Raw genomic sequence first — 144,179 nt, forward strand, 5'->3', positions numbered from 1 at the left:
AAGTGCAATGACGTATGTATACACATTCTCAACGTTGCTTAATTGATTTGTCTACGCACATGACCACACACCACCACAGAGAATTACGTACGTATACATGTCTTTCCCAACAATGTAGCCTCACACAATAGTGCAAGGATGTACGTATACTCGCTCTCCCGTCAGTTGTAGCCTCTCACACAATGGTGCTATTGTTTCTTACTATCCACAGGGATAGTCTACAACCTCTATATAGGCTCCCTGCTATCCATTATGGGGCGGCGGGCATTTGCTTGTCACGATGCAGGCCCTCTTATGATTCCCGACATGGGTACAATGTGTGAAGCCCATTCTGATGCCCTCCACCGTGACATTGCTGGAATGTCGCTCAAGGTGACGTAAACCATACTCACTCATATCCATTATATTGTATTCTTACAGCGGGGGCCAACACGTTCATCGGGGGTGAGGAGGTGGCTGGCGTCTGGCGCTGGCTCGATGGCGAGGCCATCCCCGATATGACCAAGCACATTGCTGATAAGACCTGCCTAGAGATTACTAGGGGTGGAGCCATGGATCCAGCTAGATGTTCCATAAAGAAGAACTACTACTGTGAGATCGTCATGCCCACAATAGCTGGCGCGGAATACTGATACAGGTGCCTACCCTCACAACGATCTGCAGTTTGGGGCTGGGACGGGTAATCCGGGATGGGTGAGTAATTAGTTGGACAGCTGTATATGAATCCACGTGAACGATCGGCCTTCTACAATAAAAGAGGGAAGCGTATTGCCCTCGTGTTCTCTAACACCCAGGGTGTTATCACTGTGGACTTCAACAGGTCAAACACGGGCCATAATAGTCTGTCATACTGACCCTGACATAAATATACCCAAAAAAGAGCATGCAAGTCAAGATTATGTGGGAAGTCAAAATTTCCAATTTTTGGAAACGAGGAAAGTCTCTGGGTTCCTTCCTATTATATCTTATTATAAAAAATAGGAACTGCTTTCTCCTCTAAAATATGTTCATTTCAGAGACTAGATTACAGGGCCGTGTTATGCCGCATGTTTGAGCATCAACGTTGGACACGTAGGGAGCTAAGAAAGCGTGATCTACCATCGGGACAATGCTTGGTAGACGAGTTAGTCACTGTCATGACCACAGTCCACGAATGTGGCTTTCTTCTCCTCATCCCAACTGTTTCTTTAAAAAATACACTGCAGACGGAATCCATTTTTACTGGATCAATATAGACTGAGCAGCTGTGCAACATGGTTTGGAAAGGCAAGAGAAAGAGTCCACGTCCAACGTCGTTGGCAAAACTGTCATCGTGAAAGGGATCACAATGATGAAAATTCTATTATCGTTGTTTCACGTGTTTCATTTTGAGCTTTGGGTCCCAGATTATGTCTCCCCATGTATTCCTGATATTTCAACAGTGTCTGCTGAGTTCTCGGTTTGTGGAAAATGCGTACACGTCCGCAATGTAGTATGAATGATCGCGGCTTTAAACTCCCGGTATATTTTAGGATAGATGTACATGTCAGGTTGAGTAGCGAATACAACACGAGTGATGTTGTTGCTATTTTCCTATTCCAGTACAGCTTCGGGGATTTCAAACTAATCCATCACTATGTTATTGAATACCAAACATCATAAACACAGCCCCTGAACCGCATTATTTTGCCGAAAGCCTAGCCCTCCCTGCAGTGCTAAGGCTCTAAATAAAAAAGTTCTAGACTTACCCAGGTTTAGATCCTGAATCTCTGGTCGGCCTTCGGCTCCTTTTCAGTTTACATGTATGTTTGTCACAATCTAAATTATGCATTCAGAGACTAAGCATTAGTCTACATTTGCTATCTGTACATTCCGACATTCTGTCCGAGAGCACGACAGATTTTATACATGGACATCCACGGCAATCAACTCACGTACATACGCAATTGTCGTGCTCCACAACATAATGTCTTGATCATTGTTTTCAGTGGTTGTTGCTGGGTAACCTGACTTGGTTCTCTTCTGCAATAATAAACAATTGCAAGATGTGTTTGGTCCTGTTTGTGTTTGGCGACATTGTTGTCGCTTGGTGTCACGAGCTGAGGAACAGGTTGTCCAATATGTGTTCTTGTATCTAGTAGAGTAGGAAATACTCTTTTAACCTATACAAGACGCCATCGCAGATTGGCAGAGCTGCATTCATGTCAATTTGTCCATAGTGCTGCATACACAGTTGTCTGATCAAATTTTCTACACTTAACTGATATTATTTCTGTTTTGACGTTTTCAATAGTGATTATCTACAAACTTCATATTAAACAGAATGTTCAATGCGGAGTCAGTGGAAGACTGGGAACTGTGCAAGGCTGTATCTTAACTGAAACAATCAAACCATGCAGATTTTATCTGTTCTATCCGGGTTTGTGTCCCCGAGTCTGCAACAACGCAGTTTTGTGTGACGTTTGGCTGTGTAACATGCAGGCTTGAGTTCCCTGTGGCTGTGCAACAATGCATCTTTGTTCTGTGTGGCTGTGTAACTATGCAGGTTTGTATTCAGTGTGGCTGTGTAACAATGCAGGTTTGTGTTCAGTGTAGCTGTGTAACAATGCAGGTTTGTGTTCAGTGTAGCTGTGTAACAATGCAGGTTTGTGTGTTCAGTGTAGCTGTGTAACAATGCAGGTTTGTGTGTTCAGTGTTAGCATGCATGTTTCTGTTCATTCATGTCACAGAGCTAGTTTCTGATGTTGGTGTTACACTGTATATTTCATATATCTGTGTAGGAATGCATGTTCCTTACAGTTTTGTTACAATGGTACGGGTGCCTTAACTCATTCAACATTAATACGTTTCTGACACTTGCACTGTACATGTTCCTGGCCATGTTTCTCCTGTAACACATCTACAAATGAACGAAACATGACATTTTACAGTTTTATTCAAAATGGCTGGCATTAATTAAAATACATTCATTCTACTTCTTGCTACACATTGCACGGTCAGGTGTGCGTGATGACACCATGGGTTGTCTCACAAGTCACTTCTACAGGCCACTAGCAATGCTACTGCCACCGCCACCAGGTGTCTCCCTGTCCCCACACAGCCGTCTACTCTACACTAGATGCTTCGCATAATACAGCAAGTTAGTACAGGCTATGATGTTCCCCGAACAGAACCACAGCAGACGACACCAGAGCCAACTGTGTGTTTGGGCCAACATGGAATACAAGCTCACACATACCTGTAAGTTACTACACATAGAAAAAATAGAAAAGTTTACAGGAAAGTTGAAAGACAAGGTATTACTCAGAAATCCCTTTAGGCTATATGAAGAAATATGCAGTGTTAATTTGAACTTTTAATGCATGCTGTAGGCAGCAGCAGATGCCGATGTTGTAAATACCTTGACTAGACTAAAGCAGGCTTACTCTGTGGGAAGCTAGAGAGAGGTAAGGAAATGAACAAATGAAGGGAACCATAAGGGAAGAGCTAGGTCCATATTTATGACAGCTAGAAATGAGATCAACTGTCACAAGTTATGTTTTTGCCCCATGCTCCCATCCTTCCCACACATTTAACACTGGAAACCATTAATGCCTGTAAAATATAACACTAAAGGCAAAGAAAGAAAAAACAATTTCAGAAAGAATTGAGGATTAGCATTTCATCATCCATTTTAAGACAGAACTATTTCATGTATTTAAGTATGCAAATGGGCAGCATTGTTGCATTATGCTATTGAACCTTACCCATAAATTAATGCTTCAAAACAAAAAATAATACTTGTATGGAGTATATGACTGGCTTGGAGATACATGCATGTGCACCACTGTCTCCTGTAGTCAACATACACACTGGGGTCTACCATGCTACAAGCAGGCAGGGAGGCCTTACACAGAGTCTGGAAATATGCTGCCTTCAAAAGCATCAAACTATAAAATCACAACAAAGGAAAATAAAATTCAAGAAATCAGTTCCACTAAAATATACAGAAACATACAACAAAGGAGTAATAAAACTTGAAGTATATCAAAAGAAAATTAATAACATCACAGTGTATAAATCATGTTTGGATGTTCTTCAGCTAATACCCTGCCATGGATACAAGACAAGAGTAGAAGACAACACACACACAACAGACTGGGCACTGCTTGGTCTGCATAGCTACACTTGGTGCAGGTTCTCCCAGAACCGAGCTGTGCTCTACCCACAACACTGGTGAATCAGGCAGCTAGTCAGCCTATGAAGGCTCCCAGGTACCCGCATCCTGGCTCTCCCAGAACCGACCTGTGCTCTAACCACAACACTGGTGAATCAGGCTGCTACAGCCAGTCTATCAAGGCTCCCACATATCTTCGGGAATACTCATTGTGGAAATGTTGGGCTGAACATGGAACCTTAACCTGGTTCCCAGGCCAGCCAGTCTTTCAGCAGCTTGCATATTGACAAACATCAGCAAAATCATTAACAGGTCCATATAATGTTCTGCGTACATTATCACTTCATGTACAAATATTTACTAAATTATTAACACCCCAAATAAAGCACATATTTGATACATGCCTGAAACTGCTTGTCACAAAAAAACTGCGGAATAAATGACAGCAGAGTTGATATAGAGATATGACAGTATGTGACCCTGGTAGACTAGAACAGAAACAAGCAAACAAATAGCACCATTGGAGAAGCCGAACGCAAGATATACAACACAACACACTATTGCTGGGGTGGTTATATAAGGCAGAAACACCAGAACATGATCATCAACTATTAAATCATGTCCACTACATTCAATCAATGCAACATACATTTCATTATATAACAGTGTTGGAAGTTGGAGAGACAGGCAATGTAACTTGATGTGCAAGCTGTCTCACAAGACTGAGCATTGTCAGGATTACCATCAGAATATTCTACAACACATGCTAGCGTGTCAAGATAAGAAAGCAATTAAACAAAGGCTAGTCGTCTAACTCCCTGACAGCTGAAGTCGGAAACAACCGTCAACTGAAACATTCCTGGCTTCCATAACTTTCACTGATATTCCGTTACGACAGGACGATGGGGCAGACAAACTAGGCTGACACAAATAAGGGGGATTTAACACTACTCAGCAGAACTAGACAGCACTATGGGTAAGCATTACCCTGATGTGTCAGTATAATTTATTGGTATATATATTTATATATATATTCTGTAATTCAAGTGGGACCAAACCATGAAATGGTCAATTCTGCCATTTCTTGTTTCATGACATGGATTTCACATGATCATCACTGTCATGGCAGTCATGGATACGTAGACACAACCTTTCAGACACAGAGGTCAGTCAGCACTTGATGAAGATCAGTGTAGTGACTTCCTGGCCAGCGTGACTGGACTCCGACCTCGAGTATGGACAGCTTCAGTGTCCATTATTTGAATCTGGCCATAGCCTCTTCTATCTTTGTGATAATTCGCTGGAAAACAAACAATGAACACATCAGCATCATCTAGACAAACAAGAGTCATCAGAAGATGACATATCCCCCCAGCCCCAAGTATTTGAAAGGACAAATCATCTGACAGCTACTTGATGTTTTCTTAGATTAAGTTTGAATCATTTCCATGGAAGTCATGAAAAGTATAAATGCCATATATCTGTAACGAGCAGAAGGCACCACTTCAAGATCTGTCTCATATATCTGCCAAGATCCGTTGAAAGATATGAAATGGTTTTTGAGTTGTCCTCTGAAAACGAAAGCCTATCCCTCCATTTTGAGACTAAGTCAGAATTGTTTCCATGGAAACCAGGAAAAATAAAAATGCCAAAACATTGTAAATAGCAAAAGGCACCACTTTGTGGTCAGTCTCAAATATCTGCCAAGTTTTGCTGTAAGATATTGAATAGTTTTCGAGCTGTGCTCCAGAAATGAAGCCCATCCCTCCATTTTGAGACTGAGTCCGAAATGTTTCCTTTGAAACTGAGAAAATAATGTATCACAAAAACCTGTAAGTACCAAAAGGCACCACTCTAGGTTCTGACTGATGTATGAAACACATTTTGCACAAAAATATTGAACAGTGTTTTAGTTCTGCTCCGGAAATGAAGTCCATCCCTCCATTTTGAGACTAAGTCCGAAATGTTTCCTTTGAAACTGAGAAAATAATGTATCACAAAAACCTGTAAGTACCAAAAGGCACCACTCTAGGTTCTGACTGATGTATGAAACAAATTTTGCACAGTGTTTTAGTTCTGCTCCGGAAACGAAGCCATCCCTCCATTTTCAGACTAAGTCCGAAACAATTCCATGGAAATGGAGAAAATAATAAATCACAAACACCTGTAAAGAGCAAAAAGCACCTCTTTGGGATCTGCCACACACATCTACCAACTTTTGCTGATAGATATTACAAAGTTTTGGAGATGTGCTCTGGAAACGAAACATACCTCTCACTTTTGAAACGTCCTATACGTTTCCAAGGAAACCGAGAAAATGATAAATCACAAAAAACTGTACATAGCAAAAGACACCACTTAAGGTTCTGATTGATATATCTACCAAGTTTTTCAGAATAATATTGAACGATTTTTGAGTTCAGGTCCAGAAACGAAGCCCAAAAATCTGTAAATAGCAAAAGGCAAAACTTCAACAGTTGAGACATATTCAACACACACGGAAAGGCATAAAATATCTTAGAGATGGACCTTTGTGCCTGTAGGCAGAACATGCATTGCATGCCAGGTGAGTCGATGGTCCATCATCATACATGGCTCAGCAACGTTATTGCCACCTATAGTCTGGGTTACTGTTTTCAGTAGCCATTCGCAATATTCCAGCAACATAACAGCAGAGGACATCAGAAATGGGCTTCACACATTCTACATGTGGGGGAATCAAACCCAGGCCTTTGGCATGATGAACGAACACTTTCAGCATGAGGCTACCCCACAGCTTCTTCCTACCCATGGAAGTAATGATTTACAATGTATTGTTTCAACAGTGTCAGACAGACACCTCATCAACATTCCATTGAGGATGTACATATACATAGTTTACAGCTTGTCTGTGATGGCTGTTACCCCCTTAAAGTTACCTCAACAGTGGCGGGGTCTGCAATAGGCACTTCCTTCTTGGAGGAACTGCTGCCGAAAAACTTCTTCTTCTCCTTCTCCTAAAAAACAAAACAAAACCACAAAACATACAGGTAGATCTATAAAGAGGAAGCTCTCGAAACAGCCCTCCAATCCAGCATGCTCTCAATATCGGCAGGAGATTTTGGTCCCAGCAGAGGCTAGTTAATTAACAATGATGTTCACTCCCTCTAATCTAAATCCTCAGTCTATTCCATATGTCCTCATAGCAAAGACCACACAATTGACTGATTGTACAGTAACTAACACTTTCTAAACTGGGAATCCGGCATCTCAGATCTTCTTTTGATTGGCTGAACATGTATTAACAACGCAGAGGGTTACCATCAGCATTAAGCTCACTGATGTTGCCTGATAAATGGAGAAAGGATAGGGATAGGGATATGGGTTATGACACGTGTCACTTGTATTATATAAATTGTCATGTCAGTTGCTCACCATGTCAAGATGGCTAGACCAGTCAAGCGGGCTAGATTGGAATAAACTCTTGAACAGAATATTCAGCAGATAAAGATTTTGATGCAACTCTTCAGCCCACTCAAAAAGATCTTTGAACAAACACAGTGAATCAAAAAACAAACCACGTGAATGAAATCAGAAAATTTGACAAACTTCACACACCAGCTTGTTGTTCTGTCATATCCACAGCACACAGAACATCATTTTCATGTTGAAAAGCTAAAAGTTCCCTGTACCGGCATGTCATCTACATTGGCAACTTTTGCCTGATCCAACAGATGCCTGTTTAGAGGGCTTCCACTGTACATCCACGTAATTATACCACAGATCTCAGCCACAGATCTGTTTCTCATCCACAAAAATTACATAGGGGTCCCACTGAAACATATTCCTGTTCTTTCTTACAAAATATGATGTCACGCATGTTATGAATCTCCAGTCATGAGGCAGCTGCACATATAGATATCCCTTGCCTTGTTTCACTGGAACAGGTAGTTTAGCTGTTTCACCAACAAGCAGGATAGATAGGCATCTGACCACCAAATGGCAAGAAAGACTTGCTACCTTCCCTTATGAAGGTGTAGCAGATCATTCTCTATGGTCATCATTCATCAACATCAAAAAGATGACACAAGGCAAAATTCAGGCATAAAACACAAAGATCTCATGTCTATTATAAGAGGCTGCTGTCCACTAATGTCCACCCACCTTCAGGATGATATCGATGCCCCGTGCTGTCTTCTTGGGACCCTCCTTCAGTTCAGGCCATGTGTATGTCCATTCACAGTCCCAGGAACCGAAGATCTCACCTCTCTTAGCAAGTAGAATTCTCCTACAAATGTACACACACGATCCACAACATTTAGAATTCAACTCTTCTCATAAATAACTTAGAAATTTAAACCGTAAAAACCAGTAATGAAATATGAAAATATGTCTAAACCTTCAATCAACAATTTAGATCTCATTTAATAGCTATGCCAACAACCATTACAACAAGCTGCAACTGTCAGTAGCAGAAATACCAACCATTACAACAAGCAAGTTGTCGGTCAGCAGTGAAGATATCAACACAAACAACCATTACAACATGCAGACATCTGTCAGTAGCAGACATAGCAATCAAAACAACCATTACAAGCAGATGTCTGTCAGTAGTGGACACAGCAATGAAAACAACCATTACAACAAGCAGATGTCTGTCAGTAGTGGACATAGCAATGAAAACAACCATTACAACAAGCAGACGTCCATCAGTAGCGGTTATAGTGAAGCACCAAGTATACACTTACTTGTCCAGTACCAAGAACACTAGTTTCCCATCTTTACTGATCACGACGTGGGCCAGGTATTCATCTGTGGCAGCATATTTCCCCTTCTCGGTTTCCTGAAAAACAAGGAACAATGGCATCAGTGATCATATCAAATAATGACAGTCAAAATTTTTAGATTTGTCAATTATCAGTTATGGTTGTTTAATTCTCAAAGACAGTCAGGCAGGTTCTTTCTTCCCAAGAAAGTTGACAATCGACATACATGTTCAATGAATAGATCAGCACAACAATGAGTCAGGAGTAACATGCAAGGCGTGCCGAGAATCTGTTTGTACCTGCAAGATGGCGTAGCCTTCTGCCTCCTGATGGTTGTAGGGGCGGATCACCTTGTCACTGTGGAAGCGGCGTGGTGGGCGGAGTCGGCGTACTTCATCAGACATTTCAGCAATTCTGGAGACCAACACCAGTGATTAGTTGTTCCTCATAACCAAGTCACATAACAAGTGAACCATTATATACTTGAGCACTGCAGTATCAGTGAAATGGGTTTCATGTTAGCTTAAACTAACATGCATTTATATTAATACCAAAACACTGCCTTATCATATTTACAAAAGTATGTCATCTCACTTTCATTCCAGTACAATACCTTCTGATTCCCTCAAATGAGCTGCTGGCAAAATCAATGACTCCACTTGTTGGTCTTGTCACAACCCCAACCAGTCCTTTGCCAATGCCTGCAAAGATTCACATTCTTTCATGAGCACCAGAACACTCAGGTCCATAGCTGAAGTTTTCACACATTCCATTAACTAGTAACTACTAGCAGCAAAATAAACGACTTATATTAAGCATCACATTTCAGTCATCTCTGTTCTACTGTACATACAATGCTGGCGATGTTTCATCTACTGTCTGGTGTAGTTACCTTTAAAGAAGCCCTTGGCTCCCTCTTCTTGAGCACCCTCGATAGGCTTCCTGACAATGCCTGTCACACCGTCAAATACACCCTGCACAGATACACACAGGATAGCATGTTAGACATATCAAAGCCAAGTTCATTAAATCCTAGTTGTCGGTACTGCCACATCTTTGTATTGCGAGTATGCATCACAGTATTAACAGATATGGATCACTATTCTGTGTGTCAGGATGTACAGTAACATCAATACACTCACCATAACTAAACCCTTCCCTCCACGGGCAAAGCCCTCCCTGGCATTGGCTGGCCGCTTGTTGAGTTGCTCTCGTCTCTTCTTCTGGTAGTCATCATCCAGAGTTAGGGCTGCCACGCCCTTACCAAGTGTCCCTGTGATCCGGGACACTGCTCCTGCCGCACCACCTACACACACAACACCAACATCAGCAACTCCTGGATCGACCTAAGTGGCTGCTTGGACCGGGATTAACTTAGCAATGGGCGCTGTACAATAAAGTAGGCTACAATTTTCCATACAAATTTTTTTGCATCCTGGGTGACCGACGTCTATGTTCACATGTCTGCTGGCATCATGCGATTTCCCTGGGGACAGGCCGAGGTAAAGCTGCAAGGGGGCTGCACAGAAATCACACAGAGATCTTACGGCTATTGTGCAAAGATTGTGTGGCCTTCACAGCTACCACATGGAAATGTTATGCACGCATTTGAATTTTTTTGAGTTAACAAACTGTGCATTTAATGCATGATTGCCATGCGGACCCCATGAGATGCCACTGTGACAGTAAGCTATATACTTCACTAGTTGATAATATCGTAGAAGCTAGTGCCGATAGAATCATGCAGATGATGGTGCTCTGGGCAGTTTACAGGCACTGTAGACCCATCACAGACTATATGTGAACCAGGTTTTATCGAACTTGACCAGATTGTGCTAGCATTATTTACCTACAAATTAATCAATAAATCATGAATTACACCAAATTCATCTGGTGACCAATTGGATAACATGATTCTTGACAGGAAGTCACATGAAGAGATCTCCAGGTGTCTATGCCATGACATGGTAAAGAAATGTTTTCCAGAATATGTGTCTAGTAGACACTAAAGGACTCACCAACAGCATGCCCAAAGAGACTGCGCACACCAAGAGCCAAGCCCTCAGCGAACTCCTCTGGTCCTTGGATAGCTCCCTGTAACACATCATACACACCACATTACACATCATTCCACTGTTTACAAAACAAGATTCTACAGTCTGTTAAATCTTGCATGGAAGGTAAATCACAAGTGTTTGCCTCTAACATGACAATATTAGAAATATTTATAACATATTCTCCTCTTTTTACTTTTTGCTCAGACACAAGATGCATGAAATGACTGGTGTCTGAATAACTGAATAATCATCCAATGTAGGCTGTCTACAAAATTGAGTACATTGGTGTCAATGTTTTATAGAATATTGCTAAGTTCGAAAAGTGAGCAAAGTGTCATGGTCATACTGAAAATATAATAAAGGTCACCCAAATCGACTGATGTCTGCCTAATTGCCCAGTGCAGGTTGTCACCAAATTTGAAACATTGGGTACAACAGTTCATGAGGTACCACATTAACATGGGTTTGAAAAGCAGTCAAAGAGTCGGGGTGACCTTGAAAAGATGAACTGTTTTAGAGGCTGTAGTGTGCAGGTAGCAGGTTAATTTTGTTTGTATATAAGTTGGTATGAATGTCTAGAGTGGTTGCATTTAGGTAGCATGAGTGAGTGTATTGAGTGCAAGTGATATGTGTACTAAGTTTGTATGCTAAGTGTGTAGGTTTTTGAGTGTTTGTATCAAATTGTGAATGTGTGAGTTAATGTATGTACAGAAATGTGCATAGGAGTTATAAAGTAAGAATGAGAATGTTTGGTTATAGACATGTGACAATATCACACTGAGAGAAAGAGAGATTGATTGATTTGAGGTGTGAGAGAGAGAGATTTATGAGGTGATTCAGTTACCTAGGCTAAGATAAGTCGGGTAACTCTAGATGGGTGTCTGGGACGCACATGGGTGACTGAGAGGCACATGGTTGAGAGAGTTGGGCAGTGAGAGTGTCTCACACTAGATTGGATGGATGTGGAGGTCAAACAAAATGTCAATCTTCAGACTTCAGCATTTATGAAGAATAAATTAGAGGAATTGACATTTGCTTCAATTGGATTTTTTGTGAAATAGAACAAGAACTCTATAGAGGCATTTTAGAAGTTGCTGAGCTAAAGGTGAAGGAATGAGTTTTATGGATGATCAACTTCTTTATATTTACAATGGCAACGTTTCGGTAAGAAGCCATAGCAAAACATCGCCATAGTGAAAATAAAGAAGTTGATCATCCATAAAATTTGTTCCTTCCCTTGAAAAGATGGTCAAGGTCAACAAAATCAGCTGGTGTCTGTGTAATCCCCCAGTGCTGGCTGTCACCAAATTTGAAGACACTGGGTACAACAGTTCACAAGATATCATGTTAACAACAAACAGGACATATGTATATAAACTCAACAAAAGTAACAACTTTACATTCATTTCAAAGTCAATAATTTGAACATTTTGGAAAATGGGTTTGAAATAACTATTGTACTCAATTCTCTTGTCATTAAAGAGACTACAATGTCCATGATCAAAAATGTGCAAGTCACAACATAATTAAATCATGTCAATATTGGGTGCGTCCTCCATGGACGTTCACAACTGTCTCCTCATGGATTGAATGATGCATCTGAACACAGCTTGGGGAATGCGCCGCCATACTTGTACCAACATGGCACCAAGCTCCTTCAAATTCTTTGGAGGGTTCCTTACTTGATGGAGACGCCTGTCTAACATATCCCACGCATGCTCTATGGGGACGAGGTCAGGAGATCTTGAGGGCCACTCCATGATATTGACGGGGAGGTCAGCTGTGGTGCCAGTTTGATGGACACGTGTCTGGAGATTATGGATGCATCCCATAACCCTCGCAACATCAGTGACAGGTATTCCTGTATTCAGCATGCCAGCAGCATGTTCACGCTCAATGTTTGACAGTCGTGGCATTGCAAATTAACGAATAATCAACCATAAAACCATGTTTTTCTGAGATGACACTCTACTCTGCTACTGTGAGATCAACTGCACGTGTATCAATAGGTAATAGGTCACGTGACTTGTGGCACGTGGAAACATGATTCTAGTGCTCAGTGCTCTCTCCTACTTAGGCCCGACCAGTAGAATGAATGAGGGACGTAATGCTCTTGTTAATGCATTTAACCATAATCACAACAAGAACTCTTTCAAGAAGAGTTTCAAAACACTATTTGAAAAATAATGAGTGTCCATTTTTATTTTTGCTGAGTTTATTTATTCTGTGTTGCATCTGGGGACAGTAACTTGCAAATTTTCACTGCAGTTTCCTCAAAAGTGAAACTAGCTGCACTTGAATAAACTGGCATTGATATTGAAATTCTTGATATAGATTTAGGTGTCATCAATGATGGGCACAAGCATGTGAAGTTTCAGCTTTGTAGTTGACGTTTCTGAGCAGAAGTTGATATGCAAGACACTGGATAAGCAGGGGAGGACATAAGCTCACCTAACATTCAGTACACAAGATGCCTTACCTGACAGGGTTCATAGAAGAGATCAACTGCTCCCTCAGACAGTCCCCTGAGGAGGCCGAATGGGTTGCCGAGAACATCCAGTCCCAACACCAGCACGTACATCTGCTTGATAGCCTGGCACACACAACAGGAGGTCATGAGTCATCAACAAATCAGGGAGTAGTGCCGTATGAAAGAACATTGTATGTATTCGAGAAGTAAGCTGGGGGTCAATCAGGTCATGCAATATGGGGTATATAAGGGCTGATTTGAGAGCTTACAACTAGTTGGAAATCATATGTCTGTCAGGTCATCCATTTCTACTGTATCTTCAACTCCTGTGAGTATTTATCATAGTTTTGTTTAAATTAAAATAAGTCATAGTTTTGTTTACATTAAAAAGAGGTCATGGAATTGTTTATATATGGACATATAATGCTATATATCTCCAAGTTATGTGAGTACAATGCATTATAAGTATTATCAATTTCGTAAGATAAATAATCAACTATTCCAGTAAGCTTCAAGTTCAGACATGACATCATAAAGAAATTAAATTTTCAAGGTTGATGCAAAGTCAGGGTGAATATATGTATTAGCAGTTATAATATTATTTTTTAAAAAAGCAGGAGATATTTGCTTTTGCAAGCATACCACTAGCTAGTAGTAATGCATATGAGAAACAGATGAAACATTTCCAAAGTAATGGACTAAATTGTCACATTTTCTCTTAATTTCACTTCACCATCTGTTTCCTCCTTGGTTTCATCATTTGCATTTAATCAATCTTGTAAATCAAATACCCCTGCTGTTTTAGAATGGTATAAAGGGTCACATGCACAGAAATAGGCCAAATGTCAGCAGTGACTTACCTGTCCAGCATAGTGTCGCGTCATCTCCCCTACTAGCTGACTCTGGTTGTAGAAGGTGTGTGTGCGCTCGAAGTATCCCAGTCTGTAACACAGGACAACACAAGATGTGGAGGCAGGCAGCACAAAACAAATTTGTTTTATGCCATATTGGGCAATATTCTATGCATATGGTGGTTTCTCAACAATCAAGTCTGGACCAGACAATCCAGTGACAATTCTAATCCTGACCTTCAGTCAGTCACCTCTAACAGGTACGGGTTACCAGAGATAATTATAATCCTGACCTTCATCAGTCACCTCTAACAAGTATGGGTTACTAGAGATAATTCTAATCCTGACCTTCACTGTTGGCAAAGACATACTGTAACCCAGACCTTCATGGGTCGTACACAAGAAAGGAGCCCAGGTCAGCGAGCACTTTCTACATCAGTAACAAGTGAGGAGGTTCAACACCTACTTGAAGACAACATCCTGGACATCTGTGAGCACCACTCCTACACTCTGCATGAAGATGTTGAGGACATTGGAGTGCAGTTGTGTGGGCTTCCCGCTGTCATCACCACCGCTGCCTTGCAGGGAGAAGCTCAGGTGTATCTGAAAACAAACAGACCTATTCTCAGGATGTCTACTACATATATTCCAATATCTACTTCACACACAAGCATGTCACGGAACCCACCTTGATTGGGGAAAGGTGGAGGTAGTCATAGAAGTTCTTCTGCTCCTCGGCTAGAGACAGGCCGACCACATCCATCAGCTTTGCATCTGTCTTTTTCAAATCTGACTCAAACTCCTTCGTCTGGTAACAAAGATTCCATCATTAAACTTCATTTTTTGTCTCCCATCTGGTTTTGTGTTAAATTATTATGTAGCAGTCTGACAAGTTTAAGCTGATAGATGAATGATGGACTACATGGTTGGATGGGTGGAGGATGGAATGAATGAATGAATGAATGAATTGATGGATGGATGGATGGGTGGAGGATGGACTGGATGGATGGATGGGTAGAGCTGGCAATCTCACCTCCTGTTCCCTGGACACTGGTTCCCCGGAGGCAAACAGCTCCAGTAGGGCATTGAGGAACCCCTGGTCGACCTTCACAGCAAACTCCTGGATGAGCACCTTGGCGTACCTGGCAACATGAACCACACACACCTTACAGCAACAGTACCACAAGTGCCCATCTCTGGCACTCATAATTGACATCATATCACCCATCCATACTGTAAACACCCAGGCTATCCCTGATCAATGATAAAGAGGACTCACTTGATCTGTGCAATGTTGCTGTGCTCATTTTTCCTCTGCATCAAACTGATCTCTGTGAAGGGTTTGGGTACTGAAATCAAAACACATATTCTCAGGTTCTCATCCAGGATTCCTTAAACATATCCTACATATAACTTTGGGAACTGAAAACCATTATTTGATGTAAGACAGTATTGTATCACCGACCACTTTCTGCAGCCACAGACTTGGGAGGAGGTATTGGTGCCAGAATGGTGGGGAACACAGCTCCCTTCAGCTGGCTGTCCAGTTGAAGCCGGTTGATCTTGGCATGGAACTGCAGCTGGTGAGCTGATGTCTTGTACTGCAGCCAGATTCCATCTACAAAACTGCGCCGGATCTCGCGCTTGTTGGGTTTAAACATCATCATCTTATCTTTGTTGCTGAAGTCCACCTGAAAAAGACATGAAAATTACTAAAGCTACTGGCAAAAGCACAGTATCACACAGTAACATGTACATTGCCATTTCACCCTACACCAACAGTGTTACGTGATGGATGCAACATCTAATCTAGATTAGCCACGACAGGATACATCCCATCTAGACCAGCCATGACAGGCTACATCTGATCTAGACTAGCCATGACAGATTACATCTGTTCTTGACCAGCCATGTCAGGCTACATCAAATTTTGATCAGCCATGACAGTCTATATCTAATTCAAACCAAGCACATTAGGTTACATCTGATCAAGACCATAAACAGAAGGCTATATCTGATCTTGAAATCTGAACTGAGAAGCACACGTACATCAAACTTGTTCTCCAACACCATCCTTCCATTAGGATTCTTGCCTACGGCCATCTCGGCCAGGAACCTCTGGTAGGCTACCTCCAGGACCATGCCATCCTTCATCTTGATGGCCTTGTAACGCTTCCGCTTCTCCTCCCAGATGATTCCAGAACTGGAACAGTGGAATAAACATCAATCCTCCATAGCAGAGCTAGTGTATCAAAATATATTACTTTATGATGGATGGCCTCTGTAGCTGGTGATACTTTAACTCTGTTTACACACTTGGTGATTCCTGGCCAGAGAGTAGACATGCTACCTGATTTATCACACCTCTCCTCCGTGTATACACACCTGGTGATCCCCAAGAAGGCCACTTCTGTCTGGTTGTAGTTGTTGACAAGAGATAGACCCAGACCCTGTATACACACATTCACCTCCAGCTCTATCCTTTCCAGCTCGCCTGCCTAGGATGAAAGTTAGACAATGTCACAATACTATTTACAACAGCTATCTACATTTTCCTTAATATATTGCTTCTGATAAGTAAAGATAATAGATCACTTGGAGTTGTCAGACTCTAGTATATGTATCAGTGTATGAGTTACCTGTTGTGCAACTGTTGCCAGGGCAAGATCTTGAGTGAACAACAGCACTCTCTGCATACCGTCAAGGAAGGACACCCAGTAGATCTTGGTGTCCGAGTCAAAGAAAAACTCTCCGATACCATCCTGGAGTACACAAGGAATGAGTCAGTTCTACACCACCTCATATACGACACTAACTACAGCACACATGTACCTGACCAAAGATAAGACAGAGTTTTAGGACCAAACACAGAAAGCACAAAAATATTTTGTTTATATGTGACCATCAAGGTACAATAAACATGACTTCTAAATGTTAGAGTCAGATTGTGAAATCAGTCATTTTGTGAAATGACTAAGAGAGTCAGCCATTTCGCGTCATTTTGAGTAACAACAATCAATATACTTCAGTCATTTCATGAAATTTCATTTCATCTATGTGGTGGGTTTGTGGCTGCTCTGGACACAGGAAGTGTCAAACAAAGAGATGTAAATGCTTCAAAGCCAAGCTGAAGTGGAACGGTCGCTGCTACAACAGTTGTAACTGTTAGTGACAATACGTGATGAAGAAATTATGATCCACTTTTGTAGATTAAGTTATTAAGTGAAATGACATGAAATGAATGAAGTATATTGATTGTTCTTACACAAAATGATGCGAAATGGCTGATTTCAAAATCTAACTAACATATAGAAACAAATTAGATATATCCATTTTCTGTCAACTACACTTTGCGTGACTTCATTATGACTGTGGTTGCTTTAGACAGAAGTTTCACGTTCTGGAAGAACATATTTCATGGCAATTAATATGAATATTATTGAATGACATTTAGAGTAAAATTAATAAACTAGATCATAAGTATAAATCCAGATGTGCAAAGAACATACAATGTGCCATTTGTGTTTGTTTGGAACATACCATGTTGACTTTAAGGACCTCAGAACACAGGTGATTTATGAGATCAGCTCATATATGGTACACACGATACTTACAGCACTACTTACTGCAGCTACAACATCAAACACTTCAGCACAACAGTAAACACTTCCTCCATAGTTCACTATATGAATACAAATTCTTCTATCCAGGATATTTTCCTTGTGTTCACTGTATCAATCTGGTGTATGACAGTTATAGTCGTCAAAGCTTCAGTAACATTTTCAGAGTCCATAAGGCGTACCTGGCTAAGGTCATTCTTTACGTCCTTCTTGTTGCCACAAGTGTAGACCAGCTCCCTCTTGCCCAGAGCATTTTCCCAGGTATACAGCTGGGTCTGGTTGGGGCCCAGTTCATGCACACTGTTCTTCACACCGCTGGAACACAAACACTGGGCATCACACCAGCACAACGTGAAGTTTACTCAACATCAGAATATCATTCTAGCGTGACTAGGCCAGCCATGTCAAAGCAGGGGAACAACACATTCTGGTAGGTATGTGTGGCAACAATGAGTGCCTATGTTTAACTATTAGCAGCGAGTTTAGTTTAATACAACGCTGATTTTACTTGACTAAGTGTGATCTGTACACAAAGGTGTACTTGTATGAGTGTGACCTGTCCCTCTCATGAAGGTGTACTTGATCTGTACACAAAGGTGTACTTGTATGAGTGTGACCTGTCCCTCTCATGAAGGTGTACTTGATCTGTACACAAAGGTGTACTTGTATGAGTGTGACCTGTCCCTCTCATGAAGGTGTACTTGATCTGTACACAAAGGTGTACTTGTATGAGTGTGACCTGTCCCTCTCATGAAGGTGTACTTGATCTGTACACAAAGGTGTACTTGTATGAGTGTGACCTGTCCCTCTCATGAAGGTGTACTTGATCTGTACACAAAGGTGTACTTGTATGAGTGTGACCTGTCCCTCTCATGAAGGTGTACTTGATCTGTACACAAAGGTGTACTTGTATGAGTGTGACCTGTCCCTCTCATGAAGGTGTACTTGATCTGTACACAAAGGTGTACTTGTACGAGTGTGACCTGTCCCTCTCATGAAGGTGTACTTGATCTGTACACAAAGGTGTACTTGTATCTGTGATCCGTGCAACCCACAATGGGAAGGGTACACTTGTGCGTGTGATACCTACCTCTGGAAGAAGGTGAGTGAACACTTGTCTGTGAAGTTGACAATCTGTACAGTGGCCATGCCTGACTTGTATGCCTTGAAGGTGGTCACCATGGCACTCTCCGTCACCTGGCATTCCGTGTTGATACCGCCATACTAGACATGAAGAGATATACACTGTAACATGGCACCCTACACCACTGTCAACAAGAGGTTTCGTTGTTAAATCAAAAAGATCACCACCAGCTAGCATATGGCATTCTTCAGTAATAATGAAATTGATCACAAAAGTGTTTTGAATTTCCAACAGTCTACATAATTCCCAAATGCACTACCTTAGACCACTAACCTCATTGTTGAGTCGCATGAGTGAGGTATGAGCCTTGTTGATGAGGAACATATCTGTGCTTTCGTTCGTGTCCTTCACCTTGGCTTTCATGGTCATCTCCTTTCCTGACTGCTCTGGCCAGAATGGAAGACACTGTAACACGACATCACACACTAACTGAATTGCTTGTCTGGGGCCTCAACAACCTTCAGTATTCTCCGTTAGATAGACACGTTTGGTGTCGGTCCGGTGTTTTTATAACCTCCATCCAATATTCTCTGTTAGATAGACACACCTGGTGTCAGTCTGGAGCCTGAACAAACTGCATCCAGTATTGAGAGACATGTCTGCCTGATACCAACTCCATCTAGTATTCTGTTAGATAGACATGTCTGTCTGTCTGTCGGATGTCTGTACCAACTGCATCTAGTATTCTCTGTTAAGTAGACATGTCTGTCTGATGTCTGTAACAACTCCATCCAGTATTCTCTGTTAGATAGATATGTCTGTCTGTTTAATGTCTGTAACAACTCCATCTAGTATTCTCTGTTAGATAGATATGTCTGTCTGTTTAATGTCTGTAACAACTCCATCTAGTATTCTCTGTTAGATAGATATGTCTGTCTGTTTAATGTCTGTAACAACTCCATCTAGTATTCTCTGTTAGATAGATATGTCTGTCTGTCTGATGTCTGTAACAACTCCATCTAGTATTCTCTGTTAGATAGATATGTCTGTCTGTTTAATGTCTGTAACAACTCCATCTAGTATTCTCTGTTAGATAGATATGTCTGTCTGTTTAATGTCTGTAACAACTCCATCTAGTATTCTCTGTTAGATAGATATGTCTGTCTGTCTGATGTCTGTAACAACTCCATCTAGTATTCTCTGTTAGATAGATATGTCTGTCTGTTTAATGTCTGTAACAACTCCATCTAGTATTCTCTGTTAGATAGATATGTCTGTCTGTTTAATGTCTGTAACAACTCCATCTAGTATTCTCTGTTAGATAGATATGTCTGTCTGTTTAATGTCTGTAACAACTCCATCTAGTATTCTCTGTTAGATAGATATCTGTCTGTCTGTCTGTCTGTCTGTCTGATGTCTGTACCAACTCCATCCAACATTCTCTGTTAGATAGACATGTCTGTCTGTCTGTCTGTCTGTCTGTCTGTCTGATGTCTGTACCAACTCCATCTAGTATTCTCTGTTAGATAGACACATCTGGTGCTTGTACAACCTCGACTGAGTATTCTCTGTGAGACTGACAAGCCTTTACTGACCTTGCCAGGAACAATCTCCACCCAGGACTCTGTGTCTGTACACTCGGTACACATGATGGAATACTGAAACACAACACGGAATGCACTGAGTCACGTACAGGAAATACAGGTGGGAGACTTGTCTCCCCTTGGCAACAACGATACAATACATCCACAAACAGAAGGATGAGTACTGAGCACTCAGTCTTTCAGTAAACATGCGCTGTACACAGCTTTCCTTTCTTCAAGTCTGTACTTACCTCGGCAGTGTTGAGCATCATATAGAAGGGTGTGAACGTGACGATCTTGGTAAGGCCGGAAGATGTTAGGCTGATCTTCACCCCCACCTGTAGCACATAAACATACAACTGTGACAAACCTGAACTTGCTGCTCAGCACAATCTCCACTTCAACGCTATAATCTCACACTATTTCCAATAATGGTACAGAAAGTTGATATTTTATGAAAAAAAGTGGACCAATACAGCAGTGTTGGATAATGTGAAATTGTAACCCTGTCACAATAGCAAGAAGACCATCATAAATTGTTAGAGAAATGATTTTGATTCATGTACATTCAGACATTATACCTTTATAAGATGAAAGTCAAATAGAACTAGAACATTAAGTGTGACTCGGGTCTGGGAATCACAGTCCCACGGATGCACTAGTCGTGGGTTGGGGTTACATTTATATATTAGTTGTGCCATGATAAAGGCCAATATATACAAATCCTAATACACATCTCTACCCTCCCAGCTGAAAAAACAAGAACACCAGTGTAAATGTAATATGAACTGATTCAAGCATTTAATGAAATAAATGGTATAAAGTTAAGTAGTAAACATAACAACAACATGTCAATAATTTCAACTGAACTTAACAAGAAGATATCATAACAAATAATACCAAATAAGGTTTGGTCTGTTGAGCAATTACTAACACTTGTTGTCTTACAGGGTGTACAGTTAGTACCACTGCAAGTAACCTAGAAACCAAAACAATGGTGTCAATGTTTGTCGTAGGCACAAAAATTTACTCATCATGACTCTTTGTGTCAAGGTGGGGTGTCATGGACAGATGTGCTATGTCATAGCATACACTGGGTTATCTACAGGTGACTTAACTTGGACAATAAAGAGATGCAATATTGGCGCATTGAAAGAATGAGTTTTGTTTTATGGAGCTTTTAGCAATATTATGGCGGGGGAAATCAGGGTCATTGTACCCATGTGCAGAATGAAACCAGGATCTTCAGTGTGGCATGCAAACGCTTTAAAAACTAGGTTACCCGACTGACCCTCCATTGAAAGAGATGTCACATACTTTGTAAACACCTGTATAAACCAACAATACTGCAAATTCTAAGATGCTTCGGTGAAAGATCAAAGGTGCTGACAATACTTTATCAGATGATAATGTGCACTTTTTTGCATTACATCACAATGTGTTGGCGTCACTGCGCCATTCCAGCATGCCCCCTCATAATCAAACAGTAACCTTAGTAACCGGACGCTAGCCTTACTCAAAATAAAGATGGCGTTTCCGCATAGACTGTCGATTGGAGAAGTTTCTCTGAGTGTAGAAACCTACCGTGTGGCGGAAACGAAAAATCAACAGAACTAAGAACAAATTGGGCATTGAAAATATCTAAAGGTAATTAAAGAAGGAATACAGACTGTTAAATTTGCATATATGTTATTTATTTCCGTCAAAAACTCATAATAGTATAAATCTAGCTATACAATCAAACAATGTTGGCACTTGTCAGTACTATGTACCTAACTTGTTTTGAGTCTCATGACTTTTTCCTCAGTAATCCGTATCACACAGACTAGAATTTAACAAAACACACATACTATTTCAGATTGGCTCCTATCAAACAACCTCCCCGTTGATTTTGAGATGCGTTCGGTTCAAGAACTTAACTCCATTTTACGAAGATTTTATGTGGAAGTTCGGGTTAAAGCTGGAAAAGAGTATTTTAAGTCTGCTATGACTTCCATCCGTGCTGCTATAAATAGGTACATTACATCCCCTCCATTCGAGAGTCAAATAAACATTATGCATGACAAAGAATTTATGACATCAAACCATGTTTTCATTGGAGTTGTCAAAGAGATGAAGCGAGCCGGCAAGGATGTAACCTGCCACCACAAGGCCATTTCACATGGAGATTTAGACAAAGTGTATTTGAGTGGCACACTCACGAATCAATCCCCTGTTAGTCTGGTCAGAAAAGTCTGGTTTGAAGTAACCCTTCATTTTGGCCGTTGTGGAGTTAAAGGTCTTCAGGATCTGCACCACGATTCTTTTGTGTTGTCTAAAGATGATACTGGGGCTAAATATTTTCGTATGGCATACAAAGAGAGGCAAATGTCCTCGTGCTTTAACTATAGTATTTCAGGGTGAAAGTGTGCTTTATTACACTATACATGGCGGTAGAGCAAACTGTATTTCTTAAGTATTTGTTGTGTGTAAGACAAAGGGTTTTGCAAGTGATAGATGTATGAAGTCCTCACCTCAAACACTCTCTTGTTGCTCTTACACTGCACAGTGCCGGAGCTGCCCACCGTGTCCAGGGAAAACTTGTCTGACCACTCTGTGTCACCAATCTTCAGCTGGGCCTACACAGCATCACAAAAAACACCTGCATCATTGCAACCAGACACACCACTCTGACGACACAAAACACTGCATCCAGACACAACACAGTGTTGACACAGGATATAGCACCCAGAAACACCACAATGTAGACACAAGACGCTGCACCCAGACACACCACAGTGTTGACACAGAACACGGCACACAGACACACCAGTGTCAGCACAGGACACTGTATCCAGACACACCACAGTGTCAACACAGAACACTGCATCCAGAGATGACACTTCATGTAAAGTACAGATAACGTTGAGCTACACACAAACATTGGAGTCACTGATTTTCTACAGATATTCAGTTGCTCGTAGTGTAAGAGTTCATTGAGACAAGACATTGCATCCAGACACAAGATTGCATCCACACAAAAGTGTATCTCAATGCAACCACCATCTACTCAGATCATTTCATTGAGACAAGACACTGCATCCACAGATAACATTACTTGTTACTGAACATATACCATACAGTGCACATGACTGATGAATAATCATGAGTTAGTTTGTACCAGGTGTCACACGTCACAACTTTTATCACCATTATATTGTGGCTAATAGCAGGTAGCACATGAACAGGTGTGCTGCCCACACAATTCAAGGCTCTGCACCTGAAATGGTTTGACAACCAATGCAAACTGTAAAATACAAAATACAAAATTGGGAAAAACATGCAAGAAAAATCATTGTCAACCATGTCAAATCTCACATCCTGCCTTGTAGGCAAATGACTAAACAAATAAAAGTACCACAAACATACATGCAGAACAAAATATACAGCTACTTCGGTAAATTATGCAATATCTGCTCATGCAAAGCAAAATCTATTGGTCATTGGTGAAATGGTTGTCAAGGCTGTCCAACATCAAAGTGGATATCAATAAGAAAATATTATACCCACATTTGGAGTCAAGAATAAAAACCTGAAGAAAGAAAAGAGAAAATGGAAACCAGGAAGTTGTTTTTCCAGTACCTCCTCCACCAGATATACAAACGTCTACTACCCTCACCACCTACAGGAACATTACCTGTCTGGTCTCAGCAGACTTAGACTTCTCCTCCTTTCTGTCCTGGTCAGCAGGAGTTAGACAATCAGTATGGTCAGTTCAGACATATACAACAGGTCATACGTCAAGGAGAAAGATGAAGTAAGGAAACAACACCTCAGATACAAGCATGGCAAATACTGAGCTCACAAGTTACTGTGACACCTCACTTTACAACTGGATACCCAAGTTACCCATGATACATGTCTCAACTATTGGACACCTCTCTCCACTACTGCGCACCTAAGTTACTATGACACCTCACTTTACAACTGGATACCCAAGTTACCCATGATACCTGTCTCAACTATTGGACACCTCTCTCCACTACTGCGCACCTAAGTTACTATGACACCTCACTTTACTACTAGACAGTCGATTTAATGTGACAGCTGTCTCAACTACGTAATACCTCTCTCTACTATTTGACACCCAAGTTATTTTGACATCTCACTTTACTACTGGACACCCAAATGAATGAGACACCTGTCTCAACTATTGGACACCTTTCTCTACAACTGCACATCCAAGTTACTATGACACCTCACTTTACTACTTGACACCCAAAAAGAATGAGACACCTGTCTCAACTATTGGACACCTTTCTCTACAACTGCACATCCATGTTACTATGACACCTCACTTTACTACTTGACACCCAAAAAGAATGAGACACCTGTCTCAACTATTGGACACCTTTCTCTACTACTGTACACCCAAGTTACTGTGACACCTCACTTTACTACTTGACACCCAAAAAGAATGAGACACCTGTCTCAACTATTGGACACCTTTCTCTACAACTGCACATCCATGTTACTATGACACCTCACTTTACTACTTGACACCCAAAAAGAATGAGACACCTGTCTCAACTATTGGACACCTTTCTCTACTACTGTACACCCAAGTTACTGTGACACCTCACTTTACTGCTGGACACCCAAATGAATGTGACACCTGTCACTACTATTGGATGCCTCTCTTTACTACTGGACAGCCAAGTTACTGTGACACCTCTGTATGTCTGAACTCAAATGAATTCCCATCACTGCAGATAAAATATTTTTGCATTCTATTACTCTTGGTACAATATTCATGTAGATTAACAATTACCACCTGTAAGGATGGCATATCTAATATTATCTTACCTTACACATAAATTTTGTTTTCTGATTGGCTAAGCACCTCTTCTATTATTTTCACTGTAATCCACTTACAAGCAAGGTACGTTCCATGGTAATCAACCCATGGCCCCCCTTGATATGTGACCAACCCTTAGGCCTGCATTGTGGAGGTTGTCTATCTAAGAATGTTCCCAATCTGGAGCCAGCTTTTTGAGGTGAAATGTCAAGACAATGTGCCCCATATTGAAGCAAGTTAATGTGATGGCAGACATAATCCAGAACTACCTAGTTACATGTCTTCCATCACCACAGTTAGCCACATCATGAAATGATCACATGTAATTGTGAATGAGAAATATTGACTGAACTATTTGCATGACACAAGTCGATCTACAGATACTATCTTGTGCATGCATACAACACTCAAAGGTAAAGTCAACAATTGGAAAAGAGATTGCATCAGAAAAGCAAACACAAAAGCACCCCTGTCACCATCTTATGTTTAATTCAATCCACAACTCATCTTGCTTACCTATCAGCATTTGCGGTAGATATATTGCTGGTGCATGCAAAAAATAACCTAGAGAGACTTGTAACACTTGAAATCAATAACAAGGACCACAACAACTGGAGTGTTGTGCTGTGAGTTTGTATCATAACTGTGGCAATAAGCTTACTATGATTCTTCTGTTTCTGTGATTTACTGACATTACACATTATACAGTGCAGGCAAAAAAGGTAAAATATCTCATGGTCCTACCTTACTTAATTTCAACATCCACAGATCCACTTTACTAAATGTTAGCATTTCATGGCTGTTTCTTACTTAATGCCAATATCCCACAGTTCCACCTCACTAAATGTCAGCATTGCATAGCTCTACCTTACTTAATGTGAACATCTAATGGCTCTACCATACATAATGTCAATATCCACAGTTCCCTCTTACTAAATGTCAGTATTGCAAGGCCATACCTTACTTAATATCAACATCTCATGGCCCTGCTTAATGTCAATATCCACAGTTCCCTCTTACTAAATGTCAGCATTTCATGGCTGTACCTTACTTAAAATCAACATCTCATGGCCCTGCTTAATGTCAGTATCCACAGTTCCCTCTTACTAAATGTCAGTACTGCATGTCTCTACCTTACTTAATGGCAATATCACATGGCTCTACTTTGCATAATGTCAATTTCACTGGGCTCCACCATGCTAAATGTCAATGACTCTACTTTATTTAATATCAGGGTTACATTTACTTTCTTCAATACACATGGCTGCAGGTGATGTTGTTAGATTCTTGAGTATGGATAAAATGCATAAAATCAAATACTGAAAACATGGCAAAAACATGGAAGGCAATCAACACATATTCACATGTACTACTGTGAGCCACTACTGACAAATAATCTTGTCATTTAACATGTTTGTCAGCCTAAACCTGTAACGTGTCATCAACTGACAACATCAAAGAAGTGAAGGTGATCATTTTGGACATGCTATTTTAAACACTGACAGTCTGGTATAGGTAGCTGTGACAGTGATGCTTCATATGCATTGTTCTCACTACCTCAAAAGGCAGCTCAACTAAAATCATCTCAAACATTTCCATTATTAGTGTCATAAGACTTCACACATTATTACTAAAATAACTATTTATTTGTCAGTTGTCCTTTTAGCCACAGTTGCAGTCACTAGCCAATGTACCACACCCTTATAACACAAATTTATTTTTTAAATCACCTGACTACCAATAAGATGATAAGTGTGTCAGGTTAATGAATGATGAAGTTGCCTATGGTGGGGACAATGACTACCAAACCACTATAAGACTGATGGTGTCAAGGAGCTGATCATTTTTGGTGAAACAAAACATGGAAAATAATTTTCAAAACAGAGTGAAACTAAACCTGAAACTGGAACAGATGCTGAAATAGGACATTCATGCAAAGTCAGCAGCTATTCTACATGCTGTAGTGTTTGAGTGTGCAGACTGTCAACATGGTGTACAACAGCTGACTGCTACTATGCTGGCCAGTTAGTGAAATAAGCTGTCACACATGCTACAGGCAGCAGCTGCAGCTGCAGCTGGACTGAGCTTGTTGCTAGGCATGCCTGCCCCGCCCATATACGTACTTTACCACTCTGCTTCATCTCCTTGACCTTGCCCTTCCTCTCCAGCGTGCCGTCCTTCTCTTTCTCCTTCAACAACATGGGCAATCAGTGACATCATCCCTCATCAGAACAACCTCCCTCCCCGCACCCAGCAGGTTACATAGCATTGTGGAACAATGACACTGAGTTGAGGTGTCTGCCTGTGTATCTTTCAGGCCATGTTTCAGAAAGCTATTGTATAGCTACAATTGCTATACCTCCTGCTCTGCAACAAACTTACGACAGTCACAGCACTACGATAGCATGGGGTCCTGGTCTTTCCCTACAAGCTCCAACAACCCATCCATACCTGTTATTAAGGCGCACCTACACCAGACCTCCAGTGGACCACCATTGTGTGTATAAAGTGCTACTTCCCGCAAAATAGTAGTATTAGTATCTATATGTCAAATACGTAAAAAATGTTAGAATCAGATGTGTAGAAGAAAAAGATCAGTAAAGCTATTATCACAAATCCTTCTTCTGAGACTAACCACTTGTGCAGGTGTGGAATGTGACCTCAGGGCCATGTACATGTGATGAGCACCAGCACTTTTGTCAGGTGTGGAATGTGACCTCAGGGCCATGTACATGTGATGGGAACCAGCACTTTCGTCAGGTGTGGAATGTGACCTCAGGGCCATGTACATGTGATGAGCACCAGCACTTTTGTCAGGTGTGGAATGTGACCTCAGGGCCATGTACATGTGATGAGCACCAGCACTTTTGTCAGGTGTGGAATGTGACCTCAGGGCCATGTACATGTGATGAGAACCAGCACTTTTGTCAGGTGTGGAATGTGACCTCACGGCCATGTACATGTGATGAGAACCAGCACTTTTGTCAGGTGTGGAATGTGACCTCCGGGCCATGTACATGTGATGAGAACCAGCACTTTTGTCAGGTGTGGAATGTGACCTCACGGCCATGTACATGTGATGAGAACCAGCACTTTTGTCAGGTGTGGAATGTGACCTCACGGCCATGTACATGTGATGAGAACCAGCACTTTTGTCGGGTGTGGAATGTGACCTCAGGGCCATGTACATGTGATGAGCATCAGTACTTTTGTCAGGTGTGGAATGTGACCTCAGGGCCATGTACATGTGATGAGAACCAGCACTTTTGTCAGGTGTGGAATGTGACCTCAGGGCCATGTACATGTGAAAAGAGCCAGTACTTTTGTCAGGTGTGGAATGTGACCTCAGGGCCATGTACATGTGATAAGAACCAGTACTTTTGTCATGAGTGGAATGTTTCAGCAGCAGCAGCACTTAGTATGAGTACTGAAAGGTGTGTTAAATGTCACTTCAGTACCAAGCACATACTGAGTGCTATTTCAATACCAAGCAGATCGTTGAATGTGATGTCTGTACTCAGTGTGTGTGTTGCACGTGATCTTACACCTCGGTAGATTTGATGAACTATGAACTGAGTAGAGTTCTAGAGCTGACTTTGACATGAGGACTAAGATGTGTATTGAATGTGACATTAATCCTAACTATGGGCTGACTGTGACATTAGTCCCCACTACATGTGTTGAGTGTGAGAAAACACACCTGCGTTCGCCCCAACCATCAAGAGACACCTACAAGTGTTAGTCCTCATGGGTTACTACCAGTGTGCTTTATGCAAAGAAATCACTCCTTCATTACCGGTTCTTTGCCTGTATTCAGCTGCAAGATAAAGTGTATGTTAAACCTTCACAGACACATCCACTAAGACGTCAGGGAACACATGCTGAGATCATCATGAGATAGCTCTGATGAAGCAACAAGGTAGCAGCAGCAATATCCTATCAGCACATACATCATCAATACGGGCAGTACGCAGTGTGCTACATCAGGTCTTATCACCTTCTCCAACATGATGGGAACAAACCTACTGTCAATACAGACTCCTTCCTCCATGTACACCATCATCAGATACAAGATGTCACCAAGGCCACATGGAGTGGTTCACACACAAGTAACAGACACCTATACGTCTAGACATGAAGTCAAAAGGAATCCACATCTAAGGACAGATCAAACTAAGGGTTGTTCCTACAAATTTCTTGTGATAAATACCTTCTTCTTGGTACCAAAGAGAGTCTTGGCCTTGAAGGAGAACAGGACAACATCCTCAATGTCAGCGGGGTGGTCCAGAACAACATCAGCATCAGACCCCTGGAATAAGACACAGAATCAGACATGAAGTCATAAGGATAATAGTTTATGCAATCATCAGATGGACAACTCCTAGGCCTAGCTAAATGCATATTAGGCCGCCATTTATAAAGATGTCCATCACATTCTTGAACTAAATAATTTGTCTACAAAAACGTCCCTGTAACACTTGATTGTCAAATTCAACATAAGGTCTGATGGGCCCAGAAAACCTAGGAAGTAAGGAAGATATCTCCAGTGTACAGTGTGCAGTACAAGGCCTGTTGGGAGCAGATGGTTAATCAATGGGCAGAGATGACGTTGTTGCACAGTGAAGCCAACACCACCATAAAAAGACCAAAAGTATTTATGTTAACAAAGTGATGCTGACAACCAGAGGGAAGATTAGCAGTTCTACCAAGAAGACTAGTAGTTCCCCACAGAAGACAACAATCTGTTGCCTGTTTATGTTTCATGGCAAGCAAGTACAGCTAACCTTGTAGCATAGGGACTGTCCTGTCTTGTTTAGCATCCAGTATGGGCTGTACAGTGTGACGTCGAAGCTGCCTTCGTTCACCTTGCAGTGCAGACCTAGATCCTGAAACATCAATTACACAAAGTCAGTCTCATCTCAAGGTGAACAATGTTCTTCCCTTGCAGGAGCTCCATCAGTTCCTTCCTGTCACTCATGATACTTACCATAGCAGTTTTCGTGGATCCATCATGGCTTTCGAAGTTCCATACAGACAGCTCCGGGACATTCTTTTGGAGGGTCCTGCGGCCGATCCACTCCTTGCCCTGATAGTCCGGGATCTGTAACACAGACATATTGTCATCCCCAGCCAGCACCCAACATTGCCACGATTGTCTCTGTACAGTAAACCAGCATTCCCACCTTAGTGGGAGATACAGCAAGGCCTTACTGACATCCTGGGTCAGAAAACTAACATACAGACTCATATTATGGGTTGTAGAACATTTAAGAACATCCTGCTTTTTCAATTATCAATTATTAACTATTGTAAAACATGTCACTTAGTTAATAAGGACACCCTCATTACAATCACAAGCAATGGGATGGAGAGAACAAGCAGATACACTACTTACTGATGCTGAAATAATACATTGTGAAGATGAACACAAGGAATATGACAGAAGAAGTACTATAAAATGTGCTGTAGCAAGTTTCCTGTATGAAGACACGACACGGTGGGGTGTTATCTGAATAGGTGATAACAGGCATGATATGTACATACATGTCTTGTGTACCTACTGAAAGGTGACACAGTAAAATATCTGTGTGCATCTCCTTGTGACAGGTACATGCATGTTACTCAATGCCAAGGATAATACTGCATCAGCTATCACCAACTTGTGTGAAGTGTATCATTAGTAATATGTTAATGATACTTTAGATCAACATTCAGCTGTGTTATGTGTGATATTGTTAAAGCTCATTTTAATTATTACTTGAAACATTGTACATTGTTGTGATGGTTACAAGGTGTTCCAAGATACACATTCTTAGAGCATGACATCATGCTTTACCACATATCAAGGTATAAATCATATCTGTTCTGGTGTCAAGTAGGTGGTTATTATTCCATGGGTGAAGTGTACCATGTTGCAAGCATGTGGCTCCATGCTTGTACAGTACATTGTTGCAAGCATGTGGCTTCATGCCTGTACAGTACATTGTTGCAAGCATGTGGCTCCATGCCCGTAGAGTATAATGTTTTAAGGATGATGCTCCATGCCCGTAAAGTACAATGTTGCAAGCATGTGGCTCCTTGCCCATAGAGAACAATGTTGTAAGGATGTGGCTCCATGCCTGTAGAGTACATTGTTGCAAGCGTGTGGCTCCATGCCCATAGAGAACAATATTGTAAGGATGTGGCTCCATGCCTGAAGAGTACAATATTGCAAGCTTGTGGCTCCATGCCTGAAGAGTACAACTCTGCAAGCATGTGGCTCCATGCCTGGTGAATACAATGTTGCAAGCATGTGGCTCCATGCCTGGTGAATACAATGTTGCAAGCATGTGGCTCCATGCCTGGTGAGTACAATGTAGCTCCACGGCATCAATCTCCTTTCAGACAAGACAATACACGACATGGTAAGTTAGTTAGTTTGAGGCGAAATAAATCTCTACAATGGAATACATCTATGTTAAAACAATCATGCCTGTGAGAGTAAAAAACTGAAGGAATAAAAAAAGCTTCACGGTGACTCGAGTGATAACAGGATGTTTGAATAATGAAAAATGTGGCTGCAATGACACATGTATCTAGACTCTCTATCAGCTATACATTTGACTTAGTAGAAGTGTATAATGTGTGAGTACAGCAATTCATCTGAACCCCATATACACAGTACACTTGCGACTGACATCTGCTGTCATAGGTGCTCAACTAGTTGAACCTACTTGAATCTATCTGCTGTTAATAAAATCATAAAATTTGACAAAAACTATGTCAGTCAGCACACATCAGGATGGTGAGACTTGGGAACAACTACATCAATGAGCAAATTATTGATGTACTCCGTAACCTCAAGGACACAGCTCTTTCCACATACTTCAGAATTTACTCATATAAAACAAAACAAAACAAAAAAAGAGTTAACTTTGTAAAAAGTTTATCAACGGCTTGTCAACAATGACTATCCATCTTATCAAAATATACATGATAGTTTCACATGTTTCACTCTGGAAACATCACCTACATGGCTTCATGCTGTGCTCTCAAGTCAGTCAGTCAGTCAGTCAGTGTTTTCTATCTCCAGCCATCATCAGCATTTCAAATACAGACTGCCAGATTCTCAGTTCACCTGCCTAATGGTCAGGTTAAAATTTAGACATGCCCTATGGAGATATGAGACAGTGGCTACTGTATGGTGGCTTTACTACAGAAAACATGTGGCTGTACTGTTCACGAGGCTGCCGAGGTCCCCAATCACACCCAGCGGCATCAAGAGAGCCCAGACATGGCTATCAACTACACAAACACATGACAACAAACACATGACAACAGACACACAATGCATATGTGAGCTAGACTACAGTCATACCACAATGTCCAGGCGTGGCTGTCAGGGGGAAAGTCAAGTATTAAGAGTTATCACAGACATGTTACACCAAGCTGGCATTAGTCTCTCACCATGCTGGCAGTTCCACAACATCCCAGCCCCACACAGTCCCTTACACCACCACGGCTCGATTTAGTACTTTGGTAATTGCACTGGTGCAACCCTATACTAAAAATGCATCCTAGTTATTAGTCTAACTTTCACCTAGTGCAAGTCAATTTGGAGTGGGTAAACTTTTGAATAAAACATAATTAAAATGCATATTTCTTTCATATTACAACAGAAGCAGTGCATCTGGAATTTGCCTGGTGCAACTAGGTTTTTATCTTAGGTTGCACCTGGTTCAAGTAGGTTAATATTTCTTAAATCGAGCCCTGATCACAATACCTCAAACCAGGCCTAGCTGGACACTCATCCCATGTACCATAACACATGTTAGAAAATACATCAGATAAGCAGGTCAATGGATATTAGGAATGTATCATGAAATTAGATAAGCAATTATCTCTCACTACCTTGGTAATGTTTTGGCTAGCATCAGCGACAGAGAGGACAGACTTACTGATATTTCCAGGCTTGACTCATTGACACTAGCATGGAGGAGGGGGGTGTTCTCCCCCTTCTTCAGGGTCTGCTGCTCTGACATCCCCTGAAACACACAGCCAATCCTGTAGACACACACATGGCATCATGTAGAAACTCAGCCATGGTAAATAAGGATAAGGCTCATACAGTAAATACAAGAAGGGAAACAAACAACCTCCAACATAGAGGAGATAGGACACAACCTACTTAGAGGTGATGGGACACAACCTACTTAGAGGTGATGGGACACAACCTACTTAGAGGTGATGGGACACAACCTACCTCCAGCATATAGGTGATGGGACACAACCTACCACCAGCATATAGGTGATGGGACACAACCTACCACCAGCATATAGGTGATGGGACACAACCTACCTCCAGCATACAGGTGATGGGACACAACCTACCTCCAGCATACAGGTGATGGGACACAACCTACCTCCAGCATACAGGGGATGGGACACAACTTACTACCAGCATACAGGTGATGGGACACAACCTACCTCCAGCATATAGGTGATGGGACACAACCTACCTCCAGCATATAGGTGATGGGGAAGGGCAGAAGATTGTGAAGAATGACTGTTGGGTACAGGTGCAGGACATAGCTCTTGGCTGAAGGCTCTTCACCCGCCTCGAAAAAGATGTTCTCCACCTCAGTGCTCACCTAGAACACCACAATTACCACTACATAACAACACCCTAATCAGCTGAAAGTAGTGTCCAATGTAAATGCTTGACTATTTCTTTAAACAGTTCAATTTCTTTAAGAAATCTGTACCAAAATACTCTAACAAACATTTAGCTTGTTAAACCACGAGCATGCAGATGACATAGTAAACCACTTCCCCTCAGCTAGAACTTCACAAACCAAGGAGGTCAGTATTGTGACCATTTCATCACTACAGGATATATATGTTGATAAGGAAGAGATACACAGAGACATTCATGTAAGTTCAGGAAATGTTAAATGCCAGCTGAGATCAACCTTTCCATGGGCTGATGTTAGACTCACATTGAAGTAGTAGGCCGAGTATCCACTCTGTCGACTCGGGCACGCACACTGTTTGATTCCATCATTCTCTGCAGCCCGCCACCGGAACGCTTCCTTACACATGTCGTATCTACAATGACAGAGAGATCATACGCGATCACAACAAGCTGTTTGTGATATCATGCATCACCTAAACAGCATCTTCCCAATATATATGATTATAGTTCCTTTTATTGCATTTGCTGAGACTTAATCTGTGATAGATACTTTGACAATAGTAAATGAATCGACAGAGAAATCAATAAGAGTGAATTAAAATTGTTAGGGAATAACAGATAAACATGAGAGATTCTCCTGAGTGTGTTCACACAGTCAATACCCAACCCAAATTAAGGTTCAGTTTGATCATTTATATTATTTCTGTAAATAAAGGTCTCACCCTTCCACTGGGCGGAAGAAGAGTTCACTTGACGAGGAGTAGATAGCATGCAGCGGGATGTTGAAGACACCACCAGGAGGCGTCACTCCACAACTGTCAGTTCGTGTATCTCCTCGGTAGTGCACCTCCACTGCTTGGTCTAAGTGATTCTTTACCTAAACAACAGTGAGTGCAGTGAGTAGTTGAGACAGTAATCTGTTCATGACTTATCATGGTGCAGTATAGACAAACTTTAGGGATAACAACTTCTTTATTGTGTAAGTAGGACGCTTTCATACAGATACTTGTACTGATGTCACCAAAACGTCACACTCATGACACACACTCACACACAGAGGTTTGTTATCCATAAAGTCTGTATACACTGTATTTCCCAGCATCTAAAGTACCAGTCAATGAAGTTATCACATTAGTCTGAAGCTGGGAAACCAGTAGCAAGAAAAATACCACTCCAAATACTTGGTCCTATCACAGTCGCCTCTTCTGGCAAACAATTCTGTTCATGGGACCCATTGTAACCTGGGTTCCAACATCAGCCAAATCGTGGAAGAGTCAGCCTTTGGTTGGTGTCCAGGAAGTAATACAGTGCCAGAAGCTTGAATAGTCTTCACATAACAGATAGTTGTTAAGTGTACAGAAGACAATTCTTTCAAATAAAATAGCAGAAGACTACCTGTATTAGTGACTGCAGAGCCACTATCTTCTGGCCGACATGTGCTTGTGTGTTGGCGACGATAGCCCACTTGTCTCCACTGTGTGACACCTTGTTGATCTGGAACATGCGTTTCTCTGCCCTCTTGATGGTCACTTCTCGAGTAGCTCCAAACTCCTCTACCTGCAAATAACATACAGATAGTTGACTGTCTGAACCAGAGTTCATGTTCTGCATGCACTGGTTACAATGCTATACTGCCGCAATGACACTGATGTCAAGTACTCAACATACCAGGAAGATGATCTTTCTCTCAACACCCTCCTGTGTCGCCTTGATGACAGATGCCTTGGTGGATGCCTGGGCAACAATCTTCTCTGAGAGGGGCAGCTTCTTCCCAGACTGAAGTTTGACACGCCCACTCACAGCATGGGTCGGAGTCTACACATGGAGAACATAAACAAGTCAGTGACAGACAAGTTATACTCAGGCACGCCCACTCACTGGATCGGTGTCAACACATGGAGAACATAAGCAAGTCAGTGACAGACAAGTTATACTTAGGCACGCCCACTCACTGGATCGGTGTCAACACATGGAGAACATAAGCAAGTCAGTGACAGACAAGTTATACTCAGGCACGCCCACTCATTGGATCAGTGTCAACACATGGAGAACATAAACAAGTCAGTGACAGACAAGTTATACTTAGGCACGCCCACTCCCTGGATCAGTGTCAACACATGGAGAACATAAACAAGTCAGTGTCAGGATATTTGTCACTATGACAACACACTGGAGAACATATTGGTCACAGGCAAGTCATCTAGTGTCAAGGAGCACAGTGATTTGGCACATACCTCAAATGAAGTGTCCAGCTTGAGTACAATGTCCATGCCGGTGTAATTCTCTATGACATATGGAGTGAGAACCTCTCCAATTGCAGTTGATGGCTCCACCAAGTTGTAAGCATCATTGAAGGCCTGTGGAACAAAGAACATAGATTAATAACATTCTTTACTCGCCTTTGTCAATTTCACAATTAGGACCACACAAAAATATGTCACAAGAAATATTGGGGTAGAATTGGACCATATAAAATCATGGCAGACTTTACAAAGATAAAACATGAAATGGTCCAAAATGTGTACGTATATTTTTCTAGTTTTGTTTTCTAATCAGCAATCCCAAAACCCTTCCATGACACTCAACGAGACATTCCTGGGTTCCACCCCTAGTAGTTGCCTAGCAGATCACACATCACTAGCAATGGTAATCTGTTAGGCAGATGACTACAGGTGCATGTGTGTAGACAATCACCTTGCCCAGGTTGGTGAGCACCTCCAGACAGGCCTTGGACATGGTGAGCTGCATGGCATCAGTAGATTTGATGCTGACGCTCATCTTGGGCAGTGGCATCACCACACTGTCTTCAGCATCTTCTGCAGGCAATGGGGGAAGGTCATCATTCTGCACTACCTGGAACACACAAAGCACATTCATGTGTACTGACACTATCTACCATATATAATACCAGGGCTCGATTTTATAGATGTTAACCTCCTTGCACCAGGTGCAACCGAAGATAAACATCTAGCTGCACCAATTAAATATCAGTTGTATGCTGTATGTTAAAATTTCAGAGGTTTCAGTGCACATAAACATATTTCTGTGCTGTAGAAGCCATGAAACCCTAGCATGACAGAGACAGCTCATCTCTGTTTACAAAAGCTGTCACGGCCGAGAAATGTCCAAAAACACAGCTATTCAAAGTTTAGAAGAAAAATGAGCTTATAATGTTAGATTTATTGTGGATTTAGTTCTCAAAAATTGACTTGCACCTTATGCAAGGTAGACTCATAACTTGGTTGCACTTTCAATATTGGGTTGCACCAGTGTAGTTAACAAAGCACTAAATTGAGTTCTGAATACTCACACTATACAACATGCATGCTGAACAGAAAACAATAGGCTACTGGGTACAACAACCGAAGGCTAATGGGTCAACTGTGTACACTGCTGGGCAACAACTGCTGGCAACTGGGATGAATAACTGCTGCCTACTGGAAACATACTCCAATCTTGGATCAATGGCTTAAAGGGAATACATACAGCTCAGTGTTGTATATGACAATACCTGCCTTTCTATTTAACTTCTACGACAATGACAGTATAAATACCTCCAGTCCCAGCTCCCAACGACGGGGCTTTCCATCCTCCAGGAATGGCTCCACCAACGGCTCCCACACAGCAAGTTTCTCATTATAATATGCAACCTCAAGCTGCAGTGAGCTGTCCACTAACAGCTGAAAAAGACCAAGCTAGGACTCAGACAGGCAGCATAATCACAGAAGTGTAACAAAAACCTCAAAAATGTCATAGCAACATTACTTCCATCTCAACGTTAGTGTGAAAGTGTGAAACATGTGTGTCCCTCAACATCATTCTCAACGGACATATTGAGTGAGTGAGTTTAGTTTTAAGCTGTTTTGAGCAATATTCCAGCAATATTACGGCAGGGAACACCTGAAATGGGCTTCACATACTGTACCCATGTACTTGGACCCTCTCTATATGGACAGCACAGACAGAAACCTCTATCTGGCAAACTACACTGGTGTCTCCTCTACCATGACTACCCTGTGGCCATAAATCCTGCATTAGTGGACAGACCAGAATCTAGTACATGCAGGCCCTACCTTGGAGCTCCAGTCACGGACTTCAGCCTGGAATGATGACTCAACAATCAGTAGCGGCACCGTCCTATGGCCGACACCCCCTTCAAGCTTGATCACAAGGGATGGCAAATTCAGGATCAACTGTATAATACAAGCACAAAAGTTGAAACATCACATAAAAATCATCTGACTTATTCCTGACTTTTTGAAACATTTAACAGAATAATACCCTCACTATTTCAGTTTTGAGTATGATCATCTTGGATTATTGTTAGCATCAGGACCAGTTTGATTACTCTTTCATGTGCCATGTACTCACAAACATATATGGTTGACAGACGTTACCTGTTCTCCACGTGGCATGCCGACCTCCTCGGCAACCTCTCCGTTTGTGAGGACGGGTTCTGTCACTTCTGCTGCAAGGCCTTCCCCAACTGTAACAGTGAAAACATCATACAAGTTGTACACCAAATGTTCAGTGTCCATTACTCTGGCAGACCAGGAAACATTAGATCATGGACACTTTAGTTTCAGGAAAACATAGCTAGCCTTAGTTTCAAAACAAAGAAAGAATTTGAAAAACTGATGATTGATGCTAATTCCACATAACAATGTCTGAGAGCAGTTAATGAACTGCTGTAAAAAAAACAGAATATCATATATACCGCGAAGTTAGAACACAATGTGTGATAATATTGTAGATTAATTAAACAGTGGTATCTTCAACAGGTGAGTAATAAAAACATTTCAGAGCTGAGCGGTGAGACCACGTACTGGACTTGAGGTACCAGAAGTTGCACTCTTCCACTTTCTTTACCGTCCACAGGGCAGCTGGTACCGGCTCTCTGGTTGGACCTTCTTCCTCTGTCTATAAACAGCATATTATTACTCATAAACACAACAGAGTTAAGCGAATCACATATATAACATTTAGGTCCAGGTCAAGAACAGGTACATATGTGTCAGAAAACACATGTCTTATATGCATAATGAACCTGGGTAAATATGTGTGAGGACAGTGGCATACTAACGGGTTTGGTGGCAAATCCTTGATACACAGCAAACATCTACATGCATGAATCTGGGAATGTGTGTGAGGATGGTGACATACTCAGTGTTGCGGAAAATCCCTGATATACGGCAAACATCTACATGCATGTATTTGGGTAAACATGTACGAGGATAGTGGTACACTCACAGGTTTGGTGGCAAATCCTGCTGATATAGCAGCCATGGTCGAGATGATGGCTGGAGAGATATTGAGAACTAAGTCAGTGATGTTGATATCCATATGGTGATCCTTCCCATAGGGCGCACTGCTAATGAAGGAGATGTCACAAGGCTGCAGCACCTGCACAACATAAACTGCATCGTCAATACAAGTCCCACGGCTGCAGCAGCAACTGCACAACATACAACTACATCCTCAATACGTCATACTGATGCAACACCAGCACAACTTACAAGTCAGACTGACAACAACACAACTGACAACTGAGCTTCTGGAGAAGCATAAAAAAGATATTCCATACTTATGGATGCCAACTTCTTGTTTATTCTGGGCTTTTCCTACTCCCTGATAGGTTCTATTTTGTTTTCCCCCAAGAACATGGCCTAATGGATTAACAACATGAGTGTTGAGTCACTGTTGACAACGGTAAAGGAGACTACCCTACCAAAACATACTAAAAGTATGGAAATAGCCAAATCACATATGTAGCTTGCGGAACAGTGCAACAGTAGGTAGGCAATACTATATAAGCTCACAGCAGTTTCTGTTCAAGCTTATTTCCACCCATAGAGAGCTGTGAAGTCAAGAGAGACTGTCCTCCCTACCTCTGTCAGTGGCTTGTCTCTCTTGCTGAAGACACAGGAGATGATTTGGAGTCTCTTGATGTTGGCCTGCATTGACTGGACGTCTGGGGTGTTGCGTAGCTTGAACATCAGGCCCAACTAGAACACCAACACAGCACTTGGCATACACTTTACATACTGCTGTATTCAGGCATGGCATATTCCGAGTCAACATGAGTCAAGGCTGGTTCATCCTCAAGATAATAGCATCAGGATTGATGCAAAAAATGCCACTATAGTTTTATTCTTTCCTTGTAGAGTGAGGACTGAGGTAAAACAGAGTGAGGACTGAGGTAATATAGTCATGACTGTGGTAATATTGTGATGACTGAGGTAATACAGTGAGTACTGAGGTAATATAGTCATGATTGACGTAATATAGAGTGAGGACTCAGGTAGTATAGTCATGATTGAGGTAATATAGAGTGAGGGCTGGGGTAATATAGTCCTGACTGAGGTAATATAGAGTGAGGACTGAAGTAATAGTCATGATTGAGGTAACACAGTCACAATTAAGTTGACAAAGATTGAGGACTGAGGTCATACAGTCAGGACTGAGGTAGTATAGAGTGAGGACTGATGTAGTACATAGTCCAGATTGAGGCAATACAGAGTGAGGATTACGGCAATATGGTCAGGACTGATGCAAAGCTGAAGCAGAAAATTATGGCAAAATTGAGGCGATCTCATCAACATTGAAGAAGACTGACATCAGACTGAGTCAAGAATAACAGAAGTATCAAGTAAAGATTGATGCCATGACTGAACCAAGATTGAGCATACAGCATCAGGGCTGAGGCAAGACAAGCTTAATACAGAAACAAGGCATTATCATCAATAGTGATACAATATTGGCCTGACAGAGAGTTAAAACAGGCAAGTGCAAGGCAGAGAGATTAAGCATATGTAGTATACTCACTGATCTTGTGTCAAACTTTGTGACCAAAGGAGTAGAAGAGACAGGTAATCAGACAGTTAGAAAGACAGTGACGTACAAAGAGGTGATGTAGTTAGAGAAGGAGCTTTTATAGACAGGGTAGATGATAAAGAGGTTGAGAAAGAGGTTATGAAGACAGGGAGGTCAACAAAGAGGTTACATTTGACAGGGAGGTTGACCAAACATTTGTGTAGACAGGGAGATCAAAAAAGAGGTTGTGTAGAGAGAAAGGTGGACAAGAGGTTATACAGACTGGGAGGTTGACCAAATGTTTGTGTAGACAGGGAGGTCAACAAGAGTCATCAGAAGATGACATATCCCCTGGCCCCCACATATTTGAAAGCACAAATCATCTGACAGTTACTTAATGTTTTTTTACACTTAGTTTCAATTGTTTCCATGGAAATCAAGAAAAATATAAAAGCCATATATCTGTACACAGATAGGCACCACTTCAATATCCTCCATTATGAGAAACCAGGAAACCAGGAAAAAAATAAATCACAAAAACCTGTAAATAGCAAAAGGCACCACTTTAGGTTTTGATTGATATATCTAACAAGTTTTGCAGAAAAACATTGAAAAGTTTTTGAGTTCTGCACCAGAAACAAAGCCCATCCCTCCATTTTGAGACTAAATCTGAAATGCTTCCATGGAAACTAAGAAAATAATAAATCACAAAAACCCGTAAACTGCAAAAGGCACTGCTTCCGATACTGATTGATATATCTACCAAGTTTTGCAGAAAAATATTGAACAGTTTTTGAGTTCTGCTCCGGAAACGAATCCCCCTGCATTACATGCCGGGGGAATAACAAAGATTTGTGTAGAGAGAAAGGTGGACAAAGAGGTTATACAGACAGGGAGGCTGACAAAAAGTTTGTGTAGACAAGGAGGTCAACAAAGAGGTTGTGTAGAAAGAAAGGTGGACAAAGAGGTTATACAGACAGGGAGGTTGACAAAAAAGAGACTCCTACTGTGGTTCCCCAATCTAACTACACTGAAAATGAACCATAACTCACATTCAACATCAGAGCATTGCTGTTTGTGTTCTTCTGGTCTTCTACTAAGATAATGTCAGGCTTCTCTATCTCCAGTGTGACCGTCATCTCACTGGTTGGTGGCACTGGCTTGGCTGCTGCAGCCGGGGCTGTTGGAGGTGCAGCAGTGGTTGAAGATGCTGCAAGTAGATGGTACAAGCTTGTAAACACAATTCACAAACTGTCAGGAAATTTCAGTGGTTTTTTTTCCTTCTACACTACTGGTTTGAAAATCCTGTTACTTCTTTTTCTGAAGCAAACTGTATATGAGTTTTGAAGTCTCTGAAGAGTGTACATGTAGACATTTCCTGCTGCTGAAAACGTCCTGTCCCTTGTAACAATCTGTCATATGATCCCATACTACTTCTTCTGTAGCAAAAACTGAATATATACTAGGCACATAAAGAAACTGTGCATACAAAAATTTAAAATCTAAATTTATCAAACCTGTGTACACACATAAGGATTTAAACTCAGAGATTAGTGACAACATGCATGCATGTGCCACATTCCTTGACATCAGTGGTTTCGTCCTCGAGACAAGCAATACATTGTTGCACGTGCACTCCGGGAAAGAGAAACTGAGCAAATGAATGCCACACAATACTGTCTACTCTCACTTTGGAAAGCTCAAACCCCTGCCCTTGCAATCGTTGAAAAAACTAAACGGCTATTGAAACGCACAGCATGCCAAGGCTAACATCTGCACGTCATGAGGCCAATGGGATGGTCCCTGGGAGAACAACAACAAGTGGCTGCACATTTCCACTGCCACATGCTGGACGTCCATGTGTAACGACGCCAAGACAAGACAGATGAATAAAGGTGACCCATCTTCGCCACAGGTTTCAGACTGCAGTGATGACTGCCCAAACCATCCCAGGACTTTGCCGTATTCTCCCTAACACAGTGCAACAACGTTTATGTCATCACGGGATCAGATCATGACATCCTGCCATATGACCTATCCTGACCAAACATCATCCACAAGCTTGCTGAATATGGTGCCGAAATCACGTCTGCAGACCCTTGTTTGGGTGGAGAAATGTTGTTTTCACAGTTGAGTCTAGGTTTCACATTTTCCATAGAGATGGACGCCAACTTGCCTATAGACGTGTGGGAGAACGTTATGCACAGGCCTGTGTCTTGGAGAGGAATCGCTTTGGTGGCCATTCCTTGATGATTTGGGGTGGCATAACAGCATGCCAAAGAACTCCTTTGGTGATTGTTCCGGGCAACTTTAATCTGGTGTGGGCTACAGGGATCAGATTCTTCGACCTGTGGCAGTTCCTTTTCTGCAGCGTCATGGCCCTTTGTTAACATTCCAACAGGACAATGCCCTCCCTCATAGTGGAAGGGTTGCTATGGACTTCTGGCAACACCACAACGATGACTTAATGCCTTGTCTCCTCGATAGAGCATGTTTCGGATGAGATGGATCAATGTCTACGCTATCTTCCTTATCTGCCATATAACGTCCTTGACCTTGCAACAGAACTGGCATGACATCCCACAAAATTTCATTGCATGTTTGATAGGCTCTATATGTCATTGATGCACTGCGATTCTCAATGCTGATACTGAACATAGCCGTTATTGAACTTGTGACATGGTTGTGGACGTCATTGTGATTGACTTGTTATGGTCTCATGATCCCTCCATTAAAGTTTATGTGTACCTCTGATAATATGTTCACAATGCACAGTTTCTTGATGTGGCTAGTGTATTTCCCCCAAGGAAAACAAAACAAACACAAAACCTTTTTAGGTCTCTTTCTCATGCACGCATGCACGCACATACATACATAACTACAGGTAATGGAAACATGGCTTCCTTGGCGTTCTCACCTTTCTGTACGTCTGTAGTGGTGGCCGACCCAGCAGGCGGGGCAGGCATGCCCTTGGTGAAGAAGTCACCCAGTGTCATTAGGAACTCCACGCACACACACACATGAAGGCTGCTCATCTTCACATCAACTGCAACACACATACTCCGTCTCCATACAATGTAACTCAACATAGTGCCTTAGTGAAACACTGCATTTCCACTGTCATGTACTTGAGAACAAAGTACAACGGTTACACAATACAAGGCATTGCTATTGTCATAAGAGAATCAGTGAATGTTTGGTACAGTAGTGGGTACTTTTGACAGTTGTTTGGGACAGATAGTTGTGGGTACTTGTGACAGTTGTTTGGGACAGATAGTAGTAGGTAACTGAGACAGTTATTTGGGACACACAGTAGTGGGTACTTGTGACAGTTGTTTAGGACATATCGTAGTGGATAGTTGGGACAATTGTTTGGGACAGACATGGGACCAGTTCCTTGCACAGAAATATAACAACAAACTGACAATGTTTTCAGTGCACACTGCAACACTAACTGTTCTTATCCTGGGTGGCGTTCTGTGTGAAGTTGACGTCAATCATGTTGGCGGTGTGTGAGGCCGTCTGAGATGTTGTACTTCTCTGTATCATCCTGCAATAGCAACAGGCAGATCAGGCAATGTCAACATGCTGTCACTCCTCCACCACACAGAGAGTAACATACAACCTGGCTTACAGCAAGAACACAACTCGTGTATGTGGACCATTGAATGCATGTTAGCACTTACAGAGTCTTCTCTTGAACTAGGTGATGGGTACCACAGTGCCCCTTATATCATTCACCTTGTAAATACATCATAATAAGCTGACATAGAATGATCAGTCTACTCATGAACCTGTCTTTACATGTAGAATAGAGTGATGAGTGGTGTGATATAACTCTCCCATTGGCAGTCAAGACACATACATCTGCATGGGTACTTACATGCTACGTAACCAGCAATAGTACATTTTTCATGGCATATCCAGAACACAATGCGTATGGAGAAACCATTGACTGATATAATGATATATGATCATATGAAAGTGATTACAGATGTATCGCACTGTCAACAAACAGGCATGGGTCAAGATGTACTACATCCAGCACTACAAGAGACATAAGTCTCTCAACATGTTTAGAGAATGAAAATTTCAAGGATGAGATGTACAACCCTCCACCGCAAAGAAAAACATGAAATGAGACTAGTTATGGTTACTGCTACAAGAGAGCCTGACACACTAATTCACATCTACCGACACAGTTCACACACCATACATACTCAATGAGACAAACAAATCTCACATCCTTTGACTCACAGATCTCACATTCCCTGACACATAGGTCTTACAAACTCACATTCCCTGACACAATTCTCACACTCACTGACACCCAGATCTCACAAACTCACACTCCCTGACACACAGGTCTCACTCTCCCTGACACCCAGGTCTCACACTACCTGACACCCAGGTCTCATTCTTGCTGACATACAGGTCTCGCAAACTCATTCTCCTTGACACGTTTCATAGTACCTGACACACAGGCCTCACTCTCTCTGACACACAGATCTCAATGCCTCACACACAGGTCTGGCACTCAAAGAGACTCAGGTGTCACTCTCCCTTACACACAGGTCTCACACACCCTGACAAACATGTCTAACTCTTCCGGACACACAGATCTTGCTGCCAGACAAACAGGACTGGCACTCCCGAGACTCAGGTGTCACTCTCCCTGACACACAGGTCTCACGCTCCCTGAGACTCAGGTCTAATGCTCTCTGACATACAGGTCTCACACTCCCTGACACACACGTCTCACACTACCTGACACACAGGTCTCACACTCCCTGACACACAGGTCTCACACTCCCTGACACACACGTCTCACACTACCTGACACACAGATCCAACAAAACTCACACAGAGGTCAAACATCACCGCTCATGAGAAATGAAGCTACTGCAAATGAGTGACATGAACTGTCTGAAGCAAGATGAATATACCTTCAAATATGCACTATCTGTGCTTTTGAGCAGCACAATTCAAAAGCGTAAAGAATGTCTTGAACTGATCACCTGACTGACAACATTAGTCTGGAACTGATTATGAACAGTAGTCATGCTGTAAGGTGACTATGTACCTGATGATGACTTCAGTTTTCTATTGGTATACACTCTGTGTGCACTTATGATTAGAAATCAAACATAAATATTTCCAAATTTGAGATAGCTGTCACCCAAAGTAGGTGTGGGTGACTGTAGTTATGTAGTTTTGTGACATGATGTGACATCCTGCCAATATTAGCGAAGTGAATGCAATAATTATTAGTTGGTTTCATGTTTAGCACCACACTCAGCAATATTCTAGCCAAATGGTGGATGTTTGTAAATAGTTGAGTGTGGACCAGACAATACAGTGATCAACAGCACAAGCATTATCCACACAACTGGGATACGATCATATGGGTGAACGAAGTCAGCGTGTCTGTTAGGTGCCGTATACTCATGTATTACTACGTTTTCATATATTCATGTCCGTGAATCATGTATCAATGGGAGCAATAAAAAAAACAAAGTCTGGGAGGTAGATGTACTTTGAATTATGTCCTGGTGTGTAATGATGGAAATCACTTACATTATAGAAGATGATTTAGCTAGATCCAAAAATTATTTCTTTCAAATGTGTCTGTGTGGATAACGCTGTTTGATCTCCTAAGGTTCTGTTGCTCACCTACGTCAAACACCTATGTGCTGTGCTGTCATGAAACAGATCAGTCAGGCTCCTTAGAAAATTTGAAAAAATGAAAATTGAGATAGCAAGAAGTCTGACTTGTGGACCTAAGCCACATCATCACCGTACGCAGATACTCATGTTCCATCTTGAAAACATTACTAGATGAGTGTTTAAAATAACTAAACATGCATGAAAGTAGTTGCTGCAGATACACCTAACTGCTGACATCAAAGAAATAAATAAGTTTAAGTTCACATCCTCCTGGCACTGTGAGGACTGTGCTGGAGACAGCTTTCAGGACAATGTTATTTTAACTGAGTCAACTTTTGAAAACACATTGTATTTCAGTACTGAACAGACAAAATACAATCTTCAGAACATTGTAAAGGATTATCAGTCAAGGACCTTGATGTTGGCTGTGTCTGGCAGTGCCAGCAGAGGGTACTGTCTTCATGTCAGCAAGAAGGGCTCGTGCAGGGAGAGCAGACTGGCTATAAGAGGGTACTACAGAGGCATAACTGTTCCATGGTGTACAAGATTGTGGTGGAACTGTAGGAACTAGATAAACACACCCTTAGACTGAGGGGTGTCAACATGCTCACTTACCACAAGAGCCTAGTGGGGTAAAGTGAACACACATATTAATCAGGTGACAAACTGAACATGATGTTGCCACATTCAATACAACTCCCACATGTGCTGCTCTCCATTCACAGGAAGCTGACGTCTGCTCATTGTGTGGTAAACCTCATATCAGTTTAACAATTCAATAATCAAGTCATTAAACATTGCTTGCAGACCGTTGCTTGCAGCCAACACACATGATTACCAATTAAAAGAGGGTTCCTTTTAATTAGAAATTGTCACATATCTGCATGTAGCTAGGATGACCCTGAATAACAGTAGTGTGTCATCAGAGTGATCCCTAAGATCTTTCAGATCACTCAGTAATGTACATGATCTGACCCAAATCAATGAATCTAATATCTTTTTATTTTGCTTTGTTTGGTCTCAAAAGGTGATATCAAAAACTTGGAAACAACTAAAAGCTGACAATCTCCTATGCTCTAGCCATGTTTCAATGCTTACACTACTAAAATCTGTCAAAATCTGTGGGTATGTCAGACTGAATGTGGCAATATCTAACACAAAATATTGTGAAATCTAGACTGTTCTGAAAAGTGCAACACTTCAACAAAATGTAGGACAATAATTTTTGTAACATTCTTGTAACACAACTGTTGGGATTGAAAACTACGACATTGAAAAAACTTTCCAGCAAAATCATGCATGAGTGTTACCTGGGACACACAAACAGTTACTTGTTACACTGACTTCCTCATTTCAGTTACTCTGTACATTACATTAGAGTAGCACCATATCAAATTACCAATATGAGATTACAGCCTACCTTGATATGCCCTTCTGACTCTGTGGTCGCTGGTCGTCCAATATGGTGTCTCGAAGGATCACCTTGGTAACCATGGAAGTGTCTGACATCATGCTGCCATCCAGGGCAAACATCATCAGTGCCACCTTGCCGAGGGCCTTGATGGCCTCACGCTGACACACTCCAGTGGTCTGGGGGAATAGATTCATCAATCCATCAGGCAGGCAGGTATTGTTATATGTATTGTTAATTGTGGACAAGGAATCCATTTCAACAAGTGAGAGTAACACTAGACTGTTGTAACTTCTATAGTATAACACAAACTTACGACAGCTGCAGAGCTATGATCATTTTAGACATTAGACATTAAACAATATTTAAATACTTTCAAAGGAATTTCTTTTTGATCACAGACATGTTTGATTAGCATTATTAGAAGCTGGTGAGTAATAAGAGAGTAAGATTCTCTATGGATAACAACGTCTTCATTACACATGATGCAACGTTTCGGTATGGATCCTTATACCGTTGTCAAGCAAGAGTGGAGTCATACAGCAGAGAACAGACTTCTATACATGAACAGGGATAAAGCAATAACAACATGTAGGCATGTAGGTATGAATCAAAGAGAGGGGGTGGGGGTTGGGATTAACAACAACAACAATGCATGGTAGTAATGATGTGACAATAAGAGGAAGCCAATGGTGGCTGTAGCCGAAGCAAAGTGTTCATGGCTGATAGGCTAATTAGTAATGATGGCTGGTGAGCTCTAATCTGTTATTCTATTAGTTCATTGTATGCAGTTGGGATGAGATATCCCTGATGTCTGTTGATTGAGGGCTTGTGTCTCCTGATTTGAACTGCTTCTGCCAGTTTTCTTTGGGTCAAGTCCTTGTGGTTTTGGGATAATATCTCTACATTGTCCCAAATTATGCAGTGATTGGGACATTTGATGATGTGGTTGGACATATTGCTGATTTTCGATCTGATTTGGTTGTAGATGATAAGTGTTCTTTGATTCTAGTGTCTATGGGCCGGGAGGTTTCACCTACATATGCCTCGCCACAGTCGCAGTTGATTTTGTAGACGACACCTTTTGGGAGCTTCCACCACTGGCTTCCTCTTATTGTCACATCATTACTACCATCTATTGTTGTTGTTGTTAATCCCCTACTTTGATTAATACCTACATGTTGTTATTGCTTTATCCCTGTTCATGTTTATAAGTGGGTTCTGTGCTGTATTACTCCACTCTTGCTTGACAACAGTATACCAAAACGTCGCATCATGTGTAATAAAGGAGTTGTTATCCATAAAGAATCTTACCCTCTTATTTGATCACAGAGCTTGACAAAAATACAAATGCGTAACAACATAAGTTATGAAATTACTAAAAACACAAAAGCAGATGTATGTGTATTTATAATAATTGAATGAATATGATGGTAACTGGCCATTCAACAATACTCTGAGGTGTAAATCATGTGTGAGCTTGTTTAGTCTTTGTGATTGGCACTGTGTAGCTACGGCCACAAGGTAAAAGCTTATGCTCTAGATTTACAAAATGGGTTAGGTCACTAGATTTTTTCAGAGACTTAAAGTACTTACCACTGATAGTAAAGTGAAAAATTATTGAAGGTGAGCCGATCTATTTCACTAGCTGTATTTACAATTTTGCTAAGTTTTGATTTGTTTTTGACTGAAAGAGACTTGAACCAGCACTGAAGAGAACAAGTCAGTATACTCTGAATAGAAGTGGCATAAAACATCATAGATTGGGAAATGGGACCAAGGATTATGGGTCGTGGACAAAACAGTTTGACAGTAGGGAAAGATCCCTACACTCTGGCAGTTCTAACAGGTTCATCAACATGCTGGCAGTTACATCAGCTAGTAAAGGTACATTTGTCAGTTGTGTTTATGCTAAATATCATACCATGGCAGGCAAACATATAGTCTCACACACTGGGTAATCACACCTTAAACCCCTGGTACAAGGTGGGAAACAGATATCTCTTATCGACATCAGTTATCTTTAGTTCTCATCTTGTCTTTCTCTCAAATATTCTGGGTTAAGATCACTGCATTTGACAGCTGTTCAGTTTCTAGACAATATAATCACATCATTTCATACACATTGGTGAAATGTTTAGGATTTGCAAGCAAGTAACAGGAGACAACATTCCATTGAGCAGCCAATCACAAACAAGTATATAACTGAGGGGAAATACGGAGTTGTGTCCAATTACTATCACACCAACTCCTGAACATGTAGTGGTATGTTTGTAAATGGTATATTGTTAGCTTTTAAATGATCATTACAGTCAACGTATATAAAGTAAATTAATAACCTAAGCCTAAATATTGAATAACCTACAACTAAATATGTAATATTCATTTTCCTTAAATACTTGGGCTAACTTCAGCACTTGCACAAACCTACTAATTCATAGGAAAGCTTTGATAGGTCAGCCTTGTCATTGTCTATAGATTTATGGGTATTGTCACTTGGGCAGTCACAGACTTGGCCTAGGGACTTGAACTTGATTAGGGTTTTACTGTTTCCTGGGGTCACATGATCGTTTTATTCATGTGGGGGTCATGGTTGCAAACATTTGCTATCAGTCAGCCTACTTCTCCCGTCTGGCAGTGAGCATGTTTCTTCAGCACAAAATCACATAGGGTAAGTTCATTCATTACTTTATCTAGAATCTTAGGTTTGGTTGTTATGTATTTTAGTATTGTTATATATATGTAGTATCTTAGCTAGAAGTGTAGCCACCTGATCCCATTAGTCGCCTCTTACGACAAGCATAGTCACCTTTTATGGCAAGCATGGGTTGCTGAAGGCCTATTCTATCTCGGGACCTTCACGGGTTATTATATTGTAAGGTAGTGTCTATTCAACTTACTTGTGTATTTAACAGAGGTATATGCTGAGTATTTCATCTGATACATACATGTATATATGTAAATAGGTTAGCAGTATTCTATGTATCATGTATGTATGTATTCTATTTTTGATATGTATAATGTAATCTGTACATGCTAACGTAAGTGTATCACAACCGTTATCCTAAATATATATATATAAAACATACTGAGCAAAAATGAAAACTTGACACTAAGTAATTTGTGGACCATACTTTTAATATTTATTTTACAGCAATTCTTTGAGTTGTATGCTGTGGCCAGAACACCTGGACATCAACAGAAAACATAAACACGTCACGCCATTTGACCTTAATGTTGATAACATGTGTGATGTCGGACTACCCTCCAAAATGAAGTTCACAGAATGGAGAACAATGGAATTTAGGTGTTCAGTAATGATTGTGTCCACCTCTAGTGTCTCGTACAGCCACGTGTCTCGTCGTGGATCTCAGATGTTAGTGAACACTGCCCGAAGGAAGATGTTGCCATTGGTGAACAAGGCTGGATTCTCCTACTGGACTTACCAGCTTGGACTCTCCTACTGGACTTACAAACTTGGACTCTCCTACTGGACTTACCAGCTAGCTTGGACTCTCCTACTGGACTTACCAGCTTGGACTCTCCTACTGGACTTACCAACTTGGACTCTCCTGAGTACAGAGTGAGGGAGACAGACTTGATCTGGAAGTTGAACTTCATCTTTGTGTACACCAACTGTGTCGGGGGTTCAGTGGAAGCCTGTGTCTGTGGGACACTTCCTGGGGCAGCTGACAATACAGAAGAAATACATGGTCACAATCGACAATCCTTCACTGTTGTGGTATTGCCTTCCAGCACCAGAGAATAGGTTCATATCATGCATACACCACTTTAAAACATCTGCTGTTCTGGTCCCAGTTGTATCAGACTTTAACAATGCTTAACTCATTAATTACACTATGATTACTTAATTGATTCTCTTCAATTGCATGAAATCCATAATAAATGAATCCCTTCACTAATCAATCATTAAGCTAATGAGGGTTTGGGGGTATCATTAACTCATCATTAGCCATATCAGCATGGCAGACAACACAACGTTCCATCAACTACCTACCCGAAATCTCTTTTTTTGGGCATTTTGAAACATATTGTCCCATTTTGGCTTGATTTCTTCAGACTTTCTATTGCTTACCTCTAGGCTATTGATCTTGGCTGTTATTTTGTCCCATATCTGCTTTTTGTAATTAGGAATGGAGTTAGTCAGTTTGCTGTTTAACACACCGATGTGATCTTCAACTAGGTCAGTTAGAAGTTGTATTTCACAACTTTCAAAATTTTTCCAATTTCTGATGACAGCCATCATGCAGATGATAGACTAGTGTTTACCCGCAATGCATTATGGATAATAATTAGGGGATTCCCCTAAGTTAATGATGGTTTATTGACGAGGACTTCATTAGAGGCATACTAAGTTAATGGGTGTTTGAATAAGGGTTTATACAACCATATTTAAACACTTCATTAACTTATCAAACATCAAGACTTTAATCAATGATAAGTGTTTAACTGATGATTACATAATTATACATTGATACAACCATGTCCTGACCCTTACGGACTCAGCCTTCTGGTTGTTATGAATTGTTAGCTGGTGATATGCCTACTTGCTATGGTCTGGGATGCCTACCTGCTGTAGTGCTGGTCTGGGATGCCTGAACAGCTGGCTCCACAGCAGCTACCTCAGTCTTTGCTGCAGTCTGAGCCTGGCTCTGTCCCTCTGACAGGTTATCATTCAGTACACTCATCGCCATGGTGAAGTCTCCCTGGCTCAGCTTCACCTGCACATCAACGTAAGCATCATGTAATAACACTAAAACAACAAGCTTTTCTATTTTGGGGTCGCATACAAGATGCCTGAAATGACTGGTGTCTGCATAATCACCCAATATAGGCTGACAAAACACTGAAGACATTCGGTGCAATGTTATATAAGATATCACGTTTACATGTGTTTGAAAAGAGGTCAAAGTGACCTTGCACATAAAGTTGAGGGCCCCAAATCAACTGGTGCCTGCGTAATCCCCAAATGTAGGCTGCCACCAAATTGAAGATACTTGAAGATATTTGAATAGTTCAAGAGATATTGCATTAAAATATGTTTGAATAGTTATTGAACTAGTTAGTGTAAAGCGACTAACTGTAGTAGCCCACCAACAGTACCACCCCAGCTACTAATTTTGTGTAAAGCAACTGACTGTAGTACCCCAAAAACAGTACAACCCCAGCCACTAGTTTGTATAAAGCAACTGACTGTAGTACCCCACCAACAGTACAACCCCAGCTACTAATTTTGTGTAAAGCGACTGACTGTAGTAGCCCAACAGTACAACCCCAGCCACTAGTTTGTATAAAGCAACTTACTGTAGTACCCCACCAACAGTACAACCCCAGCTACTAATTTTGTGTAAAGCGACTGACTGTGGTAGCCCAACAGTACAACCCCAGCTACTGGTTTGTGTAAAGCGACTGACTGTAGTACCCCACCAACAGTACCACCCCAGCCACTAGTTTTGTATAAAGCAACTGACTGTAGTACCCCACCAACAGTACCACCCCAGCGACTGGTTTGTGTAAAGCCACTAACTGTAGTACCCCACCAACAGTACCACCCCAGCGACTGGTTTGTGTAAAGTGACTGACTGTAGTAGCCCACTAACAGTACAACCCCAACTACGAGCCCAGCAACCGTACAGCCTTAGTGTGAAGTTACTGACTGTGAGTGCCTCCAGTGTGCCACCAAGGTCTATGTCTGGCTTGTCATGGTACCAGGCAGCAGAGAGGTTCCGGTTCACAAAGACAGATATGGTGACAGGTTCCAGCAGCAGGACTTCAGCCTGAACCTGCCCAGTTTGGGCAAGAAGAGCCCTGTAAATAGCAACAGAACAGAGTTGGTTGCTGGTGATCCTGCACTAATATTTACTGGACTGACAACAGAAAGACATGCAGGGCCAAGCAAGTTTTCCTAAGTTACAGCATAGAAGGTAAAATGCTACAAGAAAAGTTAAAAGAAAAGAAAAGTTACAAGATGCAGGGCCCTGCAGTCCACAATATGTTCAATGTATAAGTGACACTTTGATTGCCTTCTTTTTGGATGCCTGAAGATTTCATTAGGAACTGACACCTGTAAACTTGTCAGTTTGTCTCTGAATGTACACTCACAGCTATGAGACATAAGACATCACAAGAATGATAAGTTGGAGCATGTACACAAACGTTGTTCATGGCTTTGGGGGAAATCTTAGGTACTGTCTGCTATGCATGAATACCTTTCTTCATAAACAATTTTGTCTTCAATACTAATCTCAGAAAGATGACATAATTGTTGTTTTGTAAGCAATGTGCATCAAATTGTCATGGAAATATACATGATACATATTTCTTTTGGAATTCATATTTCTTCATCCCCTGATGTAACTTAAGTTCTGCAGCTGGATAGTACAGTAATGTTAAAGCATCAAATACAAAGATTTAGTGCAGGACCAATCTCAATTCATGTTTTTCGACATGGCACTCCAGTCCTTTTTATGTGTGTAACCTCACCTTGACAGTTTGAGTGAGTTGAGTACAATGTTCATCTTGTCTAGAACAGCTGGGACATTGTTGGGGGAGCTCTTCCCTGCCAGATGGAAGGAGTTGGAGATCTCCAGATTCCCAAGGTCCGCCATGAGGACACTGTTGGATGTGGACTTCTGAGGGACAATGATGAGGGGGGCCTTCATGGCAATGTTGAGGCCAATACGAGAGGCTGTCTCCTGTAAACTCTGCACTGCCTCTGCAGAATACTCAGCCATGGCCTCTCCTGCCTCTGCTATTTTAGCCTTCGCAGCTTGGAAGTTGTCCAGGAAAGCCTGGAGCAGACAGACCAATTTTTAACACTTTTAGTCAACATGTATCCGTATTATCTACAAGGGCAATGCTATATATCCAGCACAGTGCAGTATTACATGTTACAAGCCATGTTAGGAAGCATAAAAAAAAAATTAAATGTTCCTCAGGCACATTTTTTCCAAACGTGACAAGGGCGGTCGGATATTTTTTAAATTTTAATAGAAAAAAAGTAAGGAGGAGGAAGGCGTTCTTATTTTTGATTCAGTCACACTCTTATAGTGGACAAATCTTATAGTGGACAAATGGATGATCGGTACGTGGCCAAGTCAAAATTATTTGTTTAAATGGCAAAAAAAAAATACAAATAAAAGTGACGCACTGATGCCCAAGAAACGTTTCACTTATTTATTTAGCCTTACAAGAATGCTCAAAGTGTTTTGTATAAAGTGATACTGAAAAGGGCTGCGTTGGCATTGTTCACCCACCAGCAGGTCTGTGACATATCTGTTGAGGAAGACCAGTCTGATGCAGCCTAAGGCAACATCCACCTTGGTGTCCATACAGGACATGTCGCCATACTTGTCGCCAGCAGTGCCGTTGTTATAGGCAACCACGTCCAGCTTCAGCACTTCAGACCCCTCAATACTAAGAATCTAAAACAAACATCGCAGTTTCACAAAATAATATCCAAGGTCTCGAAAAAAGACAATCATAAAAGTATAACAACCAGCCATACTAACTGGAATTTTGGTGAACATCACACCTTGAATTAGCAAAACAAAGGGCACTGAATGAAAACCAGCCATTTGGCTTCTACTGCTCTATTGAACGTCATAATTTCAAGAACTGAAAGGTCTTGCCTGCATCTCCTGCATGCAGGATATCTATGACGACCTGCAGACACTTCAGATGTTTACAGTGTCTCTGTTTGTTGTTCAGTCTAATGGTAGGAAATAGGTGTGTTGACAAGCAGACTTACCCTAGGGTACAGTGTGTAGGGTGCAGGATCATGGATCGTCATGTCCTTCAGCACTGCTGCCACAGTGGTCTGAGCTTTCTGTACTGCCACCTTGGCATCAATACCTGCAACACAAGCACAGACAGACATGACACAGTACTCCATGTTGCTGTCTCCACTGCTTACATCAATCAATCAGGGCAAAATCTCAAAGAACACACTGAGCCTACCTTTGATCTTGATGTCTGTTAGAAGCTTCTCATCTGATGAAATGGCAACAGCAAATGATTTCATCTCAGCATTGATCAGGATGTCGATCATGTTTGGATCTTCTGGCTTGCCCTTCTCTGTAACAGAACACTGATATCAGCAGAAACAAACACAGCCAGCTTTGCCCTTCTCTGTAACAGAACACTGATATCAGCAGAAACAAACACAGCCAGCTTTGCCCTTCTCTGTAACAGAACACTGATATCAGCAGAAACAAACACAGCCAGCTTTGCCCTTCTCTGTAAAAGAACTCTGATATCAGCAGAAACAAACACAGCCAGCTTTGCCCTTCTCTGTAAAAGAACTCTGATATCAGCAAAAACAAACACAACCTGACTTCCCTTCTCTGTAACAAAACACTGTTAGCAGAAACAAACACATCAGAGCACATCCTTTTCTGTTATAGAACACTGGTAATCAGCAGAAATATACACAGCTTGGCTTTCCTGGCTGGCACATAGGATCAACTATTGACTGACAAGATGTCACTTTGACCTTTGAATACACCCACTGGTGCAATGGTACCCATAAAGAGGCAAAATGTAGCTTCGTGCACCATTATCTTGACCAAGAAGGCCAAGATAAACTTTTCCCAGTGACAGTTTGAGAAGCCCAACTCATCTGCTGTGGGAATTTCTCCCTACATCCCCACCCATGAACCCTCGTACTGCCAATACAAGAAAATACAAGATGAATCTATCAAACATTGCAGTTTCCAGCAGGATCATGGTCCACGCCAGTCCCCTTGTATCCTCGAGGCAGCCGCTGATGATAAACAGATAGGTGGTCAGACTTACTCTTTCTTGGTGGCTTCTTTTCCTTGGTCTTCTCCTGTTCCTTCTTCTCCTGTTCCTTCTTCTCCTGTTCCTTCTTCTCCTGCTCTTTTTTCTCCTGTTCCTTCTGGCTTGGGGAGGATGTTGGCTGGAGTTTCTGTGCGAACTCAAGGAGACTGATAATAGCTCCCTGATGCAGCAGCAGCTCAAGGCCAGAGAAGACAACTGTGATGGCCTGTTCCGTGTTCTTGTATGTTGTCAGGAACTCAGGACCTTCCTTGTTGGCCTACATACACAATAGATGTTTGTTGCAGTCTATGAATACATGTTACATGATAACGTACACAGAAGATCAACAACAGAGACTCCAGCCTCACCTTGACGTACTGTACCATGAGTAGCTTTCCTACGCTGGGGTCATGTGGAGAGTTGATGATGTTGATGAGTGAGCCATCGTTGACCGCTATCACACAGACAAACATAAATTACAAGTTGAGATGTCAAAGGCTCACTGTCAACCACAAGCAATGCATGGTCACCAACATAAACACATGGCCACTCAATCAACAGTTAACAAGACAATCATGTTACTCCCATATCATGAACAAGGAAAATGATAGAAGATTTATATAATGAAAGAAGACTTTGTTATTTCAGCAGACCTGCCTATACCAAGGTTTACCTGTCCAAATCAAGAAAGAAAATCAACTGTTAAGATATAATGAAATTGGAATCCTTTTAACATGACAATGGGTCTCATTTCAAACAGGGTTTGACTTTGATGGCAAGAAGAGTCTAAGAGGCTCACCTCGGACTTTAGCAAGTTGTTGGGACATGGTGTCAGAGGCTGCAACAAGTCAAGAATACATCATTCATCATACCTCATACCTGAGGGAATTTCTCTTAGTAGGACAAACATACTGTACCAGTTAATAGCAAGGATTAGGATCATCACTGGACAAATTTATTTGAAATGATGACACTTGTGAAAATGACTTGAGAACAATTTTGAAAGGTTTGTAACAATATTGTTGGAAATTAGTGCTTTCAACATCCCTGTACATCTAAGAATGTTATTAACCTTGGAACTTGAGATGTTGCAGGTAGAGGCAGCCCACATAGGCCTCCACTACCATGTCAAACGTCCTCATTTTCACTTGGGTGCCGACCGACTCAATCGCCAGTTTCAGAAGAGGCACCTCAGTCTGCCCTTCTTTCTGTGACACATTGATTACAATCTGGAACAGTGACACCAAGCCCATCATATAACACTGACATCACATGTCAAAAAAGAATTCAAATACAGTCAAGACAAATTGATTCATGCAAGTATTTCACAAAGCTGAAAATGAATACTGTCATGAGCAATGTACAGTTACCTACCTCCTTGATTTCAAACTTGAGTTCCATGTCAGTCGCATTGACATATTCCTGGGAGGTTGTCCTCTGTAGTGTCTTATCTGCAGGCTGCACACAAACAAAGGGACATGGTCAGGGACAAGACAGAGTAAGAGCTGATATTGTTTGTTATGTTGCACTCAGAAATAGTACAGATGAATGGCACTGTGAGCATAAATAGTGAGCGAGTGAATGACGTTGCACACCACAATATTCCAACTACATAGTGGCAGTCAGCAAGTAATGAAGTCTGGACAAGGATATCAAGTGATCAATGGCATGAGCATCAATCGACGCAAATTGAATATGATGACATGTCAAACAAGTTAGTGAGCCTGACCACCTTATCTTGCTAGTCGCCTCTAATGACATGCATGGGTTACTGAAGATCCAGTCTAACACGGATCTTCATGGGTCTGTGAGCATCAGTAAGGAAATGGGATAACATGCATCAGCCAAGTGAATGAAGTTGACCACCTGATCCCAACAGTAATAGCTCAGTACCAAAAGCAGTGGTTGATGAAGACCGTGACCTTCATGCCAGTGACAGGTATGCTTCTCACAGTACATATCAGTTGAATCTTCATCTGATGAGATGCAGACCCACAAACACAGGAACACATATGACAAACAAAGGACAATCATGCCTCCTCTCACCTTGTCTCCTTGCTGCACCTGTATCTTGGACACTTTGTTAAGAAGGGCTCCTTCGTCCCCTGCCACAGACACCATTGTGCTGGGCCCCTGAAATACAACACCGACACTCTAACACATACACACACCGAGCACTACAATAGGAATGAGAAAGTGACATTTAGCAGTGTCTGTTTTTCAAATCCCTGAGGCAGTCACAGTTATATTTACACAAATGCACAGGGAATTAAATATTCTACATTTATTTGTAATTTCATAGCCATGCGCAGATCCAGGACCAATTCGCAATTCTCTGACAATGTTCACTTTTCAAACCTTTGAAAATATGCGCCTGAAAAAAACCTCTGCATCCAGGAGGTTAAATTACTTGAAGTTATATGACCTCACTAGTATAGTTACTAATACCAAATCTAACACACACTGAAAAAACTTTTCCATACATTTGTGTGGTAGAGTCAACATTGCACATAGTAACTGTTCTAAACATAATAAACATGTAAATCTTTTGAAGAAGTGTGTCATAATATTATATGATATGTACAATCTCATTAAATAGCCTGAATCTAACAATTTTATCAATTTTTTAAAATTCAACATCTTATCGCATAACCTTAGCTCTCTAAACATCAATTTAGTCTTAAATGTAATCTATTTAAGTAACACTCATTTTGACTGCATGCTTTTGTCCTGTCGATCCCTTTCAAAGCATGTCTCTTGCTCAGGCTAATGTGTAGGTTCTATTGTTCTGTGTTCATCCAAGTGTACAAGGTATCAAAGTATTTAAAGGTTAATTTGATCTAGTTCTTTGTCAGTCAACTTATGAGGTCATTGTCGCACAGGCTGTTGTTTTAACACATTCATTTGGATTGAGATCATGGTGATCTGAACTGTGTTACATGTGCAAAGGTTAGTAATCTCTAGTCTTGTGGATACATTTTGCTGTGTGTATTTCATAGTTGATGGTTACAATGGCTATTGATTTACAGTATGTTATGTGATGGTAACTCACAGTATAGTGAGTAATGTTACTGTATTCGTATACAGACTGTGACTGGCATTAGAGTGCGTTTTTACACTTCTGTTGTAGTGGTGAGAGTTCCTCCCCTATCCCTAATAATATTTATCAATTGATATATACTAGAATTATCAAGAAATCTAACACAATTACTAGAGGAATCACAAACATAACTAAAAGTTCCCAAGTTAAGAACAATATATAGGGTTAGTGTTAACTTAGTGTTAAACCTGTTTATTTGCTGAAGAAAGAATATGGGGGAACGGAACAAACTCGTTTTAATTTGTGTACAGCTCACTGTCTAATGTGTTAGGTTAAGGTTAGGTTTTGACTCACAGTAAAGGAGTGTGTAATTGCTGTATTATGTGATTATCTACATCATGGTATTACAGTAGAATACTTTTATAACGAACATGGATATAACGAAATGACGGCTATAGCGAACTGTTTTAAAAGTCCTGAATAAACCACTATATGTTATCATATAAAAAAGTCGTGAATAACGAATTCTCTGTAACAAACTTACCGGCTATAGCGAACTGATTTAATCCCCGCGCGTCCCAGGTAACACTAATTAATGGTGTGAATAACGAGCTGAGCAAACTCAATCAGTGTCATTGCCAGTTAGCGATGCTCACTTTGAAATCCTTGACAGTTCCAATTAACACTAATTAATGGCGTGAATAGTCAATTGAGCAAATTCAATCAGTGTCAATTAGCGGCGCTCACTTTGAAATCTGACCAATAAGTTAGACGTCAATGGCTAACCCTTTTGTGTAAAAAACACACTCCAGTTTTTACACTCATGTGAAGTTGTAGTTTGCATTATTTACCAATCAGATTGCCGGAGGCTGTAGACCCCGTTGCTGACGACCAAGATTTACATACTTTCGGCACAGCAACTTGGTCTTTGGCGATTTAATAGAAAACAAGTGCATCCCCTCGAAAGGCCTGTGTATAGGACTCCCACACACATCACAAATGTGGACAGAAGCTTTTGATCCTTGTGAGACTTTTAAAATACGATATATTCAATGACGAAAGCGTAGTGACGAGTGACCTGTGTAAGATTGCTGACTTTGTAGTGAAAAGAACATAATATGAATGAATGAATGTTCGAATAAACTGAGTGGGAATGTGTTGTACTGTATAGTGAGTTTTACTGTTCTTTCAACGGATTTTCGCAAATAGCGAACTACAGATATAACAAACTATTTTCAGTGGTCCCTTGTAGTTCGTTATAAAAGTATTTTACTGTACATATAATTATCAGTTTCTATTCCATCTAAGTATAACATTTAACGATAATCTAGCATTTAGCAATAATCTTACTTTTCATATTCCTACTAGACTGGAGCATTATTGCTATTAGTATTATCATCCTTACCATAAATAAATGCTAGTGTGGATGTATGTGTGGTTAGAGGTGGTTTTAATCGTTTGTTGTAAATATCACTATCTGCATACAGTATTTATCTGTCCCACAGGTAAGGTGCACATGATGTAGGTGTGTCGCTTTTGCAGCAGTGCATGTGATACCAACCTGGTATGTCAACATTGCTTTAACTGTATTAACTGTACATTATAATATCTAAGATATGTGTAATGTTTACCTTATCAAAGCTGTGTAACAATTAATGTATTTTTCATATAAATATCAGTGAAGTTGTCAGGTTAAAGTGTTGACAACAGTATCTATGATTAGTTGTGTATATATGCATGTACATGTGTTTAAAATATGTATATGCTATGCATTAATTAAGTTACTATGTTGTAATGACATTCATGTCAATTACTGATTGCAACCTCATGTTGTTTTACGCTTAGTTATTCTTATTACATTTCTTGTAATCCATCGCCTCACTCCCCAGTGGCTTTGTAGTTCTTGTCCTACGGATTCTTGTCCTAACACAACTTCATTTGGATAGTTCTAATCATAAAGGCCCGCAAATTGTTTGATGGCTACAGCAGTCAACATTTGTGTGGGACTTTCAGCTGTTCAACTTGACAAACACATTACAGATTAGGATTTCTGTCAGACTTGTTGACACTTCACCTTGAACAGGTCTTCTAAGTCATCTGGAGGTTCCTCTTCTCCTGCTCCACCGCCGCCAGTTGGAATGCTCTCTGCAAGGGCCAGGATCTCCTGTAGTCGGTAGTCAGAGATGCTCAGACCCAGCAGAGGTAACTCCCCAGCCACCTTCATCCTGCAGCACACAGTAGCATTACATACACACACACTGCAGGCGGTGACAGTCAACTACAGGGCCCTGTTCCTCAAAGCAATCATAGTGCTATGAGAGTTGTAAGTCTATGTTAAAGTATGGGAGTTACGATCATCATATTGCTACAATATCTGCAACGAACAGGGCCCAGGTCCTGAAGCAGACACAACAAAGCTAACATACTTGGCCATCCTTGGGTCCTTGTCGAACATACATTTCTGGAGGTTGATATTGATGGATATGGGTCGCAGGATGTGCATGTCTGAATGTCCCACGAAGCGGGCCTTGTGCCAGTCCTCACCTGCCACAAACACAAGAAGCACTTAACATCAACACCACACAGATACTCGTCAGAGACCCTAGTGATACTGTCTGAGATATGACACAGTCACTGTGTCATGAGCATTAACAGTGGCCGATGACAGGCAACACTGTCTGAGTGAGCCAACACCTCTCCCTAAAATAAAGTGCCTAACATATACCTGGATGAATGAACAGCAACTGCAAGCGCGCAAGCTGAACGTTGAACTTGTCATACGCCCTGGCCATCACTTCCTCCAGACTGTCCATCTGACAACACAACAAAAAAGTAATTTTCTGAATAAAATTGACATTTATACTTAACCTGACTCATGCTTATCTCCTCCCTCTATGTGAAGATAGCGGAACACTTGAAATCCCATGAAGTTCCCTTCTAATTGAATACACTCACCCATCTGAAGCCTCCCTTTCCCACCAATACATGACCAGCTATGCTTGCCACTCTCTCAAATCTCACAAGCCTGTCACAACAACTGCTGTGAATTCGGGAACTATAAAGGCGATAGTTTGGTCCTGTTCTTCCAAAATACATCTGTCTTCTTTGAAGCAGTCATTAACTGGAATGTGATGACATATTAGATCAGTTACAGTCACGACCCTTCTTCATGTACCAGTATCTTTATTATGAGAACAGGGTTATAATCACTAACGCTAGCTTGTACAAGACATGGACTCTCAACCATTATACTCTGCATAGTGTCTTGGTCTCAACAAGTCATGTGATAAAAGGGTGAGTGAAACTCAGGACCTTTGTGGAACTGTTAGTTGTTGTGTGACAAACACTGTGTTTGATTTCCAAAAACAGCCCTCCATTATTGTTGTTAGCGAGCTGTTTCCATGTAGAGCAAGTTTCGACACCAACGCTCTCACTTCATGGGGATTGGAGGCTCACAGAAGTTCGAGTCCTGCTGCTTTGTAGGCCCTCAGTATAACGGCTCCCATCCATACTGAGACAGTGTTGTGGGATACTTCTGTAGGTGTGTCAGTCAATAACAGGATGAACAGGCGCTTGAAATGTTGTCTCCTTATCTTAGCACTTTAGGAGATATATTTTCAATGGTCTCACTGGGCATAATGATAAATCCTATGTGTCATGTGGCACAAGGACTGTAGAAACTGCCAGGAAGAGGAATTGTCTGTCCAGTTGTCCTGGCAGTTGATTTTTGGTGATAAAATCCCTTCTCAGTCCTAGATATACCATCTCACGATGACTGGAGTTGAATCATGTACAATTGAAATCCAGAGCATGTATTTCTGACATCCGCCGCTGTTAATAGGGTGAGTAGGAACAGCATGTTCTGTGTCAATAATTCAAGCAATGTTCGGTTTAATGGCTTGTAGACATCACTCATGAGGTGTTCTAGGACATTCAGATTCCAAGCTGGAGCAGTGATTGAAATAACTTTCCAACTCAACCTGACAGCTGGTGTCCCATAAATGTTGCCTGCCCATCTTGAAAGTTGCCTGCCCATCTTTAAGTAACCCTGTCTTTGATTGGTTCTTAGTGAACCATGTGACTACAGGTATCCAATCATAGCGTAGCTTACTAAGCCAGCCAGTTTTAGTGTCCTAATGCTATCTTCACTGGCTAAAGAGTTGTCCATGTATAATTAAGGAATATACTTGTAATTTTCATTCATCTTTCTGAAGTCAACATATAACATGACAATTAAAATGGAATGATCGTCCTGAGAGCGAACTGAAAGTGGGTCAACCTAAAAAATTTCAGCCAGGCAATCAGGCTTGTGGAGAGAATTTCCAGGCAGCCAGACTCAAAATTTACAGACAAAGGGCAGTCGGGCAGGTCATTATTTTGATCTCTGAGCTGGAGCCTTAAACCTGTGTTGTTGGTCTTCCAGCTTGAACAATTGTGGTAAGGTGAGTAGTTCAGGTACTTTGTATGCTTGATCCCCATTTTAATAGTGACAACCGAGCTGAGTGCCGCCAAGAATGTTGAGAGGGGAGAACTTTTCAGTCCTCTGGTGTGTCATGGATGATGACGTAAGTAGTCTGAGGATGTGTGGCCTTCATTGCAGTTGCTTGACCAAACTCCTGCTGCCACCTCGTTGTTTGGGTGAGCACGCCAACCTTGTAGTGACGCATCTACATAGAGAAGGTTGTTGTAGACCAGCTCTAGCAAATATGTTCCCACGCAGACATTCAATTAGTGACTCCACCATAGCAGATATGGTCTCAAGTTGTGTGGCAGCGCCTGTCCGATCCGAGGTGTTGATATACAGATAGATATAGGATATTTATACAGCGCACATATCCACTCACTAGTGCATGCTCAAGGCACTGGTATTTTCCCCTTGATCACTGATGTCAATCTCAACAGCACATCATATTTCAATCTCAAATCCCTGAGGAGTATACAACTCTTGCTGCCACTAGGCGCACCGAGTTTATTGTGGCTCTCTCATCCTAATGAGGTTCCCAATTGACAGCTGGGTGGACTGAGACACATAGTCACAGTACTTTGTCCAAGTTTACTGCACGTTGCTGTACCCGCAACTAGGTGTACGCACGTGTTCATGTGGCCACCATCTGGTCATATACCTACGGATTTGTGGGTTCTTTTAAGTGCACAGGGTTGTGTACTGTACACTAGGGGTTGTGAAAACACTGAAAGAGTCTGCACACAAAGTTGACTCCAAGGTTTTTGAATAATGAACCGTTGCAATGGGTGTAGTTGTAAATGTTCTTGTCTAGTCAAATCTTGTGCTGATGTGAACAGGTTGAGTAGACATTGCCACTGTCATTGTGGTAACGGAGAGAGTAGATCTTGTTCTATTGTGGCTTGAATTTTGACTCACCGATCCTCTGGAATGACAGTGTGGTTCATCATGGGTATAAAAAAATCCTGAGGAATTAAAGATCTTGCTGCAGCTCAAATTCTGATTTCAGTAAATTCACAAGAGTTGAGTTAGTAGCCTGACGGTGAAGTCTAACTGCTGTCTGAGGATGACTTCTCTTGTGATGAGTTTGAATGCCTTCCTCCTGGCAAAAGGACCTGCAAAGTCCCCACCGATGTAGGCAAGTGACTATGGGCTTGGTGACCTGAGTAAATAGCCATGGGGCCGAAGATATTCTAAACAGTAGGACCGTCCATTGATAGTGCTGACTGTTGAATAGGAAGAGCAGATACTTCCTGGAGTCCTGATGAATAGGAATATGCAGGTAGGCATCTTATAGATCGATGCCCAACAGATAACTTGCTGGAAGGATGAGATGCAGCAGTTGTGGCAGATGGATCATTCCAAACCGTTCTGGTTTCAGCAGATAATCCTTGTTGAACTTCACATTCTATTTAAGACAAAACTTTTCCTTGGAGTTTTTCTTGGGTATCAGAAAGATTGGGGAGTAAAATCCTGGTGTTAGTCGATTTAGAATTAATTTTTCGACTGTGCCTGTCTCTAGTAAGAATGATCCACCCACTTGTGAAGGTTGTACAGGAACGGGTGGTGGTGGAAGACTCCAGATGTTTCAAACTTGATCTTCAGCACTTTACTCCTTTAGTGCTTCTGGCAGGATATCCTGTTCCACAGGAGCACCTGTTTCCTCCACTAGAGTGATGAAAGGAGCCCTTGCCACAGTAAGTGCTTTATTTCTTGTCTCTCACTCTTTGGACCCCCGAGAATATTGACTTGTTAAAGTAACCCTGAGAAGTTTGCTTAAGGACAGAAGTCAGTGTTGATGGACTTTATCATCTTTACTTCCCTGGACAACTTATTGACAGATTTAGTGACATCATCAATTCTGCCTTCAAATATCTCAGATGTCGACCAGGGAGCTGGATATAAAGGTTTAGTAAAGCTGTAGCCCCAAGATGATGCTGATAATAACCCATGCCGATGTAGTAGAACCAATCCCGCAGATGTAGAGGCTAAATGCTTTAAATGAACTGTTGATCCTTCTTCTCAGTAGTGACTACAGAAGATCATCCTTTTTCCCTTATCCTCGTGATAGCTCTGGACCCGGTCAGTCCAAAGAAGGTATGCAGAGTGGTTGTATCCAGTTGAGCCAGTTGCTTATCATACACATCATAGGATTTGTTGCAAGTCTCACGTTGAGCTTATATGACCTTCTGCAGGTGTATTTGCTTGTGGAGGCAATGTCCATGCAGTGAGTGTCATGGTTCTCCTGACTATTTGAATCCCTGGAACGACTAACCTGTACAAATAGAACGCTTACAGCTATAATAAGATCCATGGGTGCAGGCACTCGGCGTGTCACATGAAGATACAGTGGACGGCAATGGTTTCCGTGAATGGGAGCATACGTATGATGCCTCCTCTTCATCCGATGGACTGAATGCGGTCAGTGAACCATCAAAATGGGCGACTGTAGTTGCAGCTGCTGACTGGTGTTTCTGTTCCTCTTCAAAACAGCCATCCATCAGGTTCATAATACAAGTGATGAATTGTTTCATGAAGAGGTTGGTGTCCAGTGACTGCAGCGCAAGCAGCAGCGATTGACTCGCAGAAGCTTCTGATGTATAAAATGAAGACACTGTAGATGCCTGTGTAGATCATAGACTCTCTGAAGGATGCAGCATAGATGTTGACTAAGTTGATGAAGGCCTAGTAGACGCTGATCTTTACCCATGAGAGCTGACGATCTGTACCTCAGGAAGTGGAGGTTCATCGTTCATGCTCAGGTGGGACTATCTCATTGCTGAAGGACTTCGAAGAAGCGGTGTGGAGTTAAGTTTCAGCACAGGTCTAGTAGTTGAAGACTTAGACTTAGAGGATGACGACTTCAACTTCTTATGTTCTGATTCGATGATCACGATTCTGCCAATGATCTCAATGACGTCTCACTGGTATCTTGACCATGGCCCCAGGGTACGTCACTAAAATTATGAATGTCAGCTACATTTACTAGACGCAGACACAGAATAAACCAATTTAGACATGACTAGGAAGAGCCTACATTGTTTGTCCATAGAATAACTTAGAACAATATATAAATATTATGCAAAATCTTAATCGGATAAATCCTTGCATAGTTCACAGCAAACAGTGGAAGAACAAATAGGTTTACATGTAGGACATATGACATGCAGATCAACCATATATACGGCCGAGCAGGATTTCAGCAACTAAGACTAAGTCAAAGTTGAACAAACGTGTCCAAAACACATGAAACTTATAAGTTTCAACCATAATTTTACATAATGATGATAACAATTACAATATACAACCAATAACCAAATACAACACAATTTAAATTATATGACTGAAATAAAGCAAAAACTTATTGCCATATCGGTATCTCAAAATGCCTCCAGTCATCCTTGCCAGGCAATGAAGGAGAGAGTGGCAAGCATGGCTGGTCATGTGACAGCATTGGTAGGAAAGGGAGGTTCCCGACGGGTCCCTTCAGTTAGACAGGAACTTCAGGGGGTTTCAAGTGTTCTACTATCTTCGCATGGAGGGAGGAGATAAGCATAATAAGTACAAGTCAGGATATGGAAAAATAAACTGTTAATGTGGTTACACTGGTACAATGATGTCTGTCAGATAAACTCAACTGTTACCATGGTTACAAGTTTTGTCACCTGAATTCTTATAGTATTGTCACCAAACACTGCTGATAAGTCTCCACAACCTGAAGGCAATAACAGAATGTCTTCACTCAAAACGACTTTCACGTTGCAAGACTCTAGGTAAAACAACAAATTCCTTGACCTTGCTCTTGTAGTCACTGACCTTGCCCTTGATTTGCTGTGACTGGTTCTTCTCACTTGAAACCTTGAGGCTACCGAGGTCGAGGAGAAGCATTTTCACACCTCTGCAAATCAGAATAAGGATCATATCTTCAACAGGTTATGTACACATACTTGACCAACTGCTACACAAGGCCATACTTACAGTGCTTACTTACAGGATATACTTGGCAGTGCTGCTATACCCAGATACACTGACACTAAACCAGCCTATACTTACTTTTTCATGAAACCTCCTTCTGGCACCAGGACATACGAGGACATGAGATCCACACTAATTTCAGTGTACTTGTGTTGTTCTATTGAGTGCTGTAGACCTGTTGCTGACTGCTCTTTAACTTCATCAAACTTCGCCATAGCCGCTTGAGACAGTCTGAAAGAAAGACATGTTATGAAAAGATTTGGGTTACTGAGTGAGTTAATATTTAACGTCACATCAGCAATATTGCAGCCATATCATGACGAGAACGATTAATTATAAAAATACACATAAATTAATAGCACATACGTTGTATAAACCTGTCAACGAAGGACAGTAAAACTAACTAGAATGTCACAGAGTAAAGTGTTAAACTAGTGATTAGACCTAAAACAATGTATCTATAGAGGACAATACAATATAAAAATGACCTATAGGATTTGGGTTACTGTCTTATCCTGACAGATGACAGGTAAGTTCAGTATTCCAAGTTATTCTCTGATACGCTTGATATGCTTGATGCATATGGCAAGTTAATGGGTTAGCTAGACAGGTTCACTGATGTGATTGGTATTTTTCTGTTTTCCCAACTTTTTCAGTATTTTTTTGCCATACTTTATTATACCTGCACAAATTTCTCCCAATCCATGCAGAAATGACAAATTCATATTTTGTTTCAATACTCAATAATTAAATTTTCATTTGGTTCATTAAAATCTCTTTCAATCTGATTGGTTAACTGGGAACATTTCTTTTGATTTCATTTCCCAATGAATCTGAAAAGCTAAGCCACACCCACCAAACCGGACTACTTTCGGACCTGAGGAATGTCGGGGAATACCTTTACACGGCGATGGAATTCCCATGCACTCAGGTACCCTAATGAACTTTGGATAAACACTGAAGTGATACATTGTGGTTAACATAAACAAACAACTCAAAATTATCCGTGAACATAAATAATGTTGTAAAGCCTCGACAAGATGGAACATCAGTTCATGGCATCACAATCCCAGTCACATCACAGCCTCTTTCCTCTGAAATAATGCTGCCACTAACAATCTCAGTTCCACTAACTTCCTGTCATCGGGCTTCATTTCCAATTCTCACTTTTCAAACTGAGTCTTTCAGTTCGCTGGTAATAATTCAAATGTTTGAACTTGAAACTTTGCTGTTACCGGGATGCATCATGTTGTTTTGTTCCGTTCTGATTCGCCACCCGATGTTAGCTTGGTTGATTGACAGCTGTTTGCGGGTGCTCCATGCTGATTGGCTAATGGTTTGGTAGGCGTGTCATTTTATGTAAATGAGTCACCTCAGTCATGTCATGCCATTACCGAATTCCTACACCGAAATTGTCGGAGGTAACAAAAATACCTGTTTCAATGAATTTGATTATGTTTAAAGAAATATTGTTGAAAGTCTATATTATTTGTTGTTGAATTTAATCATAAGAATTGACTGTGTATTTCTTTCATTGCATTGAGGTATGAAACTAAAAACCAATGTGCAAACTTTTGCAGAAATCCACATAGTAGTAGTAGCGTAGCGGATTCTTACAAAAGTTTGCACATTGGTTTTTAGTTTCATACCTTAATAAAACAAAAGAAACACACAGTCAATACTTAATAAAATTCTGTCAGATACTTCCAATTTTTATTTTTTTGCGTTACATTTTTTGCAGGATATATTTCCTAGAATACCCATGTTTTGTTTCTCCGTGACCTTGACGAATGTGAACTAAAAATGCAGATCTGTGAATACTTACTGCTTCAACTGCACAGACTTTGGAGGCTTAAAGAAGTCGCCGAGCTGATTCACGGTAAGCTGTAACCATGAATACATAGAGCATGTAACACTCACCACCAACAGTGAACATCCCAGAGTCAATCATCAAACATAACTGTCATCATCAAAATGGGACAAATGTACTTGTGAGTCATCATAATTTGTAACTCATTTATACAGTAGTGCTGGATAATTGTATTCACATAGACTTGTGAGAATGGGAAGGGGGCAAGCACTCACAGCATCATATGCTATCTCTAGAGGTCTGGAAGACACTTTAACCCGGGTGTCAGCCAGACCATCCAGAGGGTTGGTCTCCAGGTTGATGGATAGGAGAGAGAACGTCTGATCAGCATCCTGCACAAGAGATGTAACCATCTTAGGCGTGGCGTTGTTCTGGGGGCTTCCAAATACACTCAGTCGGTCTATCTTGGCCTCAACACTGAAACATCCCACCACACAACCTGTATCACATGGCCAGAGAGGTGATAAGATGGTAACAGAAGTCCACCTTCAAGTGGTTAATGGAAGTCGCCTCCTCATGGCTACTGCCACTACTACTACTGCTACCTCTACCACCGCTACTACCATTACTACTAAAAGGAATGTCACACTCTGTAAAACTGTTGTGTCCAGTGGTATATTTACCTTACAGCACTTGCTGCAGGACGTTGCCCTACTGATGTGAACACATCCTTGAGCTGTAGTCGCAGCAACTGGGGGTCTCTAGAAGAACATACAAAACCTTTATAGTGTACACTACACAGTAGATACCCTACACTGCAACACTGAACACACCAACATTGTACACCACAGTCAGTACCTCACAGGGAGGCTCTGTACACCACACACAGGGAGGCTCTGTACACTACATACAGGGTTCTCTACACCATACAAATGAGATAGTGAAGAAAGAAATCTAAACTTACTTTTTTCCTGGATCCCTGAGAGAAACGGAGACATTGTTCAGCTTAGTGACCAGTCGTACTGCAATGTACTGGAATGACAACATAGACAGATTACTGAACATGTACACACCCACCGATGGGTAACACCTATCTGCCTGTTTGGCACCAGAGGTGGTGATCCTGGTATTCTTGGGTACTTACATCTATGGGGAGTGTAGGATCAGACTCATTCTCCTCATAGCCTATAGCTCCATACAGCTTGTTCTTCTCCTCCAGAGTGAACTGCTCATAGAACTTCTCCTCTGCAATACACATACATCACCATAATTTATCAAAAATAATCTTTTGATATTGCATTTGTTTCCATAGTGGCATCTTAAAACCTTGTTTCATAATAGGGTGTCTATGCAAAGAAAGACCGGTAGGACATTACACCAACAACACACATAATACATTTCAAGGGATTCTACATCAACAAACAACATGAGTGTTGCCTTGGTTACTTACGGATATCATTTCCAGACTTTTCAGTTGCTTTCTTCTTCTTTCCTCCAAACCAGCCACCAAACCAACCAGTTCCCTGTTCCTCCTTGCGTTTAGCACCCAGCTTTGCAGCCTGTATAGAAAGCAGAATAGACATCAGATCAAACAATCAGCAAGTTCATATCCACAGGTGGCCAGTAAATAAAACTAATGTCTTGAGTCTTCATCAGTTTCTCCCCATCCAAGAAAACAAGAAGAACAACTAAATACCTGTTCTAATAAAATTCAACAAACAGGAAACATATATTATCATATATTGCCCACATGGTCACCTTATGGGTAATTGCATACCAATGTTGTACGTCACACGAGTGTGGTAACTTGACCTGAGATTCTAACTATTTGATTGGATAACCAATGACCTCTAGATTACATCATGTTGTAACAGAACTATGTTTTCATTCATATCAAACACGTGAATTTGTTCATTCTACAACTTGTATACATTGTGGGAATGTAAACATTGCTGTGTCGCTATTTAAGTGTGAGTCAAACTGAAACATTTTATCTGTCGAAAAACATAAACGCAATGTTTCCACCAGTGATGTTAGCTGAGTGAAGCAACTGCAAACCAGAAACTTGTGACCTTGACCTTGTGACCTCCTAAGGTATCTGAACATCCCTTTCGCACTGTACGATACCACTGGAAGGACCGTTTTGCAGTACTCACCTCTACTTCAGCCTGCTGCCTCATCAAGGTGATGCTGAACACATCCAATAACTTCTCACATTCCTGCAAACATACAATACTCTCATAAGTATACATGCATCAAATGTGAAAGCACATCACAGCTATATACTTGATATGGTGTTTTTCAGTCACAACTCACATCAATTGTCTTCTGAACATCTCCAGATGCCTTCCCCTTGTCAAGCTTCTTCACATATGCCTCTCTGTATCGCTTCATTGCCAGTCTGTGCTGGCTGATATGAGACCATGAGAACATCCGTCGGCGCCGTCGAACTGTCTCCTCCAGGACAGCATTGTAGGCATAGTGCCACCTGAATAACATAACACACCTGTAGGCATAGTGCCACCTGAATAACACAACACACCTGTAGGCATAGTGTCACCTGAATAGCACAACACACCTGTAGGCTTAGTGTCACCTGACTAACACAACACACCTGTAGGCTTAGTGTCACCTGAATAACAACACACCTGTAGGCTTAGTGTCACCTGAATAACACAACACATGAGTGTAGGCATAGTGCTTTACACACATATTCTGGCACAGCGATGCCTTAAAGGACCACTAAACTCAATTTTTTGGTACTCTTTTTATCACTGCATATGAAAGACTTCTGATTAGTCATAAACGAAACACCACTTTTTTTTTTTAAAAAAACTTGTGGTTAATTAATACCAAGCGCTTAAAAGTTGCTAAAAACCGTCTGCTTCTCGCTCGCCCGCAACCGAAACCGCAGACAGGTTACGTAACTCTGTCGCCAGAGCCCTACAGTGATGTCATAGAAGGAAAGATTTCCAGTCAAATGTATAGAAAATGTATAGAAAATGTGTAGGAAGCCCGTCATTTTGCTGATTTCTCGATGTCACCAAAGTCATGCCGAATTGTTATGTTGCCGTCAATTGTTCCTTGGGGTCTGGTGATGGTATCACTATGCACAGATTTCCACCAGACTCTGTAGTTTGTGATTAAATTGGTTGTTAGTGTGTGCGAAGTGAGCGTTGTGGAAGCCTGTGGTATATACTAAATTCGATGGTTCGCCCCCTACCACACTTCCAGGATAGAAAATGGAGCTACAGTTTCATCGAGTTTATGGAATCAAGTCTGTTTACTACACATTGCTAACAAAAAGGATTTTGCATGGATATAACGCTTTCTTCCTCGGAAATGAGGTTGTGCTCGAAGTGACAATATTATCGTAAGTAATATTATATTGACCCATTATATTGACCACTTCCAAGAGTGAAATTGTTATAAGCAATGTCATGTAAAATCCTATTGTCCATCAATAAAATACATATTTTACTACCAGTAGAAAGTATTTTTGATTTTGTAAGTCAGTGAAAACAAACTTAAATGGCATTCATCCTCAGACAGGGCGCCGCCATTTTTTAAAATCGTGAAGTCACGGGCTAAAGTCTGTTACAGTTATTCAGATTATGATTTGTTCTCATGAAGTTAGAAAATCAAAACTACTTTTTACTGGTAGTTATATATGCGTTTGAACCATGGCCAAAAGGATTTTGCATGACACAACTTTTAACATAAGGACTTCTTCCAAGGAAGCAAGGTGGGGGTCGAAGTGACATTTATATTGCAAGCACCTCACTTCAAAGAGTGAAATTGTTATGTTGTAAGCAATGTCATGCAAAATCCTAATGTCCATCAATAAAATACATATTTAACTACCAGTAGAAAATAATTTTGCTTTTGTAAGTCAGTGAAAACAAACTTAAATAGCATTCATCCCAAGACAGGGCGCCGCCATTTTTGAAAATCATGAAGTCAAATCCATTTGAATTAACGAGATTATGGTTTGTTATCATCAAGTTAGAAAATCAAAACTACAAAAATATGTATTTGAATCATTACCAAAAGGAATTTGCATGACACAACCTGTAACATAACCTATGCCAGGTCGGGGTCGAAGTGAAAATACTGCGCGATAAATTTCTTCACTTGCTAAATTTATGTTGACACTTGTCAATATGCGTCTTTATACTTGGTCTCATAATCCTAATAACTTTATAATCATACTTGTATGCATTTTGAAACTTAATAAAAAGAAGCGATCTGTGAATGTATAACAGGAATGTAATATGTAGACATTTCATAGTTTGCCTATATGAATCATAATTCGCACGCACGCCCTAGTGTATGTTGTCTGCATCATTGCACTTCACGACGGAAACAATGATTCTGTTGAAAGCTGCGACGACAACTTGTTAAAAACAAAAATGCAAATATTAAAATTAAAGTTATAGGAGCAATGTCAGGCTATTACCTTCTTCGAACATGTGATATATAATTCATCTGCAGATTTCCCAAGTGATGTGTTTTTTAACAGTCTAATATACGAAAATGCGATGTATCGTTTCAGGTTTTTCAGATTGCTGTATAGTTTCATTGGTTACCCAAGATAGCACACCTGGCAACTAAATGCATAATGTGCGTCATTCTTTTCAAAATGTTCAATCAATCAATGTTTTGGTGGTTAATCCTTTGAAAGAAGGGTGTTGTTTTACATAGACACAGACACAACAGAGTGTATTCAGTATAGATTTGTAAATGTACATACATAAACACTACCTTTTGACAAATCCCCAATTTAAATCCCCATAAAACTAATTAATCAATCAGTGTGTTATCGGTTAATCCTTTGATCGATCCAGACAAAAGAAATGCCAAATGGGGGCCTTTGTCGGGTAATCTAAGTGGCGTTACCACTAATTATACCTGTCATAAATTCATTAACTGAGCATCAAGTGAATGATGACAAATAACGTGTAGGTTTATACCATCTAACACGGATTACAACCTAGCGACACCAAGTGATTTTGACAGAATCGTCTATGAAAACAAGGGTTGTAACTCGAAAACTAGGCAAAGCAGGAGACAAAAAAAAATGACAGTAGATTGTGAGAACATAAAGCTTTCATTTTTCTCAACAGCTTTCGCAATTTCAGGTTTGTACAAACCTGTAAGCGAAATAGTTTAACCCCTGAAATGTAGATGAATACTACACAGACGCTCATTTCTAAACCTACTACCACGTCACGGAGACACGCAGACTGGTTGAAATTTCGTTTGCGGCAGAGAATTGAGCACTGTTGACAAAAAGGTCATTTAAAGGTGATTAAAGATTAAAATGAGCAGTTTTAATGATGGGGTTTCATTTATAACGATGTCAGCAAGTGATTTTGCATTTGTACCCTATTAGTGTATATGTGACCTTTAAATCACATGTATATGTTGGCTTCGTTCATTGTTCACATTCATTAAAAAACAAGACAGGAAACAAACACAGGGCTGTTATTCCCACTAGACCATGCCACTGGGACATTCTTTGTTAACATTCTGAGAATGGTCTCTTACAACACTCACAAAAACAGTGGTTGGTGGAACAAATGTAATGGCAACAGTTCAAAAACAGAAGAAGGAAACATAAGGAATCAGTGTCAGTAGGGTACATCCCAAATAATACAATGAGCAGTCAGATACCGACATTCAAGTCAAAGGTAAGACAAAATATCCCATGTATAATGAACAATGAAGTTCATCCTCACCAAGCCTTGGCATTCTTGTGGAGTGGTACATCCGGTTTGTATTTGCGATACAGGCCCAGCAATGCTGTCCTCTCAAATGCTTCCAACATCTCCAACAGGTCGTCATACTGAAACATTACCACAGCAACAGTTACTCACTAATTACCAAAGTCCAAAAGGACCAAAGTCCTTGACATTCACAGAATTCAGACTTATGGTGGGCCTGTTTTGTGTGTATGTCATTAAATGCTGCACTCGGAAATATTTCAGCTATATGGCATGAATCTTTAAATAGTTGGCCCTGGACCATACAATAAAGGGATACATCTACACTATTTGGAATTAGCATGTCATCACTTCAATGTGAGCTACACAAGATCCATCACAGTGCTACAGAGACTAGGCAGTGTATACATGACAGGAACAGCTAGTCGAGATACCTGTATGTTATGACACATATATGTTTTGGCAGAAAGGATGCAATAAAAAACACAAATACCTGAATGCTGAAATTTGTCTTGTTGAAGACAGGGAATATCCTGTAGCTAGATACATATTAAGTACATTGACATCTACAGCAGATCTCCTGCAGCCAAGACACTTGCAGACATATCACTCATGTAAATGTCTATCTACATGATAGGCCCATCTTTATAGACCCCTTTAAGTCGGCTCGCATGTCTGTTCAGACATCAGGATGTCACAGTGTTTGTTGCCACACCAACTACTTGTCACATGACTGCTGACTAGGGTTGACACATTGAGTAACCTGAGTGTCAAATGGCATTACAAAGCAGGTGTAAAAGCACACGACATCTTCTAAACTTGTTGATACATGTGAGACTTACAGAATGTGTACAACCCCTGACTTTCAGTCCAATGGGGTACAAGACAACTGAAAGTTACACCTGAATAATGTTCATCCCTTTACCACACATCAACCTTATACACACATACTGTATGTCACTGAGTATAAAGCGACCCAATGTATAAGACAACCGCCTCGTACGTACATGCACCCTGTATTGATACTACTACTACATTCACATCACAGGCATTCTCATCATAATGCACAAAACACTGCATGAACGGGTACATCCCTAGAATCAGCAATATATAATGCAATATTTGCATGTACAGAATATCCTGTCAGGGGGTGTCACTTTCACAGAGATACCACTGACCTGTAGCTTGGAGAGAGAGACTGCGATGTTGTCAAACACTATTGTCATGAAGATCTTCGGAAGACTGAACTGGTTCTTTTCTGGCTTGGGATTGAGCTTGAGATGTGCTACAGACGATATAGGCTTGATCACTGCAGGGAGGAGAAACAAGCATTACCATCACATCGGGTAGGTACATGGGGAAACAAGAGACTCATGCTTCACACACAACTCAAGTGAGGTGAGGTAGTGCTTAATGTATATGTAGGTTTATGTATATGTGTGGCTGCTTGTACTAGCCAGACTTAGCTGGTTATATAGTGCTTGCTCACTGAGATACCACGCAACAGTTAAGCATGATTGATTAATCCCACTCTGTCACATCATACTGACAAAAGTCAACCAGCCTTTGTTGTACCCATTAATGAACTATCATTTCCTAAGTTTACTAAACCAAAGAATATTTCACTAGATTCCTGCTGAACTAAACTGGTTAACTGAGCTCCAGGATACTTACAGTACTGGTAATCTGTCTGGGCATTCTGAGCAGCAATATTGGACTTCAGAGTTTTCTGAAAACAACAACATAATAATAACATATTTCCACATACAAATCAACACAATGCCACTGGGTTGGGATTATTGTCACTTTCAAGAGCAGGAAAGTTACATCACAGCGTGGTAGAATAGTTCAAAGAGATGGATGTTTACAAACAGCTAACAGGATTTTTGACGAGATGGATGCCCCTCAGTGATGAAGTGAGTTAAGTTGGTTTACCTACCAGAATGTCCTCCTTTGGGAGGTCATCGTACATTTTGGCACAGCTGTCCCAATACACCCCTAGTGAGTCCAACCGGATCAGCTGAAACACACGTACAAATCACTAAACCTGTCTTTCATAGCTGTCATAATCATTGCAAGCTAAAAAATGATCTTACCATCAGAAATGAGAAACAAGAAAAAAGAGATTATCTCCCCAACCAGCCCTGCAGTACTGACACACATCCTCATTCTCTGAATGGAATCCACAGTTGTTCCCCTAAGAGTGCTGTTACACACATCCTCCCCACAAAAGTGACAAATACCTATTAGCCTCATACCTTGAAGATCTGTGTCACAGCATCCTTGATGACACATGGTTGCCATGACTCGTCTGTGGTCTGAAATGCAAAGTAACGTCAGAATTTACCAAAAGAAAACACAAAACAAAGGCGGCTAATTTGTAAAAAGATATCAGGCTCTGTTCAGAACGTTGAAACTTGGTATATAAGCAGGCTGTGACTGCATTGTATCTGTGACTGAAGTCTGTGCTCTATCTGATGGTACTAGATGAAGGCTGTTTACACTGATAGTAATGGGACATGCTCAGAACTGTAAGCCCTAATCCTGATGGAACCAACTAAGACCAGACAGTACTAATCCTGGCAGAACCAGCTAAGACCAGCCAGCACTGATGATGGTGGAACCAGCAGAGACCAGTCTGTACTGATCCTGGTAGAACCAGCTGAGGCCAGTCAGTCTTGATCCTGGTGGAACCAGCTTGAGCATTCTGCAAGGTCTTAGAAACAACTATGACTTGTATGACTCACCTACAAAATATTTATTCATATTTACATATTTTGGATATTTTTAAAAGTGTTTTCAGTTATCAGAGGCAGATATGTAAAATGGAATTTTTCTCAAAGCATGCAGTAGCATGCCTTGTGTCAGTTTGCCAAGACCTCTGACTCTACCGCCAGTCAAAACAGTGGGCTAGGCTACACTGTTTTGCTGTAGTTGGTTGTTATTGTGCATAATACATCAGCATCTGACTTGTTATTGTATTTGTGAATACTATTTGTGTTATTACCCTACATATAAGATATGTATGGTATTTGCCTCACATTCAATGCAGCCCAGGTATTCATCAGCCCAGTCTGACACAGCTGTTTCAGAACACTCAAGACTATATGCAACTTGAACTAAACTGATGTTTCGTGTTTCCAGACGTTCACAATGCATACAATTTGTCTGAAAGTGACTACTCTGGGTGAAATTCAGGAGACCTACACCTGAAGGACAGCCACTGTGCAAATGTAGACCTCTATCATTTACAATTACCTGAAACAGCAGTTCCCGAAGAGTGACACCAACAGCAAATGGACGCTTGGGATTTGTAAAGCGGTCCTCATACCTCACGTGGATATTGTTCACCTTTATCTGCAAGTTTTTGATAACCTGAGTTGCCATTTTCTCCACAAAGGTGTCTTGCTTTTCTTCCTTTGGTTTGTCTGAAATATTATGTCTTCTTGTTATAAAAAACAGACCTGCTTTCTTTGAGGGCCTTTCAAACCTGGCCTGTACTAAAAAGTTATTTTGTAACATTTTCACCACTGGAACTGCCTGAAGCACAGGTTTCTTTAAGTCACAAAATAAACATATAATCAACTGGGTCCAGGCACAAATCTAATTCTATTTCTGACATTACTGTTGAGTTATTTAGTTAACAGTTTAAGCATGACTCACATGGCTTGGCATGTCACATACTTCGATATACCAATATTAGTGTCAAACTCAAAATATCTTGAGGTATTTGCTTCCATCTTACCAAAATGTCTGGAGCAGCCCCAGCAGCAGTTATCTGCGCCACACTATGTAAAGAATACTATGGCAATACCAAAGAGAAGAAAAGGAGAAGTTGTTGGACAAAAGTTTTGATTCTCTGCTGTAACATGCACAGAGCATACAAGCATCTCAGTTAATGAGCCACAAAATGCTCTGTTTCCAGCCATGGAAAATCAAAGCATTGTTTCTTTGAAGCAGACAAGGCCATGTTTTGAGCTTGTATGTAAACATTTACCCCATGACACTAAAATGTAATTTGATTGGCAGCACTACATCCAACTTGTTGACTACCTAGGTGAACAAGGTGAACGCACTCCCGACATTTGTACCAGTTTGTTGAATTTGATAATTCAGACGAATACAACTACGACCCAGATCATCCATTCTGCCTCTACCAGAAGTCATAAGGCTGTGTGATACGGAGTTAACTCACCCTTTTCAGCCTCGGCCTTCTTCCTCTCTTCTATCTGCTTCAGCTTTTTCTGTTTCGCCTCTTGCTTCGCCTTCTCCTCTTTCTCCTCATTGTACTTGATGCCTACAAAACACCACCAATAGTACAACATGACTGTACAGAGTAACTTTATCTGTGTGGTGCTTGATGCCTACAACAGTAGTACAGCATGACAGTACATGTACTGTTTTGTACTCTCAACTTGGGTGCTGCAAAGGCACACATACACCTGAGCAAGACAGTCATACTCACCTGCATTGGGGACAGCCAATGCATAGATTCCATCTAGCTGAGCTATCACTGGCTCTGTGTACAAATTTTTCCAGGGAATTTTTAGAGTCAGCTTTCCTGTAATGAGAAAATAATAATTAGATGAAATTAGAACAGTGCATAAGACCCTGACCACAACAGCCCTATGGTTTCGTTGTAAAGGGCCAGTGATATTGAATATAACAGTGACTGTTACTCTGCTAGCTGATTGCTAGTAGTGCTACTGTCAGCATGGTCATCTATCACAGGCACCTTAGCTGGAAGTAGGTCAAAAGGTACACTTCATACATGGTTTGATATCTGTAGAAAGTATGATGAAGAAATATCAAACAGTTTTCAAATTTAGACAGGAAACCCTGCATTCCAATATTGGCATCCCACTCCTTGGCAGGGGACATTAATCTGTTCTCAGCTCATGTCCTGGAAATAACAACTACATAAAACTTGATCTTTACCAGTTGGACAGCCAGGACAAGACCACTTTTTCATGATGAGTTCATCATTTCAAAGAGATTGCTAACTGTCCACTGCTACAAGATTTTCCATGAGGCTACTTTATTTGTCAAGAGACAAAACCAAACCTTCAGGTCAAATATTATATAAAACTTTAAAGGTTAAATATTAAATGTCACACATTTCAAAGCAATAACGGTTTCATATATTTGTTTTTAGCTTTAATAAAACCTGGTCATGATGTTTGAGTTATCAAACAAATTACAGAACCATCCACATGTGTACCTACATACATTCTGCCACTGGTTTCACACCTTCAGCATAAAAGCAGAACAGAACAAAAAGGAACTGCTTGCCCATAGATATGGTATTATATCAGGGTTACCAAACATATAGGGTTTATGAGCTGTTATTCACGGTATCGTGTTGCTACTTTCCTGTGTCATACTCTTATATATCACTAAGGAATGTCAGAATCTGTAAAGTCTGACCATGGCTTTATGAGAACAGGCTGTCACATACTAATGTTTGATCTGTTGCAGCACCACCTCACACAAGCCCCATGACATCAAGAAACATGTCTGTCCAAGCACTGAGGTGTCACCAGACATCAAGGAACATGTCTGTCCAAGCACTGAGGTGTCACCAGACATCAAGAAACATGTCTGTCCAAGCACTGAGGTGTCACCAGACATCAAGAAACATGTCAGTCCAAGCACTGAGGTGTCACCAGACATCAAGGAACATGTCTGTCCAAGCACTGAGGTGTCACCAGATTCAAGCACAATGCATATGTCGAACACCAGATACAGCATCTCAACTAAATCAATATCAACTTCCTTCAGATATCTACCTTCATGAATATTCCATGTCTTCTCCATAGAATCCTATTAAGTCTGTGAAGTTGTGAATGTACAGGCCAAAGTAATGTCTGCTTTCCAGAGAACGCATATCTGCTGAAATCAGCAGTGTATTTCAGTGGCCAAGAGAAAGACTTCCCACCCATACTCCCCCTCAAATTTGACTCTAGTCAAATCACATCATGTGAATATATATTTCTTTAATTGTATCTGAACATACTGAAAGACATATCCAACAAGTGTCATCAGAAGATGACATATCCCCCCAGTCCCCACATATTTGAAAGAACAAATCATCTGACAGTTACTTATTGTGTTTTTAGACTGTTTGAACTGTTTCCATGGAATTCAGGAAAAATATGAATGCCATACATCTGTAATCAGAAAAAGTCACCATTTCGAGATCTGTCTCATATATCTGCCAAGATCTTTTGAAAGATATGAAATGGTTTTCGAGTTGTGCTCTGGAAACGAAGTCTGAAACATGTCCATGGAAACCGAGAAAATAATAAATCACAAAAACCTGTAAATACCAAAAGGCACTACTTTAGGGACCGGTTGATATATCTACCAGGTTTTGCAGAAAAATATTGAATAGTTTTTGAGTTGTGCTCCGGAAACGAAGCCCATCCCCCAATTCTGCGACCAAATCCGAAATGTTTCCATGGAAACCGAGAAAATAATAAATGACAAAAACCTGTAAATACCAAAAGGCCCAACTTTGGGGCCACACATATCTACCAAGTTTTGCAGAAAAATATTGAACGGTTTTTGAGTTCTGCTCCGGAAACGAAGCCCACCCCACCATTAGACTAACATCAAAATGTTCCATGGAAAAAACAAAAAAAATAAAAATGCCAAAACTCTGTAAATAGCAAAAGGCACAACTATAGGTTGAGATTATTATATCCATCAAGTTTGGTCTAAAAATATTGAACGGTTTCTGAGTTATGCTCCGGAAACAAAATGAATACGGATGGATGGAGGACAGATGGACGGACGGACAGATGAGGCATTGACTAATCCCCCTGCATAACATGCCGAGGGGATAAAAAAGTATTGATATTTTATCGTGCGACAAAGCATCACAATTATCGATATTACAATACATCAACATAGCTCTACCCTGGAACAAGATTACAAACATAGTCAGGGCCCAAATCGTTTACCATTTTATAAAATAAATGTCAAGTTGAAAGTTTCTCTTCATTTCACTAAGGTCTGGTTTGTAGTATAATATACTTCTCATGGCTTGTATCTCTGACTGCACAACATAATGTGAAGTGAAGGTGTTCTAGTGACAAAAACTGTTTGTACAATTATCCCAGAGATGGCCACAATAATCAAATAAAGGTAAAACAAATGATTATAACACGTTTTGCGTGACAATCTGTATTTAAAACTATGAAGCCAAGTAATCATAATCATAGGGCTAATTTTCCTAGCATTTCATTAATGTGGGAGTGCCTCTGGAGGTTTTCTTAAATCATGTTTTGTGTGACGGTGTAGAAAGGGGTATAAAAAACAAATACACTCGCACAAACAATGGATCTCACAATAATCTGACTAAGTTAGGAAGATATATTAGTACTATACTAACAGAAGACTGTTTCACAAGTATGATATGTGAAAGGGCATTCTCTTAGCAATTATATTATGGGCAAAGCAATATGGCATAGTCACCTTCCAAAAATGTGTGCAACATAAACATCAAGTTTCTCATTTTCCATATTTGTCACAGTCCTAACATGGGTACAAGTTTGTGAATCACAACTGAAAATTCACATTCTGGGTATAAAAAACAACTGGCAAAAAGTCGAGTCCTCAAAGTACTTGCCATACCACAATCAAAAACTTAACAAAATGTTTACAAAACACGTTTCAACACCCATAACAATAGCAATATCTAAATACTTATGAATTTTCACTTAATTTAAAAGGTACCATTCATCAAGAACGAAGGTTTCCTACAAGATTCAGTTTTACATGAAAACTTGCGAGTTTCAGTTTTGTTTAGATCAAATATTACTTGCCAGGTTTCTGCCAAGTTACATATTCTATCTAAAGAGTAATCGCATTTGTATATTACTGATATTTGAAAAATTCTAATTCAATTTTGCAAATAAATTAACACAACAATAATGAAATATAGCATTTCTGGTAAAACAACATTAGTTTAGGATGCAACTTTAAAAAATCATTGCATCACGTTTGTTTGGAGTTGTTTTATTAGGTAGGGATCGAAATAGTGTTTTATTTGCATGCCATGGTAAACACTGGAATACGAGGGATGAAATATTTTCAATGTGCCCTGGCAGCATGACTAAAATTATGAAAATACACAACATGATTCACTTAATCAGTGTCTGCTCTGGCTTAAATTTTCATGGGGGCCACTGGACCCCTTCACTTAAAAATTAGGGGTCCAAAAACAAACTGGAAGGGTCCATGAATCAGCTAGGGCATCTTGCATGTTGTAAACTGCACAGTGAGATGTGTTTTTCATTGAGTCTGAATCACAACCTAATGTTTTTTGAAATGGTAGTCCATGAAGCATGCATAATTCCGTCAATGCAGCACATTTTGATGAGGCAATTTGCTCCTTTGCCAGCCAGTATATATTCAGCATTGCAGATTGAACTGCACATTCCTTATCATTCAGCACTTTGGAGACAACTGTAGACATCTTCCGTCTCAGAGATGTAGCTTGAATAGCAGAATTGTGGTGATCAGTCTTCATGTGCCAGACCACAGTGGAATGCCTATAAATATTTCAGCCAACAGTAAATGCATTGGTCGTGCTTTCAGAAATACAGATATGGCAAGTCATGCCAAGTGATCTCTCAAATCTTAACCAGTTGTACTTTGTAAGCAAGCTACTTTGAAATCGCTGTTAAACTATTTTTTCTTTTGCAAAGGTTCGTTTCATTTTCTGTGTCATTTTTTTACCAGTTTTTTTAACCATTTTTTAAATGATTTTTTAGCTGTAGTATTGCAAAACCAACTGACTATATTTGCCTTAATACGATGGTTTGTCATCGAGGGAGCTGTCAAATTTACGCAAACGTAGTAAACTACTTCCTTATAAGGATTCGCAGTATTTCACAGAACAAGGTAAACAACAAACTTTTGTGGACGATGATTATATATTCACTCACTCTGACGAATTCTAAGAAAAAAACACACAAGAAGTCTGTTGTAGAATATCAAAATATTTAGAGTCCATAAAAGAAAATCAACGCCCATATTCAAGTTTTAGCATTTATTCTGCTTTATATTTGTTTGCGCCGTTTCCCCGTTCTGACAAATACCCTTGGCATGCTTGGCTATTTTTAGCTTCACAAGAGATATTGATGTTTTCGACCAATCCCCAAGCTAACCAAATTACGAACGTTGCCCAGCCCTTCAATAGGTATCATCTGATTGGCTGAAGAAACCTAAGGACCACACCGTACATTAATTTAAGCAAAACCCAAAATAGATGTAAAGTAACTGATTTGAGTATTGGTCATGAAAAGTGCGAGACAAATAAAACCGGTTTTGTTTAACAAACAGTAGAGTCTATGAACTGGAAACGTCTATAAACATTCGCAGTTGTCTTTGACATGAAATAACCCAATACGCTAGGACATGTACACAAAGATGTACGTTTTGGATTTGAGATAGGAAATTAATACAGCTTGAGTCAATGTGTCCACAAAACCCACACATATTACGTAGGTGCGTTCAAACTCACATTTGTGCATCTAAGACACAAAAACGCACTCTTCAGCCAACACTGCTCAATGGAAAAGTAACTTAAATTTGATGAAATGATTCAAAACATACTTTTTTGCATCCTATTCAGTGCTGTTCCGATTAACTGAAAAACTGAAGATTGGTCACAGTGACCAAACAATCCAAAAATTGATCACATTTTCTCATAATCAAACACAAACGATTTTGGAAATAGTGTTGCAGTCTTTGAAACAACTGACGATGGAACATATCTTTGAAGTTGTAAGGGCCTGAAAACTTTTTGAATTCTTAGAAAACTAACTTCATTAACTGAAAAGTCATGACTGAATACTTCTTGAAGACTCCATTGAGTTTAATGTTCATGATATAATTGCTATCACTTTAAGTAGCAAGTTGCATCAGTTTATACATATCTGCTACAACAACCTACACAGGAAAATCTGGAAAATGACGCTAAACAATGTTTATCGAAGACTAAATACTGAAGCAATGGTAATAATGAATAACTGGTAATGAAGCAATCATCAGTTGTGAGCTTTCAACCAATTCCAAACACTTTTATAATGCTTACCCTTCTCAGTATCTTTTAAATGTCAGCAAATGCACATGACAGGAAATCCTGTTTTGAATATCACAGTTTGTGGGTTAGTTCTATACAGGCTGGAAGTGCTGTCCACATGAGACGTGGAGTTGCCCCAAAAGCAACTCTATTTCCTCGCTTTGCAGTGAAAGAACCCTTGGTGCAAAAGTACAGGTAAATTTGTCATGACATTTTCATTATTTTGCAAGTATATCAGAAAATGATCATCAGAAGCTGTTATTTGAAAATATTCTTGTTTGTTCTTGGCTGATTGTAATAAATTAAAGTATTCCAACAGTGCAAATTTACTGATGCATAGATGGAACGATGACAGATCCGTTTTATCCTATTTCTGCATTTTTACCTCAATATTTAATCATACCATTTTATAACAATGTGATGTTTATTGACCTATGATATTAAACACACACATTGGATTTATTTGAATCTGCAAACAAAATGGACCCCGCATTGCCAATGCTAGTAAAACTTATAAACTTAGTTACCATGGTAGGTACATAGGTATATACAATTTGTAACTTAAGTATACAGACAATGCTGTACATGATGTTCCATTCATATCCTCAAAACAGTGTTGACCCCGGGGATATTTAGACATATAAAAATGCATGCAATACAGCAATTACTACTCTATTGGAGTAGTTTTGTGGCATAAACCTACACATGTTTATTTGTCATAATTCACTTGATGGTCTGTTCATCCTGTCCAGTATCAACTTTTAAACAATTCATGATATGTCTTTACATACAAATCTTATTAGTACCTGTATGTGTACATTGTTATCATTATATCAATCACAGCTTTTTACCCCTATACATTTAACCTGTGTTCAATAACACATTTTTTTATTCTTTTTTTTAATTTTTTTTGATTTAAATTTTCTTTTTTTATAGTACATTTATCTGTGAGAAACGCTCTTATATCTATCTTATGTATCCTATATTTATATGCACTCTGTGATGATGTACAACAAATTCGGTGTCAGGGTTATACAGTTTTAGTCTTCACTAGGTTACCTCAACAACCTAGATGGATGACATCAATGGGCTAATGAGTACATCTTCCAATTGACTTCAAGACAAACTATATTAAAGTTTTGCTGATCAATGTAAGGATGCACGCTTATACTACCACTTGCACTTGCAGGTGGCATAGCAGACATCGCAACCCAGTCAATATTTCTGGGATATGATCCGGGTAGTCACGGGGGAAAAACAACAACAAAGGCAACAACCATTCCAGCGAAAATGCTGTGGATCAGTGTCCCTTTAAATGTGTATAATGATACCCCAATATACTGAAGGGATACAATGACGTCTTTTGTCTGCACAAAACATTTGAAACTTTTTCTTCTCTAAAATACTGAATGCACAGGGTGTGTGCACTATACATATGTGTGAACAAGACACTGTTACTTCAAAGCTAAAATCTTAATGTTAGTCGCCATATGGATTTTCATTTGTTCACATATTGCTAAATTTAATATGTTTCACTTAGAGAGATTACTCTTAATAAATATTTTGCAAACAGTCCATTGCTTGTTGCTGGTTTGATAACCACAACCTAAAGATAGAGTTGCCAAACAGAGAGAAAAATAACCATCTTCCTGTATGCAAGCGAAGCAAGCAAAGGTTGGCAGCGTACTTACCTTGTTTCGGTTTGAACAATATTTTTAATGGCAAAATAAATATCACCACCATCAAAGCTAGGCATAAGTACATTTAAGTCAACATTTTAAGTGCCACTTGTGGCATATCATCAAACTGTTCTTTGTCTCCATTACCCATGCTAACTTCTGAATCTGTATTTTTCTAATAGAACTCGCCAAATATGTTATGTGCAAGAGTACGATTCTTGCAGCTTTTCTTAAAGTAAACCATAACTCTTGTAGATTCAGTGAAAAAATATAATATGTAAAATTTCAAGTAGTATTTCTTGGTAGCAAAAGCCATAAATCACCAGATGCTGGGTCTGCAAAGAATTAACAGCATACACGTATATCATAAAACAATACTTCACAATATTTGACTGACAAAACGGTTATATTGGGTTAGCAACAATATATAAAGTGTGCATCAAATGAAGACTACAATGTGGGTTATATTTGATGCACCGCCAACCTACTACAGACATGTTTATGAGAGACTACTCACCCACATGACCAGCTTTGATCTTGACAGGCAGGTCCAGATCATCCTGCAAGTAAATACATTAGTCTACAGTCCAACACCCGCTGCAGGGCAACTACTGAGTTTCACTCACACACACCTACTGAGTTTAACACACAACTACTGACAGGCCCCCCTAAGTAATTGAAGGAATTACACCAAATTTGAAGGAATTGCATCTCAAATGTAAACAAACGCAGCCCACTCGCGAAACAATTGCAGCGATATCGGTAGTTTAGCGGTAATGACAGAAACCCATCGGCCCTATCGGAAGCTAATATTGTCGGTAATACTGGAAACACGCTCGGCCATCTTTGGAGATTTTTCGGTCGCGAGCAGAAACTCACGCAGCAAAACATGGCGTCGTTGGAAGAAGCACCCGTCTCAGTGAGTTTTGTTTTTAGTTCCTACTATTACATTTTTATACTTATCCATCTTTGACCACCCATGTTGCATGCGGTTAAGTATGAAGTGTTGTCGGGGCAATAGCTTATGTTTTTAGGAAAAGATTGTCACTGCAGAAGAGTGTCACAAGTCATGCCCCTGGAGATTGTTTACATCTGAACATCGAAGTCGTGCAGATGATTACGAACATCATGAACGTCCGCCATGAAGAAGTTTATGAGCCATAATTTTTCTTTCTATGAAGTGCAATTGACAAATTTAAACACATTTTACAAAAAAAAGTTTGTTATATCTAGCGCACGTTTGTAATCATCTGCACGACTTCGATGTTCAGATGTAAACAATCTCCAAGGGCATGACTTGTGACACTCTCCTAGAGTGACTATCTTTTCCTAAAAACATAAGCTATTGCCCTGACAACACCTCATACCTAAACGCATTCAACGCGGGTGATCAAAGATGGATAAGTATAAAAATGTAATAGTAGGAACTAAAAACAAAACTCACAGAGACAGGTGCTTCTTCCAACGACGCCATGTTTTGCTGCGTGAGTTTCCGCTCGCGACCGAAAAATCTCCAAAGATGGCCGAGCATGTTTCCAATATTACCGACATTGCTTCCGATAGGGCCGATGGGTTTCTGTCATTACCGCTAAACTACCGATATCGCTGCAATTGTTTCGTGAGTGGGCTGCGTTTGTTTACATTTGAGATGCAATTCCTTCAAATTTGGTGTAATTCCTTCAGTTACTTAGGGGGACCTGTACTGAGTTCAACTCACACAGAACTACTAAGTTTAAGTCACACACAACTACCGAGTGTAACTCACAGACAGCTACCGAGTATAACTCACACACAACTACCGAGTATAACTCACAGACAGCTACCGAGTATAACTCACACACAACTACTGAATTCAACTCACACACAGCTACCGAGTATAACTCACACACAGCTACCAAGTGTAACTCACACACAGCTACCGAGTATAACTCCACACAACTGCAGAGCTTAGCTAGCACATTCTATCATTTGCAGAGTCTGAGCAAAGGTCACATGGACTAGCAGACTTATGTTAATTCAAAGTCTCAGTGTACACTGACATACATACCAGGGCACTCTGCTTGAGGTCCAGGTTCTGCAACACAGCATCTCCTGCAGAGGAAGGAGCAACAACTTAAGAGCAAAACATAACATGTTCCAGACACATTCAGTATTTGCTGAAAGGTATGAATATTTCATATTTTAGAAATAAATCTCTTCGAAATGAACAGACTCCAGACTGAACTTGGTAACGTTACAAACAAATTACCAAGAAATATACTTGTACTACTCAAACGTGAAGGACCGCTGATTCTTACATGTTACCAAAGTTACTTTGCCCACGATTAACCTTTTATGAGCTGTATGTACTTTACATGGTGAGGCTGTCAAAAGAGGATCAACAATAACAATGCATGGAAACAAAAGTGTTGTTTTGGGTTCAGTGATCAGGAGAACATCAGCAATGAACTAATTCAAACTATTTTAAATTGTGAAAACCAAACACCAACTTGGCACACACCATTTGGGATCAGGATGTGTAGATGCATGCATCATAAATAACAGACTTGGTCACTACCTGCAAAACTGAACAGTCTGGTCACTGCAAACATCCATACACTGATACTTCCTTGAGAATATAGTGTCATAGTATGTTAAGTAACTCTCATACAATGCAATGCTCCAGACGAGCTGAGATTCAGAGCTGAGAATCATAGTAAGAATTACTCTGACTCTCCTGCATATAAGCAACAGTAACATGCAAGAAACACTTCCGAACCTAACGGAATGACAACACAGCTGAACTACTTGTTCAGCCTTTCTCTTAAATACCAGTAATTCATTACTCATTTACACTGACCACATAAAGTCTGCTTCAGTCAATGCATAAAAGCACCATGTATTGACACTTGGACATCTAATGACTTGTTGGACATGTCTGTTAGGTTTTTAACGCAGGTGTTTATTGCCACACTCTTGCAACATTCAGGCTAAGCAATGACAGTCAGTAAATAACTGAGTCTGAAACAGACAATCCAATGATTTTGTCAGATGCATCAATCAGCTATGATAAGTCAGCAGATCTGACCACCTCATCACATTAGTTTCATCTCAATACAAGCATGGACATGCTGAAGAGCAATTCCCTCACATATACAGGACTGCTGAGTTGCAAAGCAGGCAGATGCAAATGTTCCAAAATAACTTTTACCATTCCAAACACCCCAGAGGCTTAAATCTGTGCTGTGAATATGCACATAAGTAATCACAGCTTAAAGGCACTATATCACACCAAACGTCTCTAACAATAAAAGGTGTGTTTCTCTCAAAATACCATCAGCCCTTTGGGAAACTACCAAATAATTTTATTCTCCCCAAAATTACGCATTTTGATTACAATATTAAATAATCTTTCGTAAATGAATTAATGCAAACCTCATGCCCTCTACCCACCAAACATTAATTCCGGCGAACCCTACGCAGTTATATTCCTTGGAGCATTCTTTATAAATATTCAACCCACAAATTGTGATGGAAACCAATTCGGCAAACATCATACACACTGCTTGTTAAAGTTTTCAATGTAAGGAGGTACTGGTTTGATTCCATATACAGCAAGAACTCTCTGCTTGGAATTCCCCAAATGGGTACAATGTGTCAAGTCATTATTGGTGTCCACTACAGTGATACTGCTAGAACTCAGATAAAAGCAGAGTAACACCATACTCACTCACTCACTCACTCATTCTGTTTTGAAGCTTGTCGCCTCAAAGTTTCAATTATTGATGTCAGACAAGTCCTAAGGGTTAATAAGTCTTTCACTGCATCAATAGGGTAATTGCATACATATATTATAGGCCAAAATATTGACCAAAATGTATGAAATTGTTCCTTTAAAAGGGCAAGTAACTGGCATAAATTCATCTAATAGACAGGACTGACTATAGAAATACACTGAATAGCAGGAAATACTGAAAATATGTAATGAGAACCATCAAAAGAGACAATATGTAACAGAATTCATAGAGAGCTTTCTGAGAGGAGGGGTGAGAACAATCTATTATACTTTTTATTGCATCACAAATGACAGCAAATTATTTGTGTCCGGCATACTTCTGAATATTCTATGCATTTCAAAACATTCTCATTGTCCAAAAGAAATTGAAAGGATTCCCAAGTGTATGTATTGTATGAAAATACACCCACCATGTTGTTACCAATACCCACTATAAACTCGCAAACTTTCTTCAGCGTAACAAAGGGAGACACTAGGAGTCCTGGTGAGCACATTCCCAGTCTACCATGATCACTGATGCATTGCCACTGGAGTAGGCAGTATGTAACTGCTGTGTGATGCTCGCTCAGCTTGTTAATGTCTGCCTCAACATCAAAGCCTGAGTGAAGTGTGAGTCTGTTGCTGCCAGCGCTGCCCATCTGTTCACTACAGCTCTCAAGGCCCGACAAATCCAGCACCTCACATTTGTCTCCAAAGACAACCCAAGTAACATGGTCAGTTCCTGACAGCACCATGACTGCATGGATAGTCGCTTTTGTTCACCCTGAGCACCAACTGAATTAGGAATCAGGTAATCAGGCTCCAACTTGCTTGATTGCCTGTCATCCAAGCTTGACTAAGTCACCAATGTGTCTGGTCAATATTATCTACAGACTGATAGATATACCTTCCCTTGTCTGTGCTTCCCTCAGCTTTCTCACATTGTATGCTAATGTTATCTATAACCAGACAGACATGATCTGGAATGTAAAACACAGACAAATAATAGTAAGCTGACTTTAATAATAAAAGTGACATTCGTATTCTGCATCACGGTGGGGCACACTCAAAGCACTCGCTTACAGTCTTTAATATTGCAGCTTCTGTATCACTTTTATCCATTTCAGTCTGCATGCTGGAGTTAACCTCAGGTCTGAACTATCATATTTACAAGCCGCATAACATGCTGTATCGATCTTGACCACCTTGACCATGCCGATGATGAACTGTTTCAACTGGCCCTCCACGACTGGTAGCAGCAGACAAACAACAGGCAGAGATACACCCACCTGATGAAATGTGTTGGCACCAGACCCATACTAAAAACTAGTGTCCGAAATGATGATATGTTACAAAAAAATAAACCCAAACAAACAAAAACAACCAGTTCAAAATACACAAGATAAAATTGTGTCCTGGGACACCCTGGAGGCCCCTGCTGCTGCTGCTGAGTGTGTTCTGGTGATTAATTTCCACTAAACAAGTTCAATAAACTTCTTTGCAACTGTTGAGATGCACACCTTTCAAGTCAATGAAACACATGTATAAGCTTAATTGATTCTGTTAAGCAGTTTTTGGGAAGAAATGGATAGATTTAATTCCCTATTTCACAATCGTCTGAGAGAAATTCGACAAAATTTATCTATGTTCAAATGTCTCTAAACACAGAAAAAACTTTAACACAGAAAAACAAAATATGAGATGCACATCTTTAGAGTCTCTATAAATGACATATGCAAGCTAAATGCCTTTTGTGCAGTGGTTTTTGAGGAGAAGTGGATGAAGTTCACCCCGTTGTATGGGACAAACAGGATGAATAGAACTAAATTCAACTAAGCTAAAACACTGAGACTTTTATTTCTGTGGAAATATGGACTTGCTACATAATTAAGACATGCCTGGGCTTTCATGGATATATTTGTTTCAGGGTCTGTATGACGGACTACACAAGTTCGTATCACATCAGTCTTGATAGTCATTACTGACATACATGACCTACACTAGGTCACATGACAAGCAGGAACCTGGCCTGTTATGCCAACCATTGTGAGGCAGACAACCATGTGATTTAGCCAGACCATATGATTCAGCTAGGCGTGTACACAGAACAGGCTGCGACCAGCCTGGGACAGTGGAATGTGAGTAATGCTGGGAAGTGTTGTGAGACTTGTAGTGGAGGATGTAGTACTCAAGTGTCAAGTCACTGTCATGCAAGCATCCATACTGTGGTGCAGGATATACCTACAAATGTCTCTCTGACTCCAGCAGAAAATAGTTTGCATCCCCATGACATGTGGAATTTAACCTTGGATATTTGAGTTCCAATAAACTGTTCTCGAGACAAGGAGACAGCTGTAGCACTGACAACATGTAAGTCAGTGTCACACACCAAACATCTTTCTACCTTGACTATTTGAGTTCAGCTAAATCAATGCAGTCACTTAGCAGTGTTCTGGAGACGAGGATAGTCTATACACAGTCAGCACTTGTGCCATGTAAGTCAGTGTCGACACACACATAAAACATCTTTCCAAACATTATCCCTACTGCTATAAAAAGATCAACAGAAGAGAACTGGCCATACAACATTTGTACAAGTGAAACACTTTCATTAGATCAATGAACAGCTTCAGCAATCTGGTATTCTGCAAAGTTCCCTCCCAAACTGTCAGTCAGCTATTCCAGGCGCTCTGTGATGAGAAACTTATACCATTGCAAGCGGCATATCAGGATATTTGGTGAGCTGTATGCCAACATATCAGCCTGAGAGCTGACAATGCACGGAAATAACACTTGGTGGAATCGGCCTGTTAATGAGTGTTATAAATAGCTAAATAGCACGTGAACCTGCTGATCATCACACATGCTGAAGCAACAGCATCTGCTCACCCACATAAACATCATATATACTAGTTTCCATAACAACGCGACACACACTTTCAACAGAGAACTCCAGCGACCTCATGAAAAGGTCAAGGTTGCATACTTGACATTTGCTGGGATGAACCAAACTCCTTCTCTCTCTGTAGACAAACAAGCTCGTTTGGTGTGTTACCATGACAACTTGAAAAAGCTGCTGCCAATAAATTAAGTTTGCCAAATCTGCTTTCTGGCATAGTCTGGGGTCCCCCCACCCCCCATGGGTTTCACAGTGGGCACACAGGAATGGCCGCCACACCCTTTGGTCTAATGCCACACACAAACTGTACAATACAGATCACTACGTAGCCCCTAGATAGCCCCTAGATCACTATATAGCCCCTAGATGTCCCATAGATCACTACGAACCCCGTAGATGTCCCATAGATCACTATATAGCCCCTAGATATCCCATCATTGTTGTCCCTGTGTGTGAAAGTGGCTCTTTAGTGCCATTATCTGCTATGCGATCACTGGATGAGATTGGCGAGTAAGAGATATAACTACTGAGCGAATGTGATGTGATACAATAGGTCTGTAAGGTAGTATTACCCCAGAAAAGGTTAATACATCAATGGAAGTATTCGTTAACCCTGTTTATGCACCGAAATAGAATGTGGTTAAGATCACAGAACAGCTGAATAAGTAGAATTTTGCATTTAGCAAAATGCAACCCAAGTCTTCAGCAACCCAAAATAGAATAAAATATTGCACAAGGTCATCACAGTTGAATACATTACTGAGATGATGAAGCCAGCTTTAATTGACCAAACCAGTCTAAGGGGAATTTTGTTACTACTCTTCTCAAAATAATTATTTTAACGTTTTAAAAATTTTTTGTGATGAAGAGCAAGTGTGGAAATAGAAACATTTTAAAGCACAATAAGAACTGGGTGAAAGCCTGATCATTAGGTATATGCCAGAGTAGAAGTTAATGTGACTGCACAATGTAATCTATTGATTCCTCCAAAACTACATTACAACTGTTGCTCTATGGCAAGGTGTTACCACTATCTGTACAACTGTATACACACTACAGGCTAGAACCATTATAACATGCCAGGTGGTGTATGCACACTATGGGCTTAGACCCGTAAAACATGTCAGGTGGTGCGTATGTTACAGCCAGCCTGTGCGATCAGTCATTTCATGAAAATGACTAAAACTTTCAGTCAGTTTTTCAGGACATAGCAATCACAACATCCTCATCTGCTGTCCTTGTGTTGGCTTCTCAGGGATTAATTCATTCCTGGAGGAGATTGAAGTGGTAGGAATAGGTAGTTAGGAAAACATCTGAAACACCACCTGAATCATACAGAATGTACTGAACACTGCCACCAACATACATCTGCAGCCAGCTTTCAGTATGGATAACAGTATTGAGCAACGGTTTCTTACTGAACTGCAAGAGAGATATGCTAAGTGCCCGAAGTACATGATTCCCAGAGAAGAGTATTTCATTTTTGTAGAAGAGGTTAGGCAGTCTGGTGAACCAACAAGTAAAGAGTAGTACCTTCTGTCCAAGAATGAGGTCCTGCAGTGGGGAAATGTCAGACCCCTGATGATACACCTGTGTACTTTGTGAGCATTGAAGATACGACTGATGTCGTAAAGAGAGTGCATGTGGCTACAGGACATGGTGGTCAAGACAGAATCGGGTTTTGTCAAACGTGGTTGTTCAGGACTTAAATGGTGCCAGACAAATAGGTCTAGCCTGTGTTTTAGGACCAAACTGAAGATGTGACAGTCGTTTCCAGAACAGGTTAAACTGTTGAAAAAAGTAATTGTATGTGACAAGACATGCCCTTCTGTGTTTGGGCAATGAATAATGATTGTTATCTGATTACATGCATATGAAATACAAAATGAAAACTCATATGTATGTTTTGTTTTGCTATACTTGAAGTATCACCAATGAACAAACCATTTCATTCAGAGTGTAACTCCCAGGGCCAAATTTCAAACTGATTACACAGTCTGACAGTAACATATACTTACCACGGGCTAGACCCTGTATAACATGTCAGGTAGTGTATACACACCACAGACTAGACCCTGTATAACATGTAAAGTAGTGTATACACACCACAGGCTAGACCCTGTATAACATGTCAGGTAGTGTATACACACCACAGACTAGACCATCTATGACATGTCAGGTAGTGTATACACACCACAGACTAGACCATCTATGACATGTCAGGTAGTGTATACACACCACAGGCTAGACCCTGTATAACATGTCAGGTAGTGTATACACACCACAGACTAGACCCTGCATAACATGTAAGGTAGTGTATACACACCACAGACTAGACCCTGTATAACATGTCGGGTAGTGTATACACACCACAGACTAGACCATGTATAACATGTCAGGTAGTGTGTACACACCACAGACTATACCCTGCACAACATGTCAGGTGGTGTATACACACCACAGACTAGACCCTGTATAACATGTCAGGTAGTGTGTACACACCACTGACTAGACCCTGTATAACATGTAAGGAAGTGTATACACACCACAGACTAGACCCTGCACAACATGTCAGGTGTGTATACACACCACAGACTAGACCCTGTATAACATGTCAGGTAGTGTATACACACCACAGACTAGACCCTGTATAACATGTAAAGTAGTGTATACACACCACAGGCTAGACCCTGTATAACATGTCAGGTAGTGTATACACACCACAGACTAGACCATCTATGACATGTCAGGTAGTGTATACACACCACAGACTAGACCATCTATGACATGTCAGGTAGTGTATACACACCACAGACTAGACCCTGTATAACATGTCAGGTAGTGTATACACACCACAGACTAGACCCTGCATAACATGTAAGGTAGTGTATACACACCACAGGCTAGACCCTGTATAACATGTCGGGTAGTGTACACACACCACAGACTAGACCATGTATAACATGTCAGGTAGTGTGTACACACCACAGACTATACCCTGCACAACATGTCAGGTGGTGTATACACACCACAGACTAGACCCTGTATAACATGTCAGGTAGTGTGTACACACCACTGACTAGACCCTGTATAACATGTAAGGTAGTGTATACACACCACAGACTAGACCCTGCATAACATGTCAGGTGTGTATACACACCACAGACTAGACCCTGTATAACATGTCAGGTAGTGTAGACACACCACTGACTAAACCATGTATAACATGTCAGGTGTGTATACACACCACAGACTAGACCCTGTACAACATGTTGTGTGTGTGTATACACACCAAAGACTAGACCGTGTATAACAGTGTCATGTCAGGTAGTGTACAACTGTGACCCGTTTATCCGAACACTTGTGTTTTTATTGAAATTGTCCGGATAAGCGAATTTTCGGATATCTGAATCACGGGCCATATGGATAAGAAACGTACAAAGAAACGAACATAGTAGGCATCAGACACAATCTTTATTGATTACTGCACATATAAACAAATATCAGTGCATACAATGTCTCATACTTGTTCATGCAGTTATGCTCGCTTGAAGAAATCAGTCATAGCCTTTTGCACTGGCTGTATAGAAAAGCGAGTGGACTTTTGTCGGTCAGTTCGTCACTGTCGACATTCACAAGATCATCGGCAGTAACAGTCACAGTTGCAACTTGTGCACAGGATCGTAGTACATCGCGAAGTTCTGACAAAGCCATGTCTACTTGTGGGTCCTCATTTGATTGGATAATATCCACATGACGAAAGCAGTTAGCAATTGTCTTTTTGCTCACAGCTGTCCAGGCTTCCTTGATCATCCCCAGTGTTAACGAATGGTGTTTCATAGTAACAGGACATTGGGTCCTGTAAGCTTCAGATGTCTGTCTGACCCACTGAAACTTCACAGGACCCACAGAATAAAATTAAACACACATTTTTCAGACTTTAACATTTCTCATTATTGGCATTGAAATTATTAACATTATATAATGACAAACATTATAAACATAAATTTATAAACAGTGAACAAGTGTGGCATGCCACAAACAACAACTTCAGACAAAGTTATTGTCATACTTTCAGTCAGACACTGGGGCTAGCAGGTTGGGAACTTCTGTCTGACCGTTGGCAGATCTGCCGGATTTGTCAGAGGGTCAGACACTATTCATGAACACTGCATCCCGATTAATTAATTATAGTGACCAACAAATTAACACGCCTCAAAATTAACTCAATGTCACCTTGCTACTCAGGGCTTCTAAGACCGCTGACTTCTTTGTTACGGCCCAAGGCCCTCGGTAATCGCGTGTGTAAACATACAGGTGCTCAGCCATCCGAATATACGAGACAAAAATGCACATAATTTAGCGTTTTGTCTATGAAAATGACTGTACGGTTACGGAAACCGGATTTCCGGATATGTGAGTAATTTTACAACGTTGTGAATTCGTTTTAAGGAATTTTCGTTCAGAAGGCGAGTTTACCAGATATCTGCAGTTCGGATAAATGGGGCACGACTGTATACATGTAACAGGGATGAATTCTGACATTGTGTATTGAGTACATAAATTTATAACTAATCATTTTAATTACATTTCAGGGTTTTGTGGTCCAACAGACGACCTCTTTGTACAGTATATTCATTAAAATTAGTTGTCAGTTCAGCTGTATCTTGTTTTAGTTTTATCTGTACAGTTCAGTGTCACACAGCTGGTTCATTGTGTTTTCAAGGGTTTAAGGATCAGTCTACTTTTATGTCATTGTCTTTGGTTGTTTCAACAATAGTCCAAGCTCAGCTTCTCAGCTGATTAGTTTAATTCAAATATACTTCTCAACACCATGTTCCTACTAACCAGTTGCACAACACTGTTATGCACATGAGGACTGTTTTATAAATTGAAGGATTTAGCTAAAGGTTAGTAATTACACATTTGTAATTGTTATGCAAATGGAAAAGTAAACTGTAAAATAAATAATTGAATAATAAAGACATAAATAAGTTCAAGACAAATCAAATGTAAATACTTATACACAGTGTGCTGTTTTACCTGTATGAATGAATGAATGGTTGGTTTTCCTGTATGTTTTCTCAATATACTGGCGTATGGTTCTTGATTCTACTGCTTTGTATGGTGTAAGATTGATATATTGCATCATTTCTTTACCTTGTTTGTAACCTCTTAATGGTGGTTTCAAGTATGTATATATATGTTGGCATCATGATGTTATATTTTATGCATTGTCTCATGGACATTACATCTAATCAGTGTGTCCTATTTTATATAGGGTCTTGCACGTGTGGGCTGGCTGTTCGACTGCTGGGTGCGTTAACACGCTTCTGTGTCACCCACAGGGTAGGTTTCTTGATCTATAGTCTGTTTCATGATGTGTCGCATGAAATGTCACTTGTGGCAGTAATGACTGTAAATAGGTAATTTTGTTGCGAGAGATTATGCATTGTATTCGCGATGTACTTTATTTACTTCAGTCTTTATAACGTCCTATGCTATTTAGATATGACTATGCCTATACCAGATCAGATGTTTATAGCTGTAGGTATGAGGTCACATGTTAAAAATGTATATATTGTATATATAAATTGCGTAATCATTGTATTTACAGAGTGTCTTCTTCTTCTCCTACCTCTTCCATAATGGAACAAAAGATATTGATAGACCTCACCACCCGTAGCCTGCGGTTTGTAATCATGAGGGATAACACCACTGTTTAATGACTGCAACATACACACCACAGATTAGACCCTTCATAACATGTCAGGTAGTATATACACACCACTGACTAGACAGTGTATAACATGTCAGGTGGTGTATACACACCACAGACTAGACAGTGTATAACATGTCAAGTGGTGTATACACACCACTGACTAGACCCTGCATGACATGTCAGGTAGTGTATACACACCACTGACTAGACAGTGTATAACATGTCAGGTGGTGTATACATACCACTGACTAGACCATGTATAACATGTCAGGTAGTGTACACACACCACAGACTAGACAGTGTATAACATGTCAGGTGGTGTATACACACCACAGACTAGACAGTGTATGACATGTCAGGTGGTGTATACACACCACAGACTTGACCCTGTATAACATGTCAGGTAGTGTATACACACTTCAGACCAGTCCTTGTATAACATGTCAGGTGTGTATACACACCACAGACTAGACCTTGTATAACATGTCAAGTAGTGTATACACACCACTGACTAGACAGTGTATAACATGTCAGGTGGTGTATACATACCACTGACTAGACCATGTATAACATGTCAGGTAGTGTACACACACCACAGACTAGACAGTGTATAACATGCCAGGTGGTGTATACACACCACAGACTAGACAGTGTATGACATGTCAGGTGGTGTATACACACCACAGACTTGACCCTGTATAACATGTCACGTGTGTATACACACCTCAGACTAGTCCTTGTATAACATGTCAGGTGATGTATACACACCACAGACTAGACCCTGTATAACATGTCAGGTAGTGTATACACACCACAGACTAGCCCCTGTATAACATGTCATGTAGTGTATACACACCACAGACTAGCCCCTATATAACATGTCAGGTGTGTATACACACCACAGACTAGCCCCTGTATCATGTCAGGTGGTATATATACGCCACAGACTAGGTCTTGTATAACATGTCAGGTGTGTATACATATTGCACACCCACAGTTAACCCCGATGAAGAGTTCCACTGGTTGGCAGACAAGTCAATGTATAATGTAGTTGTGGTAAGGATAAAGACCGGAGATTAGCACCATATAAATAATTCCAATTTTGTCCTACAAGTTACATGCCTTGTCTACATACTTTTGACCTTCAGAATTATTCTGACCATGGTGACCTGAATCAGTCACTGTGACACAAATGTGTAGTACAGTTTATCTGACACTGACAGTCAGATTCAATGAGAAAATATCCTTAGCAATGGCGCATATATCTTTGTTTCACGTTAACGCAGAAACATGCGTTTTTGACACAAAATAATAATAAAACCATGCAAAAGATATTTTGTGTGCGTGTGTTTTGGACGCATAGATTCTGATCTACATAATTTCAAAACGTACTGTAAAACCGCAACATGTAGACAAACAATAAATTTCAACCTGGTTCAGGATTGTACTGAAAATTTCGTACGCGAAAGATTTGGACTACACATTCATAATTTTTTTTCTGCACACACTCATACAAAACCTACGACAATCACTGATATATTCAAAAGCATGCAACACTATATTTGGTTTAAGAAATCTTAAACTGAGCAAACATTTGAACAGAAGTACTATGTGCCTTATAAAGTGTGTTTCCAATAGCTACAGGAAAAGCACTGCTGACCATTCAAGTAGTTTTTACCCAAATAGAGTGAGGAATGTATAAAGAACTTAACACCTTCTGAATGGGCTGCAGCAGTATTAACTCCTATACTCATACATCGATGTCTGGCAACCAGGTTGGGTGGGGCAGACAAGCTGAGACACAGCTCCTCCTGACAGCTTCCACCTTGTTGAGCATGTGCATGTTTGCCGGCAATAATCCAGCTGTAACATTGCAGGCGGTAAATACTCGCGACTTGAGCAAAACATCCAATGAGTAATGCTTATAGCAATGACACCATCAACCAAGGCTAGGAGCCTGACAACCGATACCACTAAACTGCCTTTTACATTTAACACAGGTTGCTAGGAACCGACTGTAGTCACCACAGGTTAATCAGAAAATGCCATTTATCATTTATTGATATGGTGGACATTCTATACCTGGTACCCTACTCTGACAAGAAGTGTGTAGTCAGCAGTCTCTCAGCCTGGCATCCAGTATTTCAGCATTCTGTGAATGAAGCTCCCATCTCCTTGCTAGGGGACTTGCTTCACATAGAATGCAACTTACTATACTTTATGAATATTTGAAGCAATGGAAACTACAAGCTTATGTAATTGCTTGATTGGTATACTAGAAGTTTTGGAGTAAAAAATGAAGCATACACCTTTATGAATGACAAATAGCTGTAAGCAATAAATAAGAAGTTGCTATCCATGAATTTGAAAGCTTCAGTTTTTACATTATAAAGAGCTCATGAAACAAAAAAGGCTTAATCATTTTTCAGTTTTCATTAATATTAGAAATAATCCTTTTTGTTCAACTGAGATATCCAATTCATATTAACCTGGGTCAGTGATTTCAACTTTACACAGTCACCAATTTTCTGAAGCCAGCCTTATTTGTCAGTCACTATTAAGAACAAAGGAAGAAATTCATGCTGCATCCACATTCCCTGTGTTTAATCCAATAGGTGCTGAGACATTTTGCCCTTCTCCCTTGATAGTACTGGTAGTGGTCAGTAGGTACCTGTGGTAGCACACCTGTGTTTACAGTGGGGCAAGGGAAAGCTTGGGTCACGAGGGATACACAATCTTGGTCATATCTATCTTGTCTGCAGGTTTTTAAGACAAGTAGCCTATGTCACATAACCATATCAGTCAATGCTGTGCAGAAGTCAAGGAGTGTCAGTACAATTCATGATCATGTGTCTAAAAGATTGTGTCTCCATGTCTATACTCGACACCAGAACTGGGGAGCAGAGTTGAACCTTGTCAACACTCTACCAGTACCAAAACTGTATAGAGGAGCTGCATCTTTACTATGCTATATCAGAACTGGGTAGTGGAGCTGCATCTTTTCTATACTCTATGAGACCTAAGTAGAACCTTCTCTATAGGACTCTGTACTCTATCAGATATGTTTAGGGGTATGTCCAAAGTAAACTTGTCATTTCCAACAGTATGTTCTGTAAGTCTGACCAAATACTCCAGCCTCCTCCCCTGTAACAGTAGCAGAGTCATTCACTATCTACAAAACCTTTTCAATGATAAGTCCGGAAATCAGCTTTGTCATGCTTTTCATTCATACAAGGAAATGCAATATCATCAAATGTAATTGTTCCAAGGTAACCCAGGATTAAACATCTAACTCCAGAAATGCCACGCCAACAGTTTACACAGTTGATACTGCAGTTGTTATCAATGTGGTAATACTTCACTGTTTTGGACTTTCCATGTTCTCATGAAGATAACACCACTCCCACATGCCCATATCTCTGATAATAACTGATAACTCAACAGGGAGACTAGCTGAAATAAGGACATGTTGTCACCTGCTGTCATATCACTTGATACTCTGCCCAAGTCGACAGTACAGAATTATGCCAGACATAGCCTGTTTGAGGGATTTAATTAAAGTCATTTGTCTGGGTCATTCATTAACAGGGTTTCATCTTGTCTCACAAACATGGGGGATCCCTAATCATTAGTTTTAATGGTCCTCACAGCCCTTAAAAAAATACTGTGAAGTAACAGTTTAGAGAACTGTATGTTTTGATAACGTCTTAAGGGTCTGAAATGAATCAATAATTATGTGGACTGATTGATGAAATGATCCATGTAAGTGCTCTGAAAGAAACAACCAAACACAAAGCCGAGTCACAGACGTGTGTGGGGTACTTAGATTACTTACTATGGGGTAACAGATGCAGTGAATTATGTTTTTGCATCTGTTCTCTACAAGTGTACATACTGGATACACATTTGCGCTTCATGTAAAACAGTGTTTCAGTACATATAATATCCATTCATCTTTGAGGTCTTGATTTCATTATTCAACAGCCTGGACAGTTGAATGGTTTAGACAAACCAGTCAAATGATAGAACTGTTGTTAACCAAACTGAGGGGCACAAAACTGCTACACTTGCATAACTCATACTTTTTTCAGTTTTGGGGTGGAGAGCACTGTTATCATGGTTATTGGATAGAATCAGAACGCATCATTTGAAATGACACACACTCCAGTAAGGACACCATTTGTGCTCCTCTTCTGTGCAGCTGTAAGGACATAACATCATGTTTCCATAAGATAATGTACGTCCATTTCTGGCAAATGTTATCGAAGACATTTTCAAGAAGCTTGACACTGCCATGGCCAGCTGTCCCTCCAGATGGAACAATGACTAAAACTTGACCAAGATCACCATTCTACAAACCACCTGTAGAGCTCAGGTGATTGTAAGTCCTGTGTGTACACTTAAAAAAATGTAGGGGATCTTCATTTTTTCAAATTTATGATTAAAAACATTTAGGGGATTTATCGGAGTCAAACAACATTAATATGATATTACTGACTGTTTTCAGAGTGCATCACCATTTGCACTTCCTTACAACCACAGTTAATTGGAATGCAGTCGCTTTTGAAAGATGATTGGTGTGTGGCATGTAAATTGCTTAAGATTTTCATTATAAAACAAATGACTAGAAACAAACACTAACAAATGTGTGATGCAAGAAGAGTTTCAAAATTAATGTTCTAAAAGTCTTCTAGACCTTCTTGAAAAACATCAAAATCAAGAATGGGACCCCATGCACATGTATGGGGCTACTGCATTGTGCACGTGCATATCATGTGTTGTGTTTAAGCATGGTAATATGAGGAAATGGTGGTGTTTTCATAAGATGTCTGTCCTTGAAATGTTTTTCAACGTTTACACTTCCTATCCAAATTGAAAGTTCATTATCCCCGACTGTTTTTGAAGAGTATATGTATGACTTACCATTACTGAAGCCATATTGTGGAGCCAGGCCTTGGTGTATTGCCAGGTCATGCCAGTTCAGTCATGACAATGGTTGGCTGACATTCAGAACAGTTTACGCCAGGTTGTTTTCAATGCACCTATACTGTCTCCACGGTACCAATCAATTATTTACAAATTGGCTTTAAAGAGTGTTTTATTTCAAAATTATTTATCATTTATCAAAAGGTATGAAAATGGAATACATACAAGCCATGCAGTAGCATAGAGTGTCTTGAATATTTGAATTGAACTTTCAACACTAAGACAGGAAATGTTATGTCCTACATTTTACATTTCTGCAAAATCTTGCAGTATGAGGAAGTGAGGTAACTAATACCATAAGCAAGTCAGCAGTTATTTATTCAATGAGTTTCGTGAAACAAAGACAAAAAATTATCTGGCATATTCTGACCATGTTGAGTAACTTCATCACAACAATGACCAGTGATCGAATCACAATCAAATTATACATACAGGTTCCACTACACTATATCACAATCACATGCTCCCTGAGCAAATGGCATATGTAAACAGCTGAAGAGAGACATGTGACAGGTGTGATTGGAAGAAATAGCGTCAGATTTTTATGCTTTTAAAAAACACATTCATCCACAATTTCAAGTACTTAATGCTGTTATTTTTATCACCACAAATTATGCCTTTTGTGTGTACAGATCTTTCCCAGATGACACTTGGTGAGGAACTGGTGTTGATGTTTTCAGCTTCTTGAGCTCAGAAAATTGGAAGGACATTCAAGGTAGTCTAAATTTGCGTTTTATTGTAGTTTAAAGGCCACACTGCACCCATTTGTACAAGGAATGGCTACTGGTGATTTTTGAAGAAAAAAACCCCACTAAGTCACTATAGAAATCTATGGTAAAACATTTGATGTTATGCAACCTATAAGAGCGATGCTATCCTTCCTGGCTTGGATATATTCCATTTCGCAGACCTCACTTTGATAAACAACACTTAAATTCAAGAAAAAACTGTCCTTTTGAAATTTTCAAAAAAATTTTATACACACTTTGTTTTTAATACTCGCCAGTGATAAATTAACTTCATTAAGGGATTCAGTTCAATTCACTGATTACACGCGTGAAGCATGTAACTACCATGCTCAGAGGAATTACAAGTGCTACACGGTATAAGAATGTCCCTCATAGAAAAACTCAGCACCAAGCATATCTAACTGTACTTGTCTGTTTTGTTCTGAACACAGGTCACATTTACTGAATCAATACTTGCATTCGAATAACTCCAAATTATTCAATTCTCAATACAATGTTGTGACAAAACCTTGTACACTGTATTAAGCTGTTGGTCTTTGTCACTGACAATTCATGTCAAGATTTAAAGTCAACACATGAATTTAACTTAAATTTTTCTCCTGCAATTGGGTAAGTGAGTTTAGTTTTAAGCTGCACTCAGCAATACTCCAGCTATATGGTGGCGGTCTGTAAATAATCAAGTCTGGACCAGACAATCCAGTGACAAAAAACATGAGCATCAATCTGCGCAATTGGGAACTGATGACGTGTAAACCAAGTCAGCGAGCCTGACCAACCGATCCCGTTAGTCGCCTCTTACGACAAGCCTTTTATGGCAAGCATGGGTTGCTGAAGGCATATTCTACCCTGGGACCTTCACGGGTCTCATGCAATTGGGCCCATAATACCTAGTGTTCAGGCTATACGGTCTAACTGATGTTAACTTGTTTCTTTTGGAATGGATGCAGTATTTCCTTCTATATAACTCAGTGAAAGACTATTTTTAAATCTTTATCTTCATTATTAGTTACTCCAGAACAATCAAAATTATATGTGAAGGTAGCCAGTAGCATCTGCTATTACATGTTCAGCTATCAACTCATAAGATGAGTGAATAGTTTTGCTATGTATTAAAACCCGATGCATGAGAAACACAATTACTAAGTTTCAAGTATCAGTTTTAATCTTCCTTGGTTAAGTCAGAGGTTGTCCCTGCCAACGTCCACCAAGCACCTTTAAATTCCAGAACCATTCTAGTTGGTGGCAGTTCCCACGGTGGACTCACACCAACTAGGACCAATTTTAAAATGCTGGACACAGGGTTATGTTGGTAAGTTACTTGTATTCTCACCTTCGGTCTGGCGTTCCACTAGTAATTTCATAGCCTCATAGACTATAGACCTGTCAGGGGTATGTTATGATTACTCTTATACCAGCACAGTGACAATGTGTGAGACTTTGACGTGTTTGAAATGATAGAATTTTCCATCAAAGATGTATCTGACAAATCCACACTGAAAGAAACTGATGTATTGTTTTGAAGAAACTGACTGAGTGAATTGTTTCAGTGTCTTGCTGGTCATGCAGGGCTTCATGTTAATCAAGGACAATGGCAATAGTTGCATGTTGGACCTACAACCATCTGTCTAGGCTGATCACAACATCATGACATATGTCTGCTGAGTCAGGCTTGTAGTGCTGGTATTGGAAAGATTTTAACAGCTGCTGGTGCAGTCAGCCACCCCATCCACCTTCACATCCACAGAAACCAGCTTCATCAACTATAGCCACACAAGTAATCATCTCAGGTGACATACATACATACTATTTTACTAAGGCAGTGAATCACACCAACACAGGTAACACACATAGTATAGTAGTGAGTACCACCAGCACACAGGAGACACACACACACTAAGACAGTGGGTCACACCAGCACACAGGAGACACACACACTAAGGCAATGTTTCACACAAGCACTCAGGAGACACACACACACACACACAGGCAGTGAGTCACACAAGCACACAAGACACACACACCAATTCAGTGGGTCACAAAAGCACACAAGACACACACCAATTCAGTGGGTCACAAAAGCACACAGGATGCAGGTGACACACATGCATATTATTACATAGCAACACTGAATGAAAAACATTTGGCATTCCGTGAAACTGTGGTGCCTCAGCTTATGTGTAATAGCAAGACAAATAGCTGAATAACTCCAGATGTCCTGCAGAAAGTCAAACACCCCTATTAACATGAACTGACAACTAAACATACTGATAAACTGAGCAGCTTGAATGTACCATTAACCATCAAGAGAAGAACTCCCAAGTTAAGAATAAGTATCTTTCATTTGGTATTGGTAAGCTAATAATTGTCCTAATTATTAGAAGAGACAAAAGCAATAACCCATAACCATTTTTAACCCTAAACTGTGGAAGATTAGTAATGGTGAGTGAGATTAGCAGGAACAACACACATTATTGATGCAGTGCCTTGCAGTGTACCAAGTGGCCCTCATTAATCAGCATTTCTGACTCTGACACTGTACCAACCACACATCCTGCGATTTCCTAATTAATATTAACATTAACATTTGCTTTGATTAAGAAAGAAATACATTTTAATCTTGCCTTTCATCCTCCCTTTCGTGGACATACAGATCTTACTAGTATTTGACAATACAGATAGATAAGCCAGCAAGTGACATCACCAAATAGAACAGCTCGCCAGACCAAAATTGACAATGAATTTTAAGAGCTATGTGTCGAAGTACCTCAGTGTATGGCTACATGTGGAATATGCACAAAGCGCAAATTGCAAAATAAGCAAAAGATCAAAGCTGTCACAACCACTTCAGTTATTCATATAAATAGACATTCCATGTCACGTGACTGATGCTGCTATATCGATCTTCAGCGGATGCAGCATCAGAACAAAGCTATCTCCCACAATGAAATGTATATTCACTTTTATATTACCAAATAACGCATATCGTCATTAGGTGCTGATCCATGTATAAAAATCGGTAGCTATGGTTCTTATAAATGTGCCATTCTTTTAATTCCAGGAAGTGATTATACGCATAGTTCTGTCAGTCAAAGCGCGCACACGTGAGAGCCGGCTCGCTGAACGTGCATTTCTACAGTTAACAGTTGTGCATTATCGACGGTGACGCCCCTCTGAAAATATAAATATGTCCATATGTGTCATATATTGTGGCACAGGTTCGTCAGCCCACGCACATTCCACTTCAGCTCAGACTGATTCGATATCACGCGCAAAGTCATAAGACATGGGCATGATCAGGTATACGCCTAAACGCTTACACAGTAAAACTAGAAAACTTACCGCCCCAAATGCCCAACTTGAGTTGCGATGCATCCAAGTTCTCCACATAATCTCCAACGAACTTGTTAATAAGTTCTACAACAAGAGATTCGAAAACCATTCTGGATTGTCAGAGGGACTTAAACCGGCCGTTATTTCATTAATACAGAGAATACTACTCCAGACGGGCAGCCTTTCACCGCCTCAATCGGCCATGATGTTTTCGTCAGTATGCTAATGAGGTCACGGGTTTTTCACGGTCCAATGGCGTAGATTCTAGAGACTTTCGGTGCCGAGTACGAGGAGCTGTGCAGGATCGATGTACTTTCCGACTGTAACACCAGATGCGTTATCGAATATGATGTTTCATTTTCCGTGCATTTCAATGAATTCGGTCTGCACCGGAAGTAATATTTTATATTACGCGATCAAGGTCAGTAATGTTGCAAAACTGTTTCCGCAGCAAAGATTCGAGCCAGGGTGTATGGATTTTTATTACAGTGATGTGAATGGATAAATTAAGTTACATATATAGATCTATTATTTTATGAGGAACCCCAGAGACCATGTATTAAGATGCTGTCCCTGATAACATTGATTATTCACTACCTGTGACCTCGTCATATATATTGCAGAAATAAGGCGATTTTTAAGTCACATATCAGTGACCAAAGATGGTCTGTGATACCAGGGATAATCTACAACTGGGACAGGTCACTTCCTTGCTTTCTTTACCATTTGTACTAATTAACGTGTGTCTCGTCATGCTCCAACGCACCCAGCGCCATAGCTCGCTCAGAGCGCAGCTTCCGCCAGTTTATTGTATCAGACGGCATTTTACAATGTATGAATGAATTAAAGTAAGAATTAGAGCAAGAATTATAAATGAAAGAAAGAGAGAAAAAAGAAGTACATACGTGAATGATTGAAAGAATAAATGACCACGGCCATCCCCTCCAAAACATGTTTAAGAACGCAAAAGTATAGAGTTGTAGAGTATCCCTGATCAAAGTAAACTTAATCCCAGAGTATTTCGTTACACTCCACCACAGAGTCTCAGTAGTGGAGCATAACGAAAAGTACTGAGGATAAGTTTACTTAGACTGCTCAAAAACAGAAAGTGTAAAATTATCACAAAGTGTTATAAACACCTTTCCAGTTTTGTCAAATAATAAGATCAACAAGAAATATTAAGACCAACAAGAAAGAAAGAAGTGACAGATCTGTAACGCTCAAGCATCACCATCATCAATGGCGGATCAGATCAGATCGTCATATTTTCACACACATCACATACACCCTAACAATTTTTCTAAAAACAAAACTATCAATATTACTTGCAAACACATTTCACCTAATGGTTATATATTCAATAACTAGGAACACTCAAACAACGTCGTGTAGTATTTCAATGGCGGATCAGAACAGATCGGCGATATGTCATAATTTTCACACACCTCAAATACACAGTAATTTTTTTCAAGTCATAAAACTACCACTATTACTTGCGAATACCTTTGAACTAAAGGTATGTTTCCCTTCTAAAAATTAAACGAACGTGTGAAATAAGCTTTTATCGACTTAATTTAGTCAATCTTCGCGGTGAATAGAGAATGTAAGCCAGTGAGCCATAACACACTGACTTGAAACTTAACTATAAATCTACTGTCCCAATACTGGCACTAATAACAATTATTTGCCTTAAACTGAAGTGACAACATAGTTAACTTATCTTCTATATATAGGTGTTCAGTTGTCACAACACTCAGCGAATGTAATCAGCTGTTGAAAATAAACCGGGCACAATCTTTAATACTAGGCTGCCGCCATATTGTCTACACTGGTCACGTGATGAGGCGAGACATACGGACAACGGCTTTTCTCCCTCTCTATATAGGTTCCCAGGTCATACAGACCCTGCAGCAAATATGTCCAAGAATGGCGACGCAAGTCTATAGAGTGTGGCAAGTCTAGATTTCTACAGCTTCGAAAAAAGTCTCTATTCTATTCACTATACACCATTCTATTCTAGTTATAATTATATTTACAACTTTTATTTTCTGTAAAATATGTTCATTTCAGAGACTAGCTCTTAGTCTATTTAATATCTTCATTTTGTCAATGCATACCATTGAGTTTGAAAATGCGCATACATGTAAGGACTGAAAGAACAGTTTGCATTTCCGGCTTGTCCATCATTTCCTCAATGTTTAAAGATTTTTTATGTTTATCGTAATTTTGTCATAACGCCCCACCTGTGTTATTCTTCTTCCTGTCACCTTCAATAAGAGGTTGGTTGTTATATCAGTACATGTATGTAGAAACAGGGAGTCTTGCTTCCTATGTTTAGCAAAAGAGTTTGTTATCGTTCTTTTTAATTAGCGAAATGTTTTGTTTTTTGTTTGTTTGGTTGGTTGTTTTTGTTTTTTTTCTTTGTTTCGCTTTCTTGTTGTTGTTGTTGATGTTATTTTGTTTGTTATTGAACCGTGCTCGACGAAATCATAACGTTAAAGATTGCTTAACAGATGGCGCCTCGTTTAGATGCAACGTCTACAGTATGTATCCACAATGTTTCTGGTATAACAGCACACATGGCTGATGTGGCATTATTATCATTATTTCCCATGTCCCCAATATTTCACAATGGAAATATCTACGTAGTTTCTTTGAATTTATTTTTTGCATCATTACATTGGCGTGTATCGCTTCGTTGTTGTGAGGAAGAGTTAAGATCCATCGTCACACCAGTAATAGTTCAGTCATATCGTAACGAGAATACTTTTAATCATCATATTAAAGACCAATTAAATTAGAAATAAAACAGTAAACGATGAACGGTAAAACTACTAGTGTCCCTGTTAAACAGGAATTATGTGTGATATTGAACTGATATGTTCACAGCAATGCCTTCCCCTCTACATGCCCAGTCTTTACATTCTGTGAGATGGGATTGGCAGATTGCTCTCCCCTCCCTGCTTCCTTCCGCGACCAACAGTTTAGCATATGTTCTCAAAAATGCAACGCAAACAATTAGATTACGTAACTCAACTCTGAACTATGGATTATCTGTCCCACTTGAATGTATGCTGAAAGTTCCATCCATAGATTGAAAACATTCATACAGTTAACTTTGACACGAAGGAGTTAAGTCTCACACCGCACTCAGCAGTATTCCAACTACATGGCGGCGGTCTATAAATAATCGAATCTGGGCCAGACAATCCAGTGATAACAATAATGAGTATTCATGCAGCGCTGTATCCATCCACAAGCTACATGCTCAAAGTGCATAAAAATAATAATAGTATGAAATAAAACCTATGAAAAATAGCTGGATAAAATGTGAATGAATTATATTTCACGAATAAGGTTGAAAAACAGTCTATGAATAATAGCCTGAAAATAGCTGCGTCTTGAGTTTTGATTTGAATGCAGTTAATGATGATGAAAGTTTGATGTCCAGAGGAAGTTTGTTCTATAGTTGAGGAGCTGCGTGAATGAAGGACTTCTGGCCCTAGCTGGTAGGATTGCACTTTGGTATGTTCACAAGATTCCTATTTTGAGATGGAAGAGTCTTTAAAGGGATGCAGTCTACTGGCATGTTAGAAAGAAATGATGGGGCCAAATTCATTTTGACATTTGTACACCATGCACAGAATTGTTGATTCTCGCTTCAATGTCAAGCCAATGCAAGTCCTTAATAACTGGCGTTACGTGCGATGATTTCGGTGTTCTCGTCACTATCTCGGCAAAAGTGTTCTTGACTTTCTGGAGTTTGTACAGCTGACATTTAGTGATTCCCATCAGCAAGCTGTTCCTATAGTCAAGTCTAGACTGAAGAGTCTTCGATCAGCAGAATGAGCATCGATCTGCACAATTGGGATAGGATGACATTTGTCAACTATAAGTCAGTGATACTGACCACCCGATCCGGTGGTCTCTTACGACAAGCGCCCATGGGTAACTGTAACATTATTTCTAACCCGGATCTTCACGTGTCAACTACTAATGCATGACATCGGAAACGTGACATGCCAAAGGTTCCTGTAAGAGTTCGCAAAGACACTTGTCCAAAGCTTCTATTTTTTTCTTACGCCATCTGTAACAACGATGGTACGTCTACACTAGTGACACCCACCTACCCCATACATATGTACGGTTTCTTTCTGATTGTTGACTGACAGTTGATGTCACCTGTCAGTCGTCTCGACCACAAATATTCAAATAAGCGGACGTAAAATATTTCATTTTTACATCTAATGTAAAATATGTTTGCAATGGACGTGCGGACCAACTCTTAATAACAGACCCTGGACGTTAATCTAAGGAATCCAAGAAGGGACATCGTGTCGTCAATGCGATGACGATATGTCAAAAGTCAAAAGTGGAACAACATCCTTACCAGGATTCCATATTTATCACCTGACTGCACCGTAATAAATGAGTGCCCCCTCAGAAATATATATGGCGGAAGTCTGTGAATAAGCGAGAGTTGGACCACAGAATCCAGTGATCAGCAACATGACCATCGATTTACGCAATTAAAATACGATGACATGCATTGAGTGAACCAATTCAGCGATCCTGACCACCTGATCCCGTTAGTCGCCACTTAAAACAAGCATCGGTTGCTGTTGCTATTATACCCAGGATCATCCGTGCTTCAGGAGCGTGCTTCGAACAGTATGGAGGGGCAAACTGCATTGCCTGTAATGGTGCAACAATGGCTGATCACATGAGTAACAGCAGTCACATCACACTCCGTGTCAGACACAGCACACTTCATATCAGACATGGCACACTTCATGTCAGACACAGCACACTCCATGTCAGACACAGCACACTTCATATCAGACATGGCACACTTCATGTCAGACACAGCACACTTCATGTCAGACATGGCACACTTCATGTCAGACACAGCACACTCCATGTCAGACACAGCACACTTCATATCAGACATGGCACACTTCATGTCAGACACAGCACACTTCGTATCAGACATGGTACACTTCATGTCAGACACAGCACACTCCATGTCAGACACGGCACACTTCATGTCAGACACGGCACACTCCATGTCAGACACAGCACACTTCATATCAGACATGGCACACTTCATGTCAGACACAGCACACTTCATGTCAGACATGGCACTCTTCATGTCAGACACAGCACACTCCATGTCAGACACAGCACACTTCATATCAGACATGGCACACTTCATGTCAGACACAGCACACTTCATATCAGACATGGTACACTTCATGTCAGACACAGCACACTTCATGTCAGACACAGCACACTCCATGTCAGACACGGCACACTTCGTGTCAGACACGGCACACTCCATGTCAGACACAGCACACTCGGAGATGTTCCATACTTTGTAACAAACATTCTAAAGGTCTACCGGTACAAAATGACACGTCTGTTGGTACAACAAACTTCTTTAACTCGCTGCATACTGTTGATGGTAATCGTATGGTTCTTTGGTTAAAGTAATTTGGAGTGGTTCTTTGATCGTGAAACAAACCACCACATGTTATAAAGGTTGCTTCCTAATGGTTGGTATGGTAATTAAGTTGTTATTGTGTATGTCATTACAGCCAGTGTGGAGAATTTGACACATACTGACTTTCATGTCAAGTTTGGTTACCTTGACGGATGTAAACACACTGCATGGAAATGAAACCTCAGACTGATGTTTCTTGTCCACACTTTGTATGACAGCATAGTGCGTGCAACAATAAACATTTACTAACGAAAAAGAGAAATGTCTGTTCATATGCTCGTAACCAGTGTGAGAAACAGCATCCAGATTATGCTAGCCTGTTGGTTACTGAAAGTTGCTTGCCCACACAATAATTCTCTTTCCTTGAATTCCTGAATGTAGAAATTGAGAAAAAAGAGTATACAAAAGCAAGCTACCATACATACCATTAACATTGTTATCAGCCCATATTCTTGCTTGATTTAAAAGTTAAATCGGAGAAAGTGATATGTTTACAAAATACTCCATGAATTCACCATCCCGCCGGATCAGTGACTGTGTAGGCGAAAAAAAGACTACGAGGATTTGCAAGATTGTGAACACTGTGTGGAGGTAACGTCCATCGGATGTCCCGACCCTCTGGGCTCACACAATCTCTTGTTAACCCGAGTAGGTTTCTCCAACTTATCAACCGTTTAGTGTAAAATATGTTTTAAAATAATATATGACAATCGACATCAATACGCCCCCATGCCTTATAATAGATCTCCGTCGTGTACACGGTATACAGAATGCGTTGACATCACATGGTCGTAACCTGGCCCATTTTCATGAAAAGCTCGTGCATTCCACGCGAGCACATGGCTAGAAAACAGGCAAGATGTCAGACAGTCAGACAATACACTGTTTTAAAGCTAAAACTCAGTTATAGATAAACCTTCATCCCAAGGATAATATGTATCAACCGTTCTCGACATAATCTGCCTGAAAAATAAACAACCACACTCTAAAACACAGGTGTTCAAGCAGAACAGTGGACGCGACCACGCCTGTTCTGAATTGGAACACATAGCCCATATTTAGAACAGGCGTGTTCTGTATTTGAACACAGATGTTCAGTCTGTGGGGTAGGACTTGGTGTTCTAGTTTCAGAACACAATGTGTTATTAGGAGACTGTGATTTCGAAAACCAAATGAATAAAATACTTTCCACATAACCATTGACCTGTTAAAATATTTCAAGACAACATTTATTGAGCAAGTGGATATTTGAAAAAGATATTTAAAGAAAGTGATAATAATTTCTGTATTTTATCATTAACCTACTACACCTAGAAGAAGAATAAAAGCATACGCTCATTTTGCAAGCGGATTCCACTGATTCCACAAAATGATCTGAATAACTGAGTAAAATCTGGTTGCACATGGTTTACAGTTGAGAAATATAGCATGTAGAATGCATATTGTACTTTTACATTCGATAAAATGAACACATTACGACTGTATGTGTTCTGTAAAGTTTGATTTGATTTCTATTCGGACGGCGCGTGTTCTGATTAGAACAGCTGATGTTCTAAGAAAGTGACGTCATGAAAGTGACATCATGATAAGCACACGCGGTTGTCTCTTCCCCAACTCTACCAAAAGTTGTTTGGCGCCAAGAATCAAAAGGCTATTGTCAGTGATAACTGGACATTCACTAAAGGTGTTTTCTATAGTTCATTACCCAAAACGGTTACACATTTACAAATTTCATAACTTTATTTGCTGGAGTACTAGAATGACCTAGGTATCAGCTGAAGGTTGATTCGTGTGTCTCAGCGACCGCCATTATTCAGCTCTAGGATCAAAGCCGTACTGACATGTCACACTTTCCCCTGCATCTAAAGTAGCATATACCAAGATATTAAAGAGCAGACATATGTCATGCTGGCGCATAGATGGCGAATTCTCAATCTCACAGTCGTAGTTGATTATATATCTAAATGTTTGTAGAAAATAGAACACGAGGCGTCAGGAATTAGAACACTCAGTCATGCGCAGTTCTCATATGCAACTGACGGCCATTTTGACGGAAAACGTTATTCTTCTTGTAGTTTTGAAGGTTGATTTTAACCCCATTTAGGGCATTTAGACTCACAAAGCCTGTGTGCTACTTTGTGTCCCGAACGTCAGTCATAAAGGTTTGTTTTGTATAGACTGTTTGCGTAGTATTTGTGTCCCTTCTGTCATGGTCTTTTCATCATAAATATTTATCACTCATGTGGGTCAAGTCATGCATCGTGTCTGCAATGTTGTTTCAGGGGTTCTGGTGGTAACATGCTTTCTTCTTGTCTTTGACAAAAGTTGTCAAATAGAGTCCAGAATCTGTGTGTTTACAGTACAAATTAAACATCATATCTTTCACATTAATGAAGACATTTTAGTGTAAACTTGTATTATTTTTTGTAGGATGTGACCGTTGAGGATATTCACGTGGCTCTGAGGACAAACTCATCAGATGATCCCAAACTTGTCGCTTCCATGAGAGATGATACTCTGACCGGCCAATACATCACTGCCAACACCGTGTCATGCGAGGTGAATGTGGAGGGTGGCATCATGGCTGCGCTTCTGAAACTCATGGCGATGTACTATATCTTTTAAGCTAAACTACCCCCAAGCGTACACGATGGTTTTGTCTATTCTTCAAGCCTTCGTTATGGAAGACACGGTCAGTTCAAGAGATGTATATTCAAAGTACAAACGCTTCGTCAGAGAAATGGGGAGGTTATCTCATCCTTGCCCAACCGTGAAATCTTCTGTGACATGCGACTGTAACTGCAGATGTGGTAAGATGTGCACAAATGAGTGAAAGTTCAACGTTAACTTCTCCTACACTCCGTTTGCCCATCTGCGGTCTAACAAAATGATTATTACAGTAACACGTATTCAAAGTACACTTAATGTAGCTGTTAATAAAGTTTTGAATCGTTTCATATTGTCATTGTTTTCATTCGTTCATGTTGGTCTTGTGGGTGTTTGAGAACACAAGTGTTCTGAAATGAGGCTCAGAACACTCAAAGGGTGTTCTAAATCTGTTACAGCGTCCGGGTGTGTTCTGAACCGAACACATGCAGAACACTCAAAGAGCGTTCTGAAATCTAGAACACGAGCGTTCTCTATGCAGACCACATAGTGTCAAAATCAGAACACTCCGACAGCGTTCTAAATCTGTTACAGAAAGGGTGTTTTCATAGTGTTCAGAACTAGAGCACTTAGGTTTAGAGTGCAGATTGATAGGGAGATGTACTGGCCAGACTAGATTTTTTTCAGTGGCTAGTAAAAATCTGACAAGTAAAGATATGTAGATCGAGACTGTCATCCTTCACGCAAACATGGCCTTGGACAGACCTTCAGAAACTCAATGTTGTGAAACGCTTCCAACTTGAGTGCAGCCTGAAATGAGTGAATACAACCCAAAACCCGAGGAAGTGATTCGTCTTAGTAAGGATTTGCAGCAGATCAAGATCCATTCAACCAGCATAACAGTAGTTGTGTATTTTCATGAACGCACTGTAACAAGAACGCTGAACACTCACCCAATTTTGTTGTCGCATCAGTCTCAGTAAACTTAGTCCCAGTGAATTTCGTTACACTCCACCACTGAGTCTCAGTAGTGGAGTGTAACGAAAAGTACTGAGGATAAGTTTACTTAGACTGGTTGTCACATGATTGTAAATGTAAAAATGTTGAACTTTTTCACAAACGTTAGTTTGGAAGTAAACATACATTTGGTATTCTGAGTTAATTTACCACTACCATTTCCACTAAACATTAAGAAATATTCTTACAAAATGTACAGTATCACATTTTCGTTAAAAGTTGCATATTTCCAGCGACAGTGTATATTTCCGTTGCATCAAAAACAAGTGTAGAAGTCAGCACAGCTCACATATCCCCGCTTCCCAATTTGGGACAGTGACTGATATTGATATATAATGTGACAAGGATCAGCAACTCACAAAACTTCCTTCTTGACCCTACTAAACTTTATAATTATGTTAGATAATAGTTTTGCCAAGTACACCTTCATTTGCACAAGTGATGTGAAGAAATTGACTAAACTACTCAAAATAAGAAACGTAACTTTTCGAATGTGAATCACTGGTATCTGTGTAATCAGTAGATCTATGGTGAACGCTGTCTGCATACATTTCAGAGTTTGAATCCATTGACATTGAGGACAGCTCGCCAAAACGCAACAAAATTTGTTTCCCTCAATAAATGCAATAAACTGTGAACGGGAAGAAATTCATGCGTTTCCTTTTCCTTTCCTTTTGCCAATCCTAAATTTGGTGTTAAAGTCATGCCTAGACTTACTGGGGCTCAGCGCAACAATATGATTGGTCATTTGGAGGCTGGAGAGTCTCAGTTTGCGATTGCAAGGCAACTGAATGTGTCATACAGTACCATAGCAAGACTTTGGCATCGCTACCAGCAGCAAGAGTCAACACGTGATCGCCCCAGATCAGGCCGACCCCGTGTGGCCACGCCCGCTCAGGACAGGTTTATTCGGCTTCGACATTTGCGGAACAGGTTCACCACAGCATCCTCCACAACATCGGTAATGCCAGGACTAAGAACAATTTCTGATCAGCCTGTGAGGAACCGCTTACGTGAGGCTGGTATTCGTTTCAGAAGACTTTTGCGAGGACCTGTCCTTACACGTCAACATCGGCAACAACACGGACAGTGGTGTCGCCAACAGTGGTGAGTCACGTTACATGATGCGACGTCCCGACGGAAGAGCACTTGACGTCCTAACGAACGCTACGTTGCAAAATGTGTACAGATTTGGTGGTGGAGTGTCATGGTTTGGGTCGACATCTAATACAGTGGCAGGACAGATCTCATTCAGGTCCAGAAATCATCAGGTCCTTCCTTTCGTGAACTGCCAGAACGTCATTTTTCAGCATGATAACGCTCGGACGCATACAGCAAGAATAAGCAGGGATTTCCTGGCCCAGAACAACGTTCAGGTTACTGATTGGCCCTAAAGGTCACCAGATCTTAACCCTGGTGAACACTTGTGGGACGAATTGGATCGCCATGTGCAACAGCGTGACCCTCAGCCACAGACGTTATCCGCTCTGTTTGTGGCCTTGAGGGAAGAGTATCAACTCATTTTCAAGCACTTCATCCCGAATCTGGTCCAGCCTATGGGACGCCGATGGCAAGCAACCATTGATGCTAATGATGGCCACACAACATACTGACTGCTTTGCGACCTTGACCTTGGAAGTTTCTAGCAGCATTGGTCTGTCAATGTTCATTCAGGTTTTCTTCATGACTGCCTTGGATTACTGAACCTTAAGGGTACAAATTGATAACAATGATGCAGAAAATAAATCACAAGTTGATAACATCAAGTAAATAACTAATCTAGACACAGAGAATAAACCACATACTGGTACATATAACATGAAGAAAGACAATGAAAACTGAAAAGTTAAAATAACGGTTTGAATAATCACATTTTGCAAATAAATAGCATATTGCATATCTGTGGGTCATGATTAGCTTGTTTATCAAGATTGATGAACCTAGCATATATAGTTTCAGTGATATGCTATGGCCAGGTAACCATCAAACACATTTTGCATTATGTTTCCATGGAAACAACAACACCAAAAAACACTCCGAAAAAAACTTCAAAATAGCAAAAGGCGCATCAATGGGTAATTATTAATATGTGTGTGTGATGTCTGGAAAACCTAGCAGGTTAACTTTAAGAGATATGCTGTGGAAAAACTTTTGGGACGGCTGGACGGCGAGATGGAGGGACAAAATGAACGCTGCATACGTACACGTATAATAACACTGTTGATAACGCATGTTATCTTTTCATGCATCATGTGGAAAATATGCTGAATTTTACTTAGAGGTAGTCATTTTACCTAATATGTAATATGTAATAAAATATAAATGAAATTCCATTGTGGCTAATGCTTTGGTATTTTACATTATGGTCCAAGGGAAAAGAAAACAATATCAAAAGAGATAAAAAGTACATCCAGTAACTTTATGACAGTAATCGCTCATGCTTCATTTGATGATATTAAACATCAAATCCATTTGCTGTAATCACTTTTTGAACTATTTTCGCACTATATCAATTACTAAACTTGCACGCCAGCAATAAGCCAGCAGTGGACATCCATCAGAAATGGGTTTCCCATGTGGGGAATCGAACCCCTGCCTTCGTTGTGAACAGTGCCACTGCCTTTTGATCTACAAGAAGATGACATGTCAGCAAGTCCGGTACAGAACGTCTTAAAAATGAAAAATAAATAAAATGAAAGACCCTTTTAAATACTCAATCGTGTTTTGTTCCATTTGAGAAGTGAACTGAAAATCCCTGTGACAGTTCATTAGAAGAAATAGGTGTCATGCAGACCTGTGTCCTATATTACTAACTAACCTTAGAACCGATCAGGCAGCATTAAATGAAGGCCCACAAGGATATTTTCCCCTAGTTCAACACCCGACAGGTGCTTTCGTGACCTTCTATTCAGAGTTGTCAAGAAATCTGCCATTGCACCAAGGTTCAATTGGACATATTTTCTGTCCCCAGTTTGGTCACCTCTCTATAGGATGGTCACTCTTCCTTCTGTCTAACACATCTACTGCTTGACAAGTATTCGATGAGCAACGACCTGACAAATAACCCCACTTTGCCCTCCAGAACATTCCATTTGAAACGAGGAAAACAGGTTGTAGTCTAAATACTGAAAAGTTCAATTTCCTTGTGCGAATCTTGCTAAACTAAATCGCTCCATGAGACATGTGTTAAACAGTAGCGGTATTGATTTCCTGCTATGGTCAGCAAGTACTGCACATGCTCAATCGCCAATCTACCTGTAGCAGCTAAGTGTATTTGTCCAGATTACTTGCGCCACCAGATTACTTGCGTCCAGATTACTTGTCACAAACACATTCACTCATCTAAATAAAATCAGCAAAAATAAAAACTTGACACTCATTATTTTTCAAATAGTGTTTTGAAACTTTTCTTGAAAGAGTTCTTCTTGTGATTATCGTTAAATGTATTGTCAAGGCCATTGCGTCACACATTCGTTGTACTGGTCGGGCCTACGAGGCACGTGCGAGAGCACTGCATGCTAAAATCACGTTTCCACGTGCCACAAGTCACGTGACCTATTGATACAGGTGCAACTGATCTCGCGTTTGCAGAGTAGAGCGTCATCTCAGAAAAACACGGTTTTATGGTTAATTATTCGTTAATTTGCAATGCCATGACTGTCAAACATTCAGCGTGAACGTGCCATTGGCATGCTGAAAACGGGAACGTCCGTCACTGATGTTGCGAGGGTTATGGGATGCAGTCGACAGACCATCCATAATCTCCAGACACGTGTCCTTCTAACTGGCACCACAGCTGACCGCCCCCGGCCTGGTTGACCATGTGGGACGTCACATACAGAAGACCGACAGATTGTCTTACGTCATTAGCGCAATCGGTTTGTCACTGCCACATCCGCTGGGAATGTATTGTTTGGAGGTCGACCGACTGCCCAAACCATTCGAAATCGCCTGCGCTTTGCTCGTCTTCATTCACGCCGACCATATCGTGGACCAATTCTAACCCGTTTCCATCGACGTCAACGTCGTCTCTGGACACGACGGCACCTGATTGGAATAGGGTTGTGTTTGGTGATGAATCAAGGTTCACCTTTGCTGAAGGAAGGGTTAGAGTTTGGAGAATGCAAGGTTTGGAGAGTTAGGCAGGCGGCTCCATCAAGTAAGGAACCCTCCACAGAACTTGCAGGAGCTTGGTGCCATGTTGGTACAAATATGGCAGCACATTCCCCAAGCTGTGTTCAGATGCATCATCCAATGCATGAGGATACGTTGCATCACAGTTGTGAACGCCCATGGAGGACACACACGATATTGACATGATTTCATTAAGTTGTGACTCACAGTTTTTGATCATGGACATTGTAGTCGTATTTCCGGTGGAACTGATTCCATGACAAACATGATCTGGAAGCTATAGCATCTTTAATGACAAGAGAATTCAATCGTTATTTCTAACCCATTTTCCAAAATGTTCAAATTATTGACTTTGAAACGAGTGTAAGGTTTTTATTCTTGTTTAGTATATTTGTCAAGCAGTAGGACCCTATCAATGCTCTTGGTAATTTTGCACCAGCATTACCCCCATTTGTCTCAAGCCAAGGATACAGATAGTGGACAGAGCAACATATTGTTACTTTGCAGGCAACTCGTTCACAATAAACAATATCATGTATTCCCTCTTTCCAGGTGAGGGTGGTTGGATAGCCTAGTGTTTAAAGGGTTTGCTTATCACATTGAAGACCCGGGTTTGAATCAGTGAGGCCCCACCTGGGTGAAATGTGCGAAGCCCATCTCTGGTGTCGCCACCCTGATACTGACACTCTCCTGACAAAGGTCTGCCAGGGAGACATGTTACCTCACTGTGAAATGCTGCTGAAGTATTGGGATGCAGCATATGTGATTCAAGGTTGTGAAAAGGTTGCTACACAACAGAAGCTTACATGTGGACAACTTCAATGCTGCAGCCCAGAAAGCCAACAAAGGCCCAACACCTTCACCATTCCGCTCACCTAAGAAGCAGAACTGAGAGGTTACCCTACACTTGTGTCTTCTCCAAGAACAATATTTGATATATACAACTGAAACAGGGTTTAACAATTTCGTCTTCATCAGAGCAGCAGATGTCTGTCCATTTGTAGTCCCTTGAGCCGAATCCCATATAGAACGTGTTGCATTTATCCACATACTAAAGGCATCATGTAAACTAGCAAAAGATAAGCTTCATGCACATCACCATACTGACACTTGGAAATAAGAAAGTCACAATCCATGACAATATCTTCTAGAAGTGTTCAAATGTTGTCTGTCATTTTATGTCATTCATTAAAAAATATTTTTATCATCAAAGTTTAAATAAAGTTGGCTTGGGCTGGTAGTATTTGTTACACATAAAAGGACATTCCAAAATTCCAACGTAAGGGGTGTGTCCTCAGCAACCCAGGCTCATCATGAGAGGTGACTAACTGAATCGTACTTTCTGGCTTGGTTCAAACATGTCATTGTAACCTAACTGTGTAGTCCAATGCTCATGATGCTCATCACTGGACTGTTGAGAACAGACTCAATTATTTACTGCAACTGTCGAATGTTATTCAAAAAAAATAAAAGAATGCTACTCATATGTATCACCTGAATAATTATATCCAGTTTTCATTGCCTAATATACTCAACAACAAAAGTTTCCCAACACTCAAATCTTGTTAACTCCAGAAATGTTATTACTAAGTCAGTAATGTCTGGTAAGAACTGGCTTGTCACACTGCACAAACACATCAAATTGAGCTGAACTAAACACACATGCATTCTGTGGGCATTCTGTTTCAACAGAACATGGGTCCCACTGTAATTCCATCTTTAAAATCATTTTGAAAACAAGTTGCACACATCAGAACTGCTTACTGTAAGATTAAGAAACCTCCACATCACAAGGTTATAACACAATGGGGCGTCACAGGGTATGCTAGAAAATGTGAGACATGAAGCCATTGAAATGCTGAGGGCAGGGATGAGCTTACAACAGGTTGCCAGATGTTTTCAGGTCCACCTCAGTTCCATTTCACATCTCCAGTCATGCCAGACAAACACTGGAACAGTGAAAGACTGACCAGCGCCACATGAAGATCATCATTTTGTGCCACAACAGATTTGCCAGTGCACCAGATCTTGCTCCATAGCTCGTGCATCCATAGCTCGTCCGTAATCATCTCCGTTCTGATGGGCTCCATGCTTCTTGTTTATGTATGTGAATCTCACTGACCCACCCCACTCACTTTGCAGTGCACCTGATTCCCATTTTGTTATGATGTCACAACTGTTTGTTTCAGTACTGTAATGGAAAATGGTCAAAGTAAAGTTTAAATTGATGCAGTAATTCTTATCCTCATTTTTTTCTGTCTAGTGCACTGATTCACTGGGTGTTGCTAAACCTTTGTTACATTATTCTTTATACATTATTCCTGTACAATACTTAAAAAGTACAACACTTCAGTTGTTTTTCCCCTTTTTCTTCTTCTTTTTCTTACTGTGATGTGATGCACAAGTTTGGTCTTTTCCTCCTTCAGACTCCATGATTTTCTTAGACTTCTTTCTCTTCTTTCCCTCTGAGGGACACTGACCATCGCTCTGGCTGTCCTCACAGCCTGCACGGCCAGTCTCTACCAGTCCCCCAACCTTTCCATCACACTCACTCAGTCTAGAGTTCCCCTGTCCTGGAGATTCAATCTCTTCATCTATATCTGTCTCCTTCTCTCTCTTCTTTCCTTTCTTTCTCTTCTTCTTCCTAACAATCTCATTTCCTGTAAGGTTCTCCTGCACTGGAGATTTAATCTCCTCCTCAACATGTCTCTCCTTTTTCTTTTTCTTCTTAACATCTTCATGTGGTATTCTGTTCTCTACTGGTGATTCTGTCTCTTGTACTGTATGTTTCTTCTTCTTCCTCTTCCCTGGTACAACATCCGGTCCATGGAGGCGTGGGCTTCCTCTGTAAGTCTGTTGTGGAGTCGCAGTCATCTGCAGCATCTGCTGTGCCTCCATTGCCTGCACCCGCTGCAACTTCCCATTCAGCTTGAGCCCATGACGAGCCCCCCTGAAACAGATACCTCCATGCTGAAATAGTCACTCACAAATGTTGCACTAAAGTGTTATACTAAAGCCCCTGGTTCAATTCCAAACATGGGTACAATGTGTGTCCCCTGCCAAGATATTGCTGGAATATTGCTAAATGTTGCATAAAACCGTTATCACTCACTCTCTATCTATTAACACTATTTATATAACAAACCCTTGGTCAGAAACAACAGTTAATTTACTGAAATGATCTATCACAAGAAGATTTGATGACATACTATCACCAAGTCTAATTTCCAGATCATGCAGTTCCCTGGTGACGTACTTACTTGCGAGCTGTGTCAGGAATGATGTCGTGCCCCAGTGAAGTACTTACTTGCGAGCTGTGTCAGGGATGATGCAGTTCTCTGGTGAAGTACTTACTTGTGAGCTGTGTCAGGGATGATGTACTGCCCTGGTGAAGTACTTACTTGCGAGCTGTGTCACGGATGATGTAGTGCCCCAGTGAAGTACTTACTTGTGAGCTGTGTCAGGGATGATGTAGTTCCCTGGTGAAGTACTTACTTGTGAGTTGTGTCACGGATGATGTAGTGCCCTGGTGAAGTACTTACTTGTGAGCTGTGTCAGGGATGATGTAGTTCCCTGGTGAAGTACTTACTTGTGAGCTGTGTCAGGGATAATGTAGTGCCCCAGTGAAGTACTTACTTGTGAGCTGTGTCAGGGATGATGTAGTGCCCTGGTGAAGTACTTACTTGTGAGCTGTGTCAGGGATGATGTAGTGCCCCAGTGAAGCACTTACTTGCGAGCTGTGTCACGGATGATGTAGTGCCCTGGTGAAGTACTTACTTGTGAGTTGTGTCTGGGATGATGTAGTGCCCTGGTGAACTACTTACTTGTGAGCTGTGTCAGGGATAATGTAGTGCCCCAGTGAAGTACTTACTTGTGAGCTGTGTCAGGGATGATGTAGTGCCTGGTAAAGTACTTACTTGTGAGCTGTGTTCAGGGATAATGTAGTGCCCTGGTGAAGTACTTACTTGTGAGCTGTGTCACGGATAATGTAGTGCCCTGGTGAAGTACTTACTTGTGAGCTGTGTCACGGATAATGTAGTGCCTCAGTAAAGTACTTACTTGCGAGCTGTGTCAGGGATAATGTAGTGCCCTTGTGAAGTACTTACTTGTGAGTTGTGTCAGGGATAATGTAGTGCCCTGGTGAAGTACTTACTTGTGAGCTGTGTCACGGATAATGTAGTGCCTCAGTAAAGTACTTACTTGCGAGCTGTGTCAGGGATAATGTAGTGCCCTTGTGAAGTACTTACTTGTGAGCTGTGTCAGGGATAATGTAGTGCCCTGGTGAACTACTTACTTGTGAGCTGTGTCAGGGATAATGTAGTGCCCTGGTGAAGTACTTACTTGTGAGCTGTGTCAGGGATAATGTAGTGCCCCAGTGAAGTACTTACTTGTGGGCTGTGTCAGGGATGATGTAGTGCCCCGGTGAAGTACTTACTTGTGAGCTGTGTCGGGATGATGTAGTGCCCTGGTGAAGTACTTACTTGTGAGCTGTGTCAGGGATAATGTAGTGCCCCAGTGAAGTACTTACTTGTGAGCTGTGTCAGGGATGATGTAGTGCCCTGGTGAAGTACTTACTTGTGAGTTGTGTCAGGGATGATGTAGTGCCCCGGTGAAGTACTTACTTGTGAGCTGTGTCAGGGATGATGTAGTGCCCCAGTGAAGTACTTACTTGTGGGCTGTACGTCCACCACACCGCTGAAACACCTCCTCCTCAGATGGCCTGCAACATGAAAGTGGTTGAACAACTGTCCTAACAACAATAGCATTACGTTAAAGGTCACATGCAGCAAAAAAAATCAAGCATAATTAAAACACAGTTATCACTTGTTCATGATATGTAAAATGCACTGGTGATTGTGAAAAAACAAATAAACAAAATTAAAAGCATATAATATCCCTCAAAACAAAGCAGCCATGATACCGAACCCTATCAGGGCCAGTGGGTGTGCACTCATGTGTAACAGTGCCTTGTCATTGGCCACTGGTTCATTTGCTGGCCCTTTGTTTATGGCGTATAAGCCCGATAGGAGTGAGTGAGTGAGTTTAGGCCTATTCTACCCCGATAGGTGTTAATTTCAGGTGTTAATGTGGTCAATGACTGAAGTTGTGCATTATATTGTCCTTAGCAGACTGGCAGGCAGACATATAGGTGTCAATAAACCAGACATTGAGTTTTCTCTGTGACAGAGTCTGCTTATCACAATCAACATGTTTTTTATGTAATGAGTAGATTATTTACTTGTTTATGTACACAACTACTGCTCGAGACCTCATACTCTGTGCAAGCATATGGTTTCAAACTCAGCGAACCTATTCGTTATGAGCAGTGTGCAGTGCAGCATAGCTGTTGAAACCACTTTTACCCCCAGTGCTGGGGGAAACTTAGTAAATTGTTTAAAACTCCTATTTCGCGGGCATTTTTTCATCACTTTCTTTTTTTTACCTTTAAAGGTTCAATTGGCATTTTTTGATGATTTGTTTCGGTAAGTGCATACCAAAAGGTATCAGAATCTGCAAAGTTCTGTTTTACGTTGCATGTGAGCCTTAAACAGGTGATCTACTGCTGATAGTCTCAAGAAATATGGAATTTACAATGGGGTTCTTGAGAGGCATTTAGAAGTCAGTATTCTAATATACGACAAAATGTTATTGATGTCAACTTCTTCTTTCAGGCGCCTGACAAATGGGCAAGGAATAGCCCAGAAACGTTGTGAAAACAATAAAGAAGAAGTTGACATCCATAACATTTTGTCGTATATTAGAATTTACAAGGGTCTTAAAAACCTGTACACCCTTTCAAAACACTGTGCAGCTACTATTGTAGGCTACACACATTCAACATATGCAACCTTAGATACAAACAACATATACTTCTACATGTCATCTGCTGATTGGACTCAGTATTACTTGTATGTTGTCTCCTCCTCCGACTCACTGCTGCTACTGCTGTCTTCCTTCTCCTCCACATGCCGACCTTCCTCATGCGTCAGTGTAGCTCCCTTTAAAACATCAATAGATGCATGACTTCAGCATAGTACACTTCAACACATATATTGATGCATGACTTCAGCCTGGTACAGTACAACACACATAGATGCATGACTTCAGCATTGCACACTACAACAACACATTTATAGATGCATGACTTCAGCATATCACACTACAACATATATCGATGCATAATTTCAGCATAGTACAGTAAAACACATTTGTAGATGCATGACTTCAGCATAACACACTACAACACATATATGGATGCATGACTTTAGCAATGAACCCTACAACACATCAACAGATGCATGACTTCAGCAATAAACACTATGACACACGTATAGATGCATGACTTCAGCATAGAAGCCTTCAATGCATCAACAGATCCAAGGCATCAACGTAGCATCCACACAATGTTTAAACATAAATTAGATGCACTGCCCTAAAACCATGACTACACAAGTTTCTGTTCCTACCTTTACAAAGTTCCCGTATATAACCACCTTCTTGCGGGCCTTCATCTCCTTCTTACTGTCTGGAGACTTCTTACTGAGGGTCACTTCACCATTCTGAAACACATACACAGGGTCACTTCACCATTCTGAAACACACACACACATACACAGGATGACGTCACCATTCTCAAACACACACATACCCAGAGTCACCTCGCCATTCTGCGTGCGCGCATGCACGCACATACACACACACACAAACAGAGGGTCACTTCACCATTCTGAAACACACACACAAGGTCACTTCGCCATTCTGAAACATACACATACATAGGATCACTTTGCCATTCTGAAACACACATTCACAGGGTCACTTCACCAACTTGAAACACATACACAGGGTCACTTCACCATTTTGAAACACATACACAGGGTCACTTCACCATTCTGAAACACATACACAGGGTCACTTCGCCATTCTGAAACACACACATACACAGGATCACTTCACCATTCTGAAACATATACACAGGGTCACTTCACCATTCTGAAACATATACACAGGGTCACTTCACCATTCTGAAACACATACACAGGGTCACTTCGCCATTCTGAAACACACACATACACAGGATCACTTCACCATTTTGAAACACATACACAGGGTCACTTCACCATTCTGAAACACACACACAAGGTCACTTCGCCATTCTGAAACATACACATACATAGGATCACTTTGCCATTCTGAAACACACACATACACAGGGTCACTTCACCATTCTGAAACACATACACAGGGTCACTTCACCATTCTGAAACACATACACAGGGTCACTTCGCCATTCTGAAACACACACATACACAGGATCACTTCACCATTTTGAAACACATACACAGGGTCACTTCACCATTCTGAAACACATACACAGGGTCACTTCACCATTCTGAAACACATACACAGGGTCACTTCACCATTCTGAAACACATACACAGGGTCACTTTCACCATTCTGAAACACATACACAGGGTCACTTCACCATTCTGAAACACACACACACATACATAGGATGACGTCACCATTCTGAAACACACATACACAGGGTCACCTCGCTGTTCTGAAACACACATACACATACACAGGATCACCTCACCATTCTGAAACACACATTCACAGGGTCACTTCGCTGTTCTGCAACACACATACACATACACAGGATCACCTCGCCATTCTGAAACACACATACACAGGATCACCTCACCATTCTGAAACACACACACATACACTGGGTCACCTTGTGATTCTCAAACACACACACACACACAGAGGGTCACCTTGCGATTCTCAAACACACAGTCTGTACTGTCCTCAAGTTACATACCTGGTCAGTCTCTACTGTCCTCAAGTTGATTTACCTGGTTAGTCTCTACTGTCAAGTTGATGTACCTGGTCAGTCTCTACTGTCAAGTTGATCTGCCTGATCAGTCTCTACTGTCCTCAAGTTGATGTACCTAGTCAGTACACCTGTTCAGTCTCTACTGTCAAATTGATGCACCTGTTCAGTCTCTACTGTCAAATTGATGCACCTGGTCAGTCTCTACTGTCAAGTTGATGTGCCTGTTCAAGCCTACTGCGAAGTGGATGTACCTGGTCCGTCGCTACTGTCAAGTTGATGTACCTGATCAGTCTTTACTGTCCTCAAGTTGATGTACCTGGTCAGTCTATACAGTCAAGTTGATGTACTTGGCCAGTCCCTACTGTCATGTTGATGTACCTGGTCAGTTTCTACTGTCAAACTGATGCACCTGGTTAGTCTCTACTGTCAAATTGATGTACTTGGCCAGTCCCTACTGTCATGTTGATGTACCTGGTCAGTTTCTACTGTCAAACTGATGCACCTGGTTAGTCTCTACTGTCAACTTGATGTACCTGGTCAGTCTCTACTGTCAAGTTGATGCACCTGGTCAGTCGCTACTGTCAAACTGATGCACCTAGTCAGTCTATACTGTCAAGTTGATGTACTTGGCCAGTCCCTACTGTCAAGCCGATGTACCTGGTCAGTTTCTACTGTCAAACTGATGCACCTGGTTAGTCTCTACTGTCAACTTGATGTACCTGGTTAGTCTCTACTGTCAACTTGATGTAAATGGTCAGTCTCTACTGTCAAATTGATGCACCTGGTCAGTCGCTACTGTCAAGTTGATGTACCTGGTCAGTTTCTACTGTCAAACTGATGCACCTGGTTAGTCTCTACTGTCAACTTGATGTACCTGGTCAGTCTCTACTGTCAACTTGATGCACCTGGTCAGTCGCTACTGTCAAGTTGATGTACCTGGGCAGTTTCTACTGTCAAACTGATGCACCTAGTCAGTCTATACTGTCAAGTTGATGTACTTGGCCAGTCCCTACTGTCAAGCCGATGTACCTGGTTAGTCTCTACTGTCAACTTGATGTACCTGGTTAGTCTCTACTGTCAACTTGATGTAAATGGTCAGTCTCTACTGTCAAATTGATGCACCTGGTCAGTCGCTACTGTCAAGTTGATGTACCTGGTCAGTTTCTACTGTCAAACTGATGCACCTGGTTAGTCTCTACTGTCAACTTGATGTACCTGGTCAGTCTCTACTGTCAAGTTGATGTACCTGGTCAGTCGCTACTGTCAAACTGATGCACCTAGTCAGTCTATACTGTCAAGTTGATGTACTTGGCCAGTCCCTACTGTCAAGTTGATGTACCTGGTCAGTTTCTACTGTCAAACTGATGCACCTGGTTAGTCTCTACTGTCAACTTGATGTACCTGGTTAGTCTCTACTGTCAACTTGATGTAAATGGTCAGTCTCTACTGTCAAATTGATGCACCTGGTCAGTCTCTACTGTCAAACTGATGCACCTAGTCAGTCTATACTGTCAAGTTGATGTACTTGGCCAGTCCCTACTGTCAAGCCGATGTACCTGGTCAGTTTCTACTGTCAAACTGATGCACCTGGTTAGTCTCTACTGTCAACTTGATGTACCGGGTTAGTCTCTACTGTCAACTTGATGTAAATGGTCAGTCTCTACTGTCAAATTGATGCACCTGGTCAGTCTCTACTGTCAAACTGATGCACCTAGTCAGTCTATACTGTCAACTTGATGTACCTGGTTAGTCTCTACTGTCCTCAAGTTGTTGTACCTGGTTAGACTCTACTGTTCTCAAGCTAACACACCTGGCCAGTCCCTACTGTTAAGGCCTTGGCAGTTTTGTTGAACACATGATCCCACCAGTGATGAGTGAACTCCGCACCTGGGTTGTGGCCAACCTGGATAGACAGTTGTCAAAGGTCATGTGACTTTCATAAACTGTACTCAATACACAAGCTATATCACATGTTTGAAGAGACTGTTCATTCGTGGCCTAAGCAACATAAATAAAAGACTACCAAAGTTCTATTCATGCATGCTAGAATAGCATTGACTCACTGATTTAAGTTCACTCCTTGCTGGTAGGCTGTTGTTTAACACCACACTCAGCATTTTCCAGCTCTATGGTGGTGGTCTGTAAATATTCAAATCTGGAGCAGGCAATCCAGTGATCAACAGCATCTGCATTGATCTATGCAACTGGGATATAATGATGTATCAACCAAGTCAGTGAGTGAGTGAATGAGTGAGTGAGTCAGTCAGTGAGTCAGTGAGTTTAGTATTATGCTGCACTCAACAATATTCCAGCTATATGCCAGTGGTCTGTTAATAATCGAGTCTGGACCAGGCACTCCAGTGATCAACAACATGAGCATTGATCTGTGCAAATGGCACGCGATGGCATGTGGCGACCAAATAAGTGAACCTGACCACCCAATCCCATTAGTCACCACTTACAACAAGCTTAGTCAAGCATGGGTTGCTGAAGGCCTGTTCTACCCCAGACCTTCACGGGTCTTCAGACTCTGGGGCTTAGCAGCCCTTTATACACACATTGTGCCAAGTGTTGTTCATGACCTCATGTCACAAACAGTAGCCCAGGTTGACGGTATTGGTGTACAACAGCATCCACTCAGTGACTCACTGTCATTCAACTCACCCCTGTTTTGTTGTTCTTTATCTGGACCTTGATGGCCTCCGTCATCCCACTCTCCTCACGACCAAGACCAGACCCTGTAAGCATACAGCAGTTTCACATTTACTGAGCATATGACATCTGGTCAGTTTTCTCTGAAAACATGATTAGAAAAGAATAAATGTGCTTTGTAGGATTCATAACAACAGGAAAATGCAACTATTTGTACCTGCATTGTAACAAGGGGTCGTTTTTGGCAATATTCCAGAAACAGAAAGGGGAGTGAGGGACACCAGAAATGGGCTTCACACATTGTACCAATGTGGGGAATAGAGCCTGCATCTTCAGCATGAGAAGTGAAATCTTCAACCACTAGTCTACCCTACTGTCCCCTTGTAACAAGGTACAATCCCTGGTCGCCATATTACTGTACCTGTATTGTAACAGGGAACCATCCCTGGTCTCCTGACTGCTGTAACTACATTGTGTCACTTTGTTTTCAAAAGAAGTATACTCTTTTAAGTCTATGTACTGCACATCCCATGTTCACAGTAAAGATTTGCCTGTGATTCCTTATAAGTACAGCACATGTAGCACTAAATGTCCATCAAATTGAGAACGGTGTCAGCTCTGTCCTCATGTGTTGCAACAGGGAGCCTATATAGACGGGGAGAAGAAACTCCTTGAAAAGCAGCTGAACGTATGTCTCGGGTCGTTACGTAACCAGTGTAGCCAATATGGTGGCAGTGTAGTATTTAAGATTGAGCCCGGTTTATTTTCAACACCTGATTAAGTTCGCTAAGTATTGTAACAACTGAAATCCAACATGTAGAAGATTGGTTAACTATTTTGTCACTTCAGTGAAATAATTGGTATTAGTGTCCGTATTAGGACAGTAGATTTGTAGTAAAGTAGATAGTTTCATAATCTAAAAAAGAATGTTAGGGTGTATTTGAGGTGTGTGAAAAATGTGGCATATTGCCGATCTATCTGATTGCTTGAGGGTTATAGTTTCATAACTTCTTTCTTTCTTGCAGATCTCATTATTTGACAAAACTGGAAAGGTGTTTTAGAATGCTTTGTGAGAGTTTTACACTATATTTTTAGGGCAGTGTGACGGTGTTAACATTTAGTTAATGTCCATTCCATTCCCCACATGCAATAAGATATCTGAATTAATTATTAATGTAAACAAAAACGTTTCAAAGTAGATTTTTTTAAAAGGACAGCTGATGCTAACACGTGTTCTCGCGATACTTTTGTGTTCTTTAACATGTTTTGGGAGGGAAGGCCGCAGCATATCATTTATTCTTTCATTCATTTACATATATATTTCTTTCTTTTATTTTTCTTTGTTTCGTTCATTCATTCACATAATTCTTGCTCTTAATGCTTACTATAATTCTTTCATTCATTGTAAAATTCCGACTGATACAATAAACTGGCTGAAGTTCTGTTAAACCAGGGATAATCTACAACGTATATACTCTATATAGTCTCCCTGGTTAAACACAACTGAAGTTGCACTGGGAACGAGCCAAGTCACCGTGTGCGTTGGAGCATGATGAGGCACACATTAATTAGTACAAATGGTAAAGAAAGCAAGTGAGTGACTAAACCCTGTTGTAGAGTATCCCTGGTTGCAAGTAGACATTGTTTCAGCAGTGGTCCAGGAGTAATGAGTGTGCAAGAACTTAATATTCAGGTGCTGTTGAGCTGCTCAGGATTTCAACACAATTTCAATTATGTTTTGTATAAAATAATATAACACTGAAGGGTCCATTGTCATCACAGGCACTACAGATATGTATCATGAAAGGATAATCATACCATAAATTCATTATTAATTGTAACCAGTACAAGCAATACATTAGCATTCAAATATTAGGAAAATATAAACATAGAATATTAGTTTCATCATGTATCAGTAATAGCTTAGACAAAGACTCCTGTCAAAAGTAGTAAAACGTATCTCACAGATATTCTATTGAAAAAGGTATAACTTTTGACCACACAATTGCACAGAGTTAAAATCCAAGCCTGAGGTAATCAGAACTCCACTGTGAGCCAAACCATTCACCAAGACAAGGGTTATGTCTAGACTGGTTAATAAACTGCTGTGATGAGGGAAACATGCCATCACCTACAGTAAAATAACATTATGCAAACACAGTTAAAGGTCGTAAATGTACCAACAAGATTAAAGCCACTTAGAATAGGATTAAAAGGTTAAGTACTCCCCCTGTCTGGTCATTGAAGTTGTTCTGGTAGGACACACCCCATTTTGTTTATTCTGTATTTCATCGGCTATTGTAGGTTACACTCATTTCTGCATCAGTCAGCAAATCATAATCTTTGTATTGTTTAAATTGTAGTTAAATAGTCTCCATCTTCATTTGTCCATGAGTAGGGCTTAGACTCCCAACACTGGTCAGCTCTAGCCCTCAGCCCAGAGGGTTCTACCAACTCTCTGTGGCCACCCTTGTTATTTTATCTCTTGTTAATAAAGTTGCAGTTAGCTTCTTGTGACTTCGGACTCTTTCATGAGTTAATTCCCCCAAGCAGACCAGAACGCCAGTTAGATAAGGGATTTCACTGGTACCCTCACTTGGACCCTAGACCCCTATCATAACATATGTAATGAGTGCGCAAGAACTTAGTATTCAGGTGCTGTTGAGCTGCTCAGTATTTCAACACAATTTCAATTATGTTTTGTATGAAATGTAATAACACTGAAGGGGCCGTTTTCCTCACAGGCAATACAGATATGTACACCAGATATGCATACTGAAACCTAAACCCTAAACAAAGTACAAACACATGCAAGATACCATAAAAAGGGGACAAGATCATATTCCATAACCCAAAACTGTAATTTACATAACATATGGTATTAACAACTTTGTTAATATTTACGACACATTTCTGGGCTACTTCTTACCCCTTCATCAGGTGAAGGACAACATGTTTTTTTAGCAAAAATATAATATGTACAGGAAGCCAGTGAAATAGTAAGTATTACAGATTTACAGAGATCAGTGAGATTAAGCGGTGTGTTTTGACTGACATGCACGGAGTTCAAAGAGATTAGATGACATTTCTATGCAGTGGGTTAGATTGGTATGCACAGAGTGTTTACATAATGAAAAGGATAGGATATTCATATGATCATGTAGTTGTTGCCATTCAACTCATTGTGATTGGTAATGTGAATTGCAAGATATTTGCATTATGATTTTAGCTGAGGAATCTGGGGTACACAAAAATATTATGTGTCTACAACACCAGAGACCGTTAAAAGATCTATTAGATCTATGTAAGAAACCGTATATAGACCTATTATCGGTATATGGCCTTTGTTAACGTTCAACTATAGTTTTGAAAGAACATTTTCATATGCTTCCTTTATGTAGCATGTGGATATATACTGATGTGGATGGGGACCTAATTAATTTATCAGAAAGAATCAAGAACTAGCCCTGAAAATCAAATGATTGCTCCCTTTTCTTGAACAGAAGATAATATCGTAACTGCATCTCTTGGCATGTCTGAATAACAAGAAATAATTGTTCGTCTGGATCGAGTTTACTGTTACCTTCTGTCCATCCATGTTTTAAGAGTTGGTTACGTGCAAATGTACTGTCAGACATTCTGTACACAAGTAAACAGTTTCCAGATCGGTGGTCTGGTCACACGTGGGTTGTCATGAAGAAGTTGGTTTTGCGAGGATTAGCTCCCTTCCATGACTGCCTCGGCAAACTTCGGACTGGTATTCCGCTCGGGTCCAATATCGGCACGTTTCGACAGGATTATTATGGGCTGGAGACCGCGTAACTTCTAGTCCCACATTCGAAACTATTCGTGTCATTCCGCCAAGCCGGATGGCGTCTTCTTGTAGGTCACGGAAAGAGGCGAGCAGTTACGAATGCTAGTTACAATGCCCGTCAAGCGCATGCCTTGTTGTTGGTTGGTTTGAAAGAGATGCGAAGTGTTACTAACTTCGTTTCCACTGCTGGCTCCATGGAGACTGGAGATGTTGATATTGGTATAGTAATCAGTCATCAGTCGACTCATTAACTGTCAGAATAATATCAACATAGAAATTGTAGATAAAATATACCTGGGATAATATACAATCTATAGTCTCCCTGAATATACTAATTAAACCAGAGAGTGATGAGTGGTATGTAAACTTGTTATATCTTCATATCTGAAACATGACGCACGACACTACTACACCTTAACATACTAGAAGTTTTTTTGCTTTCGGATTTAAGACGTTTTTTTTATTTTTTAATTTCTTTTATTTTCATTGATTTTAATTTTTTTAAAGGAGAATTTAGTGTGATGCGGTGTTGCACTTGGATGAGCATATGGTCATACGTGGCAGAAATATGTCATTAATAAATATAGCATTTCTTCTGTGACAGATATGTTTTGACTGCGAAAATGAAAAAAACACCATCAGCACAAACGAAGAAAAAAAACAAGGCGCCCTAGTAGTGTTGTTCTAAAAACTTTGTTGTCTCAAAACTGTGCGTCACATCTTGACGAGTTTCAGGACAAGTGTTTTTCTTATTGCAAGGATTCACAGTAGTCCTTTACAAATGTCCTGTGTCTCACTGAGGTAGATGTAGATATGTAGTGCGTGCGTCTTGCAAGTCACATGATAAAATGATTCTGCATTCGTGAGCTATTTTCACAGGTTCAGCCCTGTCGTTCTTACACGATCAGTAACGAAGTTGCATTTCCGAGATGGAAGCCTGGCGTCGGAAAACACCGGGCATTACCGAAGTATAAGCACGCGACGCCATATTAGATTCATCCAGCACGGAAGTGTTGTACCGCATTGCTTTGTTTCTTTATTCATTTCTGCGCGAGTTCAGCAGCAAGGAAAACAGACGAGGATGAGTCAGTATATTCAGGTGACAGAGGAGGAGAACGAAGAACCCATTGAAATTCCAAGTGAAGATGATGGTACCCTGTTATTGACCACGCTTTCTGCCCAGTTCCCCGGAGCGTGTGGAATGAAATATCGCAACCCTGAAACCGGCGCTTATCGTGGTATCCGCCTTGTTGATGGTCGCCTTCATCCCCCAGATGGTTTATGGGATTCCCACGTCTACGTTTCAGTGTTTCCAAAAGGTATGTACGCTATATAAACATGATAGCTTAGTAAAATGCTTGCCCTATATGACAAAATGCGATCGGCCTCACATTTTGTTCAGGGAAGCCATGCCGACAGTTTTTACAATAGAACTATTGCGTGAACACAACGAGAGCCATTCGCTTGTTTTCGACGCAGTCTCCACGTGTGGTTTTTAGAGATAGATGAAAATGCAACTGACCATCTACCTTTTGGGTATTGGATACGTACGTTATCAAGACAAAATTAAATCTAATATTGCATGTTTGGTCATTCCACCCCATTGAGGGGGAAATATTGCAATGAAGTCATTATACCATAAGCCAGCGCTGATGTGTTTGAGAGAAATTTCTTAAGTATTATAAGTTATTTTCTGGCATTTATTGATGTTGTCTGTAATGTATGGCGCAAGTTTCTGTTTACTAGGCGTCGATTTGCACTGGTTACATGTTTCTTTGCAGAAAACAAAAGGAAGGGTGAAGAGGGCCAGGAGAACCCAGCAGCCAAAACAAAGCGAATTGACACAGCACCTTGCAGCACAGATCTCATTGTCCTTGGTCTGCCATGGAAAAGTACAGAAGATGACCTGAAGAAGTATTTTGCCCAGTTTGGAGAACTGCTGTTGGTGCAGGTAATACAGATTTTAGGTACAGTTACTGAAAAACAGGTACCTAGTGTCATATCACCCTAACCCAAACCTTAACTTATGCTTTCAAAGAAAGCAGAATGTGTCAGATATTCTGTAATCTAGCCAGATTCTTCTTTCATAAACATGATTCAGTTGACTCCATTGTATTCTTATGCTCCAGATCTGTCATTATTGAACAGAAGCAGTCGAATTGTATCAAAGCCTTTTTTTCCCTTTCCAAGGTTAAGAGGGACATTAAGACTGGCCAGTCCAAAGGATTTGGTTTCATTCGATTTGTGGAACATTCAGCTCAAGTGAAGTGCATGTCCCAGCGTCACATGATAGATGGAAGATGGTGTGATGTTACCATACCTAACTCAAAGGTAATTGCCTTTTTTGTGTCTACAAGCAAGAATAGTGTTTTGTATGAAATAGAACTATGCCATGTTGAGGTGTACCATGTGCCTTAGTTTGCCCAGAGAGAATGGTTTCAGTGTATTTTTTAGCAGTTTCTCTTGAATTTAGCCTCAAATGTTGCATGTTGTATTCATTCTTCTGGACTCTGAGTTTCTAACTGGTGAAACATTGGTAAGATATTAATGGAATGTCTCTGACATGCAGCAAATTGATAACTCTACTCAATTCCTTTAATGTAATGAAGTCACAGTGATATTCTCTCACTTCAAAGTACTTGTGACTGACATTCTTTCGTGAAATGTTCTAAAAGTAAACTTCTTTGATGCATATGGAAATGATGTGTCTGTGCTCAAGATAGTTCTATATTGGCTAAGTGCAAATAGGGACAGATTGATCATTGTAAATGAGAACTTACTGAATACAAAACACTAATACCTTACACTCTCATCATAACTTTTACCATGTCTGAGATTGATTGTTCTGTGCAAGGTCTCAGTAAAATGCCAGTGGAATATCATACCGTTACTTGTCAGTGATGCTGACAAACTGTGCAGTACAGGGAATATGTTGGGACATGCATGTGTCTGGAAGATTACAAGGCTTTTTAAATTAACACAAAATTATTTTTATGTGTAGTCAAAGTTTGTTGATGACTTTTTTACCCAACATAAGATTCACTCACGTTTCAAAATAACGCATTTCCATGTGTGCAGTTTAGTGTTGGTTCACAATGGAGTACATTAGTATTGGGCAAGTAGCAGTGTCGTCGTCTTGGACATGTTGCTCACAATGTGGAATATGAGGTCAGTGTAATTTGCACGGGGACTAGTATTATAGAGAGAATATACTTTTAAGTCTAATCAGTGAGGATTTTGCTTTTTGTTGACAGTTCCTGATATTGTCTCTGTGCATTGGGCTTGTATGCCTTGAACTGACAGTTTATTAGCTTCAAAACTGAAATTGTTAGTTGTTTTATTACATGAAATTAAAGAAAGTCTTCATCTGTTTGTCATTGCAGGAGGGTGCTCAGCAGCTGATGAACAGGAAAGTCTTTGTTGGGAGATGTACAGAAAATCTGACAGCTGAAAACTTGCGAAACTACTTTGGCAAGTTCGGTGAAGTTGTGGATGTCTTCATTCCCAAACCTTTCAGAGCCTTTGCTTTCGTGACATTCGCAAACCCAGAGGTAGCCCAGACCCTCTGTGGTGAAGACCATGTCATAGATGGTACCAGTGTCCATGTCAGCAGCGCTGCACCCAAGAATATGGATCGCCATGGTGATCGCAAAGGTGGAGGTGGGGGGTACAACCAAGGTTACAGCCAAGGCTTTGGCAATCAGGGTGGATGGAGCCCAGGGCCTCGCCCCTCCCCGTCCCATCATAATAATATTGGTAAGCAGAACAATCAAGGCATGGGTCAAGGGGTAGATAACCAAGTTGCTAACAACCTTGGAATGAATCTTCTAAACAGTGCTATGATGGCAGCTGCCCAAGCTGTGTTAAGTGGGCAGGGTCAGTGGGGGCCTCTGGGACTGGCAGGACAGGCAGGAGGTGGTGGTGGAGGTGGAAATGGGGACAGTACACAGAATCAGAACAACAACAGTCAGCCCTTTGGGAATATTGGTGGAGCTGGGGGTGGAGGACAGGGAAGTGGAAGCAACTTCCTAGGGTGGGGTGGCCCACATAATGATGGACAGAGCCACAATTCTGCAAGCCAAGGGCAGTATGGGGGATGGGGCACTCACGGCAGTGGGGGGAGGTCAGGGGGGTGGAGCTGAATGGAGTGAATGAATAGTATAGCAGTGGTCATTCAGCCTACAAACACCTGCAGATTTCTGAATCCTTATGTTGACCAGTAAAAATTGTATTTGAAGATAACTGTTCAAACTGTTGAGTTCTGTTAACTAAATTTAGAATATGTAAGAAATTCAAAATTTGCCTGTGATATCACTGTCAATATCCACTTGGGATGTTGACTAGTTCAGAGAATATATCCATCTATGTATGTTAAGTGACTACTGCTATGCTGTTGTGTGGTGAGTTGTTGGAAACAGTTGCTCTGTGGAGCTGTGGAGAGAAGGGCGTGATACAGCAGCTGTGATGTGGAGGATGGACAGTGCACCACGTTTGTAGTGAGGATGAGCTGAGAGTTTGTATGATGCTCATATTGAACAGTAATAGGCACTGTCATCCTGAATTGCTTATAGAGTAGCAGTGCTGTGTGAGAGATGATCATTGCGATGCACATGCTAATGTTACTGGTTCTAGAGATTTAATGGAATGGATTTCCTCTTGGAACATCTCTCTCCCTTTGAGGTTAATGTAAGGACCTTGAATTCTTAATCTCACCAGTTAACCATAAATATTACAAAATTATGTTTTCATACCAAACATGGATATCTTGAAATTTTGGCAAACATTTGCAAATAGTGTGTTGGAATTTTGGAAAGCATGGAAGTACTACGTTTACTTCATTTCTCAAAGAAATTGTATCATGAGATTCATTGGTATTTGTAGTACTCGTTGCTTGTTGTGGATGGCCTTTGTAACAGTTGCAAATCATGTTGTGTGTTGTCACAGTGAATTTGAAAGTTTTTGTGCCTGTATGGAGCATATTTAAATTGCTTGATGGGAGTGTTGGGGAGAATGAGCTGTGTGAGGAGATGTTTTGGAAGCAAAGCTCAGTCCTAGACACAGCACATACATTGATATGCACTAGTGTTGCATCAGTGAGAGTAGATCATCATGTACATACAGCTTCCCAGCAAACTGTCACCGTCACAGTGCAGCTTATGTCTCAGTGTAATCTGTGTTGTAATCTGTCAAGTCTCGTAACATTTTAATGGTCATATCATTCACAGATGTCACATCAGCAGAAGTAGGTGTTAACATGGCTTATCATACTTTCATATTTGTCACAACATGCAGTATTCAAATTAAGTCAATTAGCTTTGTTTATTAATCAGCCTTGATTGGGCTTTGTATCAATTTAAAATGGACACATTTTCTATTGGCCTCAGTTTGTGTTACACAAAGTACACCGTGGGATGGATTATTGGGAAATTGAGTTTGCCTACATACATCATAGATTGTATTGCATGTACGAAAGTGTTACTTGAGAAGACCAATCTGCTTGTTTTTTTCATGTTTAAGATTTGTTAACATTAATCACTGAACTGTGTCAGAACATGGTTGAATGGAAGATATTGTCAACCGAGAATGAAGCATTTTGAGAGATGATGTTTTGCAGGTGATGAATGCCATTTTCCCAATATGATTGAGTGGAATGATATTTTAGATATGTGGAATGTGTCAAATACATTGTTTGATTTGGTTTGTTTTGAGTGACAATGCTATTGAAAGATATACACCTTGGCTATGTGTTGTGTTTTGTGTTTGAGTGTTGATTGATCAAGGAACGTTTACCCAGGAGCCATACATGTTCCTGTCACAGTAACTAGCTCCAACTGTTTAGAAAGCTTGTGAGCAGAACAAGAATGGTGCTGTGATGGGGAAGTGATGAGCCTGACAGTTTTAGATTGTGTGGGAACAGATATGGCTGTCTGTCTGCTGAAGGGAAGAAGGCTGGCTGGAGGAAGTAGCTGGAGAAGGAAGCATTTGTGACCATGGTGAATGTGTCTGAGAATGGAGGCGGGTTACAGTGGGTGTGTTGAGAAGTGGTTTGTGTGGGTGTACACAACCCGAGTGTCATGGTAATTGACACCTGCCATACTTCATCCCACTGAGAGAAACAGTCAAAGTGTAAACACCATTTCATAAATTACCACCACTGTGATAGTTCTGACCAGTATATGTCAAGTACTGGAATGAATGAATGTGTGAAGGTGCCATATTGGCATTCCTAGTCTGTTGAGATAGTGCTGTTGACAAATAAGTGGAATCTTTTATTATTTGAACAGTAGATGTCTCCATTGAACACAGACACTTAAGTAAGTTTGCCGCTGGCCTGAAGAAACCTCTGTATTACTAACCTTTCTGTATGAGAAACGGTAAACTGCTTGAGATGCCAGCTGTGAATCCTATTCCCTACATTATCTCCAACCCACTTTCACTCTGTCAGTAGACCAGGGCAACAAGTAAAGGAAATCGTTCCAGATATTATCTGGACTGGAAAGCCGTTCAGACTACTTATGAATCACATTTAGTCAGCCCTTCATACGCAGTATTTTCACTGTTTCAAACTGATTTCTTTCCTCTGTCATGGCTCAGACAATGTTGATCACTGTGGCATGTGTGATAAGGTTATTATGACATGATGTAATGGGGGACAATGATCTTTAAGGATTCGAAGATAGGACATGTTGCTTATGATGGAGATAATCTCCACATCTCTCAACCTCAGCAACCTCACAAACTCCACATCCATACCAGTGAACAATGTACACTAACAGTAAGTGATATTTCTGATAGGGCCGAATGATTCAGGCAGGGTTGAGCGTGTTCTGAGCATTCTCAAAACTTGCGTTTGGATGCTAATGTTTCATATTATACAGCCGATTTCTCAACACTGAACAGCACTTCACACACAAAGTAGGAGCAAGACAATCCTGACATGAGTATGAAGTCGATATATGTTTCAGAGAGGATGACAATTAGGCTTAGGTTGTGTCACCTGGATTGGGGCAACTAGCCTCCATGATGGAAATCCTATACATATTTTTGTGTTGCATTTGATGTGTTTCTTAACTTTACAAACTTACTTTGTTTTTAGTTAAGAGTGAGTGTTCCTTTTATGCTGCACTCTGCAATATTCCAGCTATATGGCAGTTTTCAGTAGGGAACTTTAATCAGACACTATATATGGAGTTGAGAACTTTTATCCAAACCAGACCTGATAATGGGTACAAGTGGTGAGCATTTTGTTCCGCTATCTTACAGTGTTAACATCTGTGTGAATGTTTTCTTTTCTGACCAACTAAATGTGTGCTACTATTTCCAGCCCTAACTGGTGCCAGAAACCATTACAGTGACTACTACCAGTCACAGGATGGGCAAGGAGGTTACTACCAAGGGCGTTACTGAGAATGGATGATGGATGGATGGATGGATGATGGATGGATGGAAGGAAGGAAGAGTAAAGCATGGATAGGTGAATGGACATGTATTGTGACCTCCAAATCAACCGAAAATTCACAGCCATCATATAATTTTAGCACAGACAAGGCCAGCATCTTGACTGTAACATTTCATCAGTTTGATGCTGCAAGTAGCTCACCTTAGCTAACCATCAAACCAACGCGCTGTTGTAGA

The 144,179-nt window shown here is 40.6% G+C and overlaps 4 protein-coding genes across 8 annotated transcripts in view; 2 read left to right on the forward strand and 2 right to left on the reverse strand.

The window, feature by feature from the left end:
- The window catches only part of LOC137259527 (uncharacterized), a 1,776-nt gene extending 1,144 nt beyond the window's left edge, over positions 1-632 (forward strand). Inside the window, exon 3 of the mRNA XM_067797162.1 lies at positions 421-632. Coding sequence (XP_067653263.1) covers positions 421-632 — 212 coding nt within the window. The remainder of the gene's footprint in view (positions 1-420) is intronic.
- Positions 633-2,896: 2,264 nt separating this feature from the next.
- LOC137260215 (intermembrane lipid transfer protein VPS13A-like) lies at positions 2,897-109,371 on the reverse strand. 4 transcript variants are annotated; one of them, XM_067797908.1, is made up of 85 exons: positions 108,984-109,371; positions 89,582-89,625; positions 88,052-88,094; positions 80,228-80,323; positions 79,958-80,059; positions 79,021-79,190; positions 78,021-78,080; positions 77,702-77,782; positions 77,437-77,491; positions 76,941-77,071; positions 75,778-75,884; positions 72,353-72,524; positions 72,193-72,255; positions 71,487-71,595; positions 71,181-71,281; positions 71,001-71,068; positions 70,720-70,797; positions 70,312-70,513; positions 70,052-70,110; positions 68,305-68,457; positions 68,068-68,149; positions 62,515-62,602; positions 62,216-62,333; positions 61,864-62,014; positions 58,796-58,882; positions 58,124-58,207; positions 57,822-57,978; positions 57,549-57,587; positions 57,118-57,203; positions 56,765-57,026; positions 55,928-56,044; positions 55,719-55,822; positions 55,225-55,392; positions 54,452-54,759; positions 53,626-53,776; positions 52,539-52,689; positions 51,506-51,636; positions 47,957-48,126; positions 44,325-44,419; positions 43,787-43,915; positions 41,922-42,079; positions 39,945-40,061; positions 39,307-39,459; positions 38,883-38,976; positions 38,454-38,542; positions 38,130-38,249; positions 37,611-37,736; positions 36,751-36,909; positions 36,291-36,413; positions 35,725-35,871; positions 35,452-35,613; positions 34,779-34,933; positions 34,361-34,469; positions 33,881-34,012; positions 33,320-33,406; positions 32,740-32,757; positions 30,370-30,483; positions 30,167-30,268; positions 29,593-29,691; positions 27,506-27,571; positions 23,059-23,163; positions 20,797-20,883; positions 20,558-20,620; positions 19,296-19,427; positions 18,969-19,102; positions 18,061-18,193; positions 16,898-17,020; positions 16,644-16,756; positions 16,308-16,461; positions 15,724-15,949; positions 15,538-15,607; positions 15,292-15,400; positions 14,947-15,066; positions 14,725-14,861; positions 14,268-14,349; positions 13,417-13,530; positions 10,899-10,974; positions 10,023-10,186; positions 9,773-9,854; positions 9,494-9,581; positions 9,180-9,294; positions 8,863-8,957; positions 8,279-8,402; positions 7,054-7,131; positions 2,897-5,435 (listed from the first exon to the last, which is right to left on the reverse strand). In XM_067797908.1, the coding sequence occupies exons 1-85, from the start codon at positions 109,081-109,083 to the stop codon at positions 5,391-5,393; spliced, it is 9,771 nt and encodes a 3,256-aa protein (XP_067654009.1). In that variant the 5' UTR covers positions 109,084-109,371; the 3' UTR covers positions 2,897-5,390. The 4 variants fall into 4 exon arrangements, with proteins under 4 accessions (XP_067654009.1, XP_067654011.1, XP_067654010.1 ...); XM_067797910.1 differs by lacking the exon at positions 27,506-27,571 and adding an exon at positions 29,179-29,199; XM_067797909.1 differs by lacking the exon at positions 32,740-32,757.
- Positions 109,372-122,506: 13,135 nt separating this feature from the next.
- LOC137260243 (G patch domain-containing protein 4-like) lies at positions 122,507-136,546 on the reverse strand. The gene is made up of 7 exons (XM_067797938.1): positions 136,314-136,546; positions 132,743-132,816; positions 131,889-131,981; positions 128,703-128,795; positions 128,143-128,234; positions 126,905-126,955; positions 122,507-125,185 (listed from the first exon to the last, which is right to left on the reverse strand). Exons 1-7 carry the CDS (start codon positions 136,366-136,368, stop codon positions 124,585-124,587), a joined length of 1,059 nt encoding a protein of 352 aa, XP_067654039.1. The 5' UTR covers positions 136,369-136,546; the 3' UTR covers positions 122,507-124,584.
- Positions 136,547-137,436: 890 nt separating this feature from the next.
- Positions 137,437-144,179, forward strand: part of LOC137260484 (TAR DNA-binding protein 43-like) — a 7,107-nt gene continuing 364 nt past the window's right edge. Inside the window, exons 1-5 of one of the 2 annotated variants that reach the window (XM_067798152.1) lie at positions 137,437-137,863; positions 138,326-138,495; positions 138,735-138,875; positions 139,928-140,300; positions 143,869-144,179. The exon at positions 143,869-144,179 is cut by the window's right edge and continues 364 nt beyond it. In XM_067798152.1, the coding sequence (XP_067654253.1) occupies positions 137,626-137,863; positions 138,326-138,495; positions 138,735-138,875; positions 139,928-140,300; positions 143,869-143,951 (1,005 nt within the window). In that variant the 5' untranslated portion in view covers positions 137,437-137,625 and the 3' untranslated portion in view covers positions 143,952-144,179. Of the gene's footprint in view, positions 137,864-138,325; positions 138,496-138,734; positions 138,876-139,927; positions 142,284-143,868 lie in introns of those variants that run through there. The other variant, XM_067798153.1, reaches the window with a different exon arrangement.

The sequence above is a fragment of the Haliotis asinina genome, chromosome 13, assembly GCF_037392515.1.
Source record: "Haliotis asinina isolate JCU_RB_2024 chromosome 13, JCU_Hal_asi_v2, whole genome shotgun sequence".
NCBI classification, from domain to species: domain Eukaryota; kingdom Metazoa; phylum Mollusca; class Gastropoda; order Lepetellida; family Haliotidae; genus Haliotis; species Haliotis asinina.

What these genes read in the sequence shown, in the direction of transcription:
- LOC137260215 (XM_067797908.1), bottom strand. Translation starts at nt 109,083, where the DNA reads ATGGTTTTCGAATCTCTTGTTGTAGAACTTATTAACAAGTTCGTTGGA. An exon ending in TCAAGTTTGAAATCAAGGAG is followed by an intron (nt 57,979 to 58,123) that starts GTAGGTAACTGT and finishes TCACTGTTCCAG; the next exon opens with ATTGTAATCAATGTGTCACA. An exon ending in CAGGATTTGCCACCAAACCT is followed by an intron (nt 38,977 to 39,306) that starts GTGAGTGTACCA and finishes TGCTGTTTATAG; the next exon opens with ACAGAGGAAGAAGGTCCAAC.
- LOC137260243 (XM_067797938.1), bottom strand. Translation starts at nt 136,368, where the DNA reads ATGTCTGACAGTACATTTGCACGTAACCAACTCTTAAAACATGGATGG. An exon ending in AAAACATGGATGGACAGAAG is followed by an intron (nt 132,817 to 136,313) that starts GTAACAGTAAAC and finishes GTATGCTTACAG; the next exon opens with GGTCTGGTCTTGGTCGTGAG. An exon ending in TAAAGAACAACAAAACAGGG is followed by an intron (nt 131,982 to 132,742) that starts GTGAGTTGAATG and finishes CTGTCTATCCAG; the next exon opens with GTTGGCCACAACCCAGGTGC.